Genomic DNA, 144,179 nt, shown 5'->3' on the forward strand with positions numbered 1-144,179 from the left:
TGTTTATAGGTAACTTTCTCAGTGTGCTTCTTCTTTATAAAAGATTAGGGGAGACTAGGGACTCGAGTATTTTTTTTTTCATTTTCAACTGTTCTCATCTTTTTTAGTTCATGCTGTGATGCTTCCATGAAGACTTCACATTTTAAAACATTTGAAATATCCAATGAATCATTTTGGGCTTTACTCTATTAGAAAGCCACACCCATAAATCTCTTAGAGATTCAGGCTCACTTCAGGCTGTGAGTCAGGATGCTGTAGGAAAATGCCCTTAAGTCTTTCTGAGGTGGTAACAAAGAGCCTTACGTCTATGTATTGGACCTCATCTTGAGTCTGATTTCATTTTTATTGACAGCTCCCTGGGTTTGATCTTTGAGATCCTCAGATCCTTTGGGAACCTTTTCTTAGCTGCAGGGAATGAAAAACATTCTTATCCCCCAACCCAGAAAGTTCTGGTTTGAGAAATGTTCTTCCAGATTCTTCCTGAAAACTGAGCAGTTTCTTCTTTAATTCATCCCTCTCTAAACTTACTATATCATATTCAGTAAAGGAAGCCTTTCAAAACTTGTTTGTCTTCTTAGCCAGTTTACTATGTACATTTACTGTTTTTCACATCTATGCAGATGACAGCTGTTGTCACACGTTCTACCTCTACATATCACAAGTTGCATTTTTTCCAGTGTGTAATATAAATTCTTCACTGAACTTCCAGCCTTAACCAATGTCTTTATAACCTATATCCATACCACCTATCTATCCTCCTTCTATGCCCCAATTCCAATATCATGTGTTTTTTTTTTTTGTTTTCAGCAACACCCAACTTCTAGATACCAATTTCTGTTTCAGTTATTTACTACTGCATAACAAACCATTCTAAAACTTAGAGGCTTGAAACAACAAGGATCATTTATTCGCTCATGGTTTCTGTTGGGGAATACAATTCCAAGATGGCTCAGTTGTTGTTTGATAACTAGATGTTCACTGTTGACTGGAAGTTCAGTCTTTGGTCAGAGTCTTGATCTCCTCCATGGGGCTTTTTCATATGGCCAAGTTAGGTTTCTCACAGCATGATAGTGGAATTCCAAGAGGGAGAATCCAGAGTACATGCCAAGAGAACAAGCCCCTTTATCAAAGTGCTTCTCAAGTCTTCACTTACATCAAACTTGTTAATGTCCCTTTGTCCAAAGCAATTCATGTGGACCAACCCAAATTTAAGTAAAAGGATATTACACACAGTTATAAAACTGTAAGGTGTAGTTTTTTTGGGGGGGGATGCAAAAATAAGTTTTAGTACCTCCAAATAACCATGTTTATTTTAATTAAAAAAATTTTTTTTTGAGAGAGAGAGAGGTTGCATGTGGGCGAGAGGGACAGAGGGAGAGAAAGAATCCCAAGCAAGTTCCATGCTCAGTGCAGAGCCCAACTCAGGGATTGATCCCATGACACTGGGATCATAGCCTGAGCTGAAATCAAGAGTCAGACACTCCATCAACTGAGCCACCAGGTGCCCCCTTAGTTTATTTGTAAAAAGTTAATTTCCTCCTTCCTTCCCAACTACCTGCAATGTTTGTTTTCATCTGAATACTTGGCAATTGCCTCAAAATTATACATTTCTCTCCCATCCAATTACCCATTAATACTACTGATTGTATCTCAGAAATGTTTCTGAACTCTGCCTGGTCCTGTGATTTTACGTTTCTCAGTGCAATAATTATTGAAACAACTCTATATCCATAAATCTTCCCTTTAGGTAAAAATTCCATAATTTATAAAACTGTTGACTTTTAAATTTGTGCTCACCATTTTCTTTTCTACTTTTTTAACTGTTAGATAAGTTTCTCAGTAGGTTCTGATTTTTTTTAAATGTGTATTTATTTTGAAAGGTAGGGAAAGGCCGGCGGGGGAGGGGGGAGAGTGGGGAAAGGAAGAGAGAGAGAGAGAGAGAGAGAGAGAGAGAGAGAGAGAGAGAGAGAATTGCAAGAAGGCTTCACCTATCAGAGCAGAGTCTGACATGGGGCTCCATCCCAAGAACCCTGAGATCATGACCTGAACTGAAATCAAGAGTCGGATGCCTAACCAACTGACTGAGCCACCCAGGTGCCCCCTGATTTTTTTAAACCTCTGTGATTAGGCATCAGAAATACTCATTTTAAGAAATGCTTCATGTGATCCACATGAACACTAAAACTTGAGTACTGCTCTTTTAGACCATTTCAGGAATTTTGCCTTTTTTGCATGTTTCTTCTGCCTAGAATGAGCTTAGCCCATTCTGCTTCTGTCAGTTTTTAAGTGCAATGCAAAATACATCATTATAAATGTTTCCTGATTCTTAACAATATTTTTAGCTCATACTTGCGTTACAGAACTTAGTATATTTTTAATGACTAATACATCAACTGTGTAATTTTCACATACATTAAGTAATTAGAATTCATTCATTATGTGAGTTTAAAGTACTTTGGGCTCTCATTAAGTCAAAGAAATCTTACTTGGTGCATATCATGTGTCAGGTATCTGAGGTACGGGAGTGTACAGGATCAGACTCATTCTTACAGGACAATAGGAAAATATGCAAGCAAAAGTTCCCATCATAGTTAAGTACTAATGCTGTGATAGGAACAATATATGGTAATGTTAAGGAGACAGAAATGGGAGGGAGTGTAGTAGTTACCTCATTCAAGATGATCAAAGGAAGCTTCTTGGGAAAGAAAATACTTGAGCTGTGAAAGACTTAAAACGTCCTTGGAAAAGCGAGTACCAGTCATAAAAATCTGGAACCACAACAGTTTCTCAGTAATTTTGAGGAAGACATTTATTTTTTTATAACACTAAGAGATACATATTTAAAATCTTAGAATACTGAATATTACTAATGTTATCAAGAATTTGGACTTTTTAGCCTACTAAATTAGTAGTATCCTAAATTAGTTGGGATACTAGTTTATTCTAATTATTTCGTTTTTCAGTGAAGGTGCGTTGAGAGGAGAAAGGTTTATGGGAAGTTGATAATAGTAAAGGACTGCCTATCTAATACCCCTTCTCTACTTCTTTACCAAAGGAAATCCTATTTTGTTGGGAGCACGGTTCCTCCACACTTTAAAAAATAATGCCATGTTTTCTATCTCTGTAAAATGAAACTACCATAAACTTAGTGGCTTAAAACAGCACACCTTTTTTATCTTACAAGTCTTGTAGTTCAGGAGTCTGGTCTAGGTTTCAAAGGCTAAACTCAAAGCGTTGGTACAATGCATTTTTTTCTGGAGGCTCTAGGGGAAAATTCATTTCTGTGACTTCTCCAGTTTCTAGATTATCTCCCACATGCCTTGACCACATTCCTCCATCTTCAAAGCCAGCAACTGCAAGTTGAGCCTTTCTCATGTCACATCTCTGTCTCTGACCCAGCTGGGTCAGGTTCTCAATTTTAAGGATTCATGATTGGAATTGTCCAGTTTAATCTCATCTCAAGGTCTTTAACCTTAATCACATCCGCTAAGAATCTTTTGTCAGACAGAGTAAGAAATTCACAGGTTATTGAGAACAGAGACTTCACTGGAGAGCCACTATTGTGCCTTACCACGGGCAGCCTTGAAAGATGGGTCAGACTAGAGGTAAGTTTTTAGTCAATAGAAGAGTTACTATGCGACACTTCTGGGAAAGTTCCTTAAGGGGAAAACAGACTCTTAGGTTCATGGACCCTTTGCTTGATCCTGCACCATTCTGCTGCTTGAAACATGACCAACATAAGCTAAACTTCTGGCAGGTACAGAGATCAGATATACAAGTGCTGGGGAAGAGAAAGCTAGAAAGACTCACTGTGCAGTCTTTAGGCTGCCTACATCTGAACTTGTTTTATATGAAAGACAAATGATTCTGTTTAAGCTATCATTTTATTAGATTTCTCTTAATAGCTTTGGGACAAATTCTTAACCAATATGCTTCATCAAAGTAAAGCTGACTTGGTCATTATAAAAGGAAAAGATCTATGTTGACTGCGGGATGGTTTCATTTTAATGACTGAATTAGATTATCCATTCAGCAATCTTATTTACTGGTGGTACAGTCTTTAACCAATTCAATTGACAAACTATACAAACCTGGACAAGTTAAGTTATCCAGAGAGACAAGGCAGAGTTGATGTTTTATTAACAGCTTAACTGTAATTAAGCCAACAGTCAGATGTCAATATACATGTCAGTATTATAAGAAAATGAATTTTGCTGCTAGAATAGTATGCTAATATATTTAATTAAAATTGTAATTGCTTTTTGAATCAGCAAATCTTAGCTGCCACAAAGAAATATTAACGTTTTAAATTTGTCACATATATGCTGAGTTTTATGTCTAATGTTAAAAAACATTATATTCTTATGTGAAATATCCAATAATGTTAGAATACATTGATAATGCCAAAAGAAGTAAAAGATTTTTGACAGCCAAGTTTCAAATAAAAGCTAACAATACCTCTTTTAGGTTATTCAAAGTCTGAAATGCCTGTATAATGTTATTTATTCATGATACTCTCTATATTACGACAGTCTCAAGTTTTCCATTTACTGCTTTACTGCGGATTGTCTCATTTAAAAATAAAAAAAAAGCAAAGTTACATAGTTGCTGGTGAAACCAAAATTATTTTCTAATGGTATGACAGGAACTGAGGTTATTTAATCAACAAATCACACAGAATTTGAGTTTATTTTTCACATTTTCAGAGGAATAATTTTATGCTTATTTTAGATATGATGTCAATTCTTAGTAGTATGTGTTCTGTGAACCATTTTTGATAAGCATAGCACTGTGTCAGTTCCATACCTCGTATTATGTTTTGCTACATTGCACACACAATGAATATCATCTATCCTAAGATGTCTGGTCTAGTAACACTCTAATTTTGTTATGCATTAGTAAATAGGTAATTCAGTTTTGTTTGGTTTGTTTATCCATTTTTATCTCTTTTACAACTGAAATTTATTAAGTGTTAGACAAAATTTTATATGATACATGCAGTAAGCATATTTTTAAAAATGCATCCAACTTTGTGTTCTTTATTTTGAAAAAAGACAAACATTGAAGGAAAAAATCTATTATTTTCAACAGAAAATATGGTAGGTTGAATGCTGTCCTTACCTAAAGATATGTTCTCACACCTATCTCTGGAATCTATGAATGTTACATTACTTTTTTAAAGTTTAGTAATTTATTTTGAGAGAGAGAAAGCATGAATCAGGGAGGGCAGAGAGAGAGGAGAGAGAGAAAATCCCAAGAAGGATCTGTGCTGTCAGTGCAAAGCCCCACACGGGGCTGGAACTCAAGAAACGTGAGATCACGACCTGAGCCAAAATCAAGAGTTGGACGCTTAACCCCCACTGAGCCACCCAGGTGCCCCAAACGTCACCTTATTTTAAAGAAGGAATAGCAAACATACAGAAAAGGAGAAAGCACAGAGACACTGAGAAGGCAATGTGAAGACGGAGGCAGAAATCGGAATGATGCAGCCATAAGCTAAGGGATGCCAAGGTTGCCGTGGGTCAGCAGCACTAGGTGAGGTGTGGGACAGAGTCTTCCCCTGAGCCTCTGGAGGGAGTACATCCCTGCCAACACCTTGATTTTGGAACTCTGGCCTCCAGAACACAGAGATAATTCATTTCTGTTGTTTTAAACCACCTCGTTTGTGGTGGTTTGTTAAAGCAGCTACAGGAAACCAGCTACCATTTTCAAATAATTTTCATCCTTACCTATTATTGCACAGTTTGTCATCTTTTAAGTTCTTATTTAAGTTCCAGTTAGTTAACATAACAGTGCAATATTAGTTTCAGATATGCAACAGTCATTTACCACTTCCATAAGGTACCTGGGGCTCATCTCAGCAAGTGCCCTCCTTAATCCCATGACTATTTCACCCATCCTACCACCCACCTCCCCAACCTGGGAACCATCAGTTTGTTCTCCATAGTTAAGAGTCATTTTTTTTTCAAATCAATTTGATAAAACTAGTATGTGGTCCTTTTGACTAACTGAAAAGTTATGCATAAAGATTTTCTTAGATTCAGATTAAAGGTAGAAGATTAAGTACATATTTTCATTACAGTCCCTCTGAATTTTCACTATAATGACAGAAAAATGTTTTGTTTATTTCTACCAAAAAGGACTAAGATATTGGAGAGAAGATGACGGTAAAAACATTTTCAGAATTGAAAAGCACAAGAAAAATACGTCATCACTGACTCAGTAGGCCAGAGAAAGCAGGATCCTAAACCATCAATGGGGAAGTTGAGAAACACTGAATCTCATGGAAGAATAAATCATCAAAACAGGACATTGGTAGAAAGTGTGTTTACAAATCTAACAGAATCCCTCACTGCCTGCCAGTCTACAGTGTCCCTCCCCCCCACCCAGATCCTCTGTCCTTCCCCACAGACGAAGATAATTGCCCCTGCCTCAAATACACACATGCACTCTAGCAGAAGACTAGAGATTTATTCTCTGAAGGAGGAAAAACAGAAGTTGTCTTTACTAGAGATACCTCAGCTTTGTAGAACGGGGAGTTACTATGCTAACACAGAAAAGTTGAAGAAAAATGTATTAATTAAATATTGAAACCTCTACTTCGCCATTCTTGGTCTTCAGCAAGTTGATTAATACTCTCTAGGAAGAGGCTAAAAAATTCATCTCTGAAGACCCAATGAAAGAATAAAGATCCAAAAATAGTGATGTCGGTGGTTCCCCATCAGAAGAGCCCAACCATTCCACTCACAGTGAAATGTAGTCAATAAACCAATCCTCTCCATACACAAGGCTTCCATTCATCTTCCACTATTCCCTTCTTCAGTGTGAGAATGTATCTAAAAATAACTAGACACTAAGGAAAGCCTTTAGTGTGAAAAATAAATATCAAAACATCATTAAAAAAATCCACAACTTGCAGAGGAAATAAAACTAGAGAGCAAAATAGGTATCCTTAGCATCAATATCCTAAGAAAGATAAAAAATGATTTTACAAGTATCAAAAAACAAAGTATCAAAAAACAAAAAAAGGAATAAAAATAGAATAAGAAAGCAATTTCAGTAATTAAAAGTTTGTCAGCAGAAATGCATACTTAATATCCTTCTATACAATTAAACAATAAATTTGAGAAAAATCTCCCTTAAAGTACAGAAACACACACACACAGGGAATGGAAAATGAGAAGAGAAATGCAGAAAAAAGAAAAGGAAAAAACAACAACAACAGCACACACATACACACAGAAAAATTAGAAATTTAGGCTTAGAATGTAACATTAAAGTACTATAAATCCCCAAAAGAAAGAAAAACAGCAACACCAAAAAATCAGAAAGAAAATCACTAAATAAATAATTCAATGTATCTCACAGAACTAAGAAATATGAATTTCCAGATTGAAAGGCAGAGTACCCAGCACAATGATAAAAACAGAGTTATACTAAGGCATATCATCAAGAATTTTAAGAATTTGGGGCATACAGAATGTTAAAATATTGTAATGGAGAAGCACAGGGAATGGTCAGGATTCTATATGCTGTTGGATTTTTCAATAGCAATGATGAAAGCTAGAAGACAATAGAACAATAACTTTAAAAATTAGCAAAAGGGATTTCCATATGCAGCCATATCATCAATTCAGTTTAGAAAGACTACACGTGCTTTCTTTTATGTGAGATCTCAAAAGTTTTATTTGTATGAATCCTTCTCAAAAGCTTGTTTTAGAGATCCTCCACCAAAATTTAGAGGATAAACAAATAGAGGAAAACATAAGATTCAGAATACAAGAGAAATGTTAAAGAGTTCCTTGAGATGAAGGTTAAGGAAAAGAACTAGAACAACAGCTGTGCAACAGAAAGAAATAACTATCTCTCCAAAATGAGTATGTCAGATGGTACCAAGTGTCTCCAAGAAAATGGCATCGAGAAACTCTTATATTTTAACACATTGAAAGGAGATTTGGATAATTTTATGGAAGAAGTCTTCTTAGCTGAATTTATGATCATTACATAAAAGGCTAAACAAACACAAAATAAGAAAACTATTAATTGCAAGGAAAACAAATTGTTCAAGAAAGGAAAAGATAATTGAATACTATGAGGCTAGGATACAAGTGACATTTATGTAGTCTTAATAATGTAAATAATGAATAATATAACAAAATAAGAAAGTTAACTATTTTCAACCTATAAACTATGGATACTGTGTAAGTGTGTGATAGATTCGGTGATGCAGTGAAATATATCAGACAGATAAATGCTTTTCTTCAACATATCAGATAGATAAATGCTTTTCTTCAATATACAAAGAGTATATTATGCTAAGTGAAATAAGTCAGTCAGAGGAAGACAAATATATGATTTCACTCATATGTGGAATTTAAGAAATAAAACAGATGAACATAGGGTAAGGGAAAGAAAAATAAGATAAAAAGAGAGAGGGAGGCAAACCATAAGAGACTCTTAAATACAGAGAACAAACTGAGGGTTGCTGGAGGGGTTATATGGGGGGATGGGCTAAATGGGTGATGGGCATTAAGAAGGGAACTTGTTGGGATGAGCACTGAGTGTTATATGTAAGTGATGAATTACTAAATTCCACTTCTGAAACCATGATTACATTATATGTTGACAAACTTAGAGTTAAAAAAGTTTAAACTCTTATAACATGGAAGAGACAGGATTAAATAATGGAATATGCATTGTTTTATTTCTATGTGTTCATTTATTCAATTGATATTATTGGCATCCTCCCATGCAGCACTCACTCTGATAGACTGAGATCAGGATGAATAGAACAGGTACAGTTCTTGCCTTTAGGAGTTTATAGTCCAAGAAGAAAGGCTTCCTCTACCATTTACAAGTGTGATAATTGTTAAAAATGGAAAAAAAAGATATATTTAAATATAAACATATTTATAAAATTGATGGTTTTAAGAAGCAATCTAAATATGCTATTATTTATATATGTGGAGGTAAAAAACAGAAAAAAAAATCAAGGAAAGAAGTAGAAAGTTATTGGCTTCGAGGCATCAAAAATGGAGTGACGTGGGGACCAGAGGGTTGTTTTTATACCATGTGTGGAGTACATACTCCAGTGTCCCTTCCCCTCGAGTAATCCTACCCTGGATGTGAGCAAGGCCTATGACCTAATTATAACTAATATAGCTAAGGCGGTGACATGACACTTTCATGATAATACTACTTAAGACTAAATCTGTTTTGGCAGGAGATGAGACCAGAATCCCAGCCAATACCTTCATTGCAGCAGGTGAGACTCTTAAGCTGAGGACCCAGAGAAGCTGTGGTCCAACTCTTGATCCACAGAAACTGTAAGATAATAAGAGTGCTTCATTTTAAGCCATCAAGTTTGTGGTAACATTGTGACAGAGACAAAACTTAAGAAACTAGATCTTGATGAATAATTGACTCTGTAATCACCTGCATGTATTATTTTATTGAGGCTACAAACTAAAATTAAAGAAAACAGCCTCTTAATGAAAATGGATCTATCTATCTATCTATCTATCATCCATCTATCTAGATATGATCTCAATAGACTCCAGAGCTCCCATGGAAACATTACAGTTTTTATAATGTTTATTTATTTTTGAGAGAGAGGTGGGGGGAGAGAGAGACAAGGCATGAGCAGACGACGGGCAGAGAGAGAGGGAGACACAAAATCTGAAGCAGGTTCCAGGACTGAGCTGTCAGCACAGAGCCCGACGAGGGGCTTGAACCCATGAACCACAAGATCATGACCTGAGCTGAAGTCAGATGTTTAACTGACTGAGCCAAACAGATGCCCCTCCAATAGTGACATTAGACAGATTCTGCCAGCAAGATTGTTGTCTCAGTGAGCAGATATTTCAGGTGTTTCCTACCTGTCAATCTTCCCAGAATCCTCTTGCTCAAGAAGGTATCTTAAAAAATTATTTAAAGGGCCTGTTTGATAAAATACAGAGAGAACATATCGCCTAGGATTGAAAAAATGGTTGATGACATACAATATAACAAAGAATTCTATGAACTTCCCATTTAGAATAACCAAGAACAATAATGTTTAAAGCATTTTAATCACAATAGCTTTTACAGAGGAAAACTGAGTATTAATGTCATAGTTTATATAATTTCCATATTTAAACATAAGAAAAGTATTTTCATTTATAACTATAACTTCTATGTTTTGTCTGATATGATTTCTTCCATGTTCTAAGTCATTTAGATTTAATATTTAAAAGATTAGGGGCGCCTGGGTGGCGCAGTCGGTTAAGCGTCCGACTTCAGCCAGGTCACGATCTTGCGGTGCGTGAGTTCGAGCCCCGCGTCAGGCTCTGGGCTGATGGCTCAGAGCCTGGAGCCTGTTTCCGATTCTGTGTCTCCCTCTCTCTCTGCCCCTCCCCCGTTCATGCTCTCTCTCTGTCCCAAAAATAAATAAACGTTGAAAAAAAAATTTAAAAAAAATATTTAAAAGATTAATGTTTAGAATTTTAAGTTTAGTAGATTATAAACATTGCAATGCATAATTTTAATACCTTTGAATTAGTATTTAAAGTACAGATGATTTATGGGGCACCTGGGTGACTCAGCTGGCTGAGCATCCCACTCTTGATGTCAGCTCAGGTTGTGATCTCACAATTCATGTGATGGAGCTCGCATCGGGCTCCATGCTGACAGCATGGAGCCTACTTGGGATTCTCTCTCTCCTTCTCTCTGCCTCTCCCCTGCTTGTGTGTGTACTCTCTCTCTTTCAAAATAAATAAACTTTAAAATATAGATGACTTTACGTGTGATTCTCTTAATGTTTCATTAATAACACACAGACGAGGGAGCATGGGTGGCTCAATTAGTTGAGCATCCTACTTTGGCTCAGGTCATGATCTCAAGGTTCGTGAGTTTGAGCTCCACATCAGGCTGTGTGCTGACAGCTCAGAGCCTGAAGCCTGCTTCAGATTCTGTGTCTCCCTCTTTCACTGTTTCTCCCTGACTCTCACTCTGTCTCTCTCTCAAAAATAAACATTAAATTCACCAAACTCCACACCCAAAAAACAAATAATTCAGTGAAGAAATGGGCAGAAAACATGAATAGACACTTCTCTAAAGAAGACACCCAGATGGCCAACAGGCACATGAAAAGATGCTCATTGTCACCCCTCATTAGGAAAATAGAAATCAAAACTACACTCAGATATCACCTCATGCCAGTCAGAGTGGCCAAAATGAACAAATCAGGAGACTATAGATGCTGGAGAGGATGTGGAGAAATGGGAGCCCTCTTGCATTGTTGGTGGGAATGCAAACTGGTGCAGCCGGTCTGGAAAACAGTGTGGAGGTTCCTCAAAAAATTAAAAATAGATCTACCCTATGACCCAGCAATAGCACTGCTAGGAATCTACCCAAGGGATACAGGAGTACTGATGCATAGGGGCACTTGTACCCCAATGTTCATAGCAGCACTCTCAACAATAGCCAAATTATGGAAAGAGCCTAAATGTCCATCAACTGATGAATGGATAAAGAAATTGTGGTTTATATACACAATGGAGTACTACGTGGCAATGAGAAAAAATGAAATATGGCCTTTTGTAGCAATGTGGATGGAACTGGAGAGTGTGATGCTAAGTGAAATAAGTCACAGGGAGAAAGACAGATACCACATGTTTTCACTCTTATGTGGATCCTGAGAAACTTGACAGAAGACCATGGGTGAGGGGAAGGGGCAAAAAAAAGTTAGAGAGGGAGGGAGCCAAACCATAAGAGGCTCTTAAAAACTGAGAATAAACTGAGGGTTGATGCGGGGTGGAAGGGAGGGGGAAAAATAAACATTAAAGCACACACACACACACACACACACGTATTAGTTTCACCCAATCCCACACTTTTAACATGATCCCAGTTTAGTCTGGGTCACTATTTGTATCTTTAATTTGAAAAATAACTGATAGATTTGTCAGTTGCCATAGACAACAAACAGAAACATGTCCTTCTTAAACTCTGCTGTTTGCCCTCTCTCCCAGTCAGTCCAAAGAGGTCAACTGGAGAAAATATCAGGACAGATGTAACATTTAACTATAAATTATCACAAACTATTAAATACTCAACTAATTTTTTCTCTCTTCTTCATCTCTACTGGCATTTCTAGTGGCATTCCAAACGTGAAATAGGCTTACTGTATATCAAATTTGAAAAAAAATGGAGTTTGGCATTGATGTAGGAAACACATTGATAAAAATAAAATCTTATTGTACACTAAATGATACAGAATTATTAATGCACATTTTATTTGGTCTTAACATTAAATATTTTATATCGTGTGCTTCATTTTATTGGTGTTTAATACCTGATTGAAATGAGATTTCTTAATTCATTCCAGCATGAATAATGCTGAGAAAAAAGGTTATGAAAACAGCTTTCTGGTAACTTCTGCTACTGAAATAGCCCTGCTTTCTCCATAAGTTGTGAAACTAAACAGCTGAAATCCACGAGTCAGGCTAACTCACCATATGCCTTCTGAAAGGAGCCTTTTGAAAATCCAGAGAAAGCAGGCATTCATTTCCACTCTTCAAGCACTTAGCTTCTTAAAGAAACATGACAATTGATTTAAAACTAAATTTTGAAAATTATGGTCCTGATTATATTTTTGAAGTTAGTGGTTCCATGGGATTTTAAAATAAAACACTGTTACATTAAACTCCTCTCAAATGAATTTCATTTCTGCTGACATCTGGGGCCCCAAATCCTGAAAGGACCCCAAAAAGGATGATTTTGTATATTCCCACTCCCCCAAAGCAGTAACATTTCATGTTTTTCTAACACATATGCATTTGGAGGTGGTATTTATTTGGTAGAGATGCCAGAACAAAGAAATGCAAACTAGATGGCTTAAACAACAGAAATCTATTGTCTCACAGTTCTGCGGACTAGAAGTCCAAAACCAAGGTATCTGCAAAGGTGGTTCTTCCTGAGGGAAAGATCTGTTCTAGGCCTCTCTCTCTTTGGCTTGTGGATGGCTATCTCTCCCTGTGTCTCTTCACAGGGCAAACTCCCCATGTGTGTGCAGGCCTCCAACTCCCCCCTACAATGTGACCACAAATCAGATCGGATTACAGCCCACCCTAATGATACCAATTTAAAGAACGTATTTCTAAATAAGGTCACATTCAGAGATCCTGGGGGATGGATTTTAAACTATAAATTTGGGGATGGGGACACAATTCAACCATAACAGAAGTAAAATAATTATTTAAATTATTCTTAAAATTTTTTCTACAGGCATTCTTAACTCATAAAAATAGAGTTATGCCCTTACTGTGAAGAATTGTAAATTCATTAAATTCAATGAGTATCTTTCTATGAGGTAATCTAGTAAGAAGAAATGTATGAAATAGTTCTTGTCTGCATCTTTAGTGATAATTCAGTACATTCTACTCCTCCAGGCCATTGAACAAAAGAGTGAAACTGTGAATGTTGATACACACAACATACACACAGAGTCTGAACTGTCAGTTTTGTTATCATGAGAAAGTATTTTCAGGCATTACTCTTTTGTTTAATATAAAAGTGAAAGAAAATATTACCAAATTTGGCGAACTAAAAAGAAACATTAAAAAAAAAAGCACCATTATCATATTTGAACATGGGAAAATGTAAAAATAATATATTTCAAATAAAGCATTTTTGACTAAGAGTTAGAAAATTATAATAACATAAAATTTAGTAGAAATTTTAGTTATTGATGACACTAAAGTTGCATATTTGCAGAAAAAATGACTTGTTTATGAATCATTAATTCTTCCTTTTGAAAATGAAGGGTACAGTGATTGTCATATAATGTTACAATGTCATAATATTTTAGATATAATATAAAACAATATGCTCAATTCTTTACTAGAATACAAATTATCCATTCTTTTTATTTGCAGCATGCAAAACATGCTTGAAGACTTTAAATTCCCTTACTATCCCAAATTGTTTGTCACTCAGCCATTTGTATAACTAGATGATACTTCTTGATGTTTTTGGTATTAAAAAAAAAAGTAGCGTCACAGTTCAGAAGACTAAAAACAATGTTCTAGAAATATTGTATCTATCTTCCCACACATTTAAAAAATTACCAAGGACTTACATTTTTGTTGATTTTATACCCAGTACTGCTAATGTACATCCCTAGTTTTAGGCCCCTAAACTTTCCAGATTAATTGGCTCTAGTGGGCATTTCAAAGATAGTTACAGCACTTAAGTGAAGTTCTGTGTCCTCAAATCCTCTCTATTTATCAACATCTGAGTCCTGATAGTCCATATTAGTAAGTAAAAAACTCTCAAATAAGCACACTATGATACTTACAGATGAAAAAGAAGTATATACCAGCATTCTTCATGTTGGAAAAGTTAAAATAATGAGATCTATACTGAATACAACTTCTAAAATGTATTGTCTAAGAGAAGGCTGACATAAAAGGACTTTATTAAATGCCACCAGTATAATAAGATCCAGGTTTAGAAATGCATTATTTAAGGGGCGCCTGGGTGGCGCAGTCGGTTAAGCGTCCGACTTCAGCCAGGTCACGATCTCGCGGTCTGTGAGTTCGAGCCCCGCGTCAGGCTCTGGGCTGATGGCTCAGAGCCTGGAGCCTGTTTCCGATTCTGTGTCTCCCTCTCTCTCTGCCCCTCCCCCGTTCATGCTCTGTCTCTCTCTGTCCCAAAAATAAATAAACGTTGAAAAAAAAATTAAAAAAAGAAATGCATTATTTAAAATAAAACTCACCACAATATATTTTAAAATAAATATATCCTTTAGTTTTGATATTTAGGCTTTAATATTCAAAAAAATGAGAGAATATTGATGATTGTCTTTTAAAAATTACTATTCTGGGGGTGCCTGGATGGCTCAGTCGGTGGGGTATGAGTTTGAGCCCCATGCTGCTGGATGTAGAGATTACTCAAAAATAAAATCTTAAGAAAATAAAAACAAAAAACAAAAATTAATTTTCTGTACCTTGTGTCTTCTCTAGCTTTTACTATATTTAAGATAGTATTTATAATGACACCAACTCTTTTGGGGTTCGTGGATCCAATTCCAATCTAGGGGATGAGGTGCCCAAGCAATTCTCAGCCACTGGAAGCGTTTCTGAGAATTCGAATCAATTCTGACACTATCTACCCAGAGACAGTATCAGATTCCATAGGGGAAGGGTTAAGTCTTACAAGATTGTCCCTCACCCCTCACTTCAGACACCAGTCACAAGGCCTAAGCTGTGCTTCTGGATCAACTAGATACATACATATTGGAGATTCCAAAGAACCCCCTACTTCTGTTCTTTTAATTTGCTAGAGAGGCTCACAGAACTCAGGGAAACATTTACTTACATTTAAAAGATTAAAGGGCATGATAAAGGATATGAACCAATAGCCAGATGAAGAGATGCATAGGGCAAGGTATGGGGGAAGGATGTGGAGCTTCCGTGCTCTCTCCAGGAGCACCACCCTTCCTCCATCTCCATGCGCTCACCAACCTGGGAGCTCTCTGGACCCAGTCCTTTGAGAGTTTGTATTCAGGAGACATTGCATAGCCATGACCGACTAAGTCAACTGCAATTGGCTGACTCAACCTCTAGCCCTCTTCCCTTACCCTCCAATCCTTTAAATTCCTGGCAACCAGCACCCTCTCCCTCCATCCCCCTTGGCTGGAGTCCAAAAGACAAAATATTTTTGAAATGGATGTAGGCATACATTTTTAAGCAATTTAAAATTTTTTAAAATATGTTTATTTATTTTTGAGAGAGGGGCAATGAGAGAGGGAGACACAGAATCCGAAGCAGGCTTCAGGCTCTAAGCTGTCGGCACAGGGCCTAATGCAGGGCTTGAACCCACAAGCTGTGAGATCATGACCTGAGCTGAAGTTAGACGCTTGACCAGCTGAGCCACTCAGGTGCCCTGAATGTAGGCGTACATTTAATTGAAGTATTATAAACCTACAAAATTTCTAATTTTTATACAGATCCTCATGATAAACAAATCCATGCACTACAGGTAAAAACAAATCTCCATTTTCATTAAAATTAAACTTTTGGAAAATGGCATTTAAGATACTTATTGATATTTTGTTTATTTTTATTTTTATTTTTTTTAATTTTTTTTCAACGTTTATTTATTTTTGGGACAGAGAGAGACAGAGCATGAACGGGGGAGGGGCAGAGAGAGAGGGAGACACAGAATCGGAAGCAGGCTCCAGGCTCTGAGCCATCAGCCCAGAGCCTGACGCGGGGCTCGAACTCACGGACCGCGAGATCGTGACCTGGCTGAAGTCGGACGCTTAACCGACTGCGCCACCCAGGCGCCCCGATATTTTGTTTTAAAAGTGCATTCTTTTGCGGTGCCTGGGTGGCTCAGTCGGTTAAGCATCCGCATCTTAATTTCAGCTCAGTTCATGATCTCATGGTTCATGAGAGAGAGGCCCATGGGATCCTCTCTCTCCTTCTCTCTCTTCCCGTCGTCTATTTGTTCTCTAAATAAATAAATAAATAAATAAATAAATAAATAAATAAATAGAAAAAGAATTATTTGGAGAAAGTTAACCCATACTTAAAAAATCAATTGTCTGCAGATACAATGTAAATGAGTCTCTTGAATTAATTAAACAGAAACTGAGCTTTCTCTTTCAAAAATTTGAAAACAAGGAGAATATAGAAATCAAGGATTAAGAAGTATGACAGATAAGAGACAACTATTAGTATGTAAACAAATGTAACATTTGTTATGCTTAATCAGAACTAAGACTTAATAAATACTTTCACAGGTTCCTCAAGCAGAAAGAATACTTAGAAAATGCAATTTGTACTGGGATTATATTGGCTATTAGCAAATAATGAGGGGACAAAATTCATCATTATTTACCAAAACAAACCCAACTCCACTCACATGTAATAAAACAAACAAAAATGGGCTAATATACTCTTAGATACATGACAGAACTTTTTATAAGAGGGAACAATATGTTTCTATAGAAAAGTGTTTAAATATGAATGTTAAAACTCATGGAATTAATATTAAATGAATCAATTCTCTGTACCATTTTGGAATGTTAAATATATGGCAAGCACTGTATTATGTAGTCACTAGTATTCAATGTTAAGACACAATGCTTGACCACAAGTCACTTATTTTCCTAATAGAGAACACAGATGAGAAAAGGTTATTTCAATAAAGCAACCTAAGTGCTAAGATAGACGTGGGTATAAGGAATTATTCAACCAACCAACATTTTAAGGAGTCAGAAAAACTTTCTTAGGTCCCAGGAACACTGAAAGTTGGCTAGGCGAGTACAAGATTATGTGTAAAAGGTTTGAAAGTGAAAAGAACACAGTGCTCCCAGAACATTACATGATTCCTAGCATAGCTGTGAGAGTAAATGTGGATGTCTGGCCAATGGTGAGGCTAGAGATGTAAAAAATCCAGGTAATTGAGGATTTGTTGGCTATGTTTATGAGTATGAACTTTATCTTTGGGGATATGGGAAGTTATTGGAAAATTTTACCACACTGTGATATTTCTGGTTCTAAAGATATCACTCTCCCTTCAGTTTGAAGGATAGACTAAAAAAAGGGACAATGGCAAAAGTATCAACAAGTGGTTCTTGTTATAATTTTGTCAAGAGATGATGGTGGCCTGAACTGAGATAGTTGCAGTAAGCATGAAGAAAGTGGTACCCGAGAAGACAAAAAAGAATATGAAGAATGTTCAAGTTTCTACATTGGATAATTTGGTAGGTGGTGTCTCATTTGTCCCCACAGGATTTTAATTTATGGAGGTGGCTGCGTGACAAGAAGAGGCTTATGGCATTGAAAGAAGATTTTTATTATATTTCCTGAGAGGAAGGGGCTCACCACACCATGTACAGAAACATGGGAAAGAACCAGATTCTGTTCAGAAGTAGATGGCAGGAAATAACCTAGGCCAGAGCCTTTGTTAAGACCTCCATAGAAATGCAAGACCAGGCAGAGTGAACAATGTAAGACTGGCTAGTTTGAATTATTCCAGCAAGCTTTGGGCCAGAGGAATGGTCTCCAATTCCCTGGTACCTGTCCTGGGGATGATTTAGGTCAGGGGAAATAGTGGCTTGGTATGTGAGGATTAAATAAGGATGTGGTTGGGTGACTCAGGGTTTGTTAGTTTCCATATCAAAAATGTGCTTATATACATATTGTTATTATCTTTAGTAATTAGCTAGCTCTGGGAGGTGCCCAGGATGAAAAAAACTCTCACCCCTCATCTTTAAGGCACTCAAATGCTATAGCATCAAGAATGCAGTAGAGAAAATATTGTTCATATAATTAGTCTTGTGATGAATGGATGCCAAATAGACAAATATAGAATCTAACAAAACACAGGACAGATTGTGGTGCCATTCACTGAACTCTGTATCATGGGAATAAAAACTGTCTGCTCATGAAAGGTAGTGAAGGTAGAAATATTTAAAGTGGTGGTGTTAGTGCATTAAAATAGAGATGTCCGGTAGAAAGTTAGATGCATAGATCCAGAAATAAGAAAAGAAATATGGAATTCAGAGATGAATTTGGGAATTATCAGCAAGAATTATTAGAAAGTCATCAGAGAGTTATCAGTGAGAGTAGAAGTTAGCTAAGTGGAAAGATGTCAACTAGAGGGCATCCATAACATAAAAAGGGGGCCTAGGGCAGAATCCTGTAGAGTTAAATACAATCCTTATTGCAATAGATTACTAGAGCAGAGGAATGTGAGCTACTTTTTAGGTTATTTTAGGTCTTTTGTACATTGAATATTTTCTATGTTCAGCACCCCAAGTCAGATCTATGAACAGTGAGAGTATATGAGTATATTTGTTAAAGTCTAATAGAGAAGTTTTTTTATTTCATTTTTTTATAAGGCAAAGAAAACAATAAATTAAGGTTTCTGACAACATTGACTACTTAAGACCATTTGAGCACTTACCATTAAAAAATGTTATATAAAAAAAATAAAAAAAAATAAAAAATGTTATATATAAGAAAACCTATGAAATATATGTACATATTTTTAGTAAATTTAGGGGTGCCTGGTGGCTCAGTTGGTTAAGCATCCAACTCTTGATTTTGGCGCAGGTTATGATCTCATGGTTTGTGAGATTGAGCCCTGTGTCAAGCTCTGCACTGAGAGCTCAGAGACTGCTTGGGATTCTCTCTCTCCCTCTCTCCCTCCCTGACTCTCTCTCTCTCTCTCATCAAAATAAACAAATAAACATTAAAAATATTTTTAAAATGAAACAAAAAAAAGAAATTTGAAAGGTGTTATAATAATTAACAGGCAAAATAAACCTGTCCCATATTTATAAGAAAGCTGAGTTGGTTTATCTTCTCAGTAAATTAGAATATTATAAAGAGATGCTCATGCTGAATTTTTTGAACTACATTTATGAGACAGTGTTTATATGCACTGTATTTGGAAATTTTTCAAAGCTATATCCCTAAAAAAATTTAAATCAATCACTCCTCTAGATATTCTTTCTCTGATATAGCTATAAATTAGTAGGATGATTTTTGTGAATAAACTTATACATTTCTTTCTGCATGTATTTCTCCATCTAGGAGAAATAAATTCACCTGATTTTACCTCAAACTGTGAGACTTTTGATGGAATCAATTTGATTTAGTTGTCCCAAAGCACCCTCATGGAGTTATTATAGTGCTTGACGAGTGCATATAACTGGAAGAAGCCCAGTGCAGCTAGAATTTGGAGAGAAAAAAGAGAGTGGCTGTCATGATCCAGAGATCCTGAGAAATGGACAGATTAGATATATATTTAGGAGGCAGAAATGACAGACTATATTGATGGATTTGATGTATGAGTTGGAAGAGAAAAATATTCAAGATAACTTTCAATTTTCTGGTTTGAGCACCTAGGTAGATGGAATGTATTACCAATTTGGGGAAAACTGGATCATACACAGTTTCAGTGAACTAAGAAAATTATAATTTCTATGTGAGACATGTTAAATGTGGACACTTCCAAGTACCTAAGGAAGATTGAAAACATCTGTCTAGAGCTCAAAGGCAAGATCTATATGATATACAGATGGGAATTATTAACATATAGATACATCTGTAGGAATATATTCTATTGAAATCATTGAGAAAACTGAGCTCATGAGAAAAAATGGTCTAGGATGAGTAGAACAGGATTACTGAAAAATAAACTGAAACTGAAAATTTGTTGGAAAGATAAAAATTTTTACTGAGATGTAATGCAATACAATGAAAGCCAAGAGATTGAATGTTGCAAAACAATGCATTCTTTCAATTAATTTAAAGACTATTAAGAAGTTTAATATGCTTAAAATTAAAAATATGCATTTGCTTAATGGCAGGGAAGGCTGTGGCTGTTTGAGAAGTTTACTGTCCCTGAGATGTGGAATCAGTGTGTTGTAGAAAACTTGATAAGATTGCAAATTAAAGGAAAAGTGAAAAGTTGGTGCAATGAGTATTTTGAAAACACAGCAAACAGTACAATGAGATTCAGATGAATGTTGCTTTTGTTTCCCTTGATGTTTTATGATTGGGAGTTACTGGGTCAAAGCTGGCTGTTAATTACAATGATGCTAAAAAAATTTAACTACTGAACACTCGAGAGGGAGAGAGTGTGGGAATAAACAACGGGAAAATTTCTTTAAGAAGGTAAGACTTGGGCATGTGATTTAAAATACAGGTGGAGTGTTTGACCTTTGCTAGAAAGACAAACCTTTTTTTTTTTTTTTTTTTGGTAACAGGAAGAGAAGATGGGTACAAATATAAAATTAGCTTGTTCATCTGTGAAACATAAGGCTTCTATTAACTCAGTACATCATGAGGCAATTCTATCAGCTGTTCTTAGCTGTGTTTGGGGAGGAAAGAGAAGGACCATTAGAGGGTAGTGTACACACAGGGAATAGTTAGCAGAGTAAAGAGGGGGTAGAGGTAGTGATAGGCACTTACATTACTGGGGAGTTAATTAGTGCACCAAAGAAAATGGCAATCATGAATTTGTAATCATAAATTTCTGTCAAGAACTGACACATTTTTTTCCATGATTTTTCTCCACCATGTTTAGAGGAAGCATAGAGAAAAATCATTTATTCACGATTGATGTTTGTTATGACAATATGTTGGAAAGAGCCTGGAGCTGGATGAGTGTGTGTATGTACAAGAAAATATTTTATTTTATATATTTAAATGTTTATTTATTTTGAGAGAGAGAAGAGGGAGCACGAGCAGGGGAGGGGCCGCTAGGGAGGGAGAGAGAGAATCCCATTTTTAAGTGCAGAGCCAGACACAGGGCTCAATCTCACAAACCGTGAGATCATGACCTGAGCCAAAATCAAGAGTCAGACACGTAACCAACAGAGCCACCCAGATGCATCTACAATAAAATATTTTAATGTTGGTGCACAACTGTAAGCTAGGTAATGAATGTGGAGAAGGTGAGATTCTTGTTGGATTGGCACTTGTCATGAGAGTAAAGAATAGTTACATGTTAGACACTTGACCAAGTACAATGAAGGATTTATAGGATTTTAATGACAGCACTGGACATTTAAACATCTGAAATGGATTGTGGCATAATGGTAAAAACATTAAGGGGTTTACATAGGAATGAGAAGCTAAGGTAAATGTAGAAATGAGCACATTAAAAAACTGAGACTCAACAGCTGATGGAGGACCATACAAATGTGATGAGAGGACATTGATGTGATGAAAAAGAATGTGAGCAAGAAGAGAAAGTTAAAGCTTTCAATGAATAACATAAAATTCAATGAATTTGGCAAAGGAGGTTAATCAGGGATCACAAAAATACAGAAGAGCTACATAACACAGGTGTTATGTTCCAGTGCCAATTTTCTGACAATAACTGGATGTCCTACAGTCCAATTAACTTCTGACAGTATCTATCCAGAGTTAGCATCCAATCCTGAGAGGTAAAGGGAAGTCCTTAAATTCTGACACTATCTACTCACACTTTGCACCAGATCCCACAGGCTGGGAATCCCACAGTACCCAACAAGACTCCCCTTACTTCAGACACAAGACCTGAATGGGGCCCTCAGCTTACCCACACCAACTCCTGACTGGGCTACAAATTCAGAGGTTCCCATGACCCCTGTTAGGGGTTTGATAATACACTAGGATGATTCACAGAACTATAGGTATGTTTTTATTATAAAGGATATAACTCAGAAGAGCCAAACAGATCAAGGTTTTGGGGGAATGGGGAGAAATGCAGGAGTTTCTTTCATCTGGAGTCAGGGGAAGCCACACTCCCAGCACATAAATATGTTCACCAGCCAGGAAGCACTTTGACCCTTGTGGTTCTGAATTTTTCTCATGGTTTCATCACATAGGCATGCTTGATTAAATCACTGGCCAAGTGATGAACTTAATCTCCCTTTCCTAGAGGCTTAAGAAGGTGGTTCAACCATCAAATCACCTTTAGTTTTTCTGAAGACCATCTCCCATCTTGAATCTAGGGGTTCCACCAGAAGTCACCTCTTTGGATAACAAAGACACTCCTACCACTGAGGAAATTCAGTTTTTGAAGTTCTGCATGAGGAACAAACACCTGTGCATGCGTGTGTGTGTGTGTGTGTGTGTGTGTGTGTGTGTACCTCGGGGGAGAAAAGTAAGCAAGGGTTTTTTGTTTTGTTTTTATTCTTTTACAAATGTCAATCATAAGATGAACTCTTTGGGGACAAATATGCTTTATTTAATACGACTCAGGAGTATAATACTATTGCAATTACTCAGTAATCATGTCATTCTTGTGTATAAATTTTGTGATATGAACTAAGTAATAATAGTGAGTAGATTTTCTTCTTTGAATGAGAAAGGAAATCAAATTTATTGAACATTAAGTGAAGGAATTTAAGTGTTGGCTCAGAGAATCTTCAATGAAAATTTATATGGGTAGAAATACAGATTCAAAGAGGTAAAATTAATATGTAATCATCATGAATTAGATTTAACCCCAAATTCTATACTCTTCCTATTAGTTCCCTACACTGAAGCATGGTAGAATCACTAATAGGATTTTTTAAATAAAATTTTTCTAGAAGAAATTTCCATGTTATTTTTAACATGTTCCACAGTGGCTCCATATACTATACAATATATAGTATATATTGTAAAGTGTGTATATACTGACCTCAGGCTCCCAAAAATGTAAAAAGAATAACATTCATTCTTATTTTGTTATTACATTTTCCTCTATCATTTCATTAGTTTTAGCACACTTAAAATATTTTGTCTTTAAATCATTAAGTTCAGGTTAATGGGAATAAACAAGAGATGTTCGACCCATGGAATCTGACTTTTACAGATATTTGTTCTTTTTTATGTTCCTTATAATCATGAAAGGTTTCTAAAATATTCTCTGGCAATTGTTTTTTTTCCATGTTGTCCTATCATGATCCAGTAATACAAATTTTGGTGTCTCCCAGTAAGAAAAATTTCCTTCAGAATTTTCTCCAGAATGACTGGTATCCCTCTACAATCGCCACTTGGGAATTTTCCTGTAGTAAGTAGCTCATGGGCCTTACCAACAGTTTATATACTTAAAATGAAAAGTGACTGATGATGTGAGATTCACATTGAGTCAGTACTTGCAATCTCTCAGCTACATGCTCTGCTTTAAGTCATATAATCCATCCACAAAACAACCCACTGGAAATTGCTGGGGAATGAAAATAAAATAAAAATAGACAGTGGTTTTGCAATGGAAGCTTTCCTTTTTAGACATGAGAACCACTCTAGGCTTGTAGCTCCAATGCTATGGCTCTTTCTTCCCTTAAGGCATGACATAATTCATACTCCTGTCTCACCCGCCCTTCCCCCACTCCACTGTCAGCTTCACAACCCCAGTGCGGGGTCACCAAAAAACCAGATTTGTACCTTCCTAAGTATCTTGATTTATCAGATGACTCTTGATGAGAAGTTATACCACCCAAAAGCTTGCTTTGAGAGTGTTCTTCTATTTCTGTAATCCCCTGAGAGTTTTGCTGTCATTTTTGTCCTGGGACGATAGGCACCTTACTAGATCAGGGCTGATTATAAAATTATGACAAAAACACTGCCAAGTTGCAGTGCACTCCTTAATAAACTATATATTTAATAGGGATCTCATTGCTGAAATTACTCCAACACTTATGTAACATTCTACACTCTGAAATAGATTTTTTTTTTTACCATAATGAGGAAACAAATGCTTCCAGGAGTTTATGGCAGTGGTTAGAGGGGAAATTTTTAAATATTGAATATGTATTTTTTTCTCTAAAAATGTTTATTTATAGACTCAATCTTTCAGGTTTCTCAAAATTAAACATGATACCCAGAAATGCATCAATTAATATACAAAATAACACACATCCTAAATATTATTTAATTAAGCCATCAGAACCATTTCTCTGCAATTTGACATGAAACAGTAATGTGTTTAATACTCTAAACATACAAAGTGAACAGTAACAGTCAGCTATTCTTCTGTCCAAGATGGCATCCACTTACTGAGACAATCTGTTTAACATGAAACATTTAGAAAAGTTAGCATTTATTTAGATATGCAAAATTAATATAATCAGTATCACCAATAATTAGCAACCATTTATTGATCACATAATACATGTGTGATAGCAAGCAAATTAAAACAAATGCGTACAGCAGCCTGCCAATCTACAGATTATGAAGAAGGTTTACTACTAGAGATAATATTTGGGATGGTAACTTTCTAATTCCTTAGCTACCTGACTGCGGTAAATTTTGTTCTGGGTGTGTCATTCTGGAGACCTACCATAGAGTCTATGCTTCTAACCACTCAACACTTTTTTTCAATAAATGATTTCCCTGTATTAAATTGATACATAAAATAGCTATAGTAGTATCTGTTAACAACTGAATCATGAATGTTTCAGAAGAGGGTTCAAATTACTTCTAATCATATAACCAAGGTCTAAAATTACACATCACTATCAATGTTGCATTTCCCTGTCCCTTTTCTTTTTTTAAAAAAATTTTTTTTCAACGTTTATTTATTTTTGGGACAGAGAGAGACAGAGCATGAACGGGGGAGGGGCAGAGAGAGAGAGAGACACAGAATCGGAAACAGGCTCCAGGCTCTGAGCCATCAGCCCAGAGCCTGACGCGGGGCTGGAACTCACGGACCGCGAGATCGTGACCTGGCTGAAGTCGGATGCTTAACCGACTGCGCCACCCAGGCGCCCCTCCCTGTCCCTTTTCTATTATTCCAAATATCCTTTGTATCATTCCAAATAAAATGTTGATTACAGTAGAAAAAAATGTTTCCCATACTGTAATTTTGACCAACCATATATTTTAAGTATTTCCTATGCCACATAAAGTTTTAAAAAGTAGTGCTCCTATTATTTTTTCAATCTTCGGGTAACTGAAATCGAAATACTATTCTTATTTTTGTGGAAATTCCCAACTGCCAGTCTAAGAGAGAAGCAGGAATGTCCCTCATCCACAAAATCCAAAGTACCAGTTAGGTTTCCATTGTCCCTACTGGCCAACCCTTAATGAATAATTTGGGCTCCACTAACATCATGCACCTGTCCAAGTCCTTAAGCTTTGATGAAGTAGGTGAAAGCTATGAGGTGAATTGAGAAATTATTTATTGCTCAAAAAGTAGTGTCACATTCCTGTTGATAATGGAGCCAACAGGATCATTCTAAACAGAATATTACTATGATATCATTTTTGCTTAGTCTTCTTAATGCCTGTTCACCCTAAGCTCCTGCCTGTTTTCCAATCCTGGCTCATTGTGTTTTCCTTCAATTCTCTCTATTATTAGATATCTTTCTAATGAAGTTCTTTTCTTCTTAAATTAGCCAGGGTTCATTTGCATTGCTTGCAACTTAAATTAGTAATCAATGCATTTGGAGTGAAGAAAACATTTTTTTAAATGTTTATTACTTGCGTGTGTGTGTGTGTGTGTGTGCGTGTGTGTGTGTGTGTGAGAGAGAGAGAGAGAGAGAGAGAGAATACATGCTCGCAAGCAGAGGAGGGGCAGAGAGAGAGGGAGACAGAGGATCTGAAGCAGGCTCCCTGCTGACAGAAGAGAGACCATTTGGGGGCTCAAACTCACGAACCAGGGCTCAAAAGGCTTATTAGCCTACCGAGCCACCTAGGCACCCCAAAGAACAGCAAAGATTTCAGAGGAAATGGGAGAACCAGGAAAAAATACTTGGCAAACCTAAATAAGAATTAGCTATAAAATATTTTAACACCGGGACACCTGGGTGGCTTAGTCAGTTGAGTGTCTGACTTAGGCTCAGGTCATGATCTTGCAGTTTATGAGTTCAAGCCCCGCGTCGGGCTCTGTGCTGACAGCTCAGAGCCTGGAGCCTGCTTTGGATTCTGTGTCTCCCTCTCTCCACCCCGTCCCCGCTCATGCTCTGTCTCTCTCTCTCTGTCTCTCAAAGATGAATAAACGTTAAAAAAAATTAAAATATTTTAACACCATTAATTGGGCTAGATTTACTTATTTAAGGTAAATACTTTCATATTGTGTTAAAAACACCAGTTGATCCATCTGTCTACCATATATAGGAGAAAAAAAATTAAACAAAAACCAGATGCATTAAAAACAAATGGACAGGAGAAATTTTCCATGAAGTTTAAGCTTCATAATGGCAAAAACATTCTCTGTTATAGCCATCATTCTATGTTATAAGGTAATATCAACTTTAACTCATGGTTATTGCATTGTGTTATGTGTATTAATGTTCTAGTGAAGGCAAATATAAGATCATGAACAGTAGTGTTAATATTAGGCAAAACAGAATTAAGTGGAAAAATCATTAAATGAACTACATATTGCCATTTTGTAGTAATATTATAATCTTCAATGAATATATAACCATTAAAATCATATTAAAATATTTTTATTAATGTAAATGTTGATTATTTAATATTTAAATATATGTTTAAAGAAACTGTATCATTAAGAGGCATAAATTAAGTGCTAGAATGCTAAATTTTATAAACATACATTTTTATAAAGATCAAGCAAAATATTCAATTTTAAAACATTACTAAGAGTGATTATATGAAATATATAAATTATATAAAATATATTTCAAACCATTCAGGTGGTTGTATAAAAATAACAGCAAAGAATACTAAAAATACCAACTTAAGTCAGAAAATGAGTATTCAGTTCCAAGAGCTTTAACTGTGAAACCCATGAAAGTGGAGAGTCAGAGACCGTGGATATATAAGTAGGGTGTCAGGATCCTAATGATGAGAGAACACAGATAATGTCACTCATAAAAATAAAGGTAACTCTCAATGAGAAAACACTGATGATTGGTAAATCAGAACACAGCCAACTGAAAACTGAAAAAAGAAGACACTTAAAAGTGGGCAAGGCTCAAGATATAGATCTTGGAAAGGTACTAATTCTAAGGAAGAAGATGTAGGAACAATTTAGAGATCTAATGGTAAAAGGAACAAAGAATTTGTAAGCAAAAAATTGGGAGTTCTTGGAAAAATGTTGCTGGTATTTTGATAGCAATTGCGTTAAATATGTAGACTGCTTTGGGTAGTATACAATTTTTAACAATATTTGTTTTTCTAATCCAGAAGCATGGAAAGCTTTTCTATTTCTTTGTGTCGTCTTCAATTTCTTTCATCAGCATTTTATAGTTTTCAGAGCACAGATCTTTCACATCTTTGGTTAGGTTTATTCCTAGATATCTTAAAGTTTTTTGGTACAACTATAAATGGGATGGATTCCTTAATTTCTCTTTCTGCTGCTTCATTATTGATGAATATAAATGCAAGAGATTTCCTTACACTGATTTTGTATCCTGCAACTTTTCTAAATTTGTTTGTTATATAGCAGTTATTTGGTGGAGTCTTTGGGGTTTTCGATATAGAATATCATGTCATCTTAAATAGTGAAAGTTTGACTTCTTCCTTGCCAATTTGGAAGACTTTTATTTTGTGTGTGTGTGTGTGTGTGTGTGTGTGTGTGTGTGTGTGTGTGATTGTTGAGTCTGGCACTTCCAGTACTGTGTTAAATAACAGTGGTGACAGTGAACATCCATGTCTTTTTCCTCACAGTAGGAAAAAAGCTCTCAGTTTTTCCCCACGGAGGATGATAATAGCTGTGTGTGGGTTTTTCATATATGGCCTTTATAATGTTGAGGTATGTTCCCTCTAACTCTGTTGAGGGTTTTTATCAAGAATGGATGCTGTACTTTGTCAAAGGCTTTTTCATTATCTATTAAGAGGATCATATGGTTCTTATCCTTTCTTTTATTAACGTGGTGTATCACATTGACTGATTTGCAAATACTGAACAACCCTTGCAGCCCAGGAATAAATCTCACTTGATTGTGGTGAATAACTGTTTAAATGTATTGTTGGATTTGGTTTGCTAGTATTTTATCGAGAATTTGTGTATCCATGTTCATCAGGGATATTGACCTGTAGCGGTTTCTTTTTGGTTTGGTTTTGTTTTGCTTTTGTTGTTGTTGTTGTTTGTTTTATTGTTTTGTTTTTTTGGTTTCTGTTTTGTTTTATAAGTGGAGTCACTATCTGGTTTTGCTATCAGAATAGGTATTAACTGTTCTTTTAATGTTTGGTATAATTCACCTGTGAAGCCATCTGGCCCTGAACTTCTGTTCGTGGGGAGTTTTTTGATATTGATTCAATCTCTTTGCTGGTTACCAGTCTACTCAAGTTTTCTATTTCTTTCTGTTTCAGTTTTAGCAGTTTATATGTTTGCAGGAATTTATCCATTTCTTCTAGGTCGTCCAACATGTTGCCATATAGCTTTTCATAACATTATTTTATAATTGTTTGTATTTGTATTCCTGGTTTCATTTTTTGTTTCTATAACATTTATTTCTGCTCTCTATATATTATATATATATCATAACATTATTTTATAATTGTTTGTATTTGTATTCCTGGTTTCATTTTTTGTTTCTATAACATTTATTTCTGCTCTATATATATTATTTTCTTCCTTATCTTGGCTTTAGTATTCATTTGTTGTTATCCTGATAGCTCCTTTAGGTTTAAGGAAGGCTTGTTTGTTTATTTGAGATTTTTCTTGTTTCTTGAGGTAGACCTATATTGCTATACACTTCCCTTTTAGGACCACTTTTGCTACATCCCAAAGGTTTTGGACCATTGGGTTTTCATTTTTACTTGTTTCCATGTTTTTTTTTTTAATTTCTTATCTGATTTCCTGGTTGACCCATTCATTCTTTAGTAGTATGTTGTTCAGCCTCCATGTATTTGTGGTCTTATCAAATTTGTCTTGAACCACAAAAGACCCTGAACAGCGAAAGAAATCTTGAAAAAGAAAAGCTGGAGGCATCAAAAATCTGGACTTACAGTTATAGTACAAAGCTGTAGTGATCAAAACAGTATGGTACTGGCATAAAAATAGACCAATATCAAGAGAACAGAACAGAAAATCTAGAAATGAACCCACAACTATATGGTCAATTAATCTTTGAGAAAGCACAAAAGAATATACAGTGGGAAAAGACAGTCTCTTCAACAAATGGTGCTGGAAAAACTAGACAGCAACATGGAAAAGAAGGAAACTGGACCACTTTCTTACACCATATACAAAAATAAATTAAAAAAGGATTAAAGACCTAACTGTGAAACTAGAAACCATAAAAATCCTAGAGAACTGGGGCGCCTGGGTGGCGCAGTCGGTTAAGCGTCCGACTTCAGCCAGGTCACGATCTCGCGGTCCGTGAGTTCGAGCCCCGCGTCGGGCTCTGGGCTGATGGCTCAGAGCCTGGAGCCTGTTTCCAATTCTGTGTCTCCCTCTTTCTCTGCCCCTCCCCCGTTCATGCTCTGTCTCTCTCTGTCCCAAAAATAAATAAACGTTGAAAAAAAAAAAAAAAAAAAAAAAAAAATCCTAGAGAACAGAGGCAGTAACCTCTTTGACACTGGCCATAGCAACTTCTTTCTAGATATGTCTCCAGAGGCTAGAGAAAGAAAAGCAAAAATGAACCATTAGAACTTCATCAAAATAAAAAGCTTCTGGGGCGCCTGGGTGGCGCAGTCGGTTAAGCGTCCGACTTCAGCCAGGTCACGATCTCGCGGTCCGTGAGTTCGAGCCCCGCATCGGGCTCTGGGCTGATGGCTCAGAGCCTGGAGCCTGCGTCTGATTCTGTGTCTCCCTCTCTCTCTGCCCCTCCCCCGTTCATGCTCTGTCTCTCTCTGTCCCAAAAATAAATAAACGTTAAAAAAAATTTAAAAAAATAAAAAAATAAAAAAATAAAAAGCTTCTGCACAGAGAAAAAAGCAGTTAACAAAACTAAAAGGTAAGCTAGGAATGGGAGAAGATATTGCAAATGACGTATCTGATAAAGGGTTACTATCCAAAATATATAAAGAACTTATAAACCTCAAGTGCCAAAACACAAATAATCCAGTCTAAGAATGGGAAGAAGACATGAACAGAATTTTTCCAAAGAACAAATCCAGATGGCCAACAGACACCTGAAAAGATATTCAACATCAGTCATCATCAGGGAAATACAAATCAAAACTACAATGAGATGGACATTTAGGCTCTTTTCATAATTTGGCTATTGTTGAGAGTGCTGCTATAAACATTGGGGTACAAGTGCCCCTATGCATCAGCACTCCTGTATCCCTTGGGTAAATTCCTAGAAGTGCTACTGCTGGGTCATAGGGTAGGTCTATTTTTAATTTTTTGAGGAACCTCCACCCTGTTTTCTAGAGTAGCTGCACCAGTTTGCATTCCCACCAACAGTGCAAGAGGGTTCCTGTTTCTCCACATCCTCTCCAGCCATCTATAGTCTCCTGATTTGTTCATTTTAGCCACTCTGACTGGCATGAGGTGATATCTGAGTGTGGTTTTGATTTGTATTTCCCTGATGAGGAGTGACATTGAAAATCTTTTCATGTGCCTGTTGGCCATCCAGATGTCTTCTTTAGAGAAGTGTCCAACAACTGATGAATGGATAAAGAAATTGTGGTTTATATACACAATGGAATACTATGTGGCAATGAGAAAGAATGAAATATGGCCCTTTGTAGCAACGTGGAGGGAACTGGAGAGTGTTATGCTAAGTGAAATAAGCCATACAGAGAAAGACAGATACCATATGTTTTCACTCTTATGTGGATCCTGAGAAACTTAACAGAAACCCATGGGGGAGGGGAAGGAAACAAAAAAAAAAAGAGAGGTTAGGGTGTGAGCCAAAGCATAAGAGACTGTTAAAAACTGAGAACAAACTGAGGGCTGATGGGGGGTGGGAGGGAGGGGAGGGTGGGTGATGGGTATTGAAGAGGGCATCTTTTGGGATGAGCACTGGGTGTTGTATGGAAACCAATTTGACAATAAATTTCATATATTTAACAACAACAACAAAAACTACAATGAGATGCCACCTCATACTTGTCAGAATGGCTAAAGTCAACAAAACAAACAGTAGGTATTAGTGAGGATGTGGAGAAAGAAGAACCCTCTTATACTGTTGGTGGGAATGCAAATTGGTGCAGCCACTCTGGAAAACAGCATGGAGGTTCTTCAAAATTTAAAAATAGAACTACCTTATAATCCAGTAATTGCACTACTAAGTATTTATCCAAAGAAGACAAAAATACTGATTCAAAGGGATGCATGCACCCTGATGTTTATAGAAGCATTATCTAAAATGGCCAAGTGTGGAAACAATTCAAGTGTCCATGAACTGATAAATGGATAAAGAAAAAGTGGCATGCATGTAATGGAATATTACTCAGCCATAACAAACAATGAAATGTTGCCATTTTCAAGGACATAGATGGAGCTAGAGAGTATTATGTTAGTGAAATAAATCAACCAGAGAGACAAATACTATATGATATAACTCATATGTGGAATTTAAGGAAAAAAACAAATGAACAAAGAAGAAAAAAAAAAGAGAGAGAGAGAGAAACCAAGAAACAGACTCTTAACTATAGAGAACAAAGTGATGGTTACCAGAGGGGAGGTGGGTAGGGCATGGGTCAAATATGTGATGGGTATTAAAGAGTACACTTTTTGTGATGAGCACTGGGTGCTGTATGGAAGTTTTCAATCACTATACTGCATACCTGAAATGAACATTTGCACTGTGTGTTAACTAACTGGAGTCTAAATAAAAACTTTTTTTAAAGGGGAAAAAAAAAAAAAGACAAGAGACACAAGTGCTAGCAACGGTGTGGAGAAAAGGGGCCCCTTGTACACTACTGGTGGTGATGTAGATTGGTACAGCCCTATGGAATCCCTCAAAAAATTAATAGAACTCCCATATGACCCAGCAGTCTGACTTCTGGGTATGTATTCAAAGGAAATGACATAAGGATCATGAAGAGATCTCTACAATACCATGTTCATTGCAGCATTATTCACAAGAGCCAAGATAGGGAAACAACTTAAATGTTGAAGAAAAAACAGAAAAATTAAGGCTATATCAGAAATAAATGAAAATGATAAACTTACAATTTTTCTCTACCAAAAAAATCACCGATTGAAAAAAAGCAGCTATTTAATATCAGGAGAGGTACTCTGAAGTAGTAAATCTAATCAATATCTGAAAACTCTTACTTTCCTTTACATGTAACTATTATTATTTATTTAGAAGAACATTACAAAATAACACAAATATTGTAAATTATATTCTCACAATCTAACATATGAAAGAACACATGAAGTAACAATTGAAATATTTCAACTAATAAATATGGTCTTTCCCAAACCCCATAAAGCATAAAGCCAGTAAGACATACGCTCTAATTCAAGTTAAAATTAAAACAACATTTACAAAAATTTTAAAAAGCAACAATAAAATCATGAATCATAAATTTAAAACCTAGAAACCATATTTACAAAAGACTGTGTCAAAGGAGTTGAGCAAATCCAAAAAAGTTATTGATAAAAACGTGAAATCATCTGAGAAATAAAGATTAATTAACATGATACCAAAAGGAGAGGGATTTAAAGTAAAATCTGGTATGTGTGATTGTGGAATTTCTTGAAAACTGTCTCCGAATAAAATTCAGAGAAAAAGTTACATATATAGAAAAAAATAACCCATGTAAAACACACACATATATCAGATTAAAATTAATATTAAAATAATAATTCAATAACATTTTCCAGGAAATAAATAAGACCTAATTCTAGTGAAAAGTTCACTACGCATCATGGAATTATTGACCTACAACCTTCAACTCAAGAAATACTATGATAATGCTCTTGGGCTTTAAGAATGAAAGAAAAGAAAATCTCAAAAAAGTCTCCAGGAATCACGAACAAGATACGTACAAAAGACAACAAATGAACAAACACAAACTTCAAAAGAAACATGCAATAAACATATATAGTGGAATACCATTTCTAGGAAGCTCAACAAAAGCAAGTGTGAGCTAAATCTGTCAAATCCATCCAATGGTGTCTTTAAATATCAAGAGTGTAAAAATATTCTTATATATGGAATACTTTAGGGAATATTGCAAATGAATTCTTCTTGAGGAATCTACTAAAAGGCGAGCTATATCCCATGAAGTGATAACTGGGAAACTTCAAAAAATGGTCATGGTATCGCTGAACATACTTAATTGTAGATCTAAGAACAAATTAAAGGTGGGAAAAAATTGTAAGAGTAATATGGTTATATTGTGAAAGAAAAAAAAAACAAGCAACAATGCAAATAAAATGTTCAAGGAAGAATGTGATTGTCACAATGGTAGCAGTTGGTAGTCAAAGAATGTTATCCTCATCTGACCATTCAAACAATAGATGATTAAATAAAATGAAAGAAGACTAAAGGATATTTTAATAAATACTATTTTAAAGGGAACCATGTGAATAAAAAGTAAAAATCTTTTATGATTTAAAAAAAAGGAAAAAAAGAAAAGACCACAGAGAGTAGATGTAACAAAATATAATATTTGTTGTAGTTATACTATCATATTATTAAATAATATAAGAAGTTGAAATCAAATATCAGATAACATACATGTGTATGTGCCTAACTCAGTTATTCTGAAAAGCAAAAAAGGATTCCAGCTTATCTCACAAAGCAACATCCAAATTTATGCAATTTAAAATAGACATATCTAAAACAATGACTCTAAGGGCCAAAACATAAAGGATGGGAAAGGTATAACAGGAAACAGAAAAATTAAGAAAGTAGGAGTTAGAAACCTTATATCAGACAAAGAACTCAGAAAACAAAAACAAAAACAAAAAACATTAAATGCAGCAACCATAAATGTACTATAATGATAAAAGCCACAATTTGCTTCCATATGGTTTACATTAAAGGGATATAAGATAGAGAGAAATATACCTATTATAGGAAATTTAACCCATTAATGTTAGGAAAGTATAAATCAAATGAAAAATCATTAAACAAGAGGTAGGAGATCTCAACATAATCAATAAGGTAAATGTATGTATAACTATATTGTGTCTTGATGTTAAAAATATACCTTTTAATAATGACAGATGGAATTTTCACAAAATGAGTCATACATTAGCTCATAAGAAAGCACCATTTCATCCCATGAAGCAGAAAATAATATAGACAGCAATCTTTTCACAATTCAATAAAGCTAAAATTTAATGAAAACATTTTAAAAGATACTTTTTTGGGGAATTTTTTTAAGTGGAAAGCTTTATTTTATTTTATGAAAGTAATAATAAACTAGAAGCTTAGGATGGCAGGAAAGAAAAATAACACTACCTGCCTCATAATTTTATTGTAAAGTATCAATAATGCAAAGCAGTGAAACAAATACACACATTTAAAATGATTACTATCATTTAATATATTTTATTTATGAAAAATTATTGACTTCCAGTTTTAGCTCTGACATTAAGAGATCTTAGAAGTTGTAAATCCCATCCTTCCAACAAGAAAAAAAAAACTGGCAATATGGAAATAAATGTTTCCTCTTGACCCATCAGAGAATTGACCTTACAGAGAAAACCAATACCCTAAAATCTGTAGAGACCAGCAAACACAAAACCACAGCTAAGGTTCAACTATCTGGAACAGAAGACAGTGGAACCATTAACTGGTAGAAACAGTTAAATGGCAATTTTGACAAATTGCTGATGGCTGAATGTGAATTAGCATGAGGCTAAGAAACTCCTAAAAGCCAGTCTTAGGAGGCCCCACACTTTTGTGGGTTTTACATCCTGGAACCTCACCAGGTTCTCACAGTGAAGTTCCTAGAAAATCTCCACCATGTTCTGGCATGTTGAGAGGAAAAAATAACCATTCTGAGATACAGTTTCATTCTGAATAGCACAGAGTCACTCACCAGGGAAAAAACACTATCAGAATCTTACCCCACAAAGGAGGAAGGACTTTTACCCAGCTCTCTTCCTCTTTCTTCCTGTTTTTCCATAAGGAAAAATCTTAAGAAATGCTTGTGAGGGTCACAGCCCAGGAAACAGGCCTACTGAAAGATTAAGATTTAATAATAAAATTATAGGACACTTTTCCCCTCACTCCACCACACAATACGCCAGAGTACTAAGTGCAGATCACAGCTGAAATTGCTATAAGATACAGACTATATTTAAGGAGTAGTTCTTTTTTATTTTTTTTTAATTTTTTTTTCTTTTTTTTTATTATTTTTTTTTTAAATTTTTTTTTCAACGTTTTTATTTATTTTTGGGACAGAGAGAGACAGAGCATGAACGGGGGAGGGGCAGAGAGAGAGAGGGAGACACAGAATCGGAAACAGGCTCCAGGCTCCGAGCCATCAGCCCAGAGCCTGACGCGGGGCTCGAACTCACGGACCGCGAGATCGTGACCTGGCTGAAGTCGGACGCTTAACCGACTGCGCCACCCAGGCGCCCCTTTAATTTTTTTTTTCAACGTTTATTTATTTTTGGGACAGAGAGAGACAGAGCATGAACGGGGGAGGGGCAGAGAGAGAGGGAGACACAGAATCGGAAACAGGCTCCAGGCTCTGAGCCATCAGCCCAGAGCCTGACGCGGGGCTCGAACTCACGGACCGCGAGATCGTGACCTGGCTGAAGTCGGACGCTTAACCGACTGCGCCACCCAGGCGCCCCATATTTAAGGAGTAGTTCTTAAGGAAACCCAGAGAAAGCAGGGGAGACAAAAACAAGGATACTAGAGTAATTTGAAGTCCCTTAGCACCAATATCTGTAACATTAAGGAGAGTCCAAATACTAGTTATACTAGCATAAAACTTCACATTAAATGTTTTTTTGCCTCAATACCTATAACCCAATACATAATATCCGAATTTCAATTAAAAATCACAAGGCATGCTAAATGGCAAGAGAAAACACAGTTTGGAGGGACAAAGCATCAAAACCAGACTCAGATATGGCACAGATGATCGGAATGATCATACAGGAAATATAGATTGACTGTAATAAAAATGTTAAGGGTTTTAACAGAAAAAGAAGACAAAACGCACATGAGATTGGGTAATGTTGGCATGGATATAGAAGTTTGAAGAAATAGCCAAAAGATATAACCCACAACAAATCAAAATCTGTAACAGAATTGAAGAATGTTTTTGATGGGCTCATCAACAGACTGGACATGATCAAGGAAAGAATAACTAAGCTTGAAGACACATCAGTAAACAAACAAACAGAAATATAAAAGGAAAAAAGCGAAAGAAAAAAAAACCCATCTCAAAACCATAGAGCAGTTTCATCATGTGTAACCAACATATGCCTAATTATAATCACTGAAAGAAAAGAAGGCACAAAGCAGAAGGAAAGTCTAAATAAATGATGGCTTAAAATTTTCCAAGTTTTAATGCCAGGCATCAAAACACAAATACTGAAAGCTCAAAGAACAGAAAGCAGCATAAATATCAAATAATAAATACTGAGGCATGTCACATTCAAACTGCAGCAAATGAAAGACAAAGTAAATCTTGGAGAAATAGTCTGGGGGCAGAAGCACCTTACTTATTTAGGAACAAGGATAAGAATCACAAAGGACTTCTCTTCAGAAGCCATGCAAACAAGAAGTCCACAGAGTGAAATGCTTACAGTGTTGAAAATAAATAAATAAAACCAACCTAGAATTCCATAAGCAATGAATTTATGCTTTAAAAGTGATAAAACTTTCTTCCAACAGACAAATACGGAGGGAATTCATTGCCAGCAGACCTAACTTTCAAGAGATGTTAAGAAGTATTTAAGGAAAAGGAAAATAATGTAGGTCAGAAACTGGATTCTCCACTAAGAAAGGAAATGTGTCATAGAGGGAATAAATGAATGTAAAATAAGACCTCTTAGTTTTATTTTTATTGATCTAAAAATGTCTTTGTTTTTAACATAATAGTAAAAATATATTGGATATTTATAGCATACAGATTAGTGAAGGCAATATTCTAAGGGATAAGATAAAAGAATTGGGAATAATCTGTTATAAAATATCTATACTACCCATTAAGTGTTTTTTCAAAGTGATCTTAGACTGTAAATATATATTGCAAGCTCTGGGGCAACCACCGATTTTTTTATTTTTAAGAACAGTGCTTGGTATGCTAAAAGAAGAGAAAAAATTAAATCATACAGCCTGCTCAATTAAAACTAGAGATGACAAAAAGTGGAAAACCAAAAAAGAATAAATGCAATGAATAGGAAAACATTTACAACATACTAGAAATGTATAGGAAAACATTTACAAGATATTTATCTATATTAACAACTACTTTAAGTGTGAAAGTCTAAATATACCAATGAAAATATATTGTCAGAGTTGATAAAAAATAAACACTACTATATGTTCTCTAACGGAAACACATTTTAAACATACAGACACAGATAGATTAAAAGTAAAGGTATGGAGAAAGAAATACTATGCTAATAGTAGTAAGAAGAAAGGCAACAGACTCCAGAACAAGGATAATTAGCAGTCATGAAAACAGGCATTGTGTAGCGATAAAGGGATAAATTCTCCTAGAAAGCACACTAATTCTTTTTTTTTTACCTTTTTTTTTTAAATATGAAATTTATTGTCACATTGATTTCCATAAAACATCCAGTGCTCACCCCAACAGGTGCCCTCCTCAATGCCCATCACCCACCTCCCTCCCTCCCACCCCCATCAACCCTCAGTTTGTTCTCAGTTTTTAAGAGTCTCTTATGGTTTGGCTCTCTCCCTCTCTAACTTTTTTTTCCTTCCCCTCCCCCATGGTCTTCTGTTAAGTTTCTCAGGATCCGCATAAGAGTGAAAACATATGGTATCTGTCTTTCTCTGTATGACTTATTTCACTTAGTATGACACTCTCCAGTTCCATCCACGTTGCTACAAAAGGCCATATTTCATTCTTTCTCATTGCCAAGTAGTATTCCATTGTGTATATAAACCACAATTTATTTATCATTCATCAGCTAATGGACATTTAAGCTCTTTCCATAATTTGGCTATTGTTGAAAGTGTTGCTATAGACATTGGGGTACAAGTGCCCCTATGCATCAACACTCCTGTATCCCTTAGGTAAATTCCTGTCAGGAAACCACACTAATTCTTTACACGCATACAGTTAACAACAGATGATCAAAATACATGAGGCAAACACTGGTAGAACTGAAATGAGAAATACATAAGTCCACTATTATAGTTGAAGACTCCAAATCCTTTCTTTTGTTAACCGGTCCACTGAGTGGATAGAAATCAGCAACAATGCAACTAACATGAAGAGAATTTTAATCTATTTGACCTAATTGACATTTATATAATACTTCATCCAACAAAATCAGGATACATATTAAGTTCAAAAGGAAAATTCACCAAGATAGAATACAATTCTGGGTCATAAAATGCTCAAATCACATAAAATATATTTTCAGACCATAATGGAATTAAAATAGTTATCAACAGGAGAAAGAAAAATCCCCAAATGTTTGGACATTAAAACAGTGTGAAATAGGGGCACCTGGGTGGTGTTTCCAAATCTTGATTTTGGCTCAGGTCATGATGTCACAGTTCATGGGTTCCAACCCCAAGTCAGGTTTTGTGTTGACAGCATGGAGACTGCTTGCGATCCTCTCTCCCTCTCTATCTGCCCCTCACCTACTCACTCCCTCTCTCTCAAAATAAACAAATAAACATTAAAAAACCAGTGTGAAATATACAAAGGTCTAACTAAAAAAAGGTCTCAGGAGAAAGTAATTTTTGAAATAAATGAAAATAAAGCATCTATATTTGTGGTGTGCAATGAAAACAGATTAGAAGGAAAATTATAGTGCTAAATGCATAATTTATTGAGAATGCTCAAATAATCTAAGCTTCTATCTCAGAACACTAGAGAAACAGGAGATATTTAAGTATGAAGCAGATAGAAAAAGCAAATTATACAATTTAGAGCAGAAATCATTTAATTTGAAACCAAGAAAATAACAGAAAAAATTAAAGTTATAAAAAGATTATTCATTGAAAGATTAAATCTCTAGCCAGGATAACCTAAGAAAAAAGAAAAAAAAAAGACACAAAATGCCTATAAATAATTTTCTGGACATTAAAAGCTTAATAAAGGGTATTATAGACTGCAAGGGTCTCTCCACAAAAATCCATACATTGAAGCTTTGATCCCCAATGTGATAATATTAGAAGATGGGGCCTTTGGGAGGTAGTTAAGTTTAGATGAGATCATGAGGATGGGGTCTTCAGGATAGGATTAGTGCCCCTATAAGAAGAGACGACAGATCTTGCTCTTTCCCTTTCTTCATCATGTGAGGAAGCTTAATGAGGTAGCATCAAGAAGGTAGCTGTCAACAATCCAGAAGAGGGTCCTCTTCAGACACCAATTATCTGCTAGCACTTCCATTTTGTTCTTTCCAGCTTCTGGAACTGTTTAAGTCGCCCAGTCTATAGTACTTTGCTATAGCAGCTCAAACTAAGACAAAGGGGTACCATGAATAATTTTATGTCCACAAATTTGATAACTTAGATAAAATATACAAATTACCTGAAAGATGCAAACTTACAAAAGTCAAACAAGATGAAATAGATAATTTCATTAGACCCATCTATAGTAACAACACTGAATAAAAATCTTCCAAAAGAGAAAGTATCAGGAAAGACTGAAAGGAAGTATAAGGAAGAATTATAAGCTTTTCATAATCTTTATCATGAAGCGGAAGCATAGGAACACCTCATAATTCTTTTCACAAGTTCAGTATTTTCCTAATACTGAAACTATATAAAGGCATTACTAGACAGGAAAACTATTGACAAAATAATGTTAGAGTTTATATAGAGAGGCAAAAGATCTATAATACCCAATACGGTACTAAAGAAGAACAAGTTTGGAGTATTACCTGGCTTCAAGACTTATTATAAAGCTACAATAAACAAGAGAGTGAGGTATTGGTAAAAGAATAAACACAAAGACCAACAGAATGAAATAGAGTGCCCAGAAATACACCTAAATATTGTCAACTGATCTTTGAAACAGGAGCAAAGGAAATTCACTGAAACAAAGATTTTTTTTTCAACAAATAACCCTGGAACAATTTAACTTCTAGATGGAAAATATGCCCATATGTATATTTATATCTAGACACAGACTTCACAACTTTATGAAAGTAATCTGAAAATGGATCACAGACCTAACTGTAGAACTCAAAACTATAAAACTTCTAGAAGAAAACAAAGGAGAAAAGCTGGATGACCTTGGATTTGGTGATGACTTTTTAAATACAATACCAAGAGTATAATCCGTGAAAGAAAACATCGGGAAGTTGAACTTATTAAAATTAAAATGTTCTGCTCTGCATACAGATACTAGTAATAGAATGGGGGAAAAAAAAACAAGCCACAAACAATAAGATAGTAAGTATAAAACACACGTCTGATAAAAGACTTTAAACCAAAACATACAAATATCTCTTGAAACTAAACAATTAAAAAAATAAATTTCAAAATAAACAAAAGATTTGAAGAGATATTTTACCAAAGAAGATATACAGAATAAAAACAAGCATATTAAAAGATTCTTAGCAACATTTGTCATAATGGAAGTGTAAATTAAAACAAGATAGCACCACATACCTATTTGAATTGCTTAAAAAACAAGCAAACAAACAAAATCCTAAAAAAGCTGACAATACCAAATGATGGTGAAGATGCAGACAAAAGAAATTCTAATTCATTGCTAGAGGGAATACAAAATGACACTGCCACACTGAAAGACAGTTTAGCAGTTTCTTAAAAAGCTAAACGTAGTTTCCCCATGCTACACAACAACTACATTCTCAGATAATACTCAGCCGATCTGAAAATCTGTTTCTACACAAAGACCTGCACATGATGTTCATAGCAACTTTATTCATAATTGAAAAAAGAGGAAGCATCCAATCTGTCCTTTAGTAGATGAATATATGAATAAACTGGGGTACCTCCATACAAAGGAATATTATTCAGCAGTAAAAAAGAAATGGTTTATCAAGCACTGAAAAGGTATTGATGAACCTTTAAAATGAAGCGCTGTGTGAAAGAAGCAAGTCTAAAAGGGCTACATACTGTATGATACCAAGTATATGATATTGTATGAAAGGGAAAACCATGAAAATAGTGAAAATGATCAATGGTTGGTAGGTATGGGAGGGGTGAACAGGTGAAGCACAGGGGAGTTTTTCATGGCTATGAAACTATTCCATATGATTCTTTAATGGTGGATACCTGACATTATGCATTTGTCAAAACACACAGAATTTCACAGAACAAAAAATTTGAATGGTCTTCAAATTTTAGCAAGCCATTTCAGGACGCAGAGGTATCCAGAAAATAACATAGAAAGTGGTGACACTCTCACTACAGTTGCCCCTTAAACAATGGTGGGAGTTAGGGGTGCCAACCCTCCATGAAGTAAAAAGTCTGCATCTAACCTGACTCCCTAAAAAGTTTACTAATAGTCTACAGTTGACCAGAAGCCTTACCAAATAGCATAAAGAACTGATTAACATTTATTTTACAAGTTACACGTGCTACATACTGTATTCTTAATATAAAGTTAAGCCAGACAAAAAAAAGTATGAAGAAAACCAAAAGAGAAAATACATTTACATTATTGTAATGTGTTTATTGGAAAAAAAAATCTGCCTATAGTGGACCTGCGCAGTTCAAACTCATATTGCTCAAGGGTCAACTATCTTTTACAAGAGTATGAAACAACCTCTCTGAGAGGGGAGAGTGAAGGTGCTACCCTAAGTAACTGTGGAAATGAATGAAATCTGTGGGGCTAAAGGCAAAATCAGCTGCACATAAGCATTGTGCTCTACTTCATAAAGTTATGTCCAGTGGGCAAAAAGGTTAAGAACCCTGATGCTGTTTTAAAAGTATGCTGGAATTGAACCATTATTTAAATGATTCAGGCTGATGGTAAGGGGCTGGGTTTCTTATTGTTGGAGTGGAAATTTACAGATATGTATGTGCAAAAGTCTTCAATGACAGTAGTGCATTAGAGTTAGAGATATCAGTATGCAGTCATGTTTGTCTTCATATAGATAGAAATATCTAGTTAGTATATACACTGTTAGTAAACATGTATTGCTTGCTCTATCAGCCAAAAGAAGCTGAAAACAAAGATCTTTCATATCAATAAGCACACCTAGTGTCCAGGCTTGGTTCCTAATGTCATTCTTCAAGGAAAGGAATCAGGGCTTCTTGGAGAAGTGGCTGACTCTAGGACTGGGCCTGGAAATAAACAATATGATCCTGGAGCTTGTTTAGTGTTAGCAAGTAAGAACATGCTCATACAAACAAAAAATCAGGCAAACAAGAAAATCCCTCACTGATGATATGTCATGTGCCAAAGAAGCACAGGAGCCAATCGAATAAGTTCACAATGGCCAAAATCCCCAAAATGATCTTAATGGTTCCAAAGCCAGAGCAATCTGAGCAATAACATAAATAAAAGAGTATTGGATTTGAATCATAAGTATAAAATAAATACCTAGAGTTGACACTGATATAAATGATTGACTAATGAAATATATGAAGAAGCAATATATCTACCATAAAAAGAATTCCAAGTGATTTATGTAGAAGTCCTCCATCAACAGGAGAACTCCTACTGAAGTTTTCTCTATATATAGTGACTACTTTTCAAGGAATATAGAATGGAAAAGGGTGGAAAACAGTAACCGTAGAGTAGACAAACCTGAAAACCACTATCTCAGTGAGGTGATAAGATTATGTCATAAGATTATTGGTTGACCTAAATATAAAAATCAAGATGTTATACATCTCCTGAAGCATTTGATGATAATTCTTCATCTGACCTTGGAAGCTTTCTTACAATGTGTTCCCACTCTATTCTTTTTTTTTTCTTTATGTTTTATTTAATTTTGGTGTTTTGTTGTCCTCTGAAAATTTAGACAGAATTCTACTCTACAAAATGGAATAAATTTGGCATAAAAGAACGTAGGAAATATTCCCGAGTCTTCCAGAAAATAACATATATCGAACTTAAACATTCAGGGAAGTAAAATATATATTGTGAATACCCATAGGGAAACTCAAGAATTATAGGCTTAAATGTAGGTAAAATTAACTATTTTGATTGATTTATACAAAATAATTTAATTCTCATATTTAATATTCTGAACAGAATAGTAAATATGTTAAGCCACATCAAAAAATCTAGTATCAGTCTCCGTTAGCTTTGTAAAGTTGAAGCAAAATAAGCACTTGAAAGAACTGAAATATTGAAAAGAATATAATAAGTTTCTCTTATTTGAGGTAAATATCATTTTTTATGTCCTAGAGCAATGTTGTGATAACCTCCAGTGTACATTATATATTTAAACCAATTTAGCAAATTTGTTATAAAAATATTTAAAGATATTTTAAACATTTTATCACTGCTCCAACATTGCAAATTTAGGGTAAGTTATGGGTATATGGTAGCATGAGTTTTATTAAATATATACAAACATGGAATTTTAGAATCTATCCATGGATCCACAAACACATACATACACATACATAATATAGATTACATTATATATAATATATAGAATTAGATATATCATGTTATATATTATATATTATACATGTATATAAATATTGTCTTTATCATCTTCAATTCCCAAAAGATGATTTTGATTTTTCTTTAACTGATCATATATGGCTCATAATTCAGAAGGGAGTCAAGGACATAATGAACAGTGTAAACAGACTCTTGGTCCTCTAGCCATGAAGCTCCTCTCACAAACAAAATAGTTTCTTATTTAAAGTTCAGTGATATTTTATGTAAGTAACATGTAATACACATATCCATCCATATGGATATATGTAGAGAAGTGTAAATATGCATACACATATATGTATTTTTAATTTCATGAATAAATCTTATATAATAGAATCCTAGGGTAGAATTAGTGGATCAAAGTGTACATTCTAAATTTTAATGTTTGTTGAATTTTTCTCAAAGTTACAGCAATGTACCCTTGCCCTTATACATATTCTTGCCAATACAAAACTTTAGCCAATTTTTTGATCTTCATAAATTTGATAAAAATAGGTAATTGTGGTTTTATTTTTGCATTTCTCTTATATTTAACATAGTTATACATCCATTAATATGTTTAATAACTATTACACTTTACATATTAACTTTTTCCATGTCTTGGCTCATTTTTTTGTTTTTATTTTTATTTTTGTTTATTTTGATTTTTATTGCTGATTCACTATGTATAAAGATAATTAGTTTATCCAATAATTATCCTTTTGTACACTTTTCCAGTTTTCCAGTTGTCTGTTTCTCATGATACACTTCAAAATTTAACATTTACTTTTTCAGTCATTGGTCTTTTTCTGCTCTTGAATCTTTGAGTCATATTAAGAAAGGCTTTCAATAATCTGTGATTCTGAAAGAATAATTTTGTATTTTCTTATAATACTCCTGTGGCTGTGGCTGTATTATTTTTGCTTAAATATTTGAATTATTAGGCTTATACTTTGATTTAAAGCCTGAGGTATGGATCTTATTTTGGTGGAGAGTGAGGAGGCTGTTTTTATATTTATGTTTTGCAGATTGCTACTGTACTTTCTCAACATTCTTAAGAAATGAAACTGTTCCTCACTGATTTGCAATATTATATTTATCAAAAACTATATTCCTTAATATGTATATGTTTGTTTGGAAAGGATTTTCATTTACTCATTCATTCTACAAAAAACTTAAACTTTGTTTCTGTTATTACTGGTTTTAAGTTTTAAAGATTATATATATGTATATAATTTTACACACACTGAAACAAAGATATATGTATGTGTGTGTGTGTATGTATACAAAACCATATAAATATTTGTTTGCAGCAAGTAAGCAGAGCACTAGTGGTTACTTTTATATTCCTCTAACAATCTTAGTTGGAAACACATTGGAAAACATCGCTATTCCTTTAGTATTTAACTGCATTTTTTTTGGTAATTTTTTTTAACATTTATTCATTTTTCAGAGACTGAGAGACAGAGTGTGAGTAGGGGAGGGGCAGAGAAAGAGGGAGACCCAGGATCTGAAGCAGGCTCCAGTCTCTGAGCTGTCAGCACAGAGCCCAACGCAGGGCTCGAACCCCAGACCGTGAGATCATGACCTGAGCTGAAGTTGGAGGCTTAACTGACTGAGCCACCCAGGCACCCCTTAACTGCAGTCTTAAATAAAGTTTACTAATAGCGCATTTAGGGATTTTATTTAATCACTATTTATTGTTAGATTAATGTATAATTGTGTTTGTTTTTTAACACACACACATATGTGTATGTATGTGTATTTATTTATTTATTTATTTATTTATTTATTTATTTATTTGATATTAACCTCATGACTGTTCCATAAAAATTTTAGGATCTTTAGGATGTTATCATCTTTCTCTATGTCCTTGAAGAAATTGATTTTCATTTGCATTATTAATTCTTTACAAGCTTGGCATATTTCTCCTTCATGAATGTCGGAAAATAGCACACTGCTGGTTGAGGAATAAAAAGAGCAGTTCTACAAATTTTTATGGTAATTCTATTTCTATTCTATTGTCCTATGTTTGGAATTTAGAAGTTCCTAAAATTAGTTACGTCTTAATTACTATTTAAGTTTATTTATGTACAATGTGAAAAGTGTTCTTATGATTCTTTTCATTTTAATTCTCTTGTGGATATTTTATATTGTTATTTCTATTTTGTGTACATTTCTCCTCATTCAGTTAAGGCTGCCTTGATGAATTGTTCTCTTTGTTTTTCAAAGTAATAGCTCTTAGATTTTTTTTAACGTTTATTTATTTTTGAGACCGAGAGAGACAGAGCATGAACAGGGGAGGGTCAGAGAGAGGGAGACACAGAATCTGAAACAGGCTCCAGGCTCTGAACTGTCAGCACAGAGCCCGACGCGGGGCTTGAACTCACGGACCGCGAGATCATGACCTGAGCCGAAGTCGGCTGCTTAACCGACTGAGCCACCCAGGCGCCCCAATAGCTCTTAGATTTATATGCTCCAACATATTCCACTTTATTTTATTAATTTATTTTTCCCAATTAGGTTTCTTTTCTACCTCAATTACCAACTTAAGTTGTATGTTTCACTTATTATGGTATTGTTTTTTAATAATATATTCTCTTGATTTTATAATACACTGTTTATGAGTATTTATTTTACTTTGAGCTTTGTCTTAACTGTATCCCACAGGTTCTTTCATGTAGATTTTTTTTACACAGGGGAGGGACAGAGTGGGAGAGGGAGAATCCCAAGCAGGCTTGCACTGTCAGCACAGAGCCCGACATGGGGCTCTATCCCAAGAACCGTGAGATCATGACCTGAGTCGAAAGCAAAACTCAGACACTTAACCGAATGAGCCAGCCAGGCATCCTAAGACAATATTTATTAAATAATTTTTTAACATCCAATATGGCACTGTTTCTTTTATACATTTTTATACTTTTTTTTCTTTTATTAATAATTTCCACATTTAACTAAAACTAAGTCAAAGAACATCTATACAATTCAAAGTTTTTCGAATTTTTGAAGATATTCTTTATGGATGAATACTATAGAGTTTGATATATAAAAGTTATATTTATTTTATGACTTGTGCAATTTAGTTATTCTGTATTTTGATATACGTTGGTGTATGTTATCACTGGGTGAGAAACATAAATTATTATTTTGATTTACATTGCTCTGTTAATTGCCTGTAGCTTATGCCTTATAATTTTGATTATATATTTGTGCATAGATATTCATGATTGGATATTACATTTGGAATTACAAATGATCTTTTAATGAATTTCCTTTTGTATTAAAACTGCAGCTCTAGATTTTTAAAAGAGCTTTATTAAGGTATAATTGCTTGCATGAATTAAAACTGTACAGTTTTTCTAAAGGGTTGTCAAATGTACACATGAAACCAGCATCATATACATATACACAGATGGCACACATAAATATATTGTCCACATATACAAACAAAATATTTTGTATACACACACATTTTTTATTCTTGTAGGCGGTATAATATCAGTGTAATATGTGATTACTGTATGCTTCCTCTAATCCCTTACAATGATTCCTCATTCTGAGATGTTTTCCTCACAGGAAACTGAAGAGTACTGTGTTGAACACCTGAGTTGGACCAACCGCAGATCTTTAGGGTTCTCTCTCTGAAGTTCTCTTCCCCCCCAATACTGTGTCTTGGGTACTCTCGCCTTTTCCCTTTCTCTAGATTCAGCTCCATCTCCTCAGTTCCCACTGGACTCTACCCAGGTTCCCCTCGTTGTCCCATGGCCTGAAAACTCTCTCAGGGCAGTAAGGTTGTACAGTCGTAGGACTCACCATATTGGTTTTCTGTTGCCCAGGAAATCACTGCTCCTTACTGGATATCCATTTTCTTTTCTGAGTTCTGAAATTTGTATTTCATGATTGTCTTTGGTCTAAAACTTATGTACTTCAGTGACTATTTCTGAATTAATTCTTTCATTTGATGGCATGCATTCAATTACAATTTTAATCCATTCTGTAACTTCCTCTTTCTGGTGGATTTCACAAGGATCCTCAGTTTGGTTACTATTTTCCATTATTTTTTATTTCCTTTGTAATTTTTTTGAATTTAAGTTTGTTTATTTTTAAAAATTTCTTATTACTATTTAATTAATAAGGCAATAAAGCAACTTAATCCACTCAAGTAACACATATAATGTATTTACATATATATGGAGAGACAGATTGAAAGAAAGGGAGAGAAAGAGGGAGACACTTAACTATGTATTATTGCAGAAACTAGAGATACATAAACCCATAAAACAAAAAAGAAAATACACTTTCACAGACTTTACACTTTAGTGGGAGTAAAAAGGCAATAAAACATAAGCAACTAAATATAGTATATGTGAGACAGGGTTAGTTCTATAAAAGAAAACAAAGCATGGTAAGAACTAGAGAATGAAGGGTCTTGTTGATATTTTAGAAACTGTTTTTAGAAAAAAAATACCTTGTAAGTTATTTGGAGAGCACTCATGGTTATTTTCAGAAGAATGTAAGTCCCTGTGCTTATCTGTGAGAAAGGTATTATAGGAAAAGAGGAAAAATACATGAAAAAAATGCATAAATGGAATATGCATAACAGTTTGAGAATAGTAAAGAAACAACTTTAGCTGAAGTTAATGTTAGCAAATGGGAGTATGTTAGAAGATGAAGGCATATAGTTAACAATGAGAAAGACTGTATAGGGACTCATAAACCAATATAAGAACTTTACATTTTAATATTAATTAGAAGGAAAACCATTGGAGAGTTGTAATAATGGCATGATTTAATTTATAAATTTTATTTTCAAAAGCTTTTCAGGATCAGTGGAGGAAAACACTTTGAGAAGCAAAAAAAGGAAACATGTAACATTAACATTGCAAAATTTCACGTGAGTTATGAAGGTTGCCTGGGCTGAGGTGGTTATGCTACAAGTGGTGAGAAGATATTGAATTCTAGATACTAGATTAAGGTAGAGTGTACAGGTTTTTTTGAGGAAATGAAGGTGAGGAAAAGAGAGAAGTTAAGGATGGCTCCAAAGTTTTAATTATGGGTTAAGAGAAAAAAAGTCTTGCCATTTACTAATATGAGAATGTGTGGAGAAAACAAAGTTTTTCAGTGGAGAATCAAGAGCTTGGTTTTAGATATGTTAAATGTGAGATACACTGCAGACTTCCAAAGGTGAACCAATGATTTGGATTAAAAAATCTAGTTCCAGAGAGAGATAACGCCTAGAAATACAAATTAGAATCATCTGAATATAGATGGTGTTAAAAACGATATGACTCTATAAGATCATATGGGGAGGGGTTACAGATTAAAAATGAGAAATAACCCTTGATTACTTATTTCCAGGAGTGGAGGCCATAACCTCTGGAGTCAAAAATAATTTCTAGCAATTGTCTATGAAGTTTCATATATTTCTGGTGTGTGTGTGTGTGTGTGTGTGTGTGTGTGTGTGTGTGTCGTTGAGGGAAAAGTGGACTTTGTGGGAATACACAGTTGTTTTAATATTTACTTATCTCTAAACGACAGAAATCAGCAGTCTGGGTGGGCCCATAATTTAATACCATTTACCATGCTTCATTTCTGAACGGCAGACTCCTGGAAAGCTTATACACGCTATTCTGTTAAAGACCAGCTCTTCTCTGCTTTTATGGAATTCAGAATAACTCCTGCCACCATCTTCAGATGCCACTCCCATTGTTGCAAACAGGACACTGCTGACTTCTGGTTTTACCCTTCATAAAGTGTCATCACTTTAGACAATGATCTTGTGCCAATTAGTTCCAAGAACTGCAGCCGTATGCATCTTCATATCCTCACTTTGATCTTCAGTAGCACTGACAGCCCTTCCTCATATGTACTGGTTTGGGGTTATGAATCTCTCATAATTTTAGAGAAGCTAATTTGCAGGTCCGTTTCTCATTATGGTTGTTGTTTCAGTATAATTTTAGTAACCTAAAATTTCTGGGAAAATAGGCATGGTTTCTCAATGGTAAATATATCTAAGAATAAAAATAAAGTATTTTCTGGCTCTTGATAAAAATATTTTTCTTAAACTTTGCTGAACATGTCTGCCCTTTCTATTACCTTCTCTAGGACGAAAAACAATATTAACTTGAGGTGACCTTAACAACAGCTTATAAAAGTGTACAGTTTACTTAAATTCTCTTTTACCTGACCTTTACTAGGCTTAGTTAAGATGGATTTTTTGGTCTACCTTGTAGATTTTTTTTTTAATACTAGGATGGCCTTGTCATTCTCTGTACAGTTTCTCAAGAGTAACATTATTAATAATCTGCTGAGCACACTCTTAAAAATGGATTTCTTCCAATAGATTAGTATATTTTCATTACAACTTCCAGGGACTTTGAGGTGAATGATTTAATCTCCATGACACAACAGGTATTGCGTTTCTTGACAATTATTTTATGCCTCAGGTTGTATGAGGCACAGAGCTAAAAGACATGTTTTTCCCCACGTGACAAGTTCCAGGTTTCATAAAATGTCTGACTATAGAATAGCTTCCTTTTAATAAGAAGAGACTTAAATAAGGATAAGACATCCATTTCCTCCAAGGTGAAAAAGAATCATGACTACCTGTCAGATAACATGAGAACTAAGATTTTATGTCTTAGTGTAATAATCTGCTACATAATATGTATTGATTTGCTTTTTACTTTTTTAGCTAAACACTCTTAAAATACACCCTCCATTTCAATTCTTACAAATGCTAGGTGCATTTTGTTGAGCTAGCTTCTTAAATCTACTTATTTTACTAATTCAAAGGGAAGCACAGCTTTCCTTAACCTATAATTTGAGTATTTTGCATCTAATTGGTTGCAGTTGAGTAAATCTATGTTTGTCCTTCCAGTGTTAAACACATAAGCCAAGTGTTTATGCTATGTAAGTGTGATTAGCTTGTGAAAAATTCATCAAGTGCCCTGAGATCTGCACAGCTCATTTAAAAATTATGTATAAAGTTTTGAAGAATAAAAATGATTTGACACGTAGACAGCCTGCAAAGAAACTGACACATAAAGGGAAGAAGATCAAACAGGAACAGAGCAGGCATATTCACACTGCAGTGTGCAGTGTCTGGTTCCACTCCAAGGGGGTTGAAAGAACCAGTAGACATGAAATATAGAGAAAGAATAGAGATATAAATCTCAAGATGAAGAAAGAAAAGACCGACATTCAAAAATAAGTTTTTTAATTTTACGTTTTTGATATGCAATCAGCTCACCTCAGTTTAATTTAGTTAACTGAATACAACTGTTGTCTTAAATTTGTAGAAAGCAACAAATACCAGAGAACATTTTTGCTAAATAAAATGAATCTCTGATTTCAATTTTTCTCAAATTTCCCGTCATATATAGGCAATGTAAAGAAATTATTATATATTTTTGGGCAATGCACAGAAATTATCTACCCAAGCCTAAACTCCGAATGCCAATTTACAACTACTTAATTTTTAAACATGATATAACTTTTTTTCAATTTTATTATAATGTCAAACGTTAGTTAAGGGTTATGTTCTAACTAACCATCTCATTTAACATTTATTTACTTGATAATCATCCATTATTTTAAATTTCAATATTCAAATTCATTCTTGTTTAATTTTTAAAATTTAAGCCCATCAAACATTTTCATGCCATCAAATTTATTTGTTTATTTATTTATTTAATTATTTTGAAAACACTCATGTAAAAGTATATAAAGACGACACTAAGGCAAGTAACTGATAGACAGTGAAAACAACACCATATTAAATTGAAAATGATAAGAACTGAGAATACATTGCCCTTTATAAAAGGTGGTTTTATAACAGTGGAATAGTGTTTTTTTTTAATCCAGTAGGATTGATACACAAAATGATACCTTAATTTTCATCCTTTGATATATAAATCTCGAGGAAATAATAGTTTCTGGGTAAAACATCAATAATTATTAGATGAATATAATAGAAAAAGGAGTAATTATCAGAATTTCTGTATTTAAGAGTATGTATGTGCTCTTTATATTCTGATAATGCTGACAAGCTGCCCCCCCCCCCAAAGGCTTTGATTAGTTGTATTCCTTTCAACAGGTATCTAATATCTGAAGTAGTTACATTTTAATGTTGGTTTAATTTGCACAAGCTTGATACATTTTAAGTTGATAAATATTCTCATATTTTTGTTGGCAGTTCCTATTATTGCCTGTGAATTGACTATATGCTCTATATTCGTTTTTTCCAATATAGTTGTTTGTCTTTCCTTTAGTTAATATTAATTAACCAGAGAACCATCCATTTTCATCTTCAAAGATTTGCTTCAGATCATTTCTTATTTGATGTCTTCTCTTGTTTTTTCTCAGTGCTGTTTCATTTTTATCAAGTTTTACAAATGAAAACATAAAAGGCTTCATCTGTATTGTTTATTTTGCACTCCTTGACTAAATATAAACACTCTTTTCTTACCTGAATTGTCTAAGCCCATTAAAATCCATTTTCTTGGTGTGCTTTTGACCTCCCATTTCTTCCTTTGTGAATGATGTCACTGTCTCTTCTACAATGATGTGGCCTCCTTGTTTTTTCATCCTACATAATTTTAGCTATAATAGACTTGAAAGCTCACTGAATACCTTTATTATGAGTATTGAGAGGACTCTTTGATTAGGTTATAGAAGTGACTTTTAGTCTTTAGAGTAAGGACAGAGCTGCACAGTTTTCACTTCTCCTTGGTGACTAACTATACAAGACCACCTCAGAGAAAACAAGCTTCCAACGTTGTATTTAATTACGTTTTCTTCATTTCTAGCTCAAGTATAAAGTCTAAAATGATATTAACGCACATTTTCTATTTTTGTTTTTTTCCCTTCTTTGCAAACTATGGTTTTATTTCCAAAGATAACTTTTAAACATTTGTCTGTTTTCAATTTTCAGATTTCTCTTACATTTAATTGTCTCCAGAAATATGCCTTCATTGATTCAAATTTCTACTCAATTTCACTCATCTCTGCTTCCAAAATTATTTAGCCAGCCAGTTTTAATTGCATTAAAAATATCCATTCTGTAATTGGGTAAGATTTTTTTTTTAGAGTTTACTACATGTTGAGCAAATCTCATAATTTGATAGGTATTTGCTTTCTTTTGATCAAATATTATAATTTTATTAGCCACAAAAATATAAATTAATGTTTACTTCCAGGCATTTTAAAAATATAAAAAACTGCAACATGCTTCTATGAGCATAATTATTTAAAATGTGCATTAAGCAGTAACTTTAAGGACAGGCAAAGGAACTTTCACTCTTCCTGAAAGATCCTCATTAAATTACCTTAGTTTGTGCACATCTTATATGCACATATTTTACTTAAGAAATATCAGGATAACAAATCTATTTCTCCTTTCCTATTCACTCCTGTCCTGTCCTCCCCAAAGTTCAATTTCAAGGTCAAATTCAAAGCTGGGCTCCATTTTCTGAGGAATCAATAACAGCATGGGGGGGGCACCTGGGTGGCTCAGCCAGTTAAGTGGTGGACTTGGGCTCAGGTCATGATCTCATTATTCGTTATTCAAACCCCTCATCAGACTCACTACTGTTAGGGCAGAGCCCACTTTGGATCTTTTGTCCCCCTCTCTGTCTGCCCCTCCCCTGCTCATGGTCTCTTTCTCAAAAGTAAAATATATATCAGCTTGGGTATCCACTGGAACGAATGATAGTTGGGCTTTTTTGTATGGTCTCTTTTCCTATGACTAGATGGGGAGTAGAGGGGGTTTTGCACTTTAGCTACCTCTTTGGCTTTCCTTTTCCTATTTCTTTTGGATGTATTTCTAATAATGGAAGAAGGATCACAAAAATTACATCTATATCTAATGTCCCATTTTTCTCTGTCATTCCTATTATTATCATGCAGGTCAACAGATTGTTGAATCTCTCATACACTGTTCACTTTGGTCTGACTTCTTATACTCACTAACATTATAACTTAGTTATACCAAAAAGTACATAGGTTTTTGGTTTTTGTTTTTAAACTCCAAGATATCTATTCTTTAGAAGCCTCAATTCCATTTCTGAACTTATCATGAGGTCTGAGTATACAGGGTTTCAACTGCCCTTCATAAGAGCCAATTGCACATTTTGTTCCCTCTCTAGAACTTTACTTTTTTTTTTCCTCCCCAGAACTTTCTGTACAAGTCAGCCTTTGTCAGTGCACTAATACCCACATGACTTCTCCATCCTTTCACTAGTAAAACATAAACTACTATCTCTGCTTCAAACTACCATTTCCATGGGTAAAGTGAGACCTACTTCAATGTTTCAGAAATTCCTTATTGCATAAATCCGTATTTCAGAATACAAGTCATGTTCACACTTTCTCAGGTTCCTTTGCAGGGAAGTTTCAGGTGCATCACCTTGACTCCTATCAGTTGCAGTGTATCTGGGCTAGTACTGGGAATTAGATTCAATGATTACAAGCAATAGACTTGATCAATTACCTCAGCAGTGAAGGCTACTGCATCCAGTTTTCAGAAGTTTCATTTTTAGCAATAGGGTTTTAAGTAAGTATGAATGGTGTTAGCAAGGAAAGTGGTTGCATAATCTCCTATAGGGCAGCAATGTCATGGATAAGTTTTGTCACGTGACTTTGATGACTTTTAGTGACTGTGTAGCCTCCAATTCTGGTTTCTTCAGTCCTCTTGGCAAGGTACTATATGCCATCCAATACCCCATAGGAAAGCCATTTTCTGTTTACATAGCCAGGGTTAGTTTATATTACTTCAATTAAGTTCTCTTTTGTTAAAATATGTAAATTTTGATTTTTAAAAATTGAAAAATCATTATATTATCACCTTTTATATAAAGGGATAAGATTTCAGGAAGGTTTTATTTTTAACTTGCATTTTCATGTTTATAAAAAATTAATATATGTAAATATATACAAAGTCATAAATCCAACTATGGAAGGAATAAGTCATGAGGATGAAAGATGGAGTACAGAGAAACAGTCAATGTATTGTAATAGTGTTATATGATGACAGATGGAGGAGCACCTGGGTGGCTCAGTCGCTTAAGTGGCCAACTTTGGCTCAGGTCATGATCTCACAGTTCGTAAGTTCAAGCCCACATTGGGCTCTGTGGTAACAACTTAAAGCCTGCAGCCCTCTACAGATTCTGTGTCTCCCTCTCTCTCTGCCCCTCCCCGCTCACGCTCTGTCTCTGTCTTTCAAAAAATGAGTAAACATTAAAGAAAAAAAAATATGGTGACAGATGGTGGCTACACTTATGGTGACAGGTGTCTATAATACAACGTATAGACATGTTGAATCACTATGTTGTATGCTTTAAATTAATGTAACATTGAATGTCAACTATGCTTCAATAAAAAATAAGATGAAAAATAAATAAATAAACAAACAAATAAATAAATAAATAAATAAATAAAATAATGCAAAGAATAAAAAATTCTGGAAAAAAAACTAATAAATCTATCCCTACTGGAAAAATCTTCCAGAGTTAATATGCTAGTGTCACAAGCAGAAAGATTCTGAGTCATGATATTTGGACAAATGGATGAAATGTACTTTACAACACATATGGAGAATAACAGACTTAAATTCTAGTCTTGATTCTGTCACTACTAAGCTCTATTTCCTTTGGCAAGGCATTTAATCTTTTTTATTGTTGTTGTTCTACTTATTTTCCTATAAATGGATAGGGTTAGATGACATCCTCACAATAGCCCTCCTTTAAATTTGAAGACATGTCAATACAAATTCCTAAAATAAATAATGTAAATATTAAATATTAAACATATTGGGAACTTTATTTTTTACTTTTTATTTTAAATGTTTATTTATTTTTGAGAGACAGAAAGAGAGAGCACAAGCGGGGGAGGGGCAGAGAGAGAGAGGGAGACAGAATCTGAAGCAGGGTCCAGGCTCTAAGCTGTCAGTGCGGAGCCCGACGTGGGGCTCGAACCCATGAACCATGAGATCATGACGTGAGACAAAGTCAGATGCTCAACGGACTGAGCCACCCAGCCACCCCCATATTGGGAATTTTAAAAGCAAATTATTACACTGAATCAAATAAAATCAAATAAATCTGAAATTATAGAGCTCGCCAAAAAACCTCTTGGGGAGTGGTCATCAGATATGAAAGAAAAAGACCTTACATTACTACTGTAAAAAGACACACGACTTTACTAAATTTCCAAAATTGAAAGCCAGTTGATTTTAAAACTCTTTCTTCTGCCTATCTATTGCTAGAACACTGTTAATTCACCTTTACAAATAAAAAAAAAAAAAGAAAAAGAAAAATGTAGTGTGTCGCCTGGCAACTACTTTTGGCATTGTGAGTGGGGTAGGCTGTCTCCTCACTCACTTTCACTTTTCCCATCTGCACCAGTTTCTCATGTGAGAGTTCCTCTCCATGGGATTCTGGCAACTCAACCAACTTCAGTTGTTACAAATGTTATCATAAGAAGGAATGAAAAGAAAAGCTCATTTCTTTAATGTACAACAGTAAAATTTTCAAGTTTCAGTTAACATTCAAAGGCTAAAGAAGACAACAACATGCTTTGACATACCGGTATGAACCTTTTTGGACAGTCAAGACTTCCCTTTATTCCACCAATGAAATCTTAGCTGACTGAATACTGTTTTTTTCCTTTCATTTTTCTTAGGAGAATGTAAAGTTCTTAAAATAATCACAATGATTTTTTTCCCCCTCCTCAAGGTTATCATTATTTTGCTCATTTTGAGCCAGGAACCACTGAGATTCCTATTTGTGGTCCCAATTTCGTTTGCACCAGCTGAAACATGAGTCATATGATTTACTTTCTTTAGCACGTTGGAAATTTCATTTCTCCCAATTCCAAGACTTTCTTGTGCCCCAGTTTTACTGTCTCAGAGTATGAAGAAGACAAAGTATATCACCAGCCTCATGTATTTAATACTAAGACAATTCAGGTAAATCTCATACACAAATGTGACTACCATAGCAGATTATACCGGAAACCAGTGGCATTCAACAATACTGGTATCGCTAACTAGAGGGCATTTGCTGGGATTCTTGGCTTCCACAATAACACTGGCCTACTACAACCAGCATTTAATGAGAGGGGCTAAGGATGTTAGATTTGCTGTATATTGTCTACTGTCCACTAACATCCCTTCCCATTCTTACTCACTTTACCTCTCCCACTCTCAATACAACAGAAAATAAGGATTATAGCTACGGCTTTCTTTGCACGTAAGTTTGGATATTTTTATTTAGGTTAATCTAACGAAATAGTTGGTATAGTTTTGGAAGGTGGAAATAAGATGAATGCCATCTTCCTGTAGCTGCCATTTGCTGCTGCTTAAAGAAAGTTGTCATTTTTCTGCACCAGACACTATTGTCTGTTAACCAGCTCTCTGTTTGTCAAAAAACTAGGAAAGCAGCTTTGGTTTCTTCATATGACTCTATGATTCCTGGATAACAGTTCTGGGTATCCATACTCCAAGCTTTGTTTGGGCCATGCTGTGGCTGTGCTATCACTCACAGACCAAGGCCACCATAGCTCCAGTGGCAGCCTTAGAAATAAGAACCCTATGTGGGAAATTATGGATATTTCTAGGAAACATTTCAATACAACCAGGCTAGAACTTCTTCCTTCAATCCTTCCAAAAGTGTTATAAATTCTTAACCTACTGTATTAAATTGTTTGCTGTTAATAATAGAGTAGTTTATATTTTGAGTACTGAATCTTAATTCCTTCATATTATATCCTGCAATGCTCATTATCATTCATAGATGAAGGATTCTCCTGTATTGCATGAACTTTTTTGATATCCCCTAAGAGCTTTATTTTACTTTTTTTTCTTTACTATGTTTATATTTGACTTATATGAATTTCTAGACAATAAAAATCTAATCTCTCATGGCAGAAAGTAAACCAATTATTGTCAGGAGCCCTGAAGGGATGGTTGACAGGGAAGGGACACAAAAGAATTCTTTAGGGTGATGAAAATGTGATATATCTTGATTACAGTAGTAATTACATAAATATATATATTTTCCCACATTTAATAAAGTTAAAACAATTAAAATATAGATGCATTTTTTATGTAAATTATTTCTCCTTTAAGTTGATTTTAAACAATTAACATTTGCATAGGGTATGCAATTTACAAAAATATTTTTAATATATGAAATATGTTTAAAAGTATATGAGCAGAGAACTTAACTCTGTTCAAGATATATAAACTATTTTAATATATAAGATATATAAGATATATAAAGCTATTTTAATATAGCAGAATTTTCCAAGAGTAATGTTGCCTTAATGGAGAGAACTTGCTTTGTTTGAAATGTTTCCAAAATTATTTCACTCTTCCTAAATATAATATCAACAACATTAACATATTTGTCAATATACCATACTAAAACAGGTTTTCATATGTAGCTTTCATAACCATAGTGATTCCAATTATAAGTGCAAATGTCTGATTACAAGATTGGGCCTTCAAATGTAATTTATACTACTGAATTATATATTGCATTATAACTTGCTTCCTATTTTATTAGCCCTTTATTGCAGTAAATTTTTGAAGTTTGTTGCTATATCATAGTAAGGGACAGAAATCTTGGTTAAAGCTGCTAATTAAACAAATCATTCATTCATTCCAAAACATATCTTGTATGCCTATTATGTAATAGTTGCTCTTTGAGGCACTGAAGATACTACGGTGATAAAGATAAAAAGATAGCCCCCATGGCTACAAAGATTTTACCTTTTAGTGAGGTAGACTAATAATAAAAATAAATAAAAAATATCAGACACTGATAAAGGCTATTTAAAAAATGGAGTAGTTTAGAGTCAACAACCTAAAATCTAAGACTCAATGTTCGATAAATTTTTACCTACTTTATTTAATTAGTATAACATTTCTTTATTTTCTGGCCTGGTAGAGTATAGTAAGTATGCAAACAAACCAAACCAACCAAACAAACAAACAAACGAACCCCACTTTTAATTAAAACAATAATAAACCTTTATTCTAGTTTCCTCTGATATCCCTTGTCCTGGGTTGGGTTATCTAGGAAGTAGATGCTGAGATGGAGTTAAGAGTAAAATAGGTTTACTGGGGAGTAATACCTATGAAATAAAAAGAGACAATGCAACATGAGGCAAGAAGAGTCATAAGATCATAATGTTGGGACTTGAACAAATATCTTCAGATAGAGGAGTCCCAACCTGGGCAGAAATAGCTAAGCCTGAGCATTACCATCTTGCTCAGACATTAGCCAAGGGCCACTCTGAGAAGAATGTGACCTTGGTTTGAATGCTGAGGTGGAGTAGAAGAAGCTAACAGCCAGAGGTTTATCAGGTACCCTATTTCTCATGGCTAGACAGTGCATCTTCCCGTGAAGGGGAATCTGAATGGAGTTCCCTGTTCTGCCAAACTCCTCTCCTGTAAAATTTAGAAATTTATAGTGGTGTACTTACTAATCACCAGTTTTATTTGTTTGTTGTTTGTTTGTTTCATCCGGGCTTTATGACACACTGTCAATCAGTTATGCTTAAAGACCATCGATGTCTAGTGGGGTGAGTATATTCCCTACTTTCACAAGAGCATGTTAATCCACATTTGTAACAGACAACTCTCTAAGATTCATGTCCTGTTCATTTCCCACTTTCTCAATCTCCTACTTTTCTCTGTATATCTGTATATATCTGTGTGCGTGTATATATATATATATATATATATATATATATATATCTGTATCTCTGTTTATCTGTATATATATACAGATCTGTATATATACAGATATATATATATAGATCTGTATATATATATCTGTATATATATCTGTGTGTATATATATATAGATATGTATATATATATACACATATATATATATAGATATGTGTATATATATATATATATATATATATACACACACATATATGTATCTCTGAATATCTGTATATCTGATATACCCCAAATATCCGGTATACCAGTGTTTGTTCTAAAGTTACTGAGGACCCAGCAGGGAAACTGTTTCCACACATCCCTGATAGAGAAACTCTTAATAGATTCCGAAAACAAAAGTCCTATTTTCCTTACTTACTAAGTCTTGGGGCCTGGGAAGTAATTGAGAATTATATAATCATTTTCCATATTATCCACCATAAAACTTTGTCTTTTATCCTAATTTGTTTAATTCTGGCATTGAACAACTTTTGGAAGACAGATGACAGCAGAAACATTTCTTGCAGGCAATTCTTTCCCTGCTGTAGGTGGCCCTGACCCTATTTCCCTGAATATTTTATTTTTATTTCTCTCTGCTGTTCTTCTTTCCTTTCCAGCAGGTCAAGTTGAATTTTCAAAACTTTGATGTATTTTTTCTCCCCTACCATATGTAGACCTAACACAGTCTTTTGCAGCTTTTGACTGAAAGATAAAAATCTGTCTTTAAGTGGAGTTCATTGTTCCCAGAATTTCTGAAATCGTCTTTCTAACTCCAAGTTTTGTTTTGTTTTTTTTTCCCTTGGACCAAACTCTGAAGGTTTATAGCCTACTGACCTTAATGTTCCCTCTGCCATTAAGGACTCTTGATTTCTCAAATAAGAGCATTTGAATCTTTTTTAGTAACTCTCTCCTTTTTTCTTTTCCTTTTTATGAAACTGGGTCTGTGACAGCTTCATTTGGATGTTGCTCAATGCAAATCTAGGTGGTACCATTTATTTCCTATATAATACTCCCACCACTTTTTTCTGTTTATTATTAAGTTCTATCACACTGCTTATTATTAAGTTCTATCACACAGAAAAATAAAGAAATGGACACTCTTTAGGGATTTTATCTTTCTCCCTCTTTATCTGTCTTCATCTGACTAACAAACTAACAATGAATCTTCATTAAGATTTCCTAGGTTGCCTATTAAAAATGCACCTAACCTGTCCTTTTGCCAGTAATGAATTGGTATTTCCATAGGCAGAGCTTGTGAAGCTGTATTTTCAAAAGTATCCCACGTGTTTTTGTTTTGGTTTGGTTTTTGTCCTAGTACCATCATCAAAAAATAGGAACTTGTATTTTATTAGTCCCTTTATTATTAGTCCCTTTATTTATCTTGTTCCTGGTGCTTACAGGTGGGATGAGGTTGGAAAGGTGTCTGAGCTCCCCTCAGAGGCCAAAGATGAGACTCAACCATACATTCCTCTCTGGAATATACTCTTCTGGCTCACTTTTAATATAAGTCCATATTCAATATATTATCTTATTTGGGTTCTGTTAGCCCTTTATTCATAAGTGAGGTTAGATCTGATTTTAAAGATGTGTACTTTAGAGTATTGATAATTTCACAATTTGGAAAATTATCTTTCTTTGACTATATTTTGGAAGAGTTTATGTAACATGGACAAGATTTGTTCCTTTAAATTTTGAAATAATCTATAAATCTGGTCTTAATTTTTCTATAAGGAAACAAATGCAGAAAAATGTAGACAGGGAGAATAGAGTATTTTGATATTCTCAAAGAGAGAGCACTTTTGCTTAGTCAGTAGATGATCAGGAATTTTTTTAAAAGGTAAAAAACACTGACTCCTTCAAAATCTTCAACAAAATACTAACAAATCAACTTCAGAAATACATGAAAAAAGCATTTTACACCAAGAAAACTTTTAAACCATGTGGGATTTATGTATTAATGTAATACTTTATATCAATAAATAAAAAATACAAAATCACATTGTCATTCCAAGTGATCCAGAAAAAGCATAGGACAATATCCAACACCCTTTCAAGAAAAATATACTCAACAAACTAGGAATAGAAGGGAATTTTTTCACCTTGATAAAGAGTATTTACCAAAAATACCCACAGCTAACATCATACTCAATGGTGAGAGACTAGATGGTTTCCCACTAAAATCAGGAGAAAGACAAGAATATTAGACCTTGGCACTTCTATTTAACATTGACTTGAAGTCAACTGCCTAGGTAATTAGGCAAGAAAAATAAATAAAAGATAACAGGTTGGAAAGTAAGTAAAACTATCTCCCTTCATAGAGATGACATAATCCTTTATATGGAAAGTCCTTGAAATCCACTAAAACATATTAGAACTAATAAATTAGTTCAGCAAAACTACAAGATATAAGATCAATACACAAATCAGTGGTATTTCTATACACTCACAAAACACAATCCAAAAATAAATTAAGAAAACAATTCAATTCACAATAACATCAAAAGAGTAAAAAATTATGAATAAATCTAATGAAAGAAGTGCAAAACGTATGCTCTAAAAACCATAAAAAACAGTTGACACACATTTTTCTAAATATTTAAATAAATGGAAAAATATCCCACATTCAAGAACTGGAAGACTTAAAATTGTTAAGAAGGCAGTATTTGCCAAACTGATCTACAGATTCAACACCATTTAAAGTTGTCTTCTTTGTAGAAATTGGCAAGCTGGTTCTAAATTCATATGGAATTGCAAGGGACCCAGAGTAGACAAAACAATCCTCAAAAAAGAACAAGTAGGAGGCCTCACACTTTTTAATTTCAAAACTTACTACAAAGCAACTTAGTACAAATTTTACTACAAAACTTACTGCAAATCATTATAGCACTGTCAAAAGAACAGACATATAGATAAGCACATAGAAATGAGACTCCAGAAATACATATATTCAACTGATTTTCAAAAAGAGTGCCAGGACAATTAGATGGAACACAGAATAGTTTTTTCAACAAATGGTGCTGGGATAACTGGATAGTCACATGCAAAATGAAGTTGGACCTTTATGTTATTCCTTATACAAAAATTAACAAAAATAAATTAATAACCAAAATGTAAGAACTAAAAGTCTAAAACTCTCAGAAGAAACAATGAAATAAATCCTTACAACCATAAATTTGAAGTAGTTTCTTACATATGACCCCAAAAGCATAAGCAACAACTAAAAAAACAAAAATTAATTAGATTTCATCAAAATTAAAATATTTTGTGAAAAATTTTCAAAAAGTGAAAAGCCAACTCACAAAATGGTAGCAAATACTGGCACATAATATATCTGAAAAGGACTTGTATCTAGGATATAAAAGGAACATTTACAACTCAATAATAAAAAAGAAAATTAATCCAATTAAAAAGTGAACAAGGATTGTGAATAGGAATTTCTCCAAGGAATATATACAAAAGGGTAATAAACAAATGAAAATATGCTCAATGTCATTAATCATCAAGGAATGCAAATCAAAGCCGTAAGACACTACTTAATACACACTAAAATGGCTAAAATCAGAAAGTTGCATAACAAAATTGTCAGTGAGGTTATGGAGATATTACAATGCTCATACATTGCTAGTTGGAAAGTAAAATAGTGCAGCCAAGCTGAAAAACAGTCTGGAAGTTTTTGAAATGAATAAGTGAGAAATGAACACATACATCAAAACAAAAATCTGTACATGGATGTTTACCACTGCATTTATAATAGCCCAAACCTGAAAACAACCTAAATGTCCATCAACACAGCAATGGATAAACAAAATGTGGTCTATTCTTACAATTGTATAGTACTCACCTCTATAAAAGAATAAATTACTCATATATGGTGATATATGAATCATAAACCTTGAAAAGAGTATGCAAAGTGAAAGAAGTTAATCACAAAAGATGGCATACTATATGATTTCGTTCATATGAGAGTCCAGAAGTGGGAAATCTATATAGATAGAAAGTAGATTAGTGGTTGTTTTAAGTTGCTGCTTTAGGGGTACTGAGGATTCAGAGGCATAATAGGCTAGGGGTAATAGATTTCTTTTGGAGGTGATGACAATATTCTAAAATTGTGGGAAATGTTTGCACATACCTGTGAATGTACAAAGAACCACTGAATTGCACACCTTAAACAGGTGCATTGCATAGTATATGAATTCTATCTAAATAAAACTTTTTTAAAAAAAGACTCTCCTTTCAATTCAGAACTTGTTCCTAATGAATAGGTCAGGTAAGTGACAGGAATTCTTCATGATTCGGTAAACTCAATACAGTTTTTTTTTTTTTCAAAGATGCGATTCCCAATCCTAAATTCCTAGTTGCTATTCTATTTAAAAGTTATTACCTTGTTCTCATTCTCAAAATCTATTTGGAACTTGACTTTATGTATCTGGGTGGAAAAGTTGATATTCATTGAAGTGTCGTGGTGAATTTATTATGGTAAAATAATGAATTTTTTCTATAATGCAAAAAGAGATAACTAAAATTAAATGTTATGTATATACATTTACCTTATATTTAGGGAATATAAAATAAAAATATAATAATGTATCTTCTCTAAAAATATTTTAATATATTTAAGGAGCAGTAAACAGTAAACAAAAACAAGGAGAAAACAAACCATATGACCATGCATTTAGAAAGACCAAAACCATTATTTTGCCCAACTGAGTGCTTAAACTGATATTCAATCTCATTTTAAATTAGTGAAATATAAGTCAACACGTCTAAGCTTATGAATATTTTCAAACTCAATACATTTGATATTATGAAGCCAAATGATTGGATGCTGAATTATTTTGTATTTTTATGTAGATATTTCATATAGATCTAGCATAAAACACAAGAGAAGATTCATGATCCATTTTATTCCTCACTATTGTCATTGTGACAATCTGAAGTATTATGCACTATTTCTGAATAAAGAGGTGTTTCTTTGGTGAGGTGATGATAATTCTGTAGACTGATTTTGATAGTCTACAGACTAGGTTTGCCCTCTTTTGGTAAAGTTTTGAAGTACAAATATATAGATGCCAGTAACAAATTTATATGCTTTCTGCTTTTGACAAAGTTTATAGTCTTTTTTTCCATGCTGTAGGCTTCCAAAATTATGCTTCAGGGAACCAAAAGACATAGACTTCCAAGAATATTATTGATATTATACTTAATGATTTGGAACAGCAAATTTAATTAACCTCCAATATTAAAAACTGACTCTGAAATGATAAAAATATAGCTTGCATAATTTTCTGATTTTAAGTGTTATGAAACTTAATATCCCTCCTAAATTTTGAAACTATGCAAACTTAATCATCCATAATGATTATCATAAAAGCAAGGAGAACACTAAAATTGTATTATGCATCCATTGTCTTCCTAGAAAATGGTCAATATTAGTTTTTCTATTTATTAAAAATGGCAAGTGCAAACTTTTGACCTATCAAATTTTCACCCTTTACTTTTAGAATTGTAAGTTCATTTCAAAATTCCAAATTAGTGTTTAAGTTTCACATATTAAAGTAGATTTTGGGGTGCTTGGGTGGCTCAGTCGGTTGAGCGTCCAACTTCGGCTCAGGTCATGATCTCACACTCCGTGAGTTCGAGCCCCATGTCGGGCTCTGTGCTGACAGCTCAGAGCCTGGAGCCTGCTTCGGATTCTGTGTCTCCCTCTCTCTCTGACCCTCCCCTGCTCAGGCTCTGTCTCTCTCTGTTTCAAAAATAAATAGACATTAAAACAATTTTTTTTTAATAAATAAAGTAGATTTTGATTTCATAATTCTTTGTTACTTCCTTTCTTGGCACATTTTTACAAGTACTGAACACACAGCTACAGATATATATTTCTAAGGGAAAGAATTTATTTCTAGATTAACTAAGGATATAACTCTCCTTGACTCCACTTTATAATAGTCAGTTTGCTAACATCTTGGAAATTTGACATCAAGAAAAAATTTATCTTCAGACAAAAACTTAGTAAATTGCATTAAAGCTAAATAATACTTTCTTTTTTTTCTTTTTTTTTTAAATTTTTTTTTCAACGTTTATTTATTTTTGGGACAGAGAGAGACAGAGCATGAACAGGGGAGGGGCAGAGAGAGAGGGAGACACAGAATCGGAAACAGGCTCCAGGCTCCGAGCCATCAGCCCAGAGCCCGACGCGGGGCTTGAACTCCCGGACCGCGAGATCGTGACCTGGCTGAAGTCGGACGCCCAACCGACTGCGCCACCCAGGCGCCCCTAAATAATACTTTCTTATGCTTTATAACTAAATTCTAAATTGAACTCTTTTAGAAAAAGAAAGAATATTTCACCTTAAGCAATGAAACAAGCTGAAATAATTTGGTTAGATTCTGTGGAGCATCATGGAATCAATTTTCCTCTTTCTTGGTGCAAAAATAATTTCTATACTGTTCATTCTGTATATTTAATTTTTAAAGTAATTTTTTAAAATTTTCTACCTTATTCACTATAATATCAGACACTTCAGTTTTGTAGTTAGAATTTTTAACTAAAGCATAACAAAATTATTCCAAGAGCATTAGTCTGAGAAATGTCTTTTAATTTAATTTTTAAATGCACATGCATGAGTCTATTTATTTATTATGGTAACAAAATCTCCAAAACTCATATTTGAATTAACTTTAAGAAGAGTAATCCTAGCATCAGAGAGAGAATAATGATATATACTAAGTGGTCTACTGATTTATTTTAATAAGATAATGTAAACCTGGGACTTCTGGGTGGCTCAGTTGGTTAAGCGTCTGACTCTTGATCTTGGCTCAGGTCATGATCTCACAGTTTTTTGAGTTTGAGCCTCACATCGGGTTCTGTGCAGAGCCCACTTAGGATTCTCTCCCTCTGTCTCTCTGCCCCTCCCCCATTAGAACTGTCTCTCTCTCTCTCTCTCTCAAAATAATAAATATTTTAAAAATTGTAAAAAAAATAGTAGTAAGATAACATAAATCTTAAGATGTAGTATAATCTGACTCAGACTTATTGAATTCAAAGTTTGCCTCTACCGTCTTATGACTAGGTAGCCTCAGGGACGTTAACCTGTCTGTTCAATTTCCTCATTTTTAAAAAAGGATAATAATCACTGAGATTAGTATGAAGATCAAATTAGATTAATATATATAAAGTGTTTTGCAATGCCTGGGATAAGTTGCTAATAAATATTAGCTATTATTATTAAAGCAATGAGACTTAGACATTTAAGCATTTAATGTTTGGATATTTAGACATTTAAACTTAAACTTTGGGTAATGTTAGCTATAGAAGGTTTCAAATAAACTGAATGCTTTTCTTAGGGGATGGTTTCTCACACTTCTAATTTGTTCTATGTTAAAGAGGCAGTCTTTGTGTATGTTAAAATATATATAATGAACAAATGACATTTAAACTAATTAAAGTATTAAAGGAGAAATCAAGGACAGAAGAGGGCAAGAGTATTTAAAATTTTTTAATGTTTATTTACTTTTGAGAGAGAGAGAGAGACAGAGAGCTTGTGAGGGAAGGGTAGCGGGGTAGGGAGACACAGAATTCAAAGTAGGCTCCAGTTTCGAGCTGTCAGCATGGTGCCCAATGCTGGCCTTGAACTGATGAACCATGAGATCATGACCTGGGCTAAAGTTGGATGCTTAATTGACTGAGGCACCCAGGTGCCCCTAAATTTTGCAGAAATTTTGCAGAAAATTTCAGTACTCACAAGAAGGAAGCTGTTGGATTAGCTCGTATACAGAAAAACTGCCCATGATGTCAAAAAATTTGGTCAGCCTTTATTATGTGCCACAATTTGCCAACTTGAACTTACATGTCAAATGAAAAGCACAGAAGATCTGTTCAACTTGAAAAATAACTGCTTTTATATTATCAGTTATATTATCATTTATATTACCATTGAGGAACTGCTTCCCCCAAGAAAACTGTAAAAGGTGGGGAGGGTGCCTGAGTGGCTCTTGAGTCAGTAGTGGCTGACCCTTGATTTCAGCTCAGGTCATGATTTCATGGTTCATGGGATCAAATCCTGGGTCAAGCTTTGTGCTGACTGTGGAGCCTGCTTGGGATTCTCTCTCTCCTTCCTCTGCCTTTCCCCTGCTCATTCTCTCCCTCTCTCTCTCTCTTTCTCTGTCAAAAATAAATAAAATTGTGGGGCACCTGGGTGGCGCAGTCGGTTAAGCATCCGACTTCAGCCAGGTCACGATCTCACGGTCGGTGAGTTCGAGCCCCGCGTCAGGCTCTGGGCTGATGGCTCAGAGCCTGGAGCCTGCTTCCGATTCTGTGTCTCCCTCTCTCTCTGCGCCTCCCCCGTTCATGCTCTGTCTCTCTCTGTCCCAAAAATAAATAAACGTTAAAAAAAAAAAAAAGAAAAAAAATTGAAAAAGAGTATAAGTGGGAGGAAAGAAAGACTGTGAGGCAAATTCTACTCTAAAAAAAAAATAATAATGCCACGTGATTTGGATCAAATTATTGGGCCACTGGTTTATTGTTTTGTTTTGTTTTGTTTTTGTTTTTTGTTTTTTGTTTGTGTCTATAAATTGCGTTAATGATGCGTGTTTTGTAGCTATCTGGTGATGCTAAGGACTGAGATGGGGGAGAGGGAAGAAAGGTAAAGATTATTTAAACCTTGTAAATTAAAAATACGGGAGAAAAAATAAATTTAATTTAAAAATCTATAATGTGAGAAGATGAGAGGGGAGACTTCTATTCATTGAAAGTTGTGCATTATACTTCTATTTATTTCTTTGATCATCACATTTCCATTTTAATTCAGTATTTCTCTAACCCTAATTCTCATCCCTACAGACATCTTTAAATTGTGACTGACATTTTTTTCCCTTTATTTTATCCAACTCACATTGTTCCATGTTTTAAACTATGAAGCCTAATTCTGTTCAATTATATTTCAGAGGAATTCCATGGGTGGTAGAATTTCAACAATTTCTTGAATGTTTGAAAAATGTTATACTTGCTGAGGATTGGTTTTCCTCTTTTACTTGAAATACATATCTATGTCTATCTAGGTATCATATGTATGATCTATAAAAGATATATGTAATGTATATTGTAGAATTTTTATTTTTTTTTATTTATTTTTTTCAATGTTTATTTATTTTTGGGACAGAGAGAGACAGAGCATGAACAGGGGAGGGGCAGAGAGAGAGGGAGACACAGAATCAGAAACAGGCTCCAGGCTCTGAGCCATCAGCCCAGAGCCCGATGCGGGGCTCGAACTCACGGACCGCGAGATCGTGACCTGGCTGAAGTCGGACGCTTAACCGACTGCGCCACCCAGGCGCCCCAGTGTAGAATTTTTAAAACATCCAGAGGGTCACCTGGGTAGCTCAGTCCATTAAGCGTCTGACTTTGGCTCAGGTCGTAATCTCGTGCTTCATGAGTTCGAGCCCTGCTTTGGGCTCTGTGCTGACAGCTCACAGCCTGCAGCCTGCTTCAGATTGTGTCTCCCTCTCTCTGTCCCTCCCTTGCTCATGCTCTGTCTCTCTCTCTCAAAAAAAAAAAAAAAAAAAATCCAGAAAGATATAATATGATGACCATCCAAGCACTCATTATCCAGCTTTGATAAGTACTAATCGTCTTAGTAACCTTACTTCATTTATTGATTTCTCACTCACCCCACAACCCACACAAATTTATACTTTTTAACTGCCCAGAGAATTTTAATATAAATCTTGCACATCATGTTATGTCACCTACCACTATGCTACTCTACTTAAGAAGATTATGTTTCAATATATATAATCACCTGGCCATTTTCACATCTAATAAAATTAACAATGACTACTTAATATCTTGTTTGATGTAGTTAATATTCAAAATTTCCCACTTATCAAGGGGCACCTGGGGGTGGCTCAGTCAGTTAAGGGTCCAACTTTGGCTTAGGTCATGATCTCACAGTTCATGAATCTGAGCTCCACCTCAGGCTTTGTGCTGACAGCTCAGAGCCTGGAGCCTGCTTCAGATTCTGTGTTTCCCTCTGTCTCTGCCCCTCCCCTGCTCATGTTCTGTCTCTCTCTCTCTCTCTCAAAATTAAATAAACATTAAAAAAAAATTTCCCACTTGTCTTAGAGGTGTTCTTTGACACGTGACTTTTAGAATTAAAATACAAACATGATCTAAATAAAGCATTCCCATTTTTTTTTCTGTCGCTTAATTCTTTCTATCATCTAACAACCCTCCTTCCTTTTTTGTTCTACTTACTTGCTGAATAAACCAGATCATGTGTCCTTTGGAAAATTTACATTCTTTTTTGTGTAATTTAACATGCTGCTCTCTCATTTCCTTTAAACTGAGTTGTGCACTTATTGTTACATCACATCACAAAAACCATGGCTGACAACATGCATTCAGTAAAACTAAGATAGATTTGTAGGTTTAGTGCTATCAGTTAATCCTTCCATTATAAAACTAATGGTTTGGACATCTACTCATGATTGCAAAACTGAATGAAAGCTTTGGCTGAATGTCAAATTCTGGAATAAAATCTCAAATTCTGAGTCTATTGACAACTGAATAGAAATGAACTGAATTCTCAGTATTCTCATTTTTTTTTCTTTCTATAGAGACATTTTAAGTGTACTTTTTACCTTCTTGGTGCTCTAAATTCAACCACATTGTGTCAAGATGATTACATGAATTTTTGTTTGTTGTTACCTTCACATTAAGCCATTTACATATTTATTCTATTTGGAAATTTTTATATTTATTTGTATACTATATTATACCATCTTCTCTTTCTTGTCTTTCTAGAGTTTATTTTTGTTTCCCAGTGCTACCTACAAAAAATTCCTCAATTTGATTCCCTGTAAATACTCATTGATATAACCTATTATTTTGTTGTTGTTATTACTATTTGATCTTGATGATGATGATAGCAAGTATTTCTCTACCACAAGATTAATCCATCGATACCAGGGCTTTCATATTTCTCATTGTCACAGTTATTTTATTTGAAGTAATAGTAGGTACCAGAAGAAATTCTATGACAAATGTTGTTTTACAACATTTCCCTACATTTAGAATAAAGAATTAACTTCAGCATTATTTACTTTTGTGTCCTCAAAAATTCTGTCTTAGGTGTGGTGTGTGGTGGATATTCAATAGTATCTGATTAATTTTATTAAAATCCAATGAATGAGCTCAGGACTCCAAGTAATTAGACATTATAAATAGAATAAGCTGAAATTGGTAAAATGACAAGTTTATGGACATTATTTGTGTCCTGGTGCTTGAGGACAGAGTTTTCACCATGTCTGGGTGGGCAAATAAAACCTGTTTCATTTAAAGTTGCCTACCCCTGGGGCACCTGGGTGGCTCAGTCCATTAAGCTGTCGACTTTGGCTTAGGTCATGATCTCGCGGTCCATGAGTTCAAGCCCCACGTCAGGCTCTGTGCTGACAGCTCAGAGCCTGGAGCCTGTTTCAGATACTGTGTCTTCCTCTCTCTGACCCTCCCCCGTTCATGCTCTGTCTCTCTATGTCTCAAAAATAAATAAACGTTAAAAAAAATTAAAAAAAAATAAAGTTGTGTACCCCTAAAGCTCTTTCTCTCTAATTGATGTCTTTGTCTCACAAGAATGGTGCCTTTTACTAGTGAAATAAGAGAAGCTGGTAAAAGAAGCTGGGTGGACCATTTAACTAAATTAACTCAACTTCAGGGTTTAAGGGTGAATTCCAGCTTGCTCTAAAATTTTTAGGTAGGGGCGCCTGGGTGGCTCAGTCGGTTAAGCGTCCGGTTAAGCATTCAACTTCAACTCAGGTCATGATCTCGTGGTTCAGGAGTTTGAGCCTCTCATCTGGCTCTCTGGGGTCAGCTCAGAGCCTTGAGCCTACTTCGGATTCTGTAACTCCCTCTCTCTCTGCCCCTCCCCCACTCATGCTCAGTCTCTCTCTTTCTCTCTCTAAAAATAATTAAAAACAATTTTTTTTTAATTTTTAGATATATGGTGGGAAAGGGTCAGAACTGCTTTTGGTTCAAGCATTAAAAAAAACAAAAAAAAATAACAAAATAACAACAACAAAAAAAAACCTTTTCATGATGCAGCCTAGCTCATCAAGGTAATCAAGGTAATGATTTATGACAAAAATTAAAATAATAAGAAAATCAATATTAGTGTATATTTATTTGAAAGGGATTTTCTTCTAGATAATTATGGGCTAGGAAGGTAGCTAAATGGCTGTGGTTAATACAGATGTCTGATTAAGGATGAGTTTTAGCTATAACCGAAGTCTTTTCTTTCTTCCCCTGAGCTATGGGCTTAATTGTATAAAGTGAGGAAGCAGAAAAACAAAATATTGCAGAGTTTGGCTTAGGATTCCAGGCTTAGGATTCCAGGCTTAGGATTCCAGGCTAAGGATTGAAGCAGAGGTACAGGACCCAGAAGCAATGAAAAATTCTGATTCCTCTCTGGAAGAAATATTCCAATGTTTCTTATTGGAAAGAAACAGTCTAGCTCCATCAAGAAATATAATCAGTCTGAAATTAGGTTAGAAAACTGGTCTTCTGACAATCTGAGGTTGAATCTAAGCCAGGGTAACCTTAAACCTGATTATTTGACAGAGTGATAGAGTTCCACTAAAAATATCTTACAAACCGAGAAAACATTCATTCTATGATTACTACAAAGTCTATAATCCTCTGGGTGCCTTATTTTATATACATTATAGTAGGGCTGTACAAATTTGATTCTCTGTCATAAAATAGTTTGTTAGTCACAATGTCTCAGAATGCAGACAAATAGATACTTTAGAATATCTGGGCATCTATAAAGTATTTACTACAGGTGTTGGAGGGATAAGACTTATATATGTAGAATAACTTAAAAATAAGATATTTTTGGAGGCACCTGAGTGCCTGGGTGGCTCAGCAGGTTAAAGTTTCTCTTGATTTCGGCTCAGGTCATGATCTCACAGTTCATGGGATTTAGCCCTGTGTTGGGCTCCATGCTCATACTGCGGAGCCTACTTGGGACTCTCTCCTTTTCTCTTCCCCTCCCTGTATGTGTGCACACTCTCTCAAAATAAATAAAATAAACTTAAAAATAAAAATATTTTGAAGATTATTTAAAATAACAATGAAACAGATAGCACCATCCAGTATGCTATCACTTGGTTCAAAATGTGTGGAAATTAATCCCTATAGATTATCAGAGAAGGGTAAGAACATTTCACCACATGACAAGAGAACCATCTGAGTTGGCTCCTGAAATGTGGTTCAGATTTGCATTAGTTGAGAGGACAGTGGAGGCCACTGTGGCTGTGTTAAAGTAGGAAGACTAAAAATAGTGTTTAGATAAAATGGTTGAAACACTTTAGCCTAACTATATAGTATGTATTTTTGTCTGGGGGCTCTGAAAAGATAATTTAGTCTTCATTTTTGAAAGCCTTGAATGTCAGGTTAGGAGGGCAATTTATCCCATAGGCAATAGGAAATAACAACAATTCTGAGCAGGAGCAGGATATGACAGAAGGTTCATTTTACCAATATTGACATCTCAGAAGTATGAAAAATGGATTGCAAGATGGAAAGAGAATGGTTCTTGAAGACGAATGGAAGCTATACTAGAAAAGAATTTAGCCTATACAGGAATAACAGAATGCCTTTTTAAAAACTGGTAAATAATCATTTAGGCATGCAAAGATAACATAGTTCAGTGGAAAGTTGAGAATTAGGAAGTGATTCTAAAATTATAACTGATAGAACTTAGTCACTAATTGTAGTCACTAATATTATTTGCCCTCTAGTGACACTAATAAAAATTAAAAATTGGGTCATTTCATCTCAGAAATATATAATTACCCTTTAAAATAGAAAAAAAACTATAATTTTAATAACATGTTTTACTTCCTTAATTTAAATTATATGCTTATGGGGCAAAGCTATAAGAGACACCTCTGAGTGTTTTGTTTTGTTTTGTTTTGTTTTTAAGGGTCCACATTGCTTCTATAGTCGATATGGACAGAGAAGTCCTTTAAGTAGTTTGTATGGTTTCCAGAAAGTAAACATTATAATCTTACCTGGGTTCAGGAAAGAAAATTATCTTATTTTTCAGTATGAAAAAATACATTTCTTGATGAAGCGAAGACCATTTAGTTAAGAAAATATAACAGACTTCCTCTTTTGAGGTGAAATATGACTAGCGAATGTAATTCAAATAAGTAGGAGAAAAACTCTTGTAATACATTTCCTCTTTTATGAGCTCCCCCTGAGATTTTTAGGAGATATGTAAAGATATGTTAGCCCAGTTTTATTTACTCTATGTCCCACATAGATAAAAAAGAAAATTGCACACAAAAAATATAAGCTGCCCAGGACTCTCAGGACATTTATGTCAATACATATGTTACACTTATCTCTCTTGATTATAAGCTAAATCTTTCCCAATCCCATTGTCAAAAGTGTCATATTGTGACATCCATAACACACAGAAGATTCTAAGATTGCTAAACTGCATAATGTACCTGTTAACAGTACACTAATAGGGGCCCAGGGTGTATAATAAACACAATAATAATTAATTTTATGTATAATTTAGGAATGTCTTCCCCTTCTACAGACACTTCCCCTTCAACTGAACCCTGTGTTTGATTCATTGTTCATTTTTGCTGTAGTTGTCTTTGATTTATACTTCAACCTTGTAATTAGTTAGGTATCTCTTTCGCTAAAATTTATCATAATTGGTATAGATTTGAAACGAATAAAGAAATAAGCAGTGTATCAGGAGATCCATAGGTTACAGTCTTTCATGTATCGGGCTTTTAAAAAAAATTAATGTTTATTTTATTTTTGAGACAGACACAGTGTGAGCAGGGTAGGGGCAGAGAGAGAGGGACACACAGAATCCAAAGCAGGCTTCAGGCTCTGAACTGTCAGCACAGAGCTCGACGCAGGGCTCAAACTCATGGACGGTGAGATCATGACCTCAGACGCTTAACAGACTGAGTCACCCAGGCACCCCTTATTTTTTTTAAGTAACGATAAAACAAGCTTCAGATCAGAAAGTTCAGCACTTATATATATGAAGAAAATAACTCATAAGTGAGTTGATAGCCTCCCAGCAGAAGCACAAACAAGCTAATTATCTTTAAAGGCAGAGGCTGCAAGGTAAGGGAACCTGTAAGACAATTAGTGAAAATATGCGAAGCTCTCAATTATGTGATCACTTTTGGAAGAACTCCAATATCTAACACATGGGCACACAGGGTCTAAGATGTACTCATTCAATCCTGGTGTCCATTCAGCATGTATAAAACATGGAGTAAACTAGGTTACTGCCACTAAAATCTCCGGTAAAAGACAGTCATGCTAGTTGGAGAAAGGGGGTCACAGCTCATCTAACTTTTGATTGCTTGACAAGTATAGAAAAGGAATTCTGAGAAACTTAACAGAAACCCATGGGAGAGGGGAAGGAAAAAAAAAAAAGAGGTTAGAGTGGAAGAGAGCCAAAGCATAAGAGACTCTTAAAAACTGAGAACAAACTGAGGGTTGATGGGGGGTGGGAGGGAGGGGAGGGTGGGGGATGGGTATTGAGGAGGGCACCTTTTGGGATGAGCACTGGGTGTTGTATGGAAACCAATTTGACAATAAATTTCATATATTGAAAAAAAAATAAAAAAAGAAAAAAAGAAAATAAAAAAAAGAAAAAGAATTCTCTAAGATGGTAGTAAACACCCCCATTTCTCCTGTTATTATATCATGTCTCATTTACCACAGGTTATTGGAATCCGTTAAACACAGAGCCTCCTGAGACGGCTAAGGAGTACAGGATAAATTTTGATGCAGTTGATAGGCAGATAGTTCAACCCTCTGAGTGAATTTAGGAATGAAGGATGCTAGTCCACTTTAAGATGAATTTAGTATGAACTTTAAAACAAACAAGCAAACAAACAAAAATAACTAAAAAAGAAAGAAAGTCTTGTGTGTCATCCTGGTCTTTGAAGACACTCCTGCAAAGTTGAGAAGTGCTGGGGTAGTGCAGGCGGGTGGCAAATACTTAGGAATCACAAAAAGAAAAACAGTTTTCCACAGACATATTACTCCCTGGCTTTCTCTCCCTAATATTCAAATCTAATAAACTTTCACTATAGAAAATAAAAACAAAAGAAATATAAATACTCAATGTTTTCCTTTGGCAGGAACTAAAGCAATGCATTTGGGAACCTATACCATCTCTCCGTCAGAAAATTGATATTGAACAAATATAGCTATTAGGGACTGAATTGCAACCCCCCCCCCCCCCAGTTCGTATGTTAAAGCCCTAGCCCACAACGTGAATATATTTGGAAATAGGGACTATAAGGAGATAATAAAATTTAAATGAGTCATAAAAGTAGGATCATACCTTAGAAGGTCTGTGTCCTTCTAAGAGGAAGAGACCAGATCTCTCTCCCCCCTTTCTCTCCATGCATGCAGAGTGGAAAAACAATGTGAGGACACAAACGTGAGGCAATCCAGGAACAGTGGCCTTAGAAAATGGATTTTCTGGCACCTTGATCTTGGACTTCCTGATTCAGAACTGTGAGCAAACACATTTCTGTTGTTTAAGCCATTAAGCCTATCTTATTTTGTTACAGTAGCCCAAGCAAACTAATATAATATGATGAACATTCAATATAATTGAATGAAAATATTCAATAGAAATGAGAAAAAATATGTTCAATTAAAAACATTTACCATAAAAAAAGCAGAATGTGTGTGTGTGTGTGAGAGAGAGAGAGAGAAGAGTGTGAGCACATGTGCACACATATACACACCAAAGAAAAAAGTACAGCAGGGGAAAATATAAGGAAATATAAAATCGTAGAGAAAAATTAAGATCACTTTGGAGAAGGGAATAATTATATCAAATGTTATGAAGAGTTTGAGTAACATCAGAACAGTTTAACACTAAGCTTGTAATAAGAAAGTTGATTAGCTTTTGCAGAAATGTTTTTCAATAAAGTGAGGAATATGTGGAAATACAATGAGACAGTCTAGAAAACTCTCTCAAAGCCTTTTTCAGTAAAATACACTAGGGCAATAGGATTATGGTAGGACAACCAAGATGTCAAAAGATTGCAAGTATTTTTTTAGAGCAGATATGGGGACAAAGCGCCTGGGTGTCTCAGTCAGTTGAGCGTCCGACCTCTGCTCAGGTCATGACCTTGGGTTCCTGGGTTTGAGCCCTGCATCAGGCTCTGTGCTGACAGTTCAGAGCCTGAAGCCTGCTTCAGATTCTGTGTCTCCCTCTCTCTCTCTGTTCCTCCCCTGCTCACACTCTCTCAAAATAAATAAAGATTAAAAAAATTTTTTTTAATTAAAAAAAAAAAGGAGATACTGGGGCATCTGGGTTGCTCAGTAGGTTGAGCAACTGACTTCAGCTCAGGTCATGATCTCACGGTTCCTGGGCTGGACCCCGCGTCAGGCTCTGTAATGACAGCTCAGAGCCTGGAGTCTGCTTCAGATTCTCTCTCTCTCTCTCTCTCTCTCTCTCTCTTACTCTCGCTCTTGCTCTCTCGCTCTCTGCCTCTCCTCCCACTCATGCTCTCTGTCTCTCAAAAATAAAGATAAATATTTTAAAAAATAAGAATAGGGGCGCCTGGGTGGCTCAGTCAGTTAAGCGGCAGACTTCACCTCAGGTCATGATCTCGCGCTCCGTGAGTTCGAGCCCCGCGTCGGGCTCTGTGCTGACTGCTCAGAGCCTGGAGCCTGTTTCAGATTCTGTGTCTCCCTCTCTCTGACCCTCCCCCGTTCATGCTCTGTCTCTCTCTGTCTCAAAAATAAATAAATGTTAAAAAAAATAAAAAAATAAAAGGAGATACTGAAGCATTTTTGTTGAACGTTATGTTCCAATAGTAGATGCATATGAGACTGACCATCAGTACGAATTTCTAGTGTACCTTTCTGTATGATGGAGGCTGGAAAGCTAAAAATGTCACCTCCCAGTCTGTCTTGCAGACTGTTGTACATGGGAATTAGGTTCTGGCAATGAGGCAGGTTATTTGGAAATCAAAGGAGGCAGAGGTCATCCTCATGCTGTTTCAGCTCTTTTCTATCCAGCCCAATCATGGGGACATGGGATTTTCTGCAGCAGTGTCCAGGGTCAGGCCACAAGCATCAGGGGTCTAGAGAGGTGGGGGCAGGGATGGGAGCAACAGCTTCTTAGTCCCTAGATTGCAGCCATGACAGGGTGTTCTTCAAGGTGACAGTTATAATAGAAGCTTTCTGATTAGGTACACACACAATTGTAGCAAATACAGCAACTATATTTCATTTTGATCAGCCCTGAGGCTTTTTCTTGGCTTCTTTTCCTGAAGCCAAGAATAGTATATAGGCAGTTTCTTCAGTCCTGATTAAAATACCTTAGGGGCACCTGGGTGGCTCAGTTAAGCGTCCGACTTCAGTTTAGGTCACGATCTCACAGGTCCGTGAGTTTGAGCCCCATGTCGGGCTCTGTGCTGACAGACAGCTCAGAGCCTGAAGCCTGCTTCCGGTTCTGTGTCTCCCTCTCTCTCTGCCCCTCCCCCACTCATGCTCTGTCTCTCTCTATAAAAAAATGAATAAACATTAAAAAAAATTTTTTTTAAATACCTTAATTTTTTTCATGGTTGGATGCAGGTTTCATGGGAACTAAAGCATGATCTCATTCGGAGACTCTTATTAAGGAAAAAGATACTTAAGTATAAATGTAAAATTAAATATGAAAGTAAATCATATAGAATGACAAAAAATTACAAATTATAAATTTTAAAAGCTAACAAACACAATGGTATTCAAAAAGTATAGAAAAAATAACATAATTTTTTAAAAAACATTTCATTTGCTTCACATACTTCTGTATTTTCTTTCCTGTATTTTCAGAAACATACACTTTGATTACTTCTTATAACTTTGTAATACTTCTACAGAGGTAATAGAAAGACAAGGGACACCTGGCTGGGTCAGTTGGTTAAGAGTCTAATTCTTGATTTCAGCTCAGATCATGATCTCATGATTTGTGGGTTCAAACCCCGCACTGGGCTCCATGCTGACAATGCAGAGCCTGCTTGGAATTCTCTCCTTCTCTCTCTGCCCCTCCTCTGCTCACCCTCTCTCTCTTTCAAAATCAAATAGATAAACTTTAAAAAAAGGAAGACAATTAATTTCTAGCTCTAGCTTCGTTATTTGAATATCATTTTTAAAATTTTTGATAGTTGTATGCACACACCATTATTTCACATAAAGACATGTCTATTGTTTGTGTCACTGCTACAGTTTTGTGCCCTTTACAAACAAAAATTCTAAAATTCTTATAAATTCTTTTGTAAACAATTTTTATCAAAAAACAAATGATGTGGGAGTACCTGGGTGACTCAGTAAGTTAAATGACCGACTCTGGATTTTGGCTTAGGTCATGATCTTGTGGTTCATGAGATCGAGCCTTGTGTGGGGCTCTGTGCTGAGAGTGGAGCCTGCTTGGGATTCTCTCCCCCTCTCGCTGCCTCTCCCCCACTCACATTCGCTCTCTCAAAATAAATGAACTTTACAAAAATTAAAAAAATAAATATGTATATATTACATGATATATATGACATGCATATATATAATCTCATATATACAGACAAATGCAAATACACATGACATTTATAGTTTCATATGCTTCATTATCACGGATATATCTGATGGAAAGAGCTTCTGTTTTGTGTACAAACTGATGAGAAACAAATTTCCACCCACGCTTTTACACACAATGATTGAAAGACTCTAACTCCCTATATTTCAACCACGGGTTACTCTTGTGTTACTGACATTCTCCTGGTGACAGAAACCATAGTACTTGCTCATATCTTGACATAAATTCTCACTTGAAAAGCTACTGATCCTGTGACCTACAGCTGTGCTGCTCCAATAGAGCAGAAATCAGTCACATATGACAATTTGAATTTAAATTAATTAAAAGCAATTACAATTTAATTCTCAAATAGTCATATTTCTAATCCAATTGACACATGTGACTAATGGCTTCCATATTAGACTGTGCACATATTGAACATCTTCATCACTGCCAAAGTCCCTCTGGACAAGCTGGCATTGCAGGTTCTGCCAGATATCCCCATGCTAATTCATCGTCATCGTCTTCCACTCAGCACGTCTAGCTGCCCTAAGCATTGCTGACTCCCCACTTCCATCCATTATCTTCAAAATATTTTTTCCATCTTTGTTACTTATTATATCTAAAAATTCTTACTTATGTATATGGTTATTTATTTGTATAGTATTTTTTGTTCTTTTTGCATATGTATACCTTTATATGAGAGTCATATTCCCAGCATATTCTTGAATATAGCCTGGTATATATTATATACAGAAAAATATTTTACATGAATAAAAGAATGGAAGAAAAGAAGAATTAATTAATGATTATCTTGCTATTCAAAAACAAGAGCTATCACTTTTAGATTAAAGACATGGTAATTAATAAAAATGAGGTAATGAAGCATATATATGTTACTACTGAAAACTGAATCAGATTGAAGAATTCTTTAAATAAGTTAAGGTGTGAATTATAAATTCAACCTCAAATTTTAGGTTCTGTGTAAATATACAAAGAAGCAGAAGAAACTGTTACTAATTTTATTAATCCAGAAATTGCCTTTGTTATATTTATTTTATCTGATGAGTTTTTTTTTTCAGTGCCTATCATTCTGTGCCCACTGCTTGGTACCCTCAGCAAAAATGTGCCATAGTATTGATGTACTAAATAAAAGAAAATACATGAATAAATAAAGCAATCTTCCCTTGCTCTGTTTACTAAATAATGTGCACCTAAAATATTGCTAGAATAAATCATCTTTCTTAATTAGTATTTAAAGACAAATACATTTCAGTTATTCTGCATATTTAACTTGTTTTCAATACTTAGAAAGGTGTGTGTGTGTGTTGTGTGTGTGTGTGTGTGTATAAAGGTGCCTAATCATTCTATCTTCAGTTGGCTCATCTAAAAAACAAAACAAAACAAAAAAAAAAACAACAAAAGAACTTTTCCCAAGTTTCTTTAAACTCTCATTCTGTCTATGATGGCCCTTATTTAGTCTGCTATATAAGACAGATACTGTAGGCTACTGTTCAAATCTATTTTTTTTTCCTGTCTTTCCTACATTTATCTCATAATGGTATCTTTATTGTCTTTCAAGGCCAGGAACAAATAATACTTCCCCAATCAAACCAGACAGATAAAATGAACCATTTCTTTTATCAACACAGAGAGAAAAAAAAAATTAAATTTGAATTCTCTCTCTTAAAATTTAGCTATTTGTTGGTAAAATGTTACTCTAGGTTATAAATCATAGTAATGAAAATGTCCTACCCATCTATTTATCTCTCAGGATCTGCACATAGTAAGTCCTTAATAATTACTACTATATCAAATACTAGTACTCTAGTATTATAACAAATAGGTGTTCACACAGTTTTAAAAGACAAAATTGTCAGAAAGACAGCTTTATGTTTAATAAACACTTTGATACATGATAAATTTAATGATATATTTAAAATCCATTGAATATTACAGCTTTCACTATGTTTAATAAAGTAATTTTCTTGCCTTGAATATGTTTTTAAATTTTGTACTTCTATGACAAACTTTAGATAAAAGGGGATTATTTCTATATTTTTCCTAACTATAGAAACTATTAATTCAGTGAAATAAATTTACTCATTTGTTACTAGAAAATGCAGTTACTAAAAACTTCACTCTATCAGCTTCCCTATTTATGGGAACTGCTATTAAAGTAATAACTTAGGATACACTATTTGGAAGGATATTAAAGACACAGACATCCCCACCTTGCAGATTCACTGCTTAAGAAACTTAGTTACAAACAACACAGTGTTCATGTCATGCATGGTTTAGGAATCAGGAATTCCACTACATAAATGTATTGTATTGCTATTTTTGCTGCTATTGAAATACAAGCTTTATTTTACTTTCAATGATCACTTTTAATTTTTTTTAATTTACCAGAGGCCTAAATTTTTAATGTAGAGTTTAATCAAACTGACTCAATATTTATTTATCTTAAAACGGAAAATATATTCTAATATTCAATTTTTATCATCTTGAATATGAGACATTAAATACCATACAAGAAAAAAATCATCAAAAATTCAGAGGTTATTTTCATTTATATATACATTTGCTTATAGTGTGCATGTGTTAGAAAAGTAAGTTACAACTCCCCACCAAGCAGTCAATGTAACTACAAATATATATATTTTTTCATTTTTTCCCCTGATAACTCACTTTTCTCTCTACTACAACTACTAGTTTATATTTTCTAGGTCAATTATTTGCTTGGCACACCAATATATTTTACTACTTTCAAATCCCTCAACACACAATTCTTCTAGGGTACCTGACACTGATAATCTACTACTGAAAGCTTTCTTGTCACTACTGAAGGAGATGGATAAGGGGAAAGAGGCTGAAGCAAGACCAAACCCAAACTCATTTATCTTCCACCTCACAACATACACTCATTTTCTTATGAGTGTTTTAATAAATGAAATTTTAATTAGAGTACATTATTTCATAGAATCTATCCAAAACAGAGATAAAAAAAAAACTATGCTGCTAATTCTCAGTCTGATTTATATAAGTACAACAATAATCAAATTGTAAAATGATTTGATAATAAAAAATTCTAATTTACAACTTGTAATTCTTCTATTTTCAAAATATCTGATATAGAATAAGCCAACAAGTAAATATTCAAAGGAAACAAATGAAAAGAGCAATGTAGGGATAAAGAAAATAAAACATGGTATGTATATTTAAAAACTAATTTCATGACACACGTTATTAATTGTATATGAAAACGATTATTACTACTAATTTCTGCTTAATAATTATTAGACACTGAATATATTGTTTTAAAATTGTATATTTGTGGCTACTTCTCATTGTCTTGCAAATCTTTATTTATATATTCATAATAAGGAATGGTGAAAGGAGAAAAATAATAAGCTGGGTATTTTTCATAAAGTCATGTAAAATATGTCTCCACTGATTGAATTGATATGTTTTTTTTTTCTGATACTTGAAACATATTTTTAGATCACCCAAATATTATATTGTCTACTAAAAATATGTCATTTGATACAGACAAAATACTAACATGTTACTTATTCATACTATTTACTGTGAGACACTGAAGAGTTAGGAAGACCTAATTAAACAGTTCCTGTTGTGTTAGCTCCTAAAGTACTTGGCTGAGATCATAAACTTTGCATTTAACCAATAACTTAAGATCTATGTGCCAGCATGCAAATTATTCCATCAAGATTCCAAACCAATTCACTGCAAAGACACTTCAGATGGATACCAAATTATTTTATATTTTATGCTTTTTTTACTATTATTAACAATTTTTATGAGCATTCTTATATATGTTTGCTATAGAACATGAGCAAGAATTTCTGTTAATCATAAACGTACCAGTGACACTGGATGTTATTTATGAGGCCAGATTGTTTTCTTAAGTATGTGCACCAATTTATATCTCTATCAATGATGTGCAAAATTTATGGGAATCCATACCTTAACCAACATTTGGTATAGTGAATGTATTAATTTTTGCCAGTTGAATGGGATTAAAATTTTATCTCATTTTATTCTTAAATTTTATTATGCTGGTTAGTAACAAAGCTAAACATTCTTTTTAATATTTTATTTATTTATTTTGAGAGAGAGAGAGAGAGAGAGAGAGTGCAGGGAAGTGCAGGGGAGGAGCATCCAAGCAGGCTCCACGCTCAGAGCAGAGCCTTACCCAGGGCTTGATCTCCTGACCATGAGATCATGATCTGAGTTGAAATCAAAAGTTGGATGCTTAACCTACTGAGCTACCTAGGCAACCCAAAGCTAAAAATGTTTTATGTTTAATCATATATTCTGTGAAATGTCTGCTCACATGTTTAGCTCATGTTTTTACTGTCTTTTTAAATTTTGACTTGTAGGAACTTTTTGTATATTCTGGACACCCACTGTCAATTTATGTCAGTTTATGGCTATTTTGAAGCATATATTTTCTTAACTTTAAAATAACCTTCAAATGATTTAAATTATTTTTCAACAATAAGAAAACAATTTGATTGAAAGTTGGTCAAAGACCTTCACAGATACCTCACCAAATAAAATATACTGATGGCAAATAAACATATGAAAAGATGCTCCATATCACATATTATCAGGGAAATGCAAATTAAAACAACAATAAAATACCAATACATGCTTATCAGAAAAGCCAAAATCTGGAACACTGACAATGCCAAGTACTGACACAGAAGTAAAGCAGTAAGAACTCTAATTCATTGCTGGGAAGAATGTAAAATGGTCCAGCCAGTTTGTAAGAAAATTTGAAGGCTCCTGACCAAACTAAACATACTGCTGTCCTATGATGTGGCAATACTGCTCCTTTGTACCCAAAGGAGTTTGAAATTTATGTCCACACAAAACTTGCGCATAGATGTTTATAGCAGCTTTTTTCAAAACTGTCAAGACTTGGAAGCAACAAAGATGCCATTCATTAGGTGAAGGGATAAATAAACTGTGGTACCTCTAGATAACAGAATATTATTCAGAGCTAACAGGAAGCCAGGAAACAAATGGAGGAAACAAATGAATATTACCAAGTAAAAGAAGCCAATATGAAAAGACCGTGTGCTGTATGATTACAACTATATGACATTCTTTTCTTCTCCCTTTTCAAATAATTTGTGTGTGTGGGTTTGCATTTTAAGCCTTTTTTTTTTCCTTTTTAGAGGAGTTTTTAGTTCACACCAAAACTGAGAGGAAAGTACAGAGATTTCCCACATACCTTTCATCCTCCCACATGCAGAGTGTCCTTCATTATCAACATCTTTCACCAGGGCAGTATGTTTGTTACAATGGATGAGTTCCACTGACACATTACTATCACCCAAATCCATCATTTATATTAGACTTCACTCTTGGCACTGCACATTGTAGGACTTCGGACAAATTTATAATGACATGAATTCACAGTTATACTATCATACGGAGTATCTTCCCTGCTCTAAAAATCCTCTGTGCTCATTCTGTTTATTTCTCCCTCCTTGCTAACTGCTGGGAATGACTGATTTTTTATGGTCTCCATAATTTTGCCTTTTCAGAGGTCATACAGTTGGATTAAAAATAAAATCTTCCAAGTATTCAGATACAAAATGTTACAGAGAAACAAGGATGAGGATGACAGCAGATTTCACATTAGAGATGATACGAGTAAAATGATATTGGAGAAAGCAAGTTATTAAAGTGCTAACAGAAAAATCTACCTGCCTAGAATTTTATAACTACAGCATATATTTCTAAATTAATGCAAAACAAAACTTTCCCACATATATAAAAACTGAAAGAATTCATTGCTAGAAGACCCACAGTACAAGTCATGTTAAAAATTTTCTTCAGGGAGAAGAAATAATATACCAATTTCTTGTTATTTAAATATCTTAAAAATCATTGGCTGTATGAACAAAAGCTATAATGTAGTGTGGGATTTATAAAGTTTGTAAAAGAAAACTATAGGAAACAACAACACAGAGTTTGGGAGGGGAAAAAGGAAAGTATAATCTTGCAAGATTCCTTGACTGTGCTTAAGGAGATATATTACATAATATCACTTGAAGGAAGTTAAAAAATATATGCCCTACATCCTAAAGCAATCACTAAAACAATAAACAAAGAGCAGTAGCTAATAAGTTTCCAAAGTAGATAAATGCAACTATAAAAATATACAAATAATTGAAAATAAGGTTTGAGAACAGATAAAATAAGAATACGAAATAAATAGGACAAATAAAAATGAATAACATAACAGCTTTACAATCAGCCTCATCGATAATCACAATAAATATAAATAGTTTATACTTAAAGGCAGAGCTTGTAAGATTGAATGAAAAAGCAAGAGACAACTATTGCATCCTACAACAAACACCTTTTAAACATAAAGAATGATAAATATAAAGTTTTGTAAGAAAATGTATTGCTGGGGCACCTGGGTGGTTCAGTCAGTTAAGCCTCTGGCTTCAGCTCAGGTCATGATCTCACGGCTCATGAGTTTGAGCCCCACTTCAGGCTCTATGCTGACAGCTCAGAGCCTGGAGCCTGCTTAGGATTATGTGTCTCCCTCTCTCTGACCCTTCCTCGCTCGCACACACTCTCTCTCTCTCTCAAAAATAAAGATTAATTTTTTAAATGTCTTGCTAACTCTAGGCAAAATAAAGTTGGTGTCACCACATTGATTTGATCTATTTCAAATCAAAGAATATTGATAAAGTTATAGATCATTTCCTAACAACAGTCAATTTATCAAAGGACATAATAATCTTAAACCCTACTTACTTAAATAGATTTTCAAAAAGCATAAAACAAAAACAGACATATTTGCAAGCAGAAGTAGACAAACCACAGTATAATTAGAGATTTCAATTCTCATCTCAATAATTGACAAAATAAGTAGACAGGAAATTAAAATGACATTGAAAATTTGTATGATACTATCAATCAACTTGAACTAATTATAATGTATGGAATAAATGTCTACCCTACAAATGGAGAATACCCTTTTTGTTTCAGAACACATGGAATATTTAGCAAAGCAGATCACATTCTGGACCATAAAACACAGTCAATAAGTTTTAAAAGATTCAAGTGGTACAAAGGATGTTCTCTAGCCACATAAACTTAAATTAGAAATATTTAAAAAGTAATAATATGCTTTCATATAATCCATAGGTCAAATAACAAATTAAAAAAAATAAAATTATTTGGACTGAATAAAAATGGAACACAGCACGTCAAATTTTGTAAAATGTGACTAAAGCAGTACTTAGAGAAAAATGTGTGGCACTATGAATACTAGCAAAGAATACCTAGTATTAGCAAAGGATTCAAGATCAATAGCTATACATCTTCCATTTTAGAAAACTAGGAGATGAGCTTATCAAATATAAAATAAGTACAAGAAAGAAGCAGAGGGGCACCTGGGTAGTTCAGTCAGCTAAGCATCTGACTCTTGATTTCGATTCAGGTCATGATCTTTTATTGTTCATGAGATGGAGCCCTGTGTGGTACTTTGCACTGTCATATTGGGATTCTCTCTCTTCCTCTCTCTTTCAGCCCCTTCTTGCTCATTCTCTCTCTCTCTCAAAATAAACTTTATAAAAAAAGAAGCATAAATAAATATAAAACAAATAAAATACAACAGGGAAATTCAATAAAACCAAAAGCTTATTGAAGAGCAATAAAATGTGATAAACCTTTAGTCATACAGACTAAGAAGAGAGAAACAAAACACATATTACCAATATAAAGAATAAGCAACATTATATATTTTGTATTCACCAAAAAGATAAAAAGGGAATGTTATAAACAACTTTAAAGCAATATATTCAACTACTTAGATGAAATGGTAAATTTTCTTGAAGGATTCAAACTACCTAAACTTACTAGAAAAAGATGTATATCCTAAATAACCCCATATCAAGAAAACAAGTTGAAATTTTATTAAATCCTTCATATAAAGGAAACTCCAGGACAGATTTTATCCACCAATTGATATTGCCAAGCATTTAAAGAAGAAAAAATACAAAATCCATGCAAACTTTCTCAGAGATGTGAAAAAGAGGGGAGGCTTTCCAAGTTACTCTATAATGACAGTACTACCCAGATATCTAAAGCACACAAAGCCATTACAAGAGAAGTAAACAGACCAATACCCTTCATAAGACTGATGCATGTATTCTTGCCAATTTTTGACCTATTGAATCCAACAATGTATAGTAAAAACAAAAACAAATGTACAAAACTTAAGGCCAACTGGGGTTTCTCAAAATAATGGGATATTTACTTAATATTAAAAAATAAATAAATGCAATTTACCACACTGAAAATTTAACAAAAAAAAATTGTGGTAGAAAACCATTTTACAAAATGCAACCTGTACATTTACATATAGAGACAGATACAAATTTGAAGACAACCTGTAAGAATTACATTCCACATACAAAGACAGATAACTTAAACCTAACATCCATTCCTGATAAAAAATCTTAGCAAAGTAAAATCTGAAGGGATCTTTCTTTATAGGATAAAAGACACTATGAGTTAACATCATACAAAATGATAAATGATAAAATGCTTTTCTCCTAAGATCACATAAGATGCCTGCTCTCACCACTTCTATTCATCATTGCACTGGAATTCTGGCCAATGTGATAAGGCAGGGAAAGAAAACAACAGGTATAAAATTTGGAAGAAAGACATTAACCTGTATTTATGTACGTATATGATTGTCTATGTAGAAAAGCCAGTGGAATGGGCAAAAATGCTACTAGCACTAATAATTATGTTTAGTAATGTTTTGTGATACAATGTTAATTTATAAAAATTACTAGCAACAAGCATTTGGAAATTAAATTTAATAAAAATTATTATTTAAATAACTTCACTATATGAAATACTTAAGGATTTGGCATATAATCAACTCAATATACATAAAAAATAATCTAAAAAAATCTAACATCCATTATTAATCAAAAACCTGTGCAAGCTAGGAAAAAAGAACGTTCTAAATAAGATAAAGACCATGTTTGAGAAATTTACAGCTGTCATTTCACTTAATGATGAAACACTGAATATTATACCCTAAGAACAAACAAGGGTATCAACTCTCACCACTTCTACTGATCTATTCATAGATGTGTGTGTGTATGTATGTGTTTGCATATAAATTATGTAATATATACATTAAATGTAAAGAACATTATATGATGTATATAATATATATATATTATCTATGTGCCTATAAGACATAAATTATAATAAAACTTACACCTGATGTATGATCAGTAATTCCTGAATTTTATAACAAGAGATATGGTAATTCTGATTCCTCCTAATCAAACAATAATAACTATAGATGTTAGGCAGATAGGTAAATATATTTAGAAAAAAGCAAGCATCCTGTAAGAATATTTTATACATATGTAGGGGTGCATGGGTGCCTCTGTCAGTTAAGCGTCTGACTTCAGCTCAGGTCATGTTCTCACACTTCCTGAGTTTGAGCCCCACGTCGGGCTCTGTGCTGACAGCTCAGAGCCTGGAGTCTGCTCTGGATTATGTGTCTCCCTCTCTCTCTCTGCTCCTCCCCTGCTCGCACTCTGTCTCTCTCTTTCTCAAAAAATAAACATTAAAAAAACTAAACTAAAATAAAAGTCTTTATATATAAAATGTTTGATTGTTATTAAACAAACTTGTATTTAAAATAGCAAGGCAAAATTACAGTGAAAATGCTTCAAGAAACATCCATCAAAAAATGTCCTTCTCTGAAAATATAAATTCTTTGGCATAAATGTCAGAATGATTGAAAGATTGAATTTTACAAAGAAATTTTCCTTTAAAATATTAATCTATCTCATCTGATTCATTATTTATACAAAAATATTATTTATATGGAATTAAGCATGATCTAGTGAAATGCATAAAAATTAAGAGATAATGTTATGTTTGCAATATTGGGACTACTATTTCAGCATTCAGAGACTTAATTTCCTGATTTACAAAATTACCTGGCAATATCTTACATGAGTTTTGTTTGATTCAACAGAATTTTGGTTTCTGTCCATAAATCTTATGTGGCGTAAATAACAACAAATAAATGCATCATAAATAACATACCTTTCCAGTGATGAAAAGTTCAGGAAATGTTCAACACACTTAAGTATGTGTGATTTACTGATATTGTAAGAAAAACACAAACTCTATTTTTTGATGATAAAAACTGAAATTTCTGGGTGGTTAAAAACCTTTAAATTACTTAGAGAACTTCTCTCAAAAGTTTCAATTTTTCAATTTCCTAAAAATCAATTTGCTGGACTAAGTAAATAAAGGTAAATTTGTATCATGATGCTACTTAAATCTGGTATCAGTAATTTTTTTGTTGTTGAAATAAATTGGAAATATTTATTGTTTTGTTTTGAAAACTCTCATATTTATATTTAAGCACCCTTTATCTGTAGAGAAGACTATTCAGTAAATACACTAGGATGATTTGGTGGGAACACTAGGCAATCTGAAGAACTAATGGAATGTTGCTGGGAAAATGACAGCTAAAGAAACAAATTGGAGCTGTCAGCATGGTGGTAATAATGCAACTGCAAACTAAAATGGAAAAGGTCAGGTAAGAATAACAAATAAGGGCAGAGAATAAGTCTTACTCAGATTTAGATACAATAAAGTGTCACTTAGCACAGTTGGAAACATGCTCTGATGTAAAATTGCAAATTCTGCAAGGAGAGGAATAAGTGATAAAATTTACCTGGTCATCGGTGGAAAAAAGAAAGTTCTTTAAAAAAAAAAAAACTAAAAATTTGCTCTAGATCATCTATAGATGATTTTAATACTGGAAGTAAATAGTCAAGGAAATAATGCTGGTGGAGCCAGTTTTTTGTTTGTTTCTTCCTGAGGGAGGGGTCCATATGAAACTAAAAGACATAAAATAAAAAGCTAGAAAGAAACAATGTCCACACTGAACAGTAAATCTAATATTTAAAACTTTAAGGGTATGTTTCAATAGATTATGTCATTTCAATTGGTAGAGCGATAACTTCTTAAATAAGTTAATGCTCTCCTCCCCATTAACTGTTAAATTCATATTCAGTTGTCTTTGTTAGATAAAGAAGAAATGCATTTTAAGACAAGGATGAACAGAACATTTTACTTTGTCATAATGGAATACAGTGCTTATCTTTCAAATTAAAAAAAAAATAAGTAAAGGGGGCACCTGAGTGGCTCAGATGGCTAAGTGCCCAACTTCAGCTCAGGTCATGATCTTGCAGTTCATGAATTTGAGCTTCACGTTGGGCTCTGTGCTAATAGCTTGGAGCCTGAATCCTCCTTTGGATTCTGTGTGTGTCTCTCGCTGCCCCTCCCTGCTCGTGCTCTGTCTCTCTCCCTCAAAAATTAATAAACATTAACTTTAAAAATATATATATAAATAATATTTTCACTCAAGTTTTTAAGATATTGGCTTGGTTTCTTTCTTTCCTCCAAAAATTTTATAATACACAAAAAAGATCCTGGGAAAGCCTTTGATATTAGTAAAAGTAGACACTATTTTTAGAAAACTTAAAGTGCCACTAGAGAAAATATATGTATATAAGAACTATATTAAAAAGACATTATAATGCATGAGATAACTATGAAAGTAATAATGTAAGCTGTAAATAAAAATGCAATTTCTTTCAATGGTTATATTTTTCCTATTGATTTTTAAACAATCAAAGCTTGCTTAGGACTTGTTTCAACTGCCTAAGAACCATCCCATTCCTATTAAGGAATGAATCCCCATTAAGGTTGAGAATAATGACTTACTGTCTCTCAATAAGTGGGTTTATTGGGCCATTCTATTGCACGTGGTCTTTGCTGGGACACCAGAACAAGTGCAGTCATTCCTAGGCTCAAGGGTGGGTTTACTACACTTGGACAGAGGCTTGACTCTTTGCCAATGACCTGATCACATGGTTGCTTGTCCAAGAAAAAACATTCAAAAAGGAAACATTCCAAGAGAGAGTAAGGGAATCCATGTGGCAGAGAACTTCACAAGAGCCTGGTCACCAAAGGATACAGAGAATTTTCTATAATCACAATGACAGCATATGATCAACTTAATAGATCTAAAAAAATAATTTGACAAATTCCAATATCTATGTTTTAAAAATGGATTTAAATTTTGATAAATATGAAAGTTCTGAAACCTGCCTTTATGAACACAGAAAGTGATTCAATCTAAAGAATACTCTTGTTTATAAAGAGATGGAGGACTGGCACAATGGTAAGATGAAGAGGTAATTTCTACATAGTTTGAAATAAATCAACACAAAATATTCTGACAGGCCTTTTGAGCTTAGTATGTGATCTCCCAAAGCAAATACTTTAAATTGTAACACTTAATTAGATGTGAAGTTTATATGCAAATGTTTAAGAATTTGTTTCAGATTATATGTGTATATATATGATGTATGGGGATATGTTAAACTAAATCTCTACTAATATTGAAAATGTAAAAATCTATAGACAAAAATCAGGACAATATGCAGCATCGTGCAAATTAAGCAGTGTATAAAACACATCAAAAAACAAGTGAAAAGGAAAGAATCGTTCACATGGGATATTAGCCAGCATTCACGGTTGAACACATTAGAAATCTTTGTTTCAAGTTTTTATTTAAATTCCAGTTAGTTAACATATAGTATAATATTAGTTTCAGTAGTAGAGTTTAGTGATTCATCACTTACATATAATACCCAGCGCCTATCAAAAAAGTGCCCTCCGGGGAAACCTGGGTGGCTCAGTCAGGTGAGCATCCAACTTCAGATCAGGTCATAATCGCACAGTTCATAGGTTTGAGCCCCGCATCAGGCTCTGTGCTGACCGGTTGCTCAGAGTCTGGAGCTGTTTCAGATTCTGTGTCTCCTTCTTTCTCTGCCCCTCCCCCGTTCACGCTTTGTCTCTCTGTTTCTCAAAAATAAATAAATGTAAAAAATTTAAAAAAATAAAAAGTGCCCTCCTAATGCCCATCCCCGACCCACCTCTTCCAGCAAACCTCAGTTTTTTCTCTACAGTTAAGAGTCTGTTTTATGGTTTGCATCTATCTTTTTTTTTCTTTATCACATATGTCATTTGCAAGTATCTTCTCCCATTACAAGGTTGCCTTTTAGTTTTGTTTTTGCTTTTTTTTCCCCAAAAGAAGGGAGGGAAAGGGGGCAGAAGGTTCATTTGTAAAAATTATACCTGAAAACTTTCCTAATCTGGGCAGGGAACAGACTTCCACATCCAGGAGACACAGAGAACTTCCATCAAAGTCAACAAAAGGAGGGTAACACCAAGACATATTGTAGTTAAATTTGCAAAATATAGCGATAAAGAAAAAAAACTTAAACAGCAGCAAGACAAAAGAAGTCCCTAACTTACAAGGGAAGACAGATTAAGGTCAGGAGCAGATGTCTCCACAGAAACTTGGCAGGCAAGAAGGGAGTGGCATGATACATTCAAGGTGCTGAATGGGAAACATATGCAGCCAAGAATACTCTATCCAGCATTGCGGCTATTCAGAACAGAATAAGTAATCTCACTAATTTAAGCTTAAGAGAACTCTACAGCAATGCAGAAATACAGAGAAAGCTGCGGAAGTTGGCATGGAGAAGGGAGTGACGATCTGGGTCTTGTGAGGGCACAGCACCTCTGTCTTCGCAGAGACTGCAGTGCTGCCACCATAGGTATTGACTCTGGAACATCTGTCACGTTTGCTGCCAAAGCCTACCTGATGAAATGGTATTGCCCCACTGCTGCTTAGCCTGCCTTAAAATGATTGCATTGCGTTCTGTGTTTCTGGTTATCACAGGCTCCCGATTCAAAGTCTGGTTTGCTCACCTCTGCCTATAAAGTGTGGTGGCCCCTTTTTTCTTTTTTCTTTTTTTTTAATGTATTTTTATTTTTGAGAAAGAGAGATAGAAGATGAGTGGGGGAGGAATGGAGAGGGGGAGACACAGAATCTGAAGCTGGCTCCAGGCTCTGAGCTGTCAGCACAGAGGCCGAGACAGGGCTCAAACTCACAAGCTGTGAGATCATGACTGACTGAGCCACCCAGCCCACGCCCCCACTTTTTTTTAACCAAGATGATTTTATAGGGGAAAAATGGGGCTTTATGGCTTCTTTTCCCATCTCTGGTACCTCCCCCTTTCCCTGGATAAAAAATATTAAGTAAATGTACTTTGAAAAACTTTACTATTTCTCCTTTTCTGGAAATGTATTTCACTAGTTCTAAATTCATTTAAAATTATTCACTAATTCATTTACAGCAAATAGCTTGGTTTTAAAATCTATTTTAGTGTATAAGATTAAGAAAAATTGGTCAATGGGACAATCAAATTAGCTGGACATTCCTTTGTGCTTTATAGTAACATTGAGGTTCTGTTTCAAATCTACAACAGCAAGAAATAAAATGCAATTCAGAAATACTAATAAGGTATGTAAAACAGAAATTTAGCTTTTGTTTTCCAGACTGGAAAACTTGATTTAAAAAACAAATGGAATATCCTTAAAATTCCAGTCATTAAGATTATTTTTGATATATGTAAATATGCATACCATAAACAATTTCTCTCAAGTGGACAATTATTTTTTTTTCTTTAAAAAAAATTTTTTAATGCTTATTTATTTTTGAGAGGGAGAGAGACAGAGTGTGAGCGAGGGAGAGGCAGAGAGAGAGAGGGAGACAGAATCCAAAGCAGGCTCCAGGCTCGGAGCTGTCAGCCCACAGCCCGATGCAGGGCTTGAACTCACAAACTGCAAGATCATGACTTGAGATGAAGTCAGATGCTCAACTGACTGAGCCACCCAGGCACCCCAACAATTTTTTTTCCAATTAACATGTCTCTAAAATTATTTTCTTTATGGTTGCTGTGTTGTTGTTTTTTTAACTCAAGCATGTTTAAATGAAATGACGAAACAGAATAAACTGTTAACTGTTCTAGTTTAGCTTTGAAGGGATTCAGAGTATGTCACTCCAAAATATACCACTCTGGCATAAGAGTTATTTTGAGCTGAAGACAATGGAGAAAAGAGCTCCAGTATAAGCCCTCTGCCCATCCCATGTCTTCCTGAAGCAGAACAAGCCATTGCCTTGTGGATGTTTAGCCCCTTCCTCCAATTTCAGTACCAAGAAGCTTTGGCAACCTTATCATCAGAAATTAGATGGCATCCAGAAAATCTACAAACCAACTTTACTACCTCTAGCTGTTATCCTCATATATTGCTACCCTAGAAGCTCAACATCCTTTTCCTTTGTCTTGTCTCTTCTCTACAAAATTATTCTTTCTTAAGATGTTACATAAGCCTCAAGTTCTAACCATTCATTTGAGTATATGAGTTTCTCCCACATACAACCACATTGCATGTCTTAATCAAGTTGTGCTTGTTTTTCTCTTGCGAATCTTTCATCAGTTTAATTTATAGGGCCTCATCAGGGAATTTAGGAAGGCAAAGGGAATGAGTGTTTCCTAGGAAGCAGAGGAAAGGAGTTTTTCCTCCCCTAAAGCTTGAAGGCAGATCAGTTATAAAATCGTGGAAAGAATGTATTGTAAAATACTTTAAAATACAATAACGGGGCGCCTGGGTGGCTCAGTCGGTTGAGTGTCTGACTTTGGCTCAGGTCATGATCTCGCGGTCTGTGAGTTCGAGCCCCATGTCGGGCTCTGTGCTGACAGCTCAGAGCCTGGAGCCTGCTTCGGATTCTGTGTCTCCCTCTCTCTCTGCCTCTCCCCTGCTCATGCTCTGTCTCTCTCTGTCTCAAAAATAAATAAAAACGTTAAAAAAAATTAAAAAAAAATAAAATACAATACCAAAATGCATAACACCATAATGTAATCATGTGGAAATGTCAGACAATTAAAAACTGAGGGAACTCATCAAAGTAACTGGCCAGTGCTACTAGAAGTGTCAAGGTCATAAAAGAAAAAGTGACTGAGAAATGTTCCAGAATAAAGTAAATTAAGGAGCTATGACAATGAAGGGCCTTTAGACACAGAAAAAAGACATTAGGGAGACTTGAAAAAATCTGCATATGATATGTGAATTACTTAATAGTTTCATATCAATGTTATCTTCCTGGTTTTTGTCACTACACTCTTGTTAAATTAGATATTAGCACTGGGGGTAGCTGGGTAAAGGACATATGGAAATTCTTCGTACTAATTTTGCAACTTTTCAATAGATCTGAAACTATTTCAAAATTAAAAGTTAAATAAATCAAAATAAAGAACAAGTGAAGGGCACCTGTGTGGCTCAGTCAGTTAGGCATCCAACTTCTGCTCAGGTCATGATCTCACAGTTCATGAGTTCAAGCCCCACATCAGGCTCTGTGCTGACAGCTCAGAGCCTGGAGCCTGCTTCGGATTCTGTGTTTTCCTCTCTCTCTGCCCCTCCTCCCCTCATGCTCTGTCTCTCTCTCTCAAAAATAAATAAAAACATGAATTTTTTTTTTTAAATTTAAGAACAAGTGAATAAACATACAACATAAATATATATGATAATCCTCAGTTGTGTACTTCTATGGACAGTTTTTTTCTTTCTTTCTTTCTTTCTTTCTTTCTTTCTTTCTTTCTTTCTTTCTTGTTTGCTTGCTTGCTTGCTTGCTTGCTTGCTTTCTCTTATTACTAGGTTAAAAAAATGAAGAACTGGACTTGGCAAAAATGTTCTGCATACTGATGTAAGCTATATTCCTCATGTCTCAAATCTTCAAAGAACTCCAAATCAGTAGTGAATGGAGCTGATGATTTTTCTACAGATAGTTTCAGTTACTTTTGACATGAAAAACAGGTAAAAATATCCAGTAATTTTTTCATTCATAATTTTATTTTCAGTAAATTTCTTAATGGCCTTCATTGTATACAAGACTGAAACACTAATAATGAGCCTTTATAAAAGTTGGCACAAAATAAAAATATTTCACTTATAGGCCTTCATTTCCAATAAGATAAATTCCAAATCCATGTGAACACAAGACTGGAGAGAACTGAGATTACAGGATATGTATTTGTGATCTGACAGGCGAGTTTAAGAAGCCTGGACTGATGCAACACTTCTGAGAAAACAAACAATGGAATAAATAAGGGGAATATTTAGGATGTCAAATTTCTGAAAATGTTTTCCCAAAAATGGAAGAAAAATACGTAAGTTTGTTTTCCACCCCTCAATATATACTATTCTGACATCAACATTTGAATTCTGTGACTTTTTTTTTCCTATTTTTGACATTATTAAAAATCTCAGGCATTAAAAATCAATAGCTAGTCACAACTTAGTCAATTAAAATTCTATCTTTACAGGACATGGAACATTTTGGGACACAAATCAGCCCTCAACAAGTTCAAAAAGATCGAGAATATACCATGCATATTTTCAACCCACAATAATATGAAACTTGAAATTAACCACAAGAAAAAATTTGGAAAGATAACAAATACTTGGAGACTAAAAAACATCCTACTAAACAATGAATGGGCTAACCAAGAAGTTAAAGAGGAAATTAAAAAGTACATGGAAGCCAATGAACATGATAATACCACAGTCTAAGACCTCTGAGACATAGCAAAGGCAGTCATAAGAGGGAAGCATATAGGAATCCAGGCCTTCCTAAAGAAGGAAGAAAGGTCTCAGATATACAAACTAACACCTTAAAGAGCTGGAAAAAGAGCAGCAAATAAAACCCCAAACCAGCAGAAACAGGAAATAATAAAGATTAGAGCAGAAATCAATGCTATTGAAACCAAAAACAACAAAACAAAATAAAAAAACAAACAAAACAAAAACAACAACAACAAAAACCAGTAGAACAGATCAATGAAACCAGGAGCTGATTCTTTGAAAGAATTAACAAAATCGACAAACCCCTAGCCAGTTTGGTCAAAAAGAAAAAGGAAAGGACTCAAATAATTAAAATCAAGAATGAAAGAGGAGAAATACCAACCAACACAGCAGAAATAAAAACAATAATAAGAGAGTATTATGAGCAATTATACACCAATAAAATGGGAAATCTGGAAGAAATGGACAAATTCCTAGAAACATATAAACTACCAAAATTGGAAAAGGAAGAAATAGAAAATTTGAACGGACCCATAACCAGCAAAGAAGTCAAATTAGTAATCAAAAATCTCCCAAAAAAATAAGAGTCCAGTCCTGATGGCTTTCCAGGAATTCTACCAAATATTTAAGAAGAGTTAACACCTGTTCTTTTGAAGCTGTTCCAAAAAATAGAAATGGAAGGAAAATTTCCAAGCTCATTCTATGAAGCCAGGATTACCTTGATTCCAAAACCAAACAAAGACTCCACTAAATAGGAGAACTACAGACCAATTTCCCTGATGAACATGGATGCAAAAATCCTCAACAAAATAGTAGCCAACCGGATCTAGCAATATTAAAAATAATTATTCACAAGGACCAAGTGAGATTTATACCTGGGATGCAGGGCTGCTTCAATTTCTATAAAACAATCAATGTGATACATCACATCAATAAAAGAAAGGATAAGAACCACACGATCCTCTCAATAGATGCAAAGAAAGCATTTGACAAAATACAGCATCCTTTGTTGATAAAAACCCTCAACAAAGTAGGGATAGAAGGATCATACCTCAAGATCATAAAAGTCATATGTGAAAGACCCACCACTAATATCATCCTCAATGGGGAAAATATGAGAGCTTTCTCCCTAAGGTCAGGTACATGACAGGGAGGTCCACTCTCACCACTGTTATTCAACATAGTATTGGAAGTCTTAGTCAGCAATCAGAGAACACAAAGGAATAAAAGTCCTCCAAATCAGCCAGGATGAAGTCAAACTTAAACTCTTTGCAGATGACATGATACTCTACGTGGAAAACCCAAAAGATTCTGACAAAAAACTGCTAGAACTGATCAATGAATTCAGCAAAGTTATATGATTTAAATCAATACACAGAAATCAGTTGCATTCCTATACACCAATAATGAAGCAACAGAAAGAGAAATCAAGTAATGGATCCCATTTACAATTGTACCAAAAACCGTAACATACCTAGGAATAAACTTAACCAAACAGGTGAAAATCTATACACTGAAAACTATAGAAAGCTTATGAAAGAAATTGAAGAAGACACACAAAAAATGGAAAAATATCCCATGCTCCTGGATTGGAAGAACAAACATTGTTAAAATGTCGATACTACCTAAAGCAATCTACATATTCAGTGCAATCCCTATCAAAAGAACACCAGCATTCTTCACAGAGCTGGAACAAACAATCCTAAAATTTGTACAGAACCAAAGCAATCTTGAATAAGATTGAATAAGATTCTTGAATCTTGAATAGCCAAAGCAATCGTGAAAAAGAAATCTGAAGCTGGAGGCATCACAATCCTGGACTTAACGATGTATTACAAAGCTGTAATCATCAAGATAGTATGATACTGGCACAAAAACAGACACTCAGATCAATGGAACAGAATAGAGAACCCAGAAATGTACCCACAAACGTATGGCCAACTAATCGTTGACAAAGCAGGAAAGAATATCCAATGGAATAAAGACAGTCTCTTCAGCAAGTGGTGCTGGGAAAACTGGACAGCGACATCCAGAAGAATGAACCTGGACCACTTTCTTATACCATACACAAAAATAAACGCAAAATGGAGGAAAGACCTCAATATAAGACAGGAAGCCATCAAAATCCTCGAGGAGAAAGCAGACAAAAACCTCTTTGATCTTGGCTGCAGCAACTTCTTACTCAACACGTCTCTGGAGGCAAGGGAAACAAAAGCAAAAATGAACTACTGGGACCTCATCAAAATAAAAAGCTTCTGCACAGCGAAGGAAACAATCAGCAAAACTAAAAGTCAACCAACAGAATGGGAGAAGATATTTGCAAATGACATATCAGATAATGAGTTAGTATCCAAAATCTATAAAGCACTTATCAAACTCAACCCAAAAAACAAATAATCCAGTGAAGTAATGGGCAAAAGACATGAATAGACATTTCTCCAAAGAAGATATCCAGATGGCCAACTGACACATGAAAAAATGCTCAACATCACTCATCATCAGGGAAATACAAATCAAAACCACCACGAGATACCACATCACACCTGTCAGAATCGTCCTGTTGGCGAGGATGCGGAGAAAGAGGGTCTCTTTTGCACTGGTGGTGGGAATGCAACCTACCTGGTGCAGCCACTCTGGAAAACAGTATGGAGGTTCCTCAAAAAATTAAAAATAAAACTACCCGACATCCCAGCAATTGCACTACTAGGTATTTATCCAAGGGATACAGGTATGCTGTTTCGAAGGGGCACATACACCCCAATGTTAATAGCAGCACTATCAACAATAGCCAAAGTATGGAAAGAGCCCAAATGTCTATCAATGGATGAATGGATATGTATACAATGGAGTATTATTCAGCAATCAAAAAGAATGAAATCTTGCCATTTGCAACTATGTGGACGGAACTGGAGGGTATTATGATAAATGAAATTAGTCAGTCAGAGAAAGACAAATATATGACTTCACTCATATGAGGAACTTAAGATACAAAACAGATGAACATAAGGGAAGGGAAGCAAAAATAATATAAAAATGGGGTGGAGGAACAATACATAAGACATTCTTAAATATACAGAACAAACAGAGGGTTGCTGGATGGGTTGTGGGAGGGGGGATGGGCGAAATGGGTGAGGGGCATTAAGAAATCTACTCCTGAAATCATTATTGCACTCTATGCTAACTAATTTGGATGTAAATTTAAAAATAAATTAACTAATTTTAAAAAATACTGAAAAATACACAAACTAAAAAAAAAAATCTATCTTTACATGAGTATTATCTCACCTCTTAAAGGTTCTTCTCTCCTTTATCCTAGGTCAAAGGAAACTCTAGGCAACATGATTATGTAAGGAAAGCCCCATGTGCATTTGGGCTGTGGTTGTGTTGATTAACATCACTGACTTATCTTGCTGTCTTTTGTATTGGGAAGGGCCTCCAATTATTTGTTAAAAATCTACAGATTATCTGGAATAGATCATGTTTGACAGAAATCCCTCTCTGTTGAGGATACCTTCTGGGAGATGCAGCTGCACTATCTGGAAGGGTCAAGCTGTCATTCCTCTGATTGTCTCATTTGTTTGTCCCATGCTGTGACAGTCTGCAAGTAGACCCACTGCCATGGAACTCTTAGGGCCAAAGAATCGTGGTAACCTGTATCACATAATTTGAGGACATAAAAGATTTGGGGAACAAGTGAAGACTGCAACCTGCCCTCTTCCATCTAGCCATACCCTCTACCATCTCTCTCCTGTTATTATCTTCTCTCCTCCTCTCCATACACAGAGGATGTGTATATAAGGACTATCTCTCACTAAGATCCACTTAGAAAGTGAAAGCTGATCTTTGCTGTTCCTTGGATATAAAATTATCTAGGGGAAAAACCTCATTTCCCACCCAGCACTCTATCTTGGTTAAAGAATGAATCCTCTTTTTTTTTTTTTTTTATGTGCAATGAATTCCTACTTTGCATTTTATTCTCATGTGTACAAAAAGAACTATAATAAAGTAGCATGGTTCAATTAATATTTAGTGAAAGTAATTTATTACTTTGAACGGTATCCAGTGTTGAGGTAAAATGACAGCACTGGTTCCTCTGTGTATTTTTGAGAATTGTAGATTTATCAGAATATGATTTCCTCTTTCAACAACTTTCCATCATTCCTTCCATTGCTATTCTGATTGGATTCCTTTATCCTCTCTTCTCACACAATAATATGAAATGGTCAAGGGAAATCCTATTCTTTGAGGTTCAATATTCTACTCCCAGCTTGCTATAATTGAGATTTATTTTTTTTTTATGAAGTTTATTGACAAATTGGTTTCCATACAACACCCAGTGCTCATCCCAAAAGGTGCCCTCCTCAATACCCATCACCCACCCGCCCCTCCCTCCCACCCCCCATCAACCCTCAGTTTGTTCTCAGTTTTTAACAGTCTCTTATGCTTTGGCTCTCTCCCACTCTAACGTCTTTTTTTTTTTTTTCTCCCTTCCCCTCCCCCATGGGTTCCTGTTGAGTTTCTCAGGATCCACATAAGAGTGAAACCATATGGTATCTGTCTTTCTCTGTATGGCTTATTTCACTTAGCATCACACTCTCCAGTTCCATCCACGTTGCTACAAAAGGCCATATTTCATTTTTTCTCATTGCCACGTAGTATTCCATTGTGTATATAAACCACAATTTCTTTATCCATTCATCAGTTGATGGACATTTAGGCTCTTTCCATAATTTGGCTATTGTTGAGAGTGCTGCTATGAACATTGGGGTACAAGTGCCCCTATGCATCAGTACTCCTGTATCCCTTGGGTAGATTCCTAGCAGTGCTATTGCTGGGTCATAGGGTAGGTCTATTTTTAATTTTCTGAGGAACCTCCACACTGTTTTCCAGAGCGGCTGCACCAATTTGCATTCCCACCAACAGTGCAAGAGGGTTCCCGTTTCTCCACATCCTCTCCAGCATCTATAGTCTCCTGATTTGTTCATTTTGGCCACTCTGACTGGCGTGAGGTGATACCTGAGTGTGGTTTTGATTTGTATTTCCCTGATAAGGAGCGACGCTGAACATCTTTTCATGTGCCTGTTGGCCATCTGGATGTCTTCTTTAGAGAAGTGTCTATTCATGTTTTCTGCCCATTTCTTCACTGGGTTATTTGTTTTTCGGGTGTGGAGTTTGGTGAGCTCTTTATAGATTTTAGATACTAGCCCTTTGTCCGATATGTCATTTGCAAATATCTTTTCCCATTCCGTTGGTTGTCTTTTAGTTTTGTTGGTTGTTTCCTTTGCTGTGCAGAAGCTTTTTATCTTCATAAGGTCCCAGTAATTCACTTTTGCTTTTAATTCCCTTGCCTTTGGGGATGTGTCGAGTAAGAGATTGCTACGGCTGAGGTCAGAGAGGTCTTTTCCTGCTTTCTCCTCTAAGGTTCTGATGGTTTCCTGTCTCACATTTAGGTCCTTTATCCATTTTGAGTTTATTTTTGTAAATGGTGTGAGAAAGTGGTCTAGTTTCAACCTTCTGCATGTTGCTGTCCAGTTCTCCCAGCACCATTTGTTAAAGAGGCTGTCTTTTTTCCATTGGATGTTCTTTCCTGCTTTGTCAAAGATGAGTTGGCCATATGTTTGTGGGTCTAGTTCTGGGGTTTCTATTCTATTCCATTGGTCTGTGTGTCTGTTTTTGTGCCAATACCATGCTGTCTTGATGATGACAGCTTTGTAGTAGAGGCTGAAGTCTGGGATTGTGATGCCTCCTGCTTTGGTCTTCTTCTTCAAAATTCCTTTGGCTATTCGGGGCCTTTTGTGGTTCCATATGAATTTTAGGATTGCTTGTTCTAGTTTCGAGAAGAATGCTGGTGCAATTTTGATTGGGATTGCATTGAATGTGTAGATAGCTTTGGGTAGTATTGACATTTTGACAATATTTATTTTTCCAATCCATGAGCAGGGAATGTCTTTCCATTTCTTTAAATCTTCTTCAATTACCTTCATAAGCTTTCTATAATTTTCAGCATACAGATCCTTTACATCTTTGGTTAGATTTATTCCTAGGTATTTTATGCTTTTTGGTGCAATTGTGAATGGGATCAGTTTCTTTATTTGTCTTTCTGTTGCTTCATTGTTAGTGTATAAGAATGCAACTGATTTCTGTACATTGATTTTGTATCCTGCAACTTTGCTGAATTCATGTATCAGTTCTAGCAGACTTTTGGTGGAGTCTATCGGATTTTCCATGTATAATATCATGTCATCTGCAAAAAGCGAAAGCTTGACTTCATCTTTGCCAATTTTGATGCCTTTGATTTCCTTTTGTTGTCTGATTGCTGATGCTAGAACTTCCAGCACTATGTTAAATAACAACGGTGAGAGTGGGCATCTCTGTCGTGTTCCTGATCTCAGGGAAAAAGCTCTCAGTTTTTCCCCGTTGAGGATGATGTTAGCTGTGGGCTTTTCATAAATGGCTTTTATGATCTTTAAGTATGTTCCTTCTATCCCGACTTTCTCAAGGGTTTTTATTAAGAAAGGGTGCTGGATTTTGTCAAAGGCCTTTTCTGCATCGATTGACAGGATCATATGGTTCTTCTCTTTTTTTTTGTTAATGTGATGTATCACGTTGATTGATTTGCGAATGTTGAACCAGCCCTGCATCCCAGGAATGAATCCCACTTGATCATGGTGAATAATTCTTTTTATATGCTGTTGAATTCGATTTGCTAGTATCTTATTGAGAATTTTGGCATCCATATTCATCAGGGATATTGGCCTGTAGTTCTCTTTTTTTACTGGGTCTCTGTCTGGTTTAGGAATCAAAGTAATACTGGCTTCATAGAATGAGTCTGGAAGTTTTCCTTCCCTTTCTATTTCTTGGAATAGCTTGAGAAGGATAGGTATTATCTCTGCTTTAAACGTCTGGTAGAACTCCCCTGGGAAGCCATCTGGTCCTGGACTCTTATTTGTTGGGAGATTTTTGATAACCGATTCAATTTCTTCGCTGGTTATGGGTCTGTTCAAGCTTTCTATTTCCTCCTGATTGAGTTTTGGAAGAGTGTGGGTGTTCAGGAATTTGTCCATTTCTTCCAGGTTGTCCAATTTGTTGGCATATAATTTTTCATAGTATTCCCTGATAATTGTTTGTATCTCTGAGGGATTGGTTGTAATAATTCCATTTTCATTCATGATTTTATCTATTTGGGTCATCTCCCTTTTCTTTTTGAGAAGCCTGGCTAGAGGTTTGTCAATTTTGTTTATTTTTTCAAAAAACCAACTCTTGGTTTCGTTGATCTGCTCTACAGTTTTTTTAGATTCTATATTGTTTATTTCTGCTCTGATCTTTATTATTTCTCTTCTTCTGCTGGGTTTAGGCTGCCTTTGCTGTTCTGCTTCTATTTCCTTTAGGTGTGCTGTTAGATTTTGTATTTGGGATTTTTCTTGTTTCTTGAGATAGGCCTGGATTGCGATGTATTTTCCTCTCAGGACTGCCTTCGCTGCGTCCCAAAGCGTTTGGATTGTTGTATTTTCATTTTCGTTTGTTTCCATATATTTTTTGATTTCTTCTCTAATTGCCTGGTTGACCCACTCATTCGTGAGTAGGGTGTTCTTTAACCTCCATGCTTTTGGAGGTTTTCCAGACTTTTTCCTGTGGTTGACTTCAAGCTTCATAGCATTGTGGTCTGAAAGTATGCATGGTATAATTTCAATTCTTGTAAACTTATGAAGGGCTGATTTGTGACCCAGTATATGATCTATCTTGGAGAATGTTCCATGTGCACTCGAGAAGAAAGTATATTCTGTTGCTTTGGGATGCAGAGTTCTAAATATATCTGTCAAGTCCATCTGATCAAGTGTCTCATTCAGGGCCCTTGTTTCTTTATTGACCGTGTGTCTAGATGATCTATCCATTTCTGTAAGTGGGGTGTTAAAGTCCCCAGCAATTACCACATTCTTATCAATAAGGTTGCTTATGTTTATGAGTAATTGTTTTATATATTTGGGGGCTCCGGTATTCGGCGCATAGACATTTATAATTGTTAGCTCTTCCTGATGGATAGACCCTGTAACTATTATATAATGTCCTTCTTCATCTCTTGTTACAGCCTTTAATTTAAAGTCTAGTTTGTCTGATATAAGTATGGCTACTCCAGCTTTCTTCTGGCTTCCAGTAGCATGATAAATAGTTCTCCATCCCCTCACTCTCAATCTAAAGGTGTCCTCAGGTCTAAAATGAGTCTCTTGTAGACAGCAAATAGATGGGTCTTGTTTTTTTATCCATTCTGATACCCTATGTCTTTTGGTTGGCGCATTTAATCCATTTACATTCAGTGTTATTATAGAAAGATACGGGTTTAGAGTCATTGTGATGTCTGTATGTTTTATGCTTGTAGTGATGTCTCTGGTACTTTGTCTCACAGGGTCCCCCTTAGGATCTCTTGTAGGGCTGGTTTAGTGGTGACAAATTCCTTCAGTTTTTGTTTGTTTGGGAAGACCTTTATCTCTCCTTCTATTCTAAATGACAGACTTGCTGGATAAAGGATTCTTGGCTGCATATTTTTGCTGTCTAGCACCCTGAAAATCTCGTGCCAATTCTTTCTGGCCTGCCAAGTTTCAAAAGAGAGATCAGTCACGAGTCTTATAGGTCTCCCTTTATATGTGAGGGCACGTTTACCCCTTGCTGCTTTCAGAATTTTCTCTTTATCCTTGTATTTTGCCAGTTTCACTATGATATGTCGTGCAGAAGATCGATTCAAGTTACGTCTGAAGGGAGTTCTCTGTGCCTCTTGGATTTCAATGCCTTTTTCCTTCCCCAGTTCAGGGAAGTTCTCAGCTATGATTTCTTCAAGTACCCCTTCAGCACCTTTCCCTCTCTCTTCCTCCTCTGGGATACCAATTATGCGTAAATTATTTCTTTTTAGTGTATCACTTAGTTCTCTAATTTTCCCCTCATACTCCTGGATTTTTTTATCTCTCTTTTTCTCAGCTTCCTCTTTTTCCATAACTTTATCTTCTAGTTCACCTATTCTCTCCTCTGCCTCTTCCATCCGAGCCGTGGTGGTTTGCATTTTGTTTTCCATTTCCTTTAAAGCGTTTTTCAGCTCCTCGTGACTGTTCATTAGTCCCCTGATGTCTGTAGCAAGAGATTCTCTGCTGTCCTGTATGCTGTTTTCCAGCCCAGCGATTAATTTTATGACTATTATTCTAAATTCACTTTCTGTTATATTATTTAAATCCTTTTTGATCAGCTCATTAGCTGTTGTTATTTCCTGGAGATTCTTCTGGGGGGAATTCTTCCGCTTGGTCATTTTGGATAGTCCCTGGTGTGGTGAGGGCCTGCAGGGCACTTCCCCTGTGCTGTGGTGTATAACTGGAGTTGGTGGGCGGGGCCGCAGTCCGACCTGATGTCTGCCCCCAGCCCACCGCTGGGGCCACAGTCAGACTGGTGTGTGCCTTCTCTTCCCCTCTCCTAGGGGCGGGATTCACTGTGGGGTGGCGTGGCCCGTCTGGGCTACTTGCACACTGCCAGGCTTGTGATGCTGGGGATCTGGCGTATTAGCTGGGGTGGGAAGGCAAGGTGCACGGCGGCAGGGGGGGCAGGCTTAGCTCGCTTCTCCTTAGGTGATCCACTTCAGGAGGGGCCCTGTGCAGCCGGAGGGAGTCAGATCGCTGCCGGAGGTTTGGCTCCGCAGAAGCACAGAGTTGGGTGTTCGCGCGGAGCGAGCAATTTCCCTGGCCGGAGCCGGTTCCCTTTGGGATTTTGGCTGGGGGATGGGCGGGGGAGATGGCGCTGGCGAGCGCCTTTGTTCCCCGCCAAACTGAGCTCTGTCGTCCGGGGGCTCCGCAGCTCACCCTCCCTTTGTCCTCCAGCCTTCCCGCTTTCTGAGCAGAGCTGTTAACTTATGACCTCCCAGACGCTAAGTCGCGCTTGCTGTCGGAACACAGTCCGTCAGGCCCCTCCGCTTTTGCAAGCCGGACTCGGGGGCTCTGCTTGGCCGGCGAGCCGCCCCTCCGCCCCGGCTCCCTCCCGCCAGTCCGTGGAGCGCGCACCGCCTCGCCGCCCTTCCTACCCTCTTCCGTGGGCCTCTCGTCTGCACTTGGGTCCGGTGACTCTGTTCTGCTAATCCTCTGGCGGTTTTCTGGGTTATTTAGGCAGGTGTAGGTGGAATCTAAGTGATCAGCAGGACGCGCGGTGAGCCCAGCGTCCTCCTACGCCGCCATCTTCCCTAAAATCAGTCTATAATTGAGATTTAAATGTGACAATCTGCTAGTATCATAGAGATGGGGCCGGTTTGCTAATAGTTAACCACCCATTAGTAGGTTTATCTGGCAGGTGTTTGTTTTCACAGTAGCTGAGTTTTATTTAGTCTTGACTCATTGAGCCTGAAATGCTTAGAGACACTTGAGGGAACTTAGCTCCCTGCTATTCAAATGGCAGAGCTCAGTAAATGAGTTCCTTAGATAGATGCTAGCATATGCTGTTTTAGATTGCATGATTACATGTTAAAGCTTTACCCACCCCCCTACCCCCAAAATCACAAGACTAGGTTTTAAAACGAAAATAAGTAACAGTAGTTGACAGGAGAACCTAATAATTTGTGAGCTTTATCATCAAGACTTTTGGGAACCTTAACCCTTCTAGATTTTAATATTTAATATCTTAATCCTTTACTAATATCACATTTGAATACACTAGGACATACCTATTTATTCAGAATTAACAGAAACAATTAGATATCATGACATGATTAATATTTATGACCTCCTTGAGAATATCCAAATCGATATACACGTCTAAATTAAAGCACTGACTAAATTAAAAAAGAGAAAGTTTAACAGAAATATAAACATTTATGACATGCAATGGCATATAATGGGGTATTATATCAAAGAATCCAAGTAGAAACATTTCCTTAATAAAAACCAAAAAAGTAAAGTATATTTTTAATCATTTTGCCTCATTGAGAGGGGAGGTAGAAGCATGTCTTAAGTAAGTAAAATTGTGTGAATCACTTTATATACATTAAATTTTTGTTTTCCAATCAGCACTGTTGCGGCGTAACTGACATTCAATAAACTGCACACATTTAAAGTGTACCATTTGATGTTATGGCAATGCACACACCGATACTGTCTACCACAATAAAGATGCTGAACAGGTACATCACCCCCCAGGCTTCCTCATGCACTGTGCAGTCATTCCCACTTCACATTTCCATCCCCTCCCCCATTGTCCCCCCTCCCCCCACCCTCACCCCTCACCCTCAAAAATTATCTTTCTTACTATGACTATACCACAGTTTGCATTTCCTGGAGTGTGTACTTTTTGGTGTGGATACCATCATTTAAGCATATTTACATTTCACATACTCAGTAGCAGTGTCTGACTCCCTCCTCTCCAACAATTATAGTCATTATTTTAAATTTTAGTGATTCAAGTAAGTATAGTGCAGAATCTAATTGTGGTTATAACTTGTATTTCCCTAACAAACTAGTGTTGTTGAGTTTCTTTTCAAGTGCTTGTTTGTCATCTTAATATCTTCTTTGGTGAAGTATCTTCAAACTGTTTACCAATTTTTAAGTTGGATTATTTTTTCTTATTATTGAATTTTGAGAATTCTTCATATGCTCTGGATATAAGATTTTTACTAGATATATGATTGGCACTCTTTGTTTTTGTTTGTTTGTTTGTTTTGTTTCGTTTACAGTCTGTGGCTTATCTTTCATTCCCTAACAGTATCTGTTCAAGAAAAGAAGTTGTTAATTCTGATGAAGTCCAATATTTCAGTTTGTTAATTGTCCAATTCAATCTATGGTCACAAAGGTTGCTCCTATGTCTCTTCAAAAGTTTTAGAAGTTTAGGGGCACCTGGGTGGCTCAGTCAGTTAAGCGTTTGATTTCAGCTCAGGTCATGATATCATGGGTCATGGGTTTAAATGGAACCACGTGGGTGCTGAAGGGCTCAGAGCCTGTGGTCTGCTTAGGATTCCTTGTCTCCCTCTCTCTCTTCCCCTTCCCTGTTCACATTCTCTCTCTCTCTCTCTCTCTCTCTCTCTCTCTCTGTCTCCCCCTGCTCTCAAAAATAAATAAACATTAAAAAATTTTTAATGTAAAGAAAGTTTTAGAACTTTAGATTTTCATTAAGTTCTATGCTGCATTTTGAATTACTTTATTTTGTATGGTTGGAGGCAGAAAACAAAGTTTATCTCATACTTTGTATAAGAATATCCAATAGAACACTCTCTCTTTTAATAGGCAAATTTAGGTAACTTACATTTAATGTGATTGTTGATAAGATTAGGTATAAACCTGTCATCTTACTGCCTGTTTTTCTATTTATCCCAGTTTTTCTTTGTTTTCTTTTTCCTTTTACTTCTTTCTTTTTTTTAAAGGATTAGTTAAATAAGTTGTATGCAGCTGGTTAGGGGAGATGACCCCAAGCATAGTTGAAAATCTGTGTATAACTTTTGACTTCCCAAAACCTTAATTACTAATAGCCTACTGTTGATTAGAATCCTTACCAATAACATAAAGAGTTGATTAATACATATTTTGTGTATGTATCATATACTGTATTCTTAAAATAGCTAGAAAAAATAAAATGTTATTAAGAAAATCATAAGGAAGTTAAAATACTTAGAGTACTATACTCTATCAAAAACATCCACATATAAGTGGATCTGTGTTGTTCAACAGTAAATTACAATTCTATTTTATCTCCATTGCTGGCTGAGCTATAACTTTTTGTGTTGTTACAGTAATTGCTTTAGGATATATACTATACATCTTTATCTTATAATCTACCTTCAAGAGATACTATAACCCTTAAACTATAGTTTAATAACCTTTTATGGGTATACTTCCATAGCTCCCCACCCAATCTTTGTGGTCATGTCATACATTTCAAATAACATATGGTCACTATCTGTGTTTAAATAGTTGATTATCTTTTGAAAATATTTAAATAGTAAGAAAATCTCATAATTTACCAATGAAGTCATCATTTCAGATTCTATACTTGGAGTAGATTAATATTCCCATATATTATCATTTTGCATGCTCCTGAAATAATTTCTTTAACATCTTAGAGTATGGATCTGCTCATGATGTACTGCTCCAACTTGTGAATGTCTAAAAAAGTCATTATTCTTCCTCCTTTTTGAAATATATCTTTCTCAGTATAAAATTCTATGTTGACAGTTTTTCACCTCCAAATCTTTAAAGAGGTTGTTCTCCTCTCCTTTTGCTTAAATTTGTTATCATCTCTATTTTTGTTTCTTTGTGTTTTTGTCTTTGGATGCTGTTAATATCTCTTTATCATAGATCTTGGGTCACTTCATTATAACATACCTTTTATTAATATTTCTCTTTTGCTTGAGGCTTGGCCTTATTGAGTCTCTCTCTGTATTTATAGGTTTTATCATATCTGTAATATTGCCAGTTATATTATTTTTAAAATGTGCTCCTTCTCCTACAATGAATGGACATTGTGGGATGTTAAGAAGTCAAATCATTTAACCAAGAGTTCTATAGGCAAGAAGTACAACAACATAATATATTAAATAATATATCTCTTGATTAAGTGAAAAGAGAGAGATGTGCTGAATGTAATGTAAAGGGTGAAATAAATTAGAGTAATAAACTAGTTCTGGTTACACTAAACTTAAAACTCTCTATTCGTAATAGAGGCCATTTAAATATGTATAAATATACATTTTATGTGTATATATACATATATATGTATACACACACACACACACACATATATATATATATATATTCACATACACACACATACACTAAAACCATAATTGACTCAAGGCACCCAAAAAAGAATCCTATGGCTTCAAGGGAAATAGTTTGTAAAAGGGAAATATGAAAGGCAGTTTAGGCAGCTGGATGAAAATAGGTGAAAAACTTTGTGGCATACTTAACTATTATCTTCTTCCCACACACCTAATATACCCATTAGAAAATTCTTTTGATCCTGCCTTAAATATAACCAGATTCCAACCACTTGAATCTGTAGTTTTATAAATTATCTCCCTGCTTCTGCCCTTACCTCAGTCAGTCTCTACATTAGCACAGCAGCTAAACTTGTTTTAAAATTCGAAGCCAGATATCACTTTCTTCTAATCAACAACACACAATTCATTTAGGTGTGAAAGTTAACATTTTTATAATGGTCTATAAGGCAGGCCTATTAAGCAGGCTGTGGATCTAATTTTCCATGACCTCTTTTATCTTATATTTCACAGCTCTCCTCCTCACTTTCTCTGCTCCTAGCACACTTGCCTCTGGTACTTCCTCTATCTAAACATTCTTCTGCAAATGCACCCTTTTCAATAGGTCTATGTTGCTTTCTTATTGGAAAATCTCCCAATATGGCTCTACTATTTCTATAGAATATGCTAATATGCAGCTTTCTAACATATTATATCGTGTATTGGTTCCTCCACCTGGAAGAGGATTGTCCTTCCTGTTTGTTCACTGATTTTCCTTGTAGTAGTCATTCAATACACGGAAGGATAAAGAATAGGATGCCTAGCTGTAATATAGGCTTTCCATCCTAAGATGCTTTCAGAGGAGCTTTAAAAAAAAATGTTTACTTAATTTTAATAGAGTGTGCAAGTGGGGGATGGGCAGAGAGCGAGGGGGACAGAGGATCTGAAGCAGGTTCTGCCCTGACAACAGCAAGCCCAATGTGGGGCTCAAACTCATGAACCATGAGATCATGACCTGAGTCAAAGTTGGACACTTAACTGACTGAGCCACCCAGGCACCCCATCTCTGATGAGCTTTCTGCCTGTCATAAGAAAAAATTAAAACTTGAGTAATGAAAAATAAAAGGAAAGAATAATAGAAAAAATGTAGTAATATAAAACTTTCATAAGAGAAAATAAAAATGTACACAAAGTTTCTTTGACTTATTAAAATTTGATACATATGATGAATCTCATATTCAATGTAGAATATAGAAAAGGTGCAAAAATAATGATACAGTAGAAAACATAAACCTAAAATCTGAAAATAAAAACTAAATATTAGCACAAAGACACTAAGAGTATTAATAATTAAAAGTATACAAAAATAAAGAACACAATTTAATAATCTTGTTAAAAATAAAGATTTGAAGCAACAACAATAAAATACATGAAACCAAATAAAAATTATTTGAGTTTAGTGGCCTGGATTTTGAAACAGGGACATTGTATTAAATTCTAGGAGTTTAAGTCCCAAGGAATAGACTTAATTTTCTAAACCCTGGCTTCTCACATACAAAATAGAAACATTAATTTCTAACTCAGTGATTGTTAGGATTAAGGAAGATAATGTACCTTACAGATCTAGCACAGAATCTGGCATCCAGTGAGTTGTCAATGGATGACGTCTACTATTATAGTCAGGCATGGATTGTAGATGCCAATATTTAAATTCTGACACAAAGAAATCCATGGAATTTGTTAATATGTTAAACCATATGAACAGTGTATGTAAGTTTATGCAGCAAGTATACGTATATATAATTTAAAATTTAAAAATAGAGTCAAATAATAGCAATCACAGACCAGGACTTCTAAAAGCTTAAGTGTTTAAAGATAAAGAACAGTAAAATGGAATCTGTGTCTTATCCTCCGTGCCAAAGGGATTCACATCATCAACCACCAAGAGATAAACTAATGTCAACATTCAACTTTAGCACTTCTCCCTCCCCATTAATGGAGAGCATTCTTCATGCCTCCAGTCAGCTCCTTCCAACTGACAAAGATGCCCTCATTTCAGGTTCACTATCATGTGTCTTATTGCTTGAACAGTCCTTTATTTCTTGCCTTTAAATATCTGTATGTGGTTGGCCATTATAGATCATTTCCTGGAAGGACTATCATTGCTAGATGCAATTGCATCTAGCAAAGATAGTCCAGTAGTCCTTAGCCCTGTCTGCAAGTTAAAATTGCCTAGGGAGCTTTAATCAATCAATCAGACAAGCAAAACAAACAAGCCACAGATTGCCAGGCTGTACCACAGGTCAATTATATCAGAATCCCTGTGAATGGAGTCCAGACAATGTTATATGTGAAAATTTCTCAGCTGCTTTTCAACTTGCAATGGGAACCATTGCTTTGTGTTATGTATGAGCATTTTTCACGGCCTTTTTAACATTTGACTTTAGGTGAGGTTAACTATTTCTGTTTCTGTGTACCTTTCCTCTCAGGGTTTCTTTGTCCAAATCTGTATATAGTTTCTATTTTTTAGAGTATGGCAGAAAAATATTGCACTGCTCAATTCAATCCTCAAAAAGCCTCAGCAGAGCAAATCTAATCTACTACCCATGGCGTCTCTTTCTTCATCAAATAGGCAGAATGAGGCATCACAAAATAGCTCCAAAATACTATGCCTCTGTTGATCTTTTCATTCCTCTGTCTACTTTCCTGTGACCTTTGTCGCCTGATTTCAAGTCCTAATTTTATTCAAAACTCTCACCATATGAATTCACACATGAAAAGAAACATATTTCGCTGGTCCGTGTGTAGACTTTAGAAAAAAATGTTGGGTGGCGGAGGAGGAACAATTTCTTCATGGATATTTAGGTCAGTCACAGAATATATGGCAAAGAAGCTATTTGCTGAACCACTCAATTCCTATCAAGACTTAAATATTTATGTGCATATGTATATATGTATATATACATGTAGATCTGAAATTAAATATGACAACCACTTATCTAAACACAGCTCTAGAGAATGAGGCACAATAATTTAACTGGATGATTTCAACATAAAAGAAGACTCAACCTTTTTTAAAGCATAATTTCTCAACAGAAAAATCACCTGATCAATTTCAAATAGTGGTAGAATAGTCTGAATTCACCTGTTCTAGGATTTACTTTCTGAATCTTGGCATCCTAATTTCATCTCACAGCCTTTCCTAAGGTTACCATAAAGTATCCTTACAGCGGTATGGAACAAAGATTGCAAGCCCCAGACTTTGCATAGTGGTTTTTAGTCTTGAGTTCATTTTAAATCATGTGGTGTACTTTAAAAGAATCTCTCTGACCTCAGCCACAGCAATTTCTTACTTGACACATCTCCAAAGGCAAAGGAATTAAAAGCAAAAATGAACTACTGGGACCTCATGAAGATAAAAAGCTTCTGCACAGCAAAGGAAACAACCAACAAAACTAAAAGGCAACCAACAGAATGGGAAAAGATATTTGCAAATGACACATCGGACAAAGGGCTAGTATCCAAAATCTATAAAGAGCTCACCAAACTCCACACCTGAAAAACAAATAATCCAGTGAAGAAATGGGCAGAAAACATGAATAGACACTTCTCTAAAGAAGACATCCAGATGGCCAACAGGCACATGAAAAGATGCTCAACGTCGCTCCTCATCAGGGAAATACAAATCAAAACCACACTCAGATATCACTTCACGCCAGTCAGAGTGGCCAAAATGAACAAATCAGGAGACTATAGATGCTGGAGAGGATATGGAGAAACGGGAACCCTCTTGTACTGTTGGTGGGAATGCAAACTAGTGCAGCTGCTCTGGAAAACAGTGTGGAGGTTCCTCAAAAAATTAAAAATAGATCTACCCTATGACCCAGCAATAGCACTGCTAGGAATTTACCCAAGGGATACAGGAGTGCTGATGCATGGGGGCACTTGTACCCCAATGTTTATAGCAGCACTCTCAACAATGGCCAAATTATGGAAAGAGCCTAAATGTCCATCAACTGATGAATGGATAAAGAAATTGTGGTTTATATACACAATGGAGTACTACGTGGCAATGAGAAAGAATGAAATATGGCCTTTTGTAGCAACATGGATGGAACTGGAGAGTGTTATGCTAAGTGAAATAAGTCATAGGGAGAAAGACAGATACCATATGTTTTCACTCTTATGTGGATCCTGAGAAACTTAACAGAAGACCATGGGAAAGGGGAGGGAAAAAAAAGTTAGAGAGGGAGGAAGCCAAACCATAGGAGACTCTTAAAAACTGAGAATAAACTGAGGGTTGATGGGGAGTGGGAGGGAGGAGAGGGTGGATGATGGGCATTGAGGAGGACACCTGTTGGGAGAAGCACTGGGTTTTGTATTTGTATTTATTTGACAATAAATTTCATATTAAAAAAATAAATAAATAAAAAGAATATTTGGACATCACCATAAATTAAATGAGAAAATGAGAAACACTGGAACCAGTGCATTAGCATTTAATGTTTGTTTGTTTTTTGCATTTTAGCTATTTTTTTTAAGTTCCTTCTACTATTCAGATGTGTGTCTAGGACAAAGTCAATTAAAATGTTAAATTGCTGTGAACAAGGCATGTATTCCAAGACTTACTTTTTTTTTCATATAAGTAACTCACAAAAGTGCTTGCCAAAGTCACTGGGAAGATTTAGATGCTAAAAGAGACCATCTCAATATTTTTTAAAATTATTTGTAATGTTTATTTACTTTTGAGAGGCAGAGGTGGAGGGCAAAGAGAGAGGGACAAAGAGAACAGTGAGATCATGACCTGAGCTGAAGTTGGATGCTTAACCAACTGAGCCACCCAGGCGCCCCCATCTCAATATATTCTTAATGGATGGTAGAAGATCATAAATAAAATTCCATAATTATAGCCCAGCTAGCCTGGATACATAAAGCTGAAATCATCTTTTCCCGAAGATGGCTAGAAGCAGCAGAAACAATTATGAAGAAAAACATCAGTAAAACTGAGCAGCTCTCATCATCACTGCTAGAAAAGCCAACTTGATTTCAATTCTCATAACTATTACAAAGGCTGGCCAGCCAGTACAGGGTTACAAGACGTATGCCAAACATCTCTTCAAAAGATTAAGATAAAACTGATACCGCTTTAACTGAGTTTCATGGACAAGTAATAAAAATACTTTAAAATACTTCAAGTTTACAGTTAAAAACAAGAAAAAAGCTAAGATGCCAACGAAGCAACACATCTCATGTATTCCATGTTCTTGCCCATTTCTAAGAAAAAGTCTTTAGAAAAATGATTTCAAAGTAAATAAAGAAGCTGTCTCAGGGACAAAACACTTAGATTTAATGTTTTTGGAATATGTGTGCAATTTATCCAAACTTAAATGTTGTTATATTTCTACAAGTTTCTTCTGTACATACTGCATACCATTAAAATTTAAATATTTTAGCTGTATTTATGTCAGTATTATAGGACAAGAGCGTAGGTGGCTTATGAAACTTATTAAGTAAGGGACTACTGCTCACAGGTTGACCTATCTGATAATACCTTCAAAAAGGACACTTGATCTACAGATATAATCTATATTAGTTGTTATAAATATTGTATCACAGACTAATGGAGGAATGCAATTCTATGATCTAGTGATTAATTTCATTCAACTTGTTCATGGGTTGGGATTAGAAGAAGCTATATAATTTTTTTCCTCAGTAGATAACCACTGGAATTTTATTTCATTCAGTAAGAATCTCCATTGTCCTCAAAGGCTTTTACTTAAATATACAGACAGAAAAAATACATAAATCATAACTATGTAACTAAATACACATTATTTTGCAATTGTGGTTGCAATTACTTACAACCTAGAAGCTCTGCTTATGCCCTTTTAATACCCACCGCCCCCACCCCCATCATCCTCAGGAATAATCTAACTATAACTTTTAAAAGAATGGAATAGCTTTGTCTGCTTTTTGTGTGTTAAAAATAAAATTGTTAAAAAATGTTGTACAATATGATGTGTTTTCTTTTGTTCAACATTAAGGTTGTGAGAGTCACCACAATTATTGTCTATAATATGTAGATTTTAAATGTTCATTGCTATGTAGTTTTCAAATGAGTGAATTACCAAAATTTCCATATTTATTTATTTATTTTATTTACTGTATTTATTCATTTTACTGTGGATGGATGTGGCATCATTTTTAAAATAAATAAAATCAAGTCAGCATGGAGATACTCAGTATCTTAGGTTTTTTTAACTTTCTTTTTTTTAATTTTAACTTGTTTTATTCATTTATTTATTTATTTATTTTTTAATTTACGGCCAAATTAGTTAGCATATAGTGCAACAATGATTTCAGGAGTAGATTTTTTAGTGCCCCTTACCCATTTAGCCCATCCCCCCTCCCACAACCCCACCCGTAACCCTCAGTTTGTTCTCTATATTTATGAATCTCTTCTGTTTTGTCCCCCTCCCTGTTTTTATATTTTGTTTCCCTTCCCTTATGTTCATCTGTTTTGTCTCTTAAAGTCCTCATATGAGTGAAGTCATATGATTTTTGTCTTTCTCTGACTGACTAATTTCACTTAGCCTAATATCCTCCAGTTCCAACCACGTAGTTGCAAATGGCAAGATTTCATTCTTTTTTGATTGTTGAGTAATATTCCATTATAATATATATATATATATATATATATATATATATATATATATATCTCACATCTTCTTTATCCATTCATTCACTGATGGACATTTGGACTCTTTCCATACTTTGGCTATTGTTGATAGTGTTGCTGTAAATATGGGGGTGCATGTGTCCCTTCGAAACAGCACACCTTCATCCTGTTGATAAATGCCTAGTACTGCAATTGCTGGGTCGTAGGGCAGTTCTGTTTTTAGTTTTTTAAGGAACCTTCATACTGTTTTCCAGAGTGGCTGAACCAGCTTGCATTCCCATATAATAAGTCAGTTTTGATACTAACAAGTTGTTGGTGATTTTAAGTAGCCAAGAAGGGCTATAGAAAGTTGGGTGGTACATTCTATTCTGGTGCCAGAGCGACCTCAGCTTTCAGATAATTACCTAATTTGTTTTGAGTACTAGCCCACTGTGAGCTAATGTGCTCTGCTAAATCCAGTAATGTGAGTGATACTAAATTGGAATGTTTATTCTCAGAAATTTTACATTGAATTTTCTTCATGTTGCCTACTCATTCTCTCAGTCTTCTTTCCAGGTTAAGATTAAGCTGGAAGAATATTTTTTTTAATATGAAATTTATTGTCAAAGTGGTTTCCATACAATTCCCAGTGCTCATCCCAAAAGGTGCCCTCCTCAATACCCATCACCCACCCTCGCCTCCCTCCCACCTCCCATCAACCCTCACTTTGTTCTCAGTTTTTAAGAGTCTCTTATGCTTTGGCTCTCTCCCTCTCTAACGTCTTTTTTTTTTTTTTTTTTCTCCTCACCTGCTTTTTTCCCTTATAGCTTCTATGGGAAATGGCGGCCAGTCTAGGAGCTACTCCACATAAAGCCACCAGAGAAAATGTGCTACCAGACATATTCTTGCTGCTTCACACTGAAATGCATCCAACAAAAGTGAGCACTTAAAACCACTTAGACATTCATTTATGTATCCTTCACCAATTATCTTTTCCAAGCACACAATTACTACTGCAAATATTTCATTCTACAATGAAATGTAGCCCAAAATTAACACTCCCGAGAAAATGGCCCTGCCTTTGATTTTATAGAAAACAACCAAAGCCATCAGAACACCTATAACTTCTTTTTAAGTAGCTTATTTGTATCTACAACATGCTTTTCCTCTGTATTCCTTGTGCCAATAGAAGAGCTGATTCTCCCTTTGTTTAAATCCTTTTTATTTACTGACACTCTGGAGTCCTCATCTCTTTATTTCTTCAAGGAATCTGAATCCAAAACATGTGTGTGTGTATGTATGTATACTTATATATACTATAATATACTTATATACATATATATACACACACATGTACATATATATATATATACACACACACACACACACATATATATAGTTTTGTCTTCATCTGATTCTCCAGTTTTAGTCACTATGTTGAATCAAGGTTAAAATACTTTAATAATTCTCAAATTTAAATGTCAGAATGGCTAACATTAACAACACAGGAAACAACAGACATTGGGAAGGATGTGGAGAGAGGGGAACCCTTCTTACACTGTTCATGGGAATACAAAGTGGTGCAGCCACTCTGCAAAACAGGATGGAGGTTCCTCAAAAAGTTAAAAATAGAACTACTCTATGATCCAGAAATTGCACTAAGAGGTATTTACCCAAAGAATACACAAACACTGATTCAAAGGGATACATGCACCCTAACGTTTATAGAAGCATTATCAACAATAGCCAAAGTATGGAAAGCGTCCAAATGTCCATCAACTGATGAATGGATAAAGAAGAAATGGTGTGTGTGCACACGGGAATATTACTTAGCCATAAAAAATGAAATCTTTTCATTTGTAACAATGTGGGTGGAGCTAGAGTGTATTACAGTAAGTGAAATAAGTCAGTCAGAGAAGGACAAATACCATATGGTTTCACTCACATGTGGAATTTAAGAAACAAAACAGATGAACAATGGGGGAGGGAAGGAGAGGCAAACCATAAGAGACTCTAAACTATGGAGAACAAACCGAGGGTTGATGGAAGGGAGGTGGGTGGGGGATGGGTTAAATGGGTGGGGGGTACCGAGGTGGGCACTTGTAATGAACACAAGGTATTGTATATAAGTGACGAATCACTAAATCCTAAATGTAAAACTAGTATTACACTGTATGCTAACTAACTGTAATTTGAATAAAAACTTGGAAGAAAAAAAATAAAACTTCAGTGAAAGTAAAAATACAAAATACATATCCAAAAGAAAGCTTACAAAAGCCAGTACAAGATAGTTATCTTGTATCCTGTTTCTTTCTAACTTCTTAGAGATAGTTGATAATCTTTTGCTTTTATAATATTAGAGAAACTTAATGAATATGTATAGATGCAGATGTTAGAAAACTACTGCTGCAATGGGAATCACATATATTAGACAACTAATTTGTTCTTTTACTGTCAACTTAAATGACATTATTTTAGAAGATGATGCAACTATATACATTCAATTAATGATTAGTTTTAAAAAAAAAGGAAAATAAACTTACATGATTTGATTAAAAAGAAAAAACAATTCTTTCTCTTAGTCACTTCAGCCAGGAATCCCACTCTTTCCAAGTGTTCAGAGTCAAACTTTTAAAATAGCTGTCTAAACGTTTAGCTTTTATATCCTCACTTCTTAGTTTCCCAATCAGCAAACAATTCCAATTTACCACTTCCCTGAAAATTCTGTCACAGAACAAATTAGTAAGTCCAGCATTCACTAAGTAGCTTTAATGAAATGTCATAAATGTTTCTGAAATTCATCTGATTTTCACCACCCCACTCCCACAGCCTTTGTCTGGGCTACAATTAGTCTTCATCCAGAAAATTCCCACAGTTGGACTCTTTCATCATTAGGCTAGCTCACCGTCAAACTGTTATCCACAAGGCAATGAAAGTGGATTTCCAATAATGCAAATCTAACAGGTCTCCCCTTTTTAAGGATTCACTCAACCCCTATTTCCTTTAAAATGAAGTTATCAAACCTTAAACATGTTAAACAAGGTCCTGCAAGATCTATCTGGAGGACTTCTCTAGCCTTAACTCTTACCCTTCCCCTTTTGCACACTATGCATTGGCTACAATAAATATTTTCAGTGCTTTGTGAATACAATGTATGTTATTTCCATTAAGGTTCACTCCTCCCTTTCTCTTCTAGCATGCAAGTGCCTATTGGTAGCCTCCACCCCTCTGTAGTAAATATGAGTTAAATATCATATTCTAAAAGCATTCTTCCTTGATTATTCAAACTATTTTGTTCTGTGTTCAAAGATTCCTATATTTTCTCTCTCGTCATTTCAATTACATTTTATTGTCACTATTTTTCTAATGGCCATTTTTTTTCTATGAACTACAAACTCTTTGAAAGCAAAAGTGACACTATCTTTTCTCTAGCATATCCCAACAGCTACTACAATTACTGAAATCTAATATACATTTCCTAATGAAAGAGAGGAAAACAGACATGGACAAGGGCTGAGGTCTAGGCAGAGAATGTGTTCAGCTCTGGAATCCACCTCCCACAAAGGTTTTCTGCTCTTTATCACCTGAGAGGTAAAGAATGTCTGGATGGGAAAAAAGCCAGGTCAGGAGAGTCAAGGTTACTCCTGCCGGAGTCTTTCACATCCCTGCACCTGCAGCCTCCCCAGGATTCCTCTTCTACGCAACTTTTCTCAGTGTAGCCTCGGAACACCTTGCATCAGAATCATATAAGATACTGTAAAAATTCAGAATCTCTGACCTCAATACCTTCCAAATCAGACTCTTTGAACAGGATCCTCAAATCTGGATTTTAAACAAAACTTTTGGGTGATAATTATGTACTCCAGCATTAGACCAAAAAAATAAATAAATGAATAAAAGAGGATGCTTATTAAATTTTCTGACCTTAAATTACAAGTTATAGGAAAAAGAAATGGCTTCCACTTAGTTTGAAAAGAAATGGTGTCCTCAAAGTGGCCAGGATTTTGTAAACTTTCAGAGGAATCCACGAACCATGGGACCATGATCAAGAGTTGGCCTCATAACCAACAAAGCCACCCAGGTGCCCTCACTTATAATTTATAAAGCTAAATGAGTTGACAATTTTTTTCATCATATTTACATTTTACTTATTATCAATATGAATCCCAAATATATGTGCTATATAAATTTTTCTGAAGGTCTATAAACCAAAGATGTTGGGAATATAACTTTTTCATAGTTTTTCACACCACTAGCAGCAGCCTTTAGTGCCTACACATAAGACTGACCTTGCACAGAGAGAACATAAACAAAATTAGGTGACTACTCAAGAAAGCACTTCTTTCCAGTCATTATGGCTTCTAAAGATCAGCATTTAAGAAGTTCCCACTAATTTCCTCAGGTCATTTCACTAAGTCAACTTCATATTTTAACATGGCATAATCACAAAATAATACAAAGTTTTATTCTTTCCTATTTTCAATGGAAAGGGTAAGAGTAGGTCAGCAGTGATTTTTCTAAAGGGAGACAAAAACATTAGGCTTTAGGCTTGTGTATTCAATTCGTTCCCAGAACACCAAATGGGAGAGAGCTGAGGGGAGGGCAAAGCTCTCTCCCTGGTGGTGACTCCTGAGCAGAGGGAAAAATGAAGTGACTCATGCTTTGAGCCAGATGATGAATGTCTGAGGTGAAAACCTCTGCTTGGTATTTATTTTCCATCCTTTATGCTGATCTTAAAATTTTTCCAGTTCATTTTCTCCTTAGGACATTCACAGGTGCTGAAATTACTGCAATAGGAAGTCTTCACTATTCTTGAGAAATCAATCTTTCGACTACAGAGAATACTGGCCAGTTATAAATATGAGCATATTAATGCAATCAGAGTAACTCAAAAGAAATCTAAAAGTGAGAAATGAAATGATTAGATTTTATATGACCTTTCCTTCAAATAATCATAGGGAAATGTTTGTGAGAATGTCTGTACATAACTCCAACACCTATGCAAATTCACAACATAGAAAGAAAATTTTGAACTCTTCTCAGAATTCTTCAGTGTTTTAAAAGCTTTTGTAATCCTGTATATATATATATATATATATATATATATATATATATATATGTGTGTATGTATGCACGTATGTATGTAGGTATATATGTATGTATGTACGTATGTATGTATGTATATTTGCAGTTACTCAGGTGTTTATAAAATGTAGGTCAAATTTTTGACCTGAATTTTCTAGCAAAGCATCCCTATATTCAAGTAAACTTATTTAAGTAATTAACTTTTAAAATTACCTTTTATTAGGATTACTATACACACCTGCACTCTATCTAACTCTCTATCTATCTATCTATCTATCATCTATCTATCTATCTATCTTTCTACATACATACATACATACACACACACACACACACACACGCACACACACATACAAGCATACTGAAATCCTAGTCCCAAATGTATTCTTTGTTAACATTTTGGTGTTTAAACTTTCAGTTTTTTATTAAAATGCTTTCCATCCTTTAAACTTGTGACTGCATTTTAACTCTATTTAGAAACTTGCTTTAAAATATTCATTTCCAAATTTTATACATTTTAACTATTCTTTTAAAATTTAAAAAAATTTAAAATTTAAAACCTTCAAAGTCCATCCCATATTATAATTTATTTAATCAATCCCCTTATATTAGAAAATTTTATTCTTTTCAATTTCTATACACTTTTCTATAATAGATATATTTATACATAAATTTGGGGAAAGGTTTTCAGTCATTTTCTTAGAATAATTCATTGAAAACTATTTGACACATTATACTAAGTTGTCCCTTAAAATTTAACTTCAGAGGCACCTGGGAGGCTCAGTCGGTTAAGGGTCTGACTTCAGCTCAGGTCATGATCTCGTGGTTCATGGGTTTGAGCCCCTTGTTGGGCACTGTGCTGACAGCTCAGGGCCTGGAGCCTGCTTTGGATTCTGTGTCTCCCATTCTCTCTGCCCCTCCCCCGCTCATACTCTGTCTCTTTCTCTATTTCAAAAATAAATAAACATTTAAAAAGATGTAACTTCAGTCTGTACTCACAGCAGAACTGTAGATTTCCTTCTAAGCACTAAAATTATAAAAAATATACACACACAACTCACACACAATTCTTGCTACATTGCTGAAATTTTGTCTTTCTGTAAAATCACTATTTTAATTTTTATATGTTTACATATCAGTAATATAAACCATCTCCTCATTTTTCTCTTTATTTCTACTTTTATGTGAAATACAGTTTAAAAATTTTCACCATTACCTACTCAGAAGTTTCCAGAAATTCATTCCAATTCCTTGTTTGCCTTTGAGTTGTATGTAATTATTTCCTAAACATAATTTTTCTATTTTATGTAAACAAATCTATGGATCTTCCCCCTCTTTGGCTTGACCTTTAAAATGTTTTTTCCCCCTGGAAACTGAATTGGTGTTAAATAAGTAACTAATAATTCTATTTATGTTTTCTGCTAATTCTTTTGTTTATGATTTGGTGCAGGGCAGGAGCTGTGAGAGAATGCAGTTAGAAATGCCATTATCTGAAAGTACTTATAGGTAAACACTGATCACCATTGGCATTAGCATAATCCTTTCTAATGGAATAGATTCAGATATTTACACAAATGTCTTATCTTGTGGGGAGGGGGGCAGGGAGCACACAACAACCAAAGAAGTTAGATTTGAGGGAAGGTCAATACAACTCTCAGAATAGCTGCCATCATATAAAAAACAAGTCTAATAGACTTAGTTATTTAGACATAGCAAAAGGATTAAGGATCCACAGGGGTTGGTGGTTCTAAATTACAGTATGGGAGCAACCATTTAACCTCTCTTCTCTCATCTTACTTTGGTAAACGTATGTACCAGGCAAAAAATATCAGGAGTTAGAAATGGACTCAGTACAGTGTTAGGAATCCAAGAACTTAGTTATGGTAACCAAAAATAGGTACTGTTCTATTTTCAATGTTCATAAAAGTAGCTAAGCTATCCTTGAATTTATTAGGCATCTAAGAAGATGCCTGTATTAGTCAGGATTATCCAGAGAAATAGAACCAATAAGGTGTGTGTGAGTGTGTGTGTGTGTGTGTCTGTGCGTGTCTGTGTGTCTGCATGTATGTATGTGTATGTGTGTAGAAAGAGAGACAGAGAGAAAGAAATTATAAAAAAATAGCTTACATGATTATGAAGGCCAACAAATCCCAAAACCTGCAGTATACAGGCTGAAGAACCAGGAGAGCTGATGGTATAGTTCTAGTCCAAAGGCCAACAGGCTGAAGACACAGGTGGTATAGTTCTAGTCCAAAGGCCAACAGGCTGAAGACACAGGAACAACGGACTTTTTGAGTCTGAAATCAAGATAAAAACCAATATCCAATTCAAGTATTCTGTGCAAGGAAGGAAAATATGTAAACAGAGTAAATGTCAAGTTCAGTAAGAACAAAACCATGCCCATTCCATGATGGAAGTGGCCCAATATACTTGAACTGCCACCAAGTAGCTGGTTGATCACTGTAAAGAATGATGCCATATTGAGGACTCGTTGATCTCTCTCTGTAGATTGAACACTTGGCAGTAGCCATATCCAGGCTGAGCTTGGTGAGTGAAAATTAAGCCCATGCATAACCTTCATCCCTGCCACAGTGGACACTTTATTCATGAGCTTAGTGACTGATGACAAGGGTTGGTTAGGATGAGGCTGACTGATTTCCATCAAATGGGTCATCCTATTGACTTATTAAAATTGTCCTCTTGAAGTCACCCTTTGGTGAACATTTACATAGGACACAATTGTCTTCATGTTTCTTGACCATTAATAGAGGCCTACTAACATCCTTTCTCAAATTTCCTAATCAACAATTTTCTAGTAATGTTCTGACCAAGTCTCAAAACAAAACCACTGACCACAGCACATGAATCAGTATGTAATTGCACATCTGGCCATTTCTCCTTCTAAGCAGAGTGAACAACCAGTGACACATTTCCTATGTAAAAATGGCATTAAAAAATACGGCTTTGAGTACCTAAATCATAGTAAGTTTCATATAGAGGCTTATTATACAACAATCAAAATAGTTTTCCAAGTACTTATATTATAAAGTATTTTTGTAAATGTGTGTGTGTGTATATATATATATATATATATATACACACACACACACACAATTTGATCTATCAATACCATTTATACTTCAGTGTTTCCTATCACTTTCTTCAAAAATTGTAGTAATGATGCAATTAAAAATCAGAAATTTAAAAAATAACAACAACAATCATTCCATCAATCCAATATCCTCCTTCATTTCTTCCCTTTCTCCCTCCTAAATTCACATCCAAACTTCTTAAATGTATTTTACATACTGCATCTATAACACCTTCCAGGTACTCTCCATCCTAGAGCAATTTGGCCTCTACCAACAAGACGTCTCTGAAATTTTTCTCTCCATGAACACCAATAACTTCTTGCCATTAAATATGCAAAAACAATGTTTAATTTACTTGACCTCTCAATAGGATTCTATACTTTATGAACTGCCTCTTCTTGAAACTCTGTATTTCTATGAAATAGAAAACTCCTTATTCTCTATGAAAGTATATTTGCCTGATTTTCTCCCTACGTCTCTTCTCAATTTCACTTCAGGTAACTTACTAAACTTTGCTTTTTCTTATTGTCGGAGGTCTCCCAACTGTGATTTCCCTTTTAGACTCACTCTCTATAATTTTGTTGGGTGGTGTCATCTAGCTCATTTGCATTAATTTAAAACTGTGTGTGATTCTTCCATATCTCTAATCCAGATCTATTTCTTGAGATTTATAGATCCCGATACTTCTTTAAAAAAAAAATCAGTTGCTCCAGACTGATGACATTAGCTCCCATCTGCTACCTTAACATTCTGTCCAAACCAGTAGTTCTTTCATATTCCCAGTGTCAGCAAATGACCATTCACTTAGCTATTTGGATGAGGAAAAATGGCAGTAATTCCTGACTCTTCTTTATCCTTTTTTTTCCTTAAGAAAACAAAACAAAATCAAGAAACCTTACCTTTTCTTCTCAGGTCATCATTCCATCTCAACTGAATAACTAAATCCCTTTGACTCCAATCTTACAAATTCTAATTGTCTTACTTTCTGAAAGATTTTACCCAAATTCAATTTGTTCATGCCAAACATAATACCAGTCAGGATTTTGCTCAGGAAAATTAAAACTAGAAATGACTCTAGGTATTTTAAGCAGGAATTTATTTAATAGTGAGAGTCTGGTTGTTCAAGAAAATTTTCACAATGGCTGGAAAAGAAAGACCAGGGAAATCTTCTGCTAACTATAGTATTTTCTGTTAGCTTTTCCAGAGTCAAGAAAGTTGCAGAAGCCACAGAAAACCACTCACATTGTCAATTCCTGTATCTAATAATCCGCCTTCATTTTCCACTGAGCACGCTGTTGGTAGTGTTTCTAGTAAACTCATTTCCCATTTTTTCCACATATTCTGTCTCTGCATGGAAACTATTTTCTGAAACCACAGATTAAGTGAAACTTATTCTGAAATACTCCTTTCTGAGTCTTCACTCATGGTTTTTCCTACTTCAGGTATATCCATTACTCTGTAATTATCCCCTTAACTGCACTTTTGATCATATTTTATAGTCTTTTTCCCATTAGTTTACCCGAAATGGACTTCATGTCTCTTAACAACAAAGTATTTCTTTGTACCACTAATGCCCAGTATCTTGTTTATATAAGGCATTCATTTGTTGAGATAATAATTAACTCTAACAATACCTCTTTAGTTTTAATACTAAAGTCACTTTATTTTATAATTTTTAAAGTTAAAACAGGATGTTAGCTAACATTTAGATAATCAATTGAAGACAACTTTTTTTCATTAACGCCTTAATATATGTCATTTTATGTCTTCATTGTACAACTAATTTAAAAATATCAGACTTGGTATTACTTTATATTTATCTGTATTAAATTTTGCCTACAAAGTTTCTCTTAATACCAAAAGATTGTCAAAGTTTTTTAAAATAAGAGTAGATTCACTCTTCTGATGTAATAATTGTCTTCTATAGGCTTGCTATCATCTACAAATGCAATAAAAAAGTTTTCTAAGTCATCATCCTCAATGCTAATGCCATTATATTACAAGTTAGAATGGGCTGGTCAGGTTCAAGCCCTGGGTGACCTTGCCACATTCCATTTAAATCTTACTTCTGATTTTCAAAAATGTATTAATCATTAATCAATCATTGCATTGATTGCCTCAACTCTGCCTATAAGGAGCCTTAAACTTTCACATCCATGCTCCTTTCTACATCTGTTTCTGTCAAAACAACACATATAACAACATCTGTTGTGAGGGAATCTGCTATTGAATTTACATTCCAAAAGACAACATGTTTGAATTTATGATCATGCACGGTGATGTGTACCCAGAATTCTGCCCATCTTAATTACAAGTAAAGATGAAGTATGGATACAATTGGAAGGTTTTCTGATTTTCTTCCTTTATGTTCTACTGGTGTTGCTAAGCTATGAAATCTATCAAGATCCATTATGTTCTCATCCAAAGTTCCAAACTTTTGTTATTGTTATGGTTTACATATAAAATACATAACTTTAAGACAATTTTATGTTCTATCTATATGTAACAATGGTTGAACATACCTATTGTTTACGCTGCTTTAGATTTTATTTTTAATATCCATGTTTCCTATTTTTCCTTATTTCCTTTTCGTCTGGTCTTCATCTTATATTTTGTACTTATTTTCACACATTTGTATACATTGAAACTGTTCTAATTAATTTTAGATCTTTTTCTTTTAAGAAGTTTCATTTTTATGTTATTGTTTTATTTCACCAATTTTCATCTTTTACCTTCCATAATTTTAAATCATCTCTAATTTGTCACTGAAAAAAATATGCCAATTTTGTTTTTACTTTTATTTTTCCTCTTTCTTACCTTTTCATTGTTTTAATGGATTCCCTCAATTATTTTTATAAACTTTTGAGCAAACATATTTAGGCATTTTACACATAATCACTGTTCAAAAGTTTTCCTTTTGTCTACATGTTCCTAAATTTTCCAGAGTTTGGGAGATCATCTATTTAATATGAGATAAAATCTGAATATTTTCATGTAAACTGAAAAAAAAATCTGAATTCCATATTGCTAGCCACACAACTCCATAGTTCCCCAAGTATGTCTGAATATGCCAGAGGAGTACTTTCATCACATTCTATAAATACACATTACATTCTACAAATCCATCTAGATTGTTGTATCAGCTAAGCCCACAAACGCACACTGGACCACTGTTTCTAGCTTCTTTAGGCCTTTTGACATTTTGGTAATTCCAGTTTGCAACTATTCAACTGGTACTACTTAAATAAAGGGATCCTTCTTTTTTTTTATGCTTTTTAATAATTATTACTGAGAGAGAAGAGAGAGCTAGAGCTAGAGAGAGAGAGAGAGAGAGAGAGAGGTGGGGACAGAGAGAGAGGGAGACACAGAATCCAAAGCAGGCTCCAGACTCTGAGCTGTCAGCACAGAGCCTGACGTGCGGCTCAAACTCAGGAACTGTGAGATCAGGGGAGATCACGACCTGAGCCAAAGTCACATGCCAACCAACTGAGCCACCCAGGTGCCCCAAGGGATCCTTCTTTTTATTTATCAAAACACAACTCAGACCAGCAGTGCCATTTAATAAAAATTGTGACTGCCTGTTTGCCATACATATTTACAACCATATAACTGATTTCTTCCATAAGTATGAAATCGATTTAATCTATTTTAAAGCTAAATTTTAGGATAACATAGTAGTTAAGTACATAATGAACTATGTTATACATATTTACCTGTTTCGATACCTTGTTCTGCCACTTACTAATTCAGCAACCATACTTAATTATCCAACCCCCCTGTGTCATATTTCTGTCAGAATTTCTTTACCTGTGTCAGAATTTCTTTACCTTTTTAAATTTCAGCTTTACTGAGGTATAATTGACATAAAAATTAAAATAAAGTGATTTGATATATGTTTACATTGTGAAAGCATTCCCTTCATCCAGTAATTAACACATCTACCTTTTTTTTATGGGGGCATGAACACTTAAGTTTTATTTTCTCAGCATATTTCAGTTATACAATATAGTCATTGTAGCTACCATGCTTTACATTAGATTCTCAGACTTCTTTCATCTTTCAGCTGTAAGTTTTCACCCTTTTACCTCTCCCTATTTCCCCACTCCCCAGGCCCTGGCAACTATTTTTCTACTCTGTGTCTATGACTTTAACTTTTTTTTCTTTTTTCTTTTCTTCTCCTTTCCTTTCCTTTTCTTTATTTTTTCTTTTCTCTTCTCTTCTCTTTTCTTTACATTCCACATATAAGGAACACCATGCAGTATTTGTCTTTCTCTGTCTGGCTTATTTCACTTGGCATGATGACCTCAAGGTCCACCCATGTTGTCACAAATAGTGGGATTTCTTTCTTTCTCATGGCAGAATAATATTGCATTGTATATATACACATACCATGTTTTCTTTATCCATTCATCTGTTGATGGCCACTGAGATTATTTTCATATATTGGCTGTTGTGAATAATGCTGCAAGAGCAGAGAGCTATTTGATATTCTGTTTTCATTTCCTTTGGATATACATCCAGAAGTGAGATCGCTAGAGCCTATGGCAATTCTACTTTTTTTAATTTTTTGAGAAACCTCCACAGTTTTCCAATTGGCTGCACAACTTTACATGCCCACCAACAGTGCACAAGATTTTCTTTTTTCCACATTCTCACCAACACCTGCTCTATCTTGTTTTTTTTGATAATAGCCATTCTAATAGATATGAGGTGATATCTCATTATGATTTTGGTTTCTATCTCCCTGATGATTAGTTACGTTGAGCATCTTTTCAAGTATCTACTGGTCCATCTGTATGTCTTCTTTGGAGAAATGTCCATTCAGTTCCTCTGTTCATTTTTACTTGGAATATTATTAATTATCATTGCTTTGATTATTAGGTTGTGGAAGTTCTTTATATATTTTTGGATATTAGCTTTTTATCACATATGTGATTTATAAATATTTTCTCCATAGATTCCATAGATTCCCTCCTCATTTTTGTTGATGGTTTCCTTTGCCATGTTTTTTAGTTTGATGTAGTCCCACTTGTTTATTTTTGCTTTTGTTGCCTTTGCTTTTGGTGTCAAATCCAAAAAATCATTGCAAAGACCAATGTCAAAGGGATTACCACCTGTTTTCTTCTAAGAATTTTATGGTTTTAACTTGTGCCACAGTTTCTATATGTATAGTAGTAGGGAAAAGCATGCCATCTACTTCTTAGAGCAATTGTGAATTGCAATAGCCAAAACCTGCGACTCACTTAGAAGAGTACTTGGGGCAGGAGGGCCTGGGTGACTTAGTGTGTTAAGCATCTGACTCTGGATTTCAGACCTGGTCATGATCTCATGGTTTGTTCATGAGTTCGGGCCCTGCATTGGGCTCCGCACTGACAAGAGCCTGCTTGGGATATTCTCTCTCCCTCTCTCTCTGCCTCTCCCCTGCTCATGGTCTCTAAATAAATAAATAAATAAATAAATAAATACTTAAAAAAAAAGTACTTGCACAAAATAAACACTCAGGCTTTGCTAGCAAAGATTGTGTGCTGTCACTGTGTGAAAAGAAAAAAGTGGACAATGTTACTTTAATTTATAAATATTTACACTCTTTAGTCACCAATTAAAAATCCTACTTTTCATTTCGTAAAAAATGTGGCATATTTAGCTTCAAAGTATATGTTTCAATGAAAGCCAATTATGAAAAGGAGATCTGCACTAGTAAATAAATGGAAGAAAGGCTGAGGCAAACAGCTGTGGCAATACTAAGCAAATAAAATTTCTCCCCTCACAGTGTTGGATAGACAGTGACTATTCATTGTTAATATTTTTCACAGATTCAAATTGTAGAAAATATTATTTAGTTTATAAGGATTGGTTTTCCTGCACTGTAGAACTTACCTTACACACAAGGATACTGTGCACAGAATTTGTAATAGTCACTTTTTTTTTCTGGCCTTATTACTGCCAGAGTAGAGGTTAGGGCAGGGAAACAGATAGAAACAGTTTGGTTCAATTATGTGTTTATAAGGACATTAAATCAAATGAGGAAACTGAAGAATATCAATAATGAATGCAGTTGCTCCTGGTTTAAGTTCTGTGAAGTCTGTGTCTTTAATCTTCAGTTGCTCTAAAATCCAGTGCGATTATCAAGCAAATATAAGCATTTCTGAGGATAATCTGTTTGTTCAAGGTAAGATGAGATGCCCAGAGCTGGTGCATGTGTGGCCTTTGATTTTGTAAGTTATATAGTGAATACTGTTCAATCTAATTTTGAAAAATGTAAAAGTTGTATGCCTCTGTAACCACTGGGCACAAGATACTTTTCTGGATGATAGCAACTTCCTTGGATCAAATATATATTCCCAGATGTGCTGATATAGTATCCATGTTAAGGATGCAGCTTTGTATTTTAGAATTTAGAATTTAGAATTAAGTGCTGTTTGATATAGACGAGCTAAACAGTTAAAACTTGAACTATTATTAACAAAACTTCACATTCTTTGGTTGCTTCCTTCAAATTGTTGGGGGAAACCTGTGTATTTAAAATAAGGCATGACTACTAGGTTGTATACATTATTTTACAGTCTCAATTCTACCTGTTTCTGGTTCAGTTAAGATAATCATCAACGAGGAAAATTTTTCTTTAAAAAATTAAATCTGAAAGCAACACTGATATTCATTCAATTATATAAATGATAGTCACTAATACTTCTAAAATTATTATTATTATTATTATTATTATTATTATTACTTTAGAGACAGATAGAGACTATGAGCACAAGCCAGGGAGAGAGGTAGAGGGAGAGAGACAGAATCCCAAGAAGCTCCACGTTCGGCACAGAACCCAACATGGGGTTCAATCCTACAACCTTAGGATCATGACTTGAGTCAAAATCAACAGTCTGATGCTCAATCAACTGAGCCACACAGGCGATATTCACTTAAGTTCAGTCAAGCAGGGTCAAGCCTTCTAACCATCAGCTCTATTTCCATGTGGTGCAAGATTATAGATTTAGAGCTGCTTTCAGAGACTTCAAACAAATCTCAATTCAATTTTTCGTAGGGAGATAAATCATGAGTTTATCACAAAGCGGATTAGAACATGAATACATGAGGCCACCTGAAAGGGAGAGGATGGGGTCCAGCTCAAGAAGACAACAGTGTGATCAATGGAAGAAAAGTATCCTGGGACATGAAGGACAATGACTCATCTCCATAGCCCCAAGTATTAGAGAAGGAAGTTGGGCTCCATCAAAACAGCTACCCCTTCTAAGCAGAAAAGTTCCCCTGTGGTCAAATCATATAACAATGTCAAGCCCCAGCCTGGCCTCACACCTAGAGATCTTGTTAATATTTCATCAATTTAAACTCCAGAACACCCAAGAAACTACTTGATTTGCTTTGGCATTTCCTCAGTTCATGACAGGTTTAGATTTCCTTTCCTTGACACTACAGAAATAACTACCCTCAAATACCCAAAATCAAAAAGAATTATTTGGACTCTTAAAAACCTTTTCATTTATTGTCTGATGACACTTATATCAAGGCCCTGCCTTCCCTGAGAGGAACAAGCAAAACATAATACTGCCATTGCTTACCATTTCAATATGTATTCTTATGCATTTATTTCTCAAGGCATTGGAATTGGTCCAATATTTTAAAGATGGTACAATTCTGAACCTATACATGTAGAAAGAACTTGAATTAAAATATACCTCTTCTCTCATTCGTTTATAAAAATAAACACTGTTTCCATATTATGCAAGTCCTGGAAGAAAGATTTAAATATATATTTAAGGCAGGCACCTTAGTATATTTAAAAATATTGGGCTTTATTGTATAGATAGTTAATATTCACTGATGGATGATAAGCAGAAGCTATGCTTTAAAAAGTTTGCCCTATCTCCAATGAGGAAGTTGAATTAAGAGAAGAAACTGCAGCAAAATATTAAATCTCTTGGGGGGGTACCTGGGTGGCTCAGTTGGTTAAGCATCCAACTCTCGATTTCCACACAGGTCATGATCTCACAGTCATGAGATAGAGCCCAGCGTCGAGCCCCATGTCGAGCTACATGCTTGGAGTGGAGCCTGCTTAAGAATCTCACTCTTGGGGCACCTGGGTGGCTCAGACAATTAAGCATTGGACTCTTGGTTTCAGCTCAGATCATGATCTCACAGTTTATGAGTTCAAGCCCCACCTTGGTCTCTGACTGACAGCACTAAGTCCACTTGGGATTCTTTGTCCCTCTCTCTCTTCCCATCTCCCTCTTATTCTATCTCTCCCTCTGTCTCTGGCCCTCCCCAACTCATGTATGAACACATGCTCTATAAATAATTAAATAAATAAATAAATAAATAAATAAATAAATAAATAAATAAAATTCTCTCTCTCCTGCAGCCCTCCTCTGCTTGCACATACATGCTCCTTCTAAATAAATACATAGTCTTTAAATCTCTAGGTACTAGTTCCAATTCAGTCCCTATGAATTTTAGTTTTTAATCAGAATTCTAGTTCTTCTTTCTCTCCCTATGGAATTTATTAGACATAAAACTTCATAATCTTCTATCCAAGGACCAAGGTCTTCTTTCTTAACTTTATTAATCCAGATTTAATATGTGATCAAATTTATTTTCTTAAAATGTGACCTATTCATGTTAGAGCAAATCCCTATGGAATTTATTGATGAACTCTTAGTAGCAAAATGAAGTTCCCTTCTTTAGTTTTTATCCTATTGATATAAGCACAGCATTTGTTTTCCATGCAATTTTTCCTTCTTCCAATGTTCATTTGATCATAACTTTTTTATTTTTCATTTTCCTGTTCTTTTTATCCTTCCTCCTAAATTGTTTTGTATCTTTGCCAGCATGTGATGTGTTTGTTTTTAACATTTTTTTAAAACATTTTTAGTAGGCTTTACTTTTAAGGAAGTTTTCGGTTCACAGAAAAATTAAGTGGGAAGTACTGAGTTCCCGTATAACATCCCTCTCTCCCAGTTTCCCTTAGTATTAACATGTTGAATTAATGTGACACATTTGTTATAACTGGTAAGCCAATACTGATGCATTATTTTTAAAGTCTATGGTTTACATGAAGGGTCATTTTTTGTGTCTCGTATTCTACAGATTTTGACAAATGTATAAAGATATGTATCCACTATTAGAGTATCATACAGAATAGTGTCACTGCCCTAAAATTCCCTGGGTTCCATTTACTCCTCGATTCCTCCCCACTAACTTCTGTAAATCACTGACCTTTCACTGTTTTCATAGGTTTGCCTTTTCCAGAATGTCACATAGTTGGAATCATACAATATTGAGCATTTTCAGACTGGCTTCTCTCACTTATAATATGCATTGTAGTTTCCTCCATGTCTCTTTCTTGACTTAATTAATTCACTGCTTTTTATCTTTCAGTAATATTCCAATGTATGGATGTATCACAATCTGTTCATCCATTCAGTTACTGAAGTACATCTTGCTTCAAAGTTTTGACAATTATGAATAAAGCTGTTAAAAAAAAACATTCTTTTTAATCATTATGTGTTGATGCTCCTCAGGATTCCAAACTGGTTTCATGAATTTTTCAATTATTTACTTTCCCTTGATGAAATTATATATTGTATCATGTTAACACATCACAAATGTGCCAACGGTTTTAAAACATAAATTTCTTTTTTACCTTTTCTCGTTTTGTACTCCTGGTATTTTGCTACCTAGGAGTCCTACAGGTATGACAAAATTGATCTATCCAAACCAAAACTCATCTTTCAGCTGAACTGATCCTTCAGTCCTTATTTTTCAGATATTCTAGAAAACCACCATCTCCCTACATAGTCCCTACAGAGTCCCTATATAGTCCTGTAGTCATGCAGGACAAAATTAGATACTCTATGACTTTTTTCAGCCTTATCATATCACCATATTATTTCATTATATCTTTAGGGTATTTTATTTCACACCTTTCTGTTCACCCTTACAACATTAGACATAAAACTTCATAATCTTCTATCTAAGGACCTATTGGTCTTGTTTCTTAACTTTATTAATCCAGATTTAATATGTCACCAAATTTAGTTTCTTAAAATGTGAATCTATTCATGTTTAGTTAGAACAAATGCAATATTATTGTGATGTCTTACTTGAAAATAGGGAAAAGTTCAAATTATTTTTTAACTATAAAGGCCTTTATTATTGGACCTAACTTAACTCCCACAACTAACTCACAGAGTTTCTATAAATTTATGAGCCCTAATTCATTCTAGTTTTATTTTTGCATTTGTTCCATTTCCTTTCCCCAACTGGAACATCTTTCTCACTCTGTCTCCTAGTACAATCTTACTCTTCAGTTAAGAATCACAGTTAAGAGCACTTTCAGGGAATTTCCTCTAACACTGCAGAGAGATTACTATTTTACTCCCTTGTCCTACCTTGTCCCTTGTCCCCACTCCCTCACAGAACTTTTTTTCACATATGTTTCTTTTATCATATACAGTAAAACCTTGTATTGCGAGTAACTAGTTCTATGAGTGTTCCACAAGACAAGCAAACATTTCTAATAAATTTTAACTTGAAAAACAAGCGATGTCTTGAAATACTAGTAGTATATGATGCCAAATGTACATGATTACAAACTGAGCCAATGGTTCTCTCTCTCTCTCTCTCTCTCTCTCTCTCTCTCTCTCTGCAGGATTGTGGGTGATCATCAATGCAATGTCACATTTCTGCAAAATCCTCAAAAAGAGGCAAAAGGAAGTGTCATTGGATAGGTTCGTTGTTAAAGTTACACGAAAAAAAAAAAAGATTCCATTGAACCAATAGATAGCAGTGATTCTATTAGTGATAGTGAAAGCTGTCATACACAATAACCCTTCTCTCCTCTCCCTCACACCAGCCACAAAGGTTTTCAAAGGTAAGTGGAGGTTAATTTGTTTATTTTTCTTTATATTTTGTATTTTCTTTATTATTTTGCATTATATTACAGTATTTAGTCATTCTTATATGAATATTTTGGGGTTGTGGGACACATCATCTGAGTTTCCAGTATTTCTTATGGGGAAATTTTCTTTGACGTACAAGTGCTTTGGATTACAAGCATGTTTCCAGAACAAATTATGCTTGTAAACCTCGGTTTTACTGTACTATTAAAACTGCTGTACATGAATATTTTTACCACTCAACAGCATTTACTTCAAGAGCTAGAATCATCACATTTGTGTCTTCTGAATTTGAAGCATATAAAAATTCAGTAAATAAATACTGTCTGAATTAATAAATGACTGAATTAAGACACTGAGGTGAATCCTTTAAGCAGTGCAGAATTACGGGCTTGTAGTGGAGAAAAATTAAGGGCTTGTAGTGGTTATGAGATATTTCTAATATATGTAAATGTAGTTATTTGAGCATCAAGTCTCCATGTAATACAATACAAAGGTCTGGATGGCAATGACTGTTCTGTTTATCATTGACTTCCCAATGCCTGAAAGAGACTCTTTAGTATTCATTAATCATTCATTCACTGAGAAATTATTGAACACCTACTATGTAGCAGGCATAATCCCTCAGTGTCGGGGTCAGAGCAGATGAAGGTCCTGGCTGATGAAGCTCAGTACTTTGTAGAACAGAAGATAAATAAGTTGTATGTATGATGATGAGAAGTACTGCATTTCACTATAGTGAAATGTAAAGTAGATTAATGAAGATAAATACCAGATTGATGGTGGGGAGGGATGATTATTTTTGAGGTAAGAAAAAGCCTCTCTGATAGGGTAAACCAAAAAGTGCTGAAGAATCAGACATGTGGATAACGTAAGAAGTATTTGAGTGAGGGAGAAACTCAATGCACAGGCCCTGAAGTGGAAAAAGGCTAAGAAAGCTCAAAGGAAGCTCTGGAGATCAGTGTGGCTGCTATGGCATGATCGAGAAAGAGAGGGGTAGAGATGAGTACAGAGTTGATGGGGAGAGCAGATCATTTATGTCTTTTAGATTCACTTCTACCTCCTCTCCATTTGTTACAAAGCAATCCCAGTGATCTCATTAAAATGCAAAGGGAAACATGTCAAGATATTATTTCAAAAGCTTTGTTGGCTTCTCATTACTCAGAGAAAAAAGAAAAGTCCTTAATATTCCTACAAGACTGTCATAAATTATACCCTGTTTACCTCCAAAGGTCTATTAATGGCCACCTTTGCTTTCACCCTCTTCTCCCAGGCAGTGGGGTCACTTTTGCATTCTTCATACATGGCATTTTTTACCCCACCTTAGGAAAACTGCCTAAGATACTTTTACAGCCTAGAACCCTCTTTCATGTCTTCCTCCTTTCCCTGGCTACTACCTATGCATCCTTCAGATATGACCTTAAATGTTACTACTTGGGACAGGCCTTCCTTAATCACTCAGTTTATGACCACCTATAGCACCCAGTAGCTATCTGTTTAATTACGTGTCAAATGTTGATTTCTCTCACTAGTTCATAAACTTTGTAGAAGCAGGAAGAATATTGGACATAGGATACTACCGTAGTGCCTGGTGAGATACTAGGTATATAGTGAATGTATACTAAATAATCGATTATGTTTTTGCATAGATAGATGAATGAATGAACAAATGATGTGCTTTTGCTAAGAAAAAACAAACAAATAAAGAAACTCCACTTGTGATTTTATACAGGCTTTCAGGGTTTTTTTTAGTAAACGAATCTCAAGTCTTGACTCCTGGAATAATTGTTTTCTTTCATACCACTCTCACAAAATAGTATGAAAGGGAGGATCATACCGTTGCTCTGAAAAGACATGCTTAGTAATAATAAATTATATATATAACATGTTATTATTGTTAAAGACTCGTTTTACTTTCCTAAAACTGTCATTAATCAGTTGATAATTTCCTACCCCTGAGAAACACATTTGTTATATTCATCTACCATGGTTTAAGATAAGAAAGTTATACAAAGCAATCTATACTATTTAATTTCCCCAGTCTATGGCACATTAAAGAAACATCTAATACTCTTAAAAGTTCAGAAAAATGGATATAAAGATAGTGGTATGAGCAGTGATTAATATTTTTAAAGGCTCTGTTTACCATTTTATGCCAACTGCCCAAACTACGTAAGCGCAAAATAAACATCAGTAAAATAAAGAAAAGTATTCAATTAATTAATGAATTCTATAACCAATTCTTTGAATTTAGTATCCATGCACGTACTTCTTTTACCTAAGACACAGAGATTTATTCTGTTAAAGTAAAAGCTGCTTGATTCAAAATAGAAAAATCAATGATCTTTTTTATGGATACATTAAAATGCTTAAAGCAACTGATTAAGTTTAAGGTATTAACCTTTCAGTTATTTTTATTTGTGAGACTCAGAGATCCACTGCACTCCATTTGTAAGAATTCTTAGATCTATTTTCTTTTAGTATTTTGAAGATTTAATTTACCCAGAGTGACCCCATTACACAGTGATTTACACTCACCACTTTTTATAAATTCATAGTAACTTCATATAGATTTACACAATAGCAATATTATCAGTTACCCCTTCCTTGAAGAAATATTTCAAAAAGTGCAAGTCAATGACTTTAATGAAAATGTCTCCATCACTGAGAAAACTGTTATTGATTTCAAGTAATATATACTTCAGTCCATATCTAATTCATCATTATTATCTAGAGCTTATAGATTTATAGACATAAATAATCTCTAATTATTTCAATGGAAGACAACATACGTGTATATCTGTATGAATTTTGGGACAGGCAATTGTCCATAATTCCTTTCTTCTAAAAATCATTTGTCCAGGGGGCACCTGGGTGGCTCAGTCAGTTAAGCATCCGACTTCAGCTCAGGTCATGATCTCGCAGTTCACGGGTTCGAGCCACGCATCAGGTTCTGTGCTGACAGCTCAGAGCCTGGAGCCTTCTTCCAGTTCTGTGTCTCCCTCTCTCTGTGGTTCCCTGTTCGTACTCTCTCTCTCTCTCTCTCTCTCTCTCTCTCTCTCTCAAAAATAAATAACACATTAAAAAAATCATTTGTCCAGAAAATTCACTAGAAAGACATATTATGATCAAGTTTCCCCACAGCTTTGAAGCCAACTAGAAGCATATTTTTGTTCTTCTGTCAAATCTGTGTGTCTGGGTGAAAAGGACGGGGGGTTGCTACACAAATACAAACTAAGCAGTATATCTATTTACAATAAAAAGAGATTGAAAGGCACTTTTCTACTCTATGAATTCTTAGAATTTTTTTCTATAAGAATAGCCTCTACTAAAATATGAATAGTTCTCATTTATGCAGAAAGCAGACATATTGTCAAAAGAACTAAATCATTCCTTTATTTCCTTATTTCATATAGAAATTTTCATTTGCTACTTTCCTTCCCTTGAGCTTCCCAGTCTTGTCTCTAGTTGGATTAGAACAATTTCAGCAGAAGAAAAAACTGTTTAAATTTAACAATAAAAAAGGTTTATGAAAGTTGCAATATTCATTTTTTGTTGTTTTTTCATCTAGCAATCCTCAGAACTTCTTGATTCAATACCTCTCTCCACATCTGAAACACAGAAATAACTTTATTCATATATCATTTTTCCATTTGTAGTATGAAATTTTTTTGTTTGTTTTTTGTTTGTTTTTCCCTAGGCTGTCAGAGATTTTCACTTGAATCCACTTTCATTTATTTGTTCTTTGTTTCTTGGTGATAGAGACTGAATATTTCTTATTTATTTTATAATTAAATCTATATGAAACATGAATCACTCAGCACACTTGGTTAGTATTAAGCCTGTGAGTTGTTCTAACAAGTCGTAATTTTACTTACTCCTGAATTGTCCATGAATTAAAATGCTATTTCTAAACAAAAAGTCTGTTTCCCCAAAATAAAGAAATCTCTGTTTATATTTATATTTTCATACCTGCTATTACTTCTTATGGTTTTCAAAAGCTCTGAAACTATCCTTGTTATATATTCTATGTCTTGTCACATCTTAGCACAAAGATCCCTCTGGTAAGATGAAGATCTTGCCCCTCTAAAAATACATGCCCTTAAATTTTGGGGACAAGGTTAGCATCTACATGTGCTTTATTGCAATTAAATTGCCAACTGTTATCAGGAGTCATCAGGGCCTGAAGATACTCAGTGATAAAAACAATGTGGATGGATGTTTAGGGTAAGATCTCTGGGCAACAGCGAAATGGGAGATCCCTGTCACTATGCATCAGATTTAGAAGGAACTCTCAGGAATGTCTGTATTTTCTAATATATTAAAGCCTAACAACTTCATACATGCATTATTTTACACAGGAGCATCATATACAAAAGAAATGAAAGTGAAGCTGCTCTTAAAATCCTGTACTCCCATCCATTTACATCTTTCTTTGTCTTTATGCCAGGCTCCCCACAACCCTCAGGCTTGTGTTGAAATTACTTATTTCCTTCAAACACTTCATTTTGCCACAGACACACAGGATTAAAAGACATAATTAAGTTCTCACACAAAGACAAGAATATCCCTCTCATCTCCACTCTTATTTAAGCCAAATCAAACCAATCAGCAAACACTAACCAATGAAACAAACTAAACAAACAAACAAAACAGGTCTGGCTCCTAAGCAGGGAGCTCTGGAGCCAAACTGCCCGAGTCTGAATGCTCACTCTGTCACTTACAAATGGTACGATTTTGGACATTTACTTAAGTTCTCTGTGTCTCAATCTCATAATCTGTAAATGGGGCTAATAAAACTACTTACTTCATAGTGTTGCTACAAAACTTAAAGGTTAATGGGGAATCTGATGACTCAATTGGTTAAGTGTCCCTTTGGCTCAGGTCATGATCTCGCAGTTTATGGGTTGGAGCTGTGCTGACAGCTCAGAGCCTGGAGCCTGCTTTGGATTCTGTGCTTCCCTCGCTCTCTTTCCCCTCCCCCACTCACGCTCTGTCCCTCTCTCAAAAATAAACGGTAAAAAAAAATTAAAAATTAAAATTAAAGGTTAACGTGTAACTTCTGGAATATCACCTAGTATATACTGAGTACTACAGTGTTTATTAAATGCATTTATATTGTGAAATAAAATACAGAAAACTATGTACATTATATGTCTCATTTAATAGATAATTATAAAGCAAACATCTATGTAACTACGTAAACAAAGTCAATAGCCAGAACACTGTCAGGATCCCAGAAAAACAGCCCTCACTCTCACCATGCATCTTTTCAATGACAAACTTTTCTCTCTTTTTGAAAAACTCCTTGAAAAATAGTCGAGCTTCTATAATTATGCCTTTTTTTAATGTTTATTTATTTTTGAGAGAGAGAGAGTGCAAGTGGGAAAGGTGCAAACAGAAAGGCGGACAGAGGGTCCAAACAGGCTCTGCACTGACAGCAAAGAGCCCAATGTGGGGCTTGAACTGACAAACCACAAGATCAGGACCTGAGCCCTGAGCCAAAGTTGCATGCTCAACCAACTAAGCCAAACAGGCACCCCTATTATTATGCCTACTTAATCAGTTTCTTGCTTTCCTTTATACTTTTGCTAAATGTATGCATCCCTAAATAATATGCTCAACCTTCCCTACTCCTGAAATTTATATAAAACAGAATCATATTGTATCACACTACTTTGAAACTAGCTTATTAGATCTGGAAATTTCATCTCAGTGGTAGTTTGTTATTTTTGTTGCTAGATAGTCTTTGATGATTATACTCCAATTTACTTATGGATTTGTCTATTGTTATTAGACATTTGGGTAGTATCCTGTTTTGCTATTATGAACAAGGCTGCTATAAAGGTTTTGTCACATGACACGGATATATATATAAGAATGAGTGGATTTGCTAAACAATGTGGTGTGCATATTTTGAACTTTATTAGATAATACTCAGCAGGTTTTTTTTTCTCCAAAGGATCTGCACCAACTTACCCTAAAGCAGATTATGGAAGTTGTTATTATTCTACCTATTAGTTAGAAATTGCTGCATATAAATTTCTTTAAAACTCGATGAATTAAAAAAACAATAGTGACTTAACATCTCTTACATTTTCTGCAGGTTGGGTACTCAGCTGGGCAGTTCTGGCTCAGACCCTCCCTCTCATTAGGTCAAAATTAAATGTCTTCTGTACCTGGAGTATCATAAAAGATTGGCAGGTGTGAGAAGATTTATTTCAAAAGTAGTTTATTCACATGACAGGCAAATTGGTGCCTCAGTTCCATGCGAGCCTTTACAAGACTGTTTTAAGTATCCTGGGAATGGCATGGTGACCAGAATGAATAATCTAAGACAGCAAGGCCGAAATTCAATGCCCTTTAAGACCTAGTCTCAAAAGACATAAAATACTTCCACTATACTATATTGGTCATATAGGTCAGCCTTGGTTCAATTTGGAGAACACTATAAAAGGGCAATAATACCAAGAAATACCAAGATGGCTTGTTGGGGGCCATCTTTCAGGCTGGGGTTCCACACTCCACATTCTTCCAACATCTAATATTGCCAGACATTTAAAATATTTTTGTAGCTTTAATTTGGATTTTCCTGCCTACTGATGAAAACAAGTATATTCACATGCTTATTGGCATTCAAAATTTGTTTTCTGATATACGTAATTATTTTTCCTCTATGAACATATATCTATCTTGCCATGTGATGAAATGGCTGCTTCTAAGCCTCCTGACAGACCTTTCAAATAGTGTGACAAGGGGTGCCTGGGTGGCTCAGTGAGTTGAGCATACGACTTTGGCTCAGGTCATGATCTCACAGTTTGTGGATTCGAGCCTCGCATTGGGCTCTCTGTTGTCAGCATGCAGCTCACTTTGGATCCTCTTGCTCCCCTTTTGCTCTGCATCTACCCACTAGCGCTCTCTCTCTCAAAAATAAATAAAACGACATTAAAGAAAACAAAAAATAAAATAGTGGGGCAAGTTCAAATTGCAATTTTTTTTGGTTCAAAGCATGGACTGATATACAAGGATTTCTAAACATGTGGTAAAATAATTTTCATTTCTAGTGGCTGCAGGGCTGGGGTAGTTGACAGCCAAGCCCAAAGCTGTTTTAATGCTAACTACTGAATTAAAACATCATTAAATTCATATTCTCTACAGGTCTCTTACGTAAAAGTTTAGGAACAGAATAAAAAAGGAACCAAAGACCTGTAATATAGATTCAAAAATACTCATTGCATTAAAATCAACAATACTACCAAGCATGCCTTAGAATAAGAGCAGATCTTCCTGTCTGGTCTGAGACTACTACAACTCCTTCATCTAAGAAAATTACTTTGCAATTGACTTAGAAAACCAATTCTCCTCACTACCCAAACCCACAACCCCTAATTTTCTGCATACCTATTTCTAGAGGTAGATTTCAACATGATTGTTTGGGGCAGAATGCTGGCTGATTACTGTCTTCCCATGGTTCTCCTGACTGGCACTATTATGCTCAAGCATTCTGATTCTGGCCAGCAACAGCAAAAAAGGCTCAGAGGCATCTAGAATTTATGTCCATTCTTCTCAGGCAACTAGGTAACAAAGAAATATCCATGAGGCCATGCATGTAGCTTGAGAGAGGTATGTTAGTGCAGTGGGGGGGGTGGGGGGGTGGGGGGGTGGTTACTAGGAAGGTAGATGGCGTGCTTGTGCAACTTACTAGCCTTCAGCA

The sequence above is a fragment of the Lynx rufus genome, unplaced genomic scaffold (assembly GCF_022079265.1).
Source record: "Lynx rufus isolate CCGP_SWC_20201006 ecotype Redwood Valley unplaced genomic scaffold, mLynRuf1.p SCAF_2, whole genome shotgun sequence".
Classification (NCBI taxonomy): domain Eukaryota; kingdom Metazoa; phylum Chordata; class Mammalia; order Carnivora; family Felidae; genus Lynx; species Lynx rufus.